At 50.0% G+C, this 144,179-nt stretch overlaps 2 protein-coding genes and 1 long non-coding RNA gene across 4 annotated transcripts; 2 read left to right on the top strand and 1 right to left on the bottom strand.

Annotated features, from left to right (window-relative positions):
• The first annotated feature begins 17,098 nt into the window (after positions 1-17,098).
• Positions 17,099-29,333, top strand: LOC144731145 (uncharacterized). Its single transcript, XM_078612111.1, has 3 exons — positions 17,099-17,253; positions 22,114-22,312; positions 28,720-29,333. Exons 2-3 carry the CDS (start codon positions 22,120-22,122, stop codon positions 29,331-29,333), a joined length of 807 nt encoding a protein of 268 aa, XP_078468237.1. The 5' UTR covers positions 17,099-17,253; positions 22,114-22,119.
• Positions 29,334-52,056: 22,723 nt separating this feature from the next.
• Positions 52,057-139,333, bottom strand: LOC144731237 (nuclear receptor subfamily 2 group C member 2-like). 2 transcript variants are annotated; one of them, XM_078612254.1, is made up of 15 exons: positions 139,182-139,333; positions 88,487-88,581; positions 78,210-78,398; positions 69,744-69,933; positions 68,258-68,455; positions 67,006-67,123; positions 65,810-65,897; positions 65,242-65,417; positions 63,559-63,651; positions 62,676-62,742; positions 59,513-59,634; positions 58,182-58,321; positions 56,163-56,300; positions 53,977-54,082; positions 52,057-52,320 (listed from the first exon to the last, which is right to left on the bottom strand). In XM_078612254.1, the coding sequence occupies exons 2-15, from the start codon at positions 88,562-88,564 to the stop codon at positions 52,167-52,169; spliced, it is 1,857 nt and encodes a 618-aa protein (XP_078468380.1). In that variant the 5' UTR covers positions 88,565-88,581; positions 139,182-139,333; the 3' UTR covers positions 52,057-52,166. The 2 variants fall into 2 exon arrangements, with proteins under 2 accessions (XP_078468380.1, XP_078468381.1); XM_078612255.1 differs by having other exon boundaries at positions 68,276-68,455.
• Positions 90,252-102,062, top strand: LOC144731236 (uncharacterized). Its single transcript, XR_013587927.1, has 3 exons — positions 90,252-90,336; positions 99,392-99,465; positions 100,972-102,062. It is a non-coding gene; the product is annotated as an uncharacterized LOC144731236 (long non-coding RNA).
• Positions 139,334-144,179: the final 4,846 nt, after the last annotated feature.

Below are 144,179 nucleotides of genomic sequence, written 5' to 3'. Positions count from 1 at the left end.
CACAAACAACAACACACACAAACAACAACACACACAAACAACAACACAAACAACAACACACACAAACAACAACACAAACAACAACACACACAAACAACAACACAAACAACAACACACACAAACAACAACACACACAAACAACAACACAAACAACAACACACACAAACAACAACACAAACAACAACACACACAAACAACACACACAAACAACAATACACACAAACAACAACACAAACAACAACACACACAAACAACAACACAAACAACAACACACACAAACAACAATACACACAAACAACAACACACACAAACAACAACACACACAAACAACAACACAAACAACAACATACACAAACAACAACACAAACAACAACACACACACAAACAACAACACACACAGACAACAACCACACACAAACAACAACAACACACACAAACAACAACACACACAAACAACAACACACACAGACAACAACCACACACAAACAACAACAACACACACAAACAACAACACACACAAACAACACCAGGCGAGGTAGTTAACATCTCCGAGACACCGTGATGATGATGAGAGAGAGACACGCAAACTCAAAGTGTACAGTAGGCGTCATGGTCGGGATAGAACCCACGACTTCCTGTACACCAGGCGAGGTAGTTAACATCTCCTAGCCACCGTGATGATGATGAGAGAGATGATGAGAGAGAGAGACACGCAAACTCCAAGTGTATAGCAGGCGTCATGATCGGGATAGAACCCACGACTTCCTGTACACCAGGTGAGGTAGTTAGCATCTCCTAGCCACCGTGATGATGATGAGAGAGATGATGAGAGAGAGACACGCAAACTCCAAGTGTACAGCAGGCGTCATGATCGGGATAGAACCCACGACTTCCTGTACACCAGGCGAGGTGGTTAACATCTCCTAGCCACCGTGATGATGATGAGAGAGATGATGAGAGAGAGAGAGACACGCAAACTCCTAATACACGGCAGGCGTCAGGGCCGGAATCGAACCCACGACTCTGCTACCTAAATGAATAATTTACAAATTAAGAGAAACTCATTCGCGATGACCACGTGACACGCATCCACACAGCTCCACATCTCCCTTACCACCCCCACCACTTCCACTCCCACCCACTTCAAACTTAATTTGGAGCTTTCGTGACTGCAGGAATTATGCTTTGGTTCTTTCGGTAAAGTCACGTATCAAGATAAAATAATAAATTTAATAAAATACTAGCATACGACGTTTCGATTGCAACACAAGCAATGATCATCAGGTATAAATGAAATAGAAACACAAATCTAGTATACTTAGAAATGTAATGTAATACAACAGAGAGTCGGATAACATAACAGTCAACACCCTGCCTGGTTGATTACGTTCTTCCTGAGAATGCTAAATTTGAGAGAGAGAGATCAAACACAGAACCAGAGACATATAGACAGACATATTAAGCAGACAGATATCACAGATGATCAACTTCTCTTTGCGGATTGCTCGCTTGCGTCGCCTTGCCGGCAGGAAGGCGACGCCGGTGTTGGAAGCTCTTCATAAAGCGGCGATCTTCACTCGTTTTCACAGAGGGGAGCCACTTTTGCCGATAAGACATCGCATTTGACAGACAACTATTACAGGTTATTGATAGACAGCCAGGCTTGTTTTACAATGTTTAGTTCTTCTTTTTTCACACTATTGTTATGTAGGCCAGGCTTAGTCACAAACCGTACCTCTCCATAACAAAGGCTCAGCCTCTTAAGCCTCACCTTACCATATTAATAAAAAAGTGTGCCGTACTTGGCCCTTCCCCCCTCTCCAACCATTATATATACGGAGTGGTAGCTCTTGCAATCTCTCATTTACTTGATACAGCTGTCGAGGCTGTGACGGTTCCACCTGAAGATGGAAGCTTGTGTTACCTCCGAAACGTCGTGATTTTTATTTTATTTTACTTTTATTAATTTTAATGTTTTACCTACGTGACTTTACCGTAAAAACCCAAGAATATGAATCCTTGCAGTCACGAAAGCTTCAAATCTAGAATCATTGGTGGGTGGGTGGGTTGACAGCACCATGATTTGGGAGTGTTGGCAATCGTCGTGTATGGGGCCATCCATTTAGTATTTGATCCCCTGCTCCTAATCTCAGCTCGTTACCTGTATAAAAGACACCTGGGAGCCAGAAATCTTTCTGATTGAGAGGGGGTCAAATACTTATTTCCCTCATTAAAATGCAAATCTATTTATAACATTTTTGACATGCGTTTTTCTGGATTTTTGTTGTTGTTATTCTGTCTTTCACTGTACAAATAAATCTACCATTAAAATTATAGACTGATCTTTTCTTTGTCAGTGGGCAAACGTACAAAATCAGCAGGGGATCAAATACTTTTTTCCCTCACTGTACGCATGGAGGTGGGGGGGGGTTAACCCAAACGTGTATGGGGGTCTACTGACAATGTACGTACGCATAGAAGACGGTGGGGGGAGGGGGGGTTGAAGCCTCGATAATAATAATTTGTCTACATTGGCCTTCAAATGAGTTAGACAGTCCGGCGGTGGACGATCTGTTTGCTCAAACACGTGAATTTTATTAATCCTTGATTGTTTCTGCGTGGATTAAATATCGGCCGTTCTATAGAATTCAGGTGTGTGGAGGGGGGGGGTGTAAGAAGTCCGCGTGCAAACAGGGAGGGGGGGAAGGGTTCAAGCTTTGACAGATTTGTGGGTACCTACTGAATGGATGGCCCCTATTGACGTGGGCCGCACTCAGGGTCACGTGGGGGGGGGGGGCCTTGCAATGCGGGACACCGCGGCACACAAAACAGCTCCGCTCTTCTAGATTTGAAGCTTTCGTGACTGCAAGGATTCATATTCTTAGGTTTTTTCGGTAAAGTCACGTAGGTAAAAAAATGTAAATTAAAATTAATAAAAGTAAAATTAAATAAAAATAAAATAAAAAAAATCACGACGTTTCGGAGGCTATATACAGCAAGCGTGCAGTGACGGTTCCAGCTGAAGACGGAAGCTCGTGTTGCCTCCGAAACGTCGTGATTTTCATTTTATTTTAATTTTATTTTACTTTAATTAATTTTAATTTTTTACCTACGTGACTTTACCGAAAAACCCTAAGAATATAAGCTCCGCTCTTGCAAAGATGAACTCGTGTCGCGCTAAATGTTCCCCACTTTCACGTAAACGACGCTCGCGAAAGCAGAAGGGGGGGGGGGCAAGTTGTTGCCGCTGTGTAGGGGCAGGGATCGAGGTCAGTGCTCCGACGAGGAGACGAGTGGCATCAATTCCACGGCGTTCGCCTCTCCGCATCAATATTGACCGCTCGCCGACAGGGCCCCAACCCACGGGATGTAACGGCGGCGCAATGCATTAGTCATCACACACACACACAGAGAGAGGCGGCCACGGGATTCGTGGCTTAAAACCACGGAATGCCACGCAGAGAGCACGTGGCCCTGTCGCCTGCAACTCGCCACGGTGGCTAGGAGATGTTAACTACCTCGCCTGGTGTACAGGAGGTCGTGGGTTTGATACCGACTCAGACGCCTGCTGCTGTATATTTGGAGTTTGCGTGTCTCTGTCTCTCTCATCATCATCACGGTGGCTATCAGATGTTAACTACCTCGCCTGGTGTACAGGAGGTCGTGGGTTTGATACCGACCCTGACGCCTGCTGCTGTATATTTGGAGTTTGCGTGTCTCTATCTCTCATCATCTCTCTCATCATCATCACGGTGGCTAGGGGATGTTAACGACCTCGCCTGGTGTACAGGAAATCGTTGGTTCTATCCCAACCATGACGCCTGCTGTACACTTGGAGTGTGCGTGTCTCTCTCATCATCTCTCTCATCATCATCACGGTGGCTAGGAGATGTTAACGACCTCGCCTGGTGTACATGAAGTCGTGGGTTCTATCCCGACCATGACGCCTGCTGTACACTTGGAGTTTGCGTGTCTCTCTCATCTCTCTCATCATCATCACGGTGGCTAGGAGATGTTAACGACCTCGCCTGATGTACAGGAGGTCGTGGGTTTGATACCGACCTTGACGCCTTCTGCTGTATGTTTGGAGTTTGCGTGTCTCTGTCTCTCATCATCATCAAGGTGGCCAGGAGATGTTAACTACCTCGCCTGGTGTACAGGAGGTCATGGTGTTGATACCGACCCTGACGCCTGCTGCTGTATATTTGGAGTTTGCGTGTCTCTGTCTCTCTCTCTCTCATCATCACAGTGGCTAGGAGATGTTAACTCCCTCGCCTGGTGTACAGGAGGTCGCCTGCTGCTGTATGTTTGGAGTTGGCGTGTCTCTCTCTGCTCGTGGTCGCGTACATTTTTCTCCGTTTTTTTCCCCTCCGCATTTAGAATCAACCTCACGACGCGTTCAGAGCATTTGGCTGCTATCAACTTCCACGTGATGATGACGATGATAAGACACTTCGTGTTTCGCCATGTCGCTAATGAAAAAGATCTGCGTAGCTGATTGGGGCATCACCTGGTAAAATAAAATACATCGTTTAGTTTAGTAATTCTGCTGAACGCATGCAACTCACAGATGATCATGACGATGACGATATTTTGTTAATAACAAAAAACACTTCAACATGTGTCTATTGTTTTGTAAGTGGGGAGACAAATTTGGGACGGATGCGTTCGTTATTTTTGTAACGAGATTATCTCTCTTTAGATCTCGAGAGCACTGCGGTTGTTGGTGTGTAAATAATACTAATGATGATGAATAATAATAAATAATGATGATGATGCTTCTGTGTGGACAGAGAGGGCAGCGGATTTGAGAGGCAAGGGTCACGTGCTCTCGTTCATAGTGGAGGGAGGGTGGGAGGGGGGAGGTAGGGAGGGAGGGAGGGGGAGGTAGGGAGGGGGAGGGAGGTTGAGAGGGGGGAGGGAGGGTGGGATTGGGGGAGTGAGGGAGGGGTGGAGGGAGGGAGGGTGGAAGTGGGGGAGTGAGGAACGGGTGGAAGGATGGTGGGAGTGGGGGAGGGAGAGAGGGTGAGAGGGAGGGAGGGTGGGAGGGGGTAGGGAGGAGGGAGGGGGGAGGGAGGGTGGAAGTGGGGGAGTGAGGGAGGGGTGGAGGGAGGGAGGGTGGGAGTGGGGGAGTGAGGAACGGGCGGAGGGAGGGTGGGAGGGGGAAGGGAGGGGGGAGGGTGGGAGGGGGAAGGGAGGGGGGGAGGGTGGGAGCGGGGGAGGGAGGGTGAGAGGGAGGGGGGGGAGGGTGGGAGTGTGAGGGTGAGAGGGAGGGAGGGGGAAGGGGGGGAGGGTGGGAGAAGGGAGGGAGGGAGGGTGGGAGTGTGAGAGGGAGGGTGAGAGGGAGAGAGGGAGGGGGAAGGGTGGGAGGAATGGAGGGCAGGGGAGGGAGGGAGGGAGTGAGTGTGTTACGAGTAATTAATTTTGATTGAATGAGTATCGCGGATGAGATGGGTGAAACTGAATGAAAGGCGATTGTCCAAGAGACCATTGATGTGCGCGTTTTAAAATAACATCGATGCACCGAACCTTTGTCAACCCACCGCTCATATGAAAGCAACCGTAGGACGAGTTGTTGTTGTTGCTGTTGTTGTTTGTCGTTGGAGGTTCTTTGACCATACTTCACCACGCTGGTTTCAAGCGACGGTTGGGGTTTAGGGTAAGGTTGGTGACAGTCAGGGCACCGGTTTAGATATTGCTCGCCACTGATGGTAGCCGTGATCAGGAGTCGAAGGCAGGTTGTAGGGGATGCAACGATGGCTAGGAGATGTTAACTACCTCGCCTGGTATACAGGAGGTCGTGGGTTCGTCCTTGACCCTGACGCCTGCTGTATATTTGGAGTTTGCGTGTCTCTCTCTCATCATCATGGTGGCTAGGAGATGTTAATTACCTCGCCTGGTATACAGGAGGTCGTGGGTTAGATCTCGACCCTGACGATGCCTGCTGTATATTTGGAGTTTGCGTGTCTCTCTCTCCCCGTGGTCGCGTGGATTTTTCTCCGAGTCCTCTGGTTTCCCCCCTCCACATTGAGAATCAACATCACCACGCGTTCAGAGTATCTGACTGCCAAAGATATCCACAGCGATGATGATGATGGTAATGCTGAGCCAACTTCGTTGATCTCTCATTTGCGAATAGCCAGGTCGCTTCTGAGAGAGAGAGCGCTACATGGCTCAGTGGGAACCGAACCTGGTTAAATACATTTAAAAAAAGAGTTTAATATTTACACTATTGGTACCTCGTTTGCAATGACTCCTTGTAAAAAATGTGTCAGTTTTGTTGCCAGATAAAAGGGTAAAAAAACAATTATCATATTTTGTTACTGGCAAATGAGGTACCAATGGTGTAAATGCTTACCCCGAGCTCTCATACTCTGATGGTGCATTGTCTTTGAGTTGTGCGCCTTTTGGCGTCATCTGGTCCAACATCATGTGAGACTAGGCTCTAAGGAAATCTGTCTCGGGTGTGGACCAATCAACTTCAAGGACAGTGCATACATTATCAGAGTTATGTTTTTTGTTTGCATTCCGACTGCAGGTATTGTGGTGAATGCAAACATGACTCTTTGTAACAAAAAAGGTGTCAGTTTTGTTGCCAGATAAATGGTGTAAATGCTTACCGGAGCTCTCATACTCTGATGGTGCATTGTCCTTGAGTTGTGCGCCTTTTGGCGTCTTCTGGTCCAACACCATGTGAGACTAGGCTCTAAGAAAAGCTGTCTCGGGTGTGGACCAATCAATTTCAAGGACAGTGCATGATAATGTACGCACTGCATTGCAATCGGCAATGCGTGGTTAGTGCTTCGCAACTGATATCGTCTTGTGAATAATAAAATAGTTTTGGGGGAAACACAAACAAACAAAACCAACTTGGTACAGTAATAGGTTTTACCCTTTCAACTGGTACAAAATCTGACACCTTTATACAAGGCATCATGTTTGCAATAACCACAACACAAGCAGTCAAAATGCAAACAAAAATAAACAACTCTGAAGATGATAATGATATGCACTGTCCTTGAAGTTGATTGGTCCACACCCGAGACAGCTTTTCTTAGAGCCTAGTCTCCATTGGTGTTGGACCAGATGACGCCAAAAGGCATACAACTCAAAGACAGCGCACTATCAGAGGATTGACATGGTACAGTTTAGATCTTAAGTTTTCGTGACTGCAATGTTCCATACTCTTTAGTTCTTTCGGTAAAGCCACGAAGAAGCAACACACGCTTCCGTCATCAGGTGGGACGGGAGCTTGTGTTGCTTTAATTTATTTTTGATTATTTTATTTTATACCTACGTGACTTTACCGTAAGAACTGAAGAGTATCCAACTTGGTACAATCCAATAATAGGTCTTTTCCCCTTTTTCCTGGCAACAAAACTGAAACCTTTTAACAAGGAATCATGTTTACATTGACCACAATAAACTGCGGTCAGAATACAAACAAAAAACACACTCTGATAATGTATGTACTGTCCTTGAAATTGATTGGTCCACACCAGAGACGGCTTTTTTTGGCGTCATCTGGTCGAACACCGAATGAGACTAGGCTCTAAGGAAAGCTGTCTCTGGTGTGGACCAATCAGTTTCAAGGACAATGCATAAATTACACTGGTCAACACACTTTTTCTGGCATAAGGTATTCCAATGTAATTTTGGGGTGCTGATTCCAAATCTGGCATCAGTTTTTGTCTATCACATCAGGTTTTTGAGATATCAAATATTGCATTTTCAATAAAAACTGCAGAAAAAAATAATAAAATAATAAAAAAATTAACATAATAAAATTCAATTCTCACGACGTTTCGGCCACAACGAGGACGGCTGCTTGCGTTGTGGCCGAAACGTCGTGAACATTGTATTTTATTCTGTTTTATTTTTATTATTTTATTATTTCCCTTCTACGTGACTTTACCGAAAGAACCAAGAAGAAGATTAAGAATAACAAGATTAAGAAGAAGATTAAGAAGGGGAAGACCGCCAGGGAGGTGACGTTTTCCTTACCGACGACCGCCCCCTAGAGCCGTTATCAACCCAGACCGCAACGGTGCCCTCCTCCTCGCAGCAGCCAAACTCAAATCGTGGCCTCCCCACCCACCCACCACTCACCCACCCCACCCACCCAACCCACCCACCCACACCACCCACCCATCCACCCACCCAACCCACCCAACCACCACCCACCCCACCCCACCCACACCATCCCACCCACCCCACCCCACCCACCCCACCCACCCCACCCACACCATCCCACCCACCCCACCCACCCCACCCGAAACCACCCACCCCACCCCACCCACCCCACCCACACCACCCCACCCACCCCACCCACACCATCCCACCCACTCCACCCACCCCACCCCACCCACAACACCATCCACCCCACCCCACCCACCCCACCCACACCATCCCACCCACCCACCCACCCCACCCACCCACCACCCCTTTCTGCTGTCACCCATCCGATAATGTCGCAGCCAGGCTCAGGTAGAACGCTGGCGAACAGAGTGGACGTCCACAATAACACAGAGACTCATACAGAGACACAGAGACTCATATAGAGATACAGAGACTCATACACAGACACAGAGACTCATATAGAGACACAGAGACTCATACAGAGACACAGAGACTCATATAGAGACACAGAGACTCAAATAGAGACACCGAGACTCACACAGAGACACAGAGACTCATACAGAGACACAGAGACTCATACAGAGACACAGAGACTCATATAGAGACACAAAGACTCATATAGAGACACAGAGACTCACACAGAGACACAGAGACTCATACAAAGACACAGTGACTCATACAGAGACACAGAGACTCATACAGAGACACAGAGACTCATACAGAGACACAGTCTACTTATACAGAGACACAGAGACTCATACAGAGACACAGAGACTCATACAGAGACACAGAGACTCATGCAGAGACACAGAGACTCATATAGAGACACAGAGACTCATATAGAGACACAGAGACTCATACAGAGACACAGAGACTCATAGAGAGACACAGAGACTCATACAGAGACAAAGAGACTCATACAGAGACACAGAGACTCATACAGAGACACAGAGACTCATATAGAGACACAGAGACTCATACAGAGACACAGAAACTCATACACAGACACTGAGACTCATACAGAGACACAGAGACTCATATAGAGACACAGATACTCGTATAGAGACACAGAGACTCATACAGAGACACAGAGACTCATACAGAGACACACAGACTCATATAGAGACACATATACTCGTATAGAAACACAGAAACTCATATAGAGACACAGAGACTCATACAGAGACACAGAGACTCATACAGAGACACACAGACTCATATAGAGACACAGGGACTCATACAGAGACACAGAGACTCATACAGAGACACAGAGACTCATATAGAGACACAGAGACTCATATAGAGGCACAGAGACTCATACAGAGACTCATACAGAGACACAGAGACTCACACAGAGACACAGAGACTCATACAGAGACACATAGACTCATATAGAGAAACAGAGACTCAAAAAACTAGAGACCCATGGAGATACGAGAAAGATCAAACCACAGCAGTGTGATTGTGGGCATCTAAGCCACATTACGGACCCACAGTAAACCCACTGTGGTCTGAGCTCCTTCAGCAGAGGAGGAGGAGGAACAGCGACATGACATGAACTCTCTCTCTCTGCTGAAGCCCTCTCGTTGTGGCAGCAGCAGCAGCAGACCATGACATTGGCACTTAGCTCCTGAACTACAGCGCTGCCACACGGCAAGAATAACATAGTCTACCGGTCCAGTGTTAGTCTATGGGTCCAGTGTTAGTCTATGGGTCCAGTGTTACTCTATGGGTCCAGTGTTAGTCTATGGGTCCAGTGTTATTCTATGGGTCCAGTGTTAGTCTACGTGTCCAGTGTTAGTCTATGGGTCCGGTCTTAGTCTACGTGTCCAGTGTTAGTCTATGGGTCCAGTGTTAGTCTATGGGTCCAGTGTTAGTCTACGGGTCCAGTGTTAGTCTATGGGTCCAGCGTTAGTCTACGGGTCCAGTGTTAGTCTATGGGTCCAGTGTTAGTGTATGGATCCAGTGTTAGTCTATGGGTCCAGTGTTAGTCTATGGGTTCAGTGTTATTCTATGGGTCCAGTGTTAGTCTACGTGTCCAGTGTTAGTCTATGGGTCCAGTGTTAGTGTATGGGTCCAGTGTTAGTTTATGGGTCCAGTGTGAGTCTATGGGTCCAGTGTTAGTCTATGGGTCCAGTGTTAGTCTATGGGTCCTGTGTTAGTCTATGGGTCCTGTGTTAGTCTATGGGTCCAGTGTTATATTCTTAGGTTTATATTTCGGTAAAGTCACGTAGGTAAAACATTTAAATTAATAAAAGGAAAATAAAAATACCTACGTGACTTTACCAAAAAAAACCCTTAGAATATGAATCCTTGCAGTCACGAAAGCTTCAAATCTAAGACCAGTGTTAGTATATGGGTCCAGTGATAGTTTATGGGTCCAGTTTAAGTCTATGGGTCCAGTGTTAGTCTACGGTAAACCCACTGTGGCCTGCGCTCCTTCAACAGAGGAGGAGGAGGAACAGCGACACGACACGAACTCTCTCTCTCTGCTGAAGCCCTCTCGTCGTGCCAGCAGCAGCAGCAGAACCTCGACATTGGCACTTCGCTCCTGAACCCCTCTCGCTGCGATCATGCGCAACGAATGTCTGATTGTCAAACCACTGCTGGGGGAAAAAAAGGCCACACCTGTCCGTGTCGGTCTTCAGGGGGTTGTTTGACCATACTTCACCACGCTGGTTGGGTGAAATGTGTGGGTGGCAACCCAACACGCGTTCAGGCGTCACTCAACCAATTGATGTTGAAGCCTTTGGCCGAAAATCAAACTCACGTGGCCGGATTTGTAGCGCAGTGCCCTTACCACTGAGCCACCGCTCTCCGCCCACACACAAAGACAACACAATCGCCCGCAAAGCCTCTTCTCGTTGTTAGTCAGGATAACACTGGTCAACAAAAAAGAAATTTTTTTTTCTGGCCTGGACTTTTGCAGCTTTTAATTTCAGGGTGCTGATTCCAAATCTGATCTCAGGTTTGCTCTATCACATCTAATTTTTATGCTATCGGCATACCCCATTTTCATTGATTTTACCCGAAATTAACTCTGTCACTTATGATTGCAAGTTGTTGCGAGACAGTGACTGCTTTAGTCTTAAAATATGGTGCTGTATTTTTAGGATAGTGTGATTATATCATTTTATGTAGATATCCACATTTATTAAATACTTTTCTTATGCAGTTTTTATTGAAAATGCAATATTTTATATCTCAAAAACCTGATGTGATAGACAAAAACTGATGCCAGATTTGGAATCAGCACCCCAAAATTACCTTTAAACCGTTGAAATACCTTATGCCAGAAAAACGTGTGCTGACCAGTGTTATTATTCTTAACCACTTTTAGCAGCAGGTGGCGCCGATGATGGCAGCCTCGGCCGGTCGGTGCACCCTGTTTTTGTCTTGTTTTGCTTGATCACCTGTGCTGGTGAGAGAGAGAGGCCTGCTGTTCAGTCATCTGTGCTGGTGAGAGGGGCCTGCTGTTCATCACACCTTTGTTGGGAGAGGCCTGCTGTTCAGCACACCTGTGTCCTGCGCTGGTGAGAGAGGCCTGCTGCTCAGCTCACCCGTGCTGGTGAGAAGATGGCGCTGATGATGGTAGCCTCAGCCAGTCGGTGGGCCCTGTTGTGTCTTGTTTTGTCTGTTAATTCAGTGTTCTGCCAAGATTTTCGGAGTTCTCTGACAAGAGACGAACTTCTAAACATCAGGGAAACAACTCCTGTGGACTTATTTCCCACTTTTCTGCTTCCAGCGACAGAATAAGTGGGCATTCTAGTCACAACCACGCAAGGCTTTACTCAAGCAGCAAAACGACGCCGAAGGGGTAAACGGTCGGGAGCTCTAGTACGGCTACGCAGACGCGGGATCCGAACAGTGCTTCCGAGCTTTTTCCTCTCCAACGTACGTTCACTATGTAACAAAATGGACGAACTTCAGCTACTGATGGTGAAAAACAGAGACTTTATTTTATCTTCTATTTTATGCTTCACAGAGACATGGCTGTGTGATTTGATCCCAGACACTGCGTTACAACTGGCAGGCTTCCAACTCGTAAGATCGGATCGGGACATAGCACTCTCCGACAAGACGAAAGGCGGTGGTATATGTTTTTACATTAACAGTGGCTGGTGTGTAGATGTCACAGTGATTCTGCAACATTGTTCTCCGTTCCTTGAATCATTTTTTATAAACTGTAAACCTTTCTACTCGCCTCGCGAGTTCGCGTCGTTCATTTTGGTCGGAGTATATTTGCCGCCGGGACCTCAGGTTAAAGAGGCCCAACGCACGCTCGCCGACCAGGTTCTAAGTGTGGAGCGAGCAAATCCAGATTCGCTGGCTATCGTACTTGGCGACTTTAACAAAGGTAATCTCAGCCACGAACTCCCCAAATACAGACAATTCATTAAATGCCCTACCAGAGAAGGGAACACTCTGGATCACTGTTACACTACAGTCAGTAGAGCCTTCCACGCCGTCCCCAGAGCAGCACTGGGACACTCTGACCATGTCATGGTCCACCTAATTCCTGCATACAGGCAGAAACTAAAGCTCTGTAAACCTGCTGTGAGGACATTTAAACAGTGGACTAGTAAGGCTATAGAGGAATTGCGGGCGTGCTTGGACTGTACTGACTGGGATATGTTCACGACTGCTACCAATAGTCTGGATGAACTCACGGAGGCTGTGACGTCGTACATCAGCTTCTGTGAGGACTGCTGTATTCCAACACGCACCAGGGTGAACTTCAACTACAACAAGCCCTCGTTCTCAGCAAAGCTCAGAAGGTTGAGGTTGGAGAAGGAGGAAGCGTTTAGGAGTGGGGATAGAGACAGATTCAAGGAGTTGAAGAACAGGTTTAGCAAGGCGGTGAGAGAGGCTAAACGACTGTACTCAGAGAGACTAAAACACCAGTTCTCTGCTAACGACTCTGCTTCTGTCTGGAGAGGGCTCAGGCAGATCACCAACTACAAGCCCAGAGCCCCCCACACCACTAACGACTCCCGCCTAGCCAACGACCTGAACAAGTTCTACTGCAGATTTGAAAGACAATTGGACTGTCCTAAACTACCCCTTCCCACCCAAGAGGCCCCTATCCCACCCCACACTACAGAGACAACTATCTCCATTCAGGAGGGAGAAGTTAAAACACTTTTCAAGAGGCAGAACCCACACAAAGCAGCTGGGCCGGACTCTGTCTCTCCAGCCACCCTCAGGCACTGCGCGGACCAGCTGTCTCCAGTGTTCACCAACATCTTTACCACCTCCATGGAGACATGTCATGTACCAGCCTGTCTCAAGTCCTCCATCATCATTCCAGTGCCCAAAAAGCCGAGGCCAACAGGATTAAATGATTACAGACCCATCGCCCTTACCTCCGTGGTAATGAAGTCTTTTGAGCGCCTGGTCCTGGCACACCTCAAAGCCATCACAGACCCTCTACTGGACCCCCTTCAGTTTGCCTACAGAGCCAACAGGTCTGTGGATGACGCAGTTAACATGGCCCTCCACTTCACCCTACAGCATCTGGACTCCACAGCATCCTACGCCAGGATCCTGTTTGTGGACTTTAGCTCGGCTTTTAACACCATCATTCCTAGCCTGCTTCAGGACAAGCTCTCCCTGCTGAACGTGCCAGACTCCACCTGCAGATGGATCACAGACTTCCTGTCTGACAGGAAGCAGTGTGTCAAACTGGGATCACAAGTTTCTGCCGCCAGGTCAATCAGCACCGGATCTCCTCAGGGCTGCGTCCTTTCCCCTCTGCTATTCACCCTGTACACCAACAGCTGCACCTTCAGTCACCAGTCCGTCAAACTCTTGAAGTTTGCGGATGACACCACCCTCATTGGGCTAATCTCTGATGGGGATGAGTCTGACTATAGGAGGGAAGCTGACAACCTGGTGACCTGGTGTAGCCAGAACAACCTGGAGCTTGAAGCTCTTAAGACCGTGGAGATGGTTGTGGCCTTCAGGAAGAATTCAGCCCCACTCACCCCCATCACCCTGTGCGACTCCCCAGTCACCAATGTTGAGTCCTTCCGCTTCCTGGGCACTATTCTTTCCCAGGACCTCAAGTGGGAACTGAACATCAGCTCCCTTAACAAGAGAGCTCAACAGAGAATGTACTTCCTACGGCAGCTGAAGAAATTTAATCTGCCAAAGACAATGATGGTGTGCTTCTATACAGCTATCATTCAGTCCATCCTCACCTCCTCCATCACCGTCTGGTACGCTGCTGCAACTGCCAAGGACAAGAGCAGACTGCAGCGTATCATCCGCACTGCTGAGAAGGTGATTGGCTGTAATCTACCAACCCTTGAGGACCTGCACACTTTGAGGACCCTGAAGCGAGCGAGGAAGATTGCGGACGATTCCTCGCACCCTGGATACTCTCTGTTCCAGCTACTCCCCTCCGGCAGAAGGCTGCGGTCCATCAAGACCGAAACCTCACGTCATAAAAACAGTTTTTTCCCATCCGCTGTTGGCCTCCTCAACAAGGCCAAGGGCTTAAAATGACTTTTACACTTAAAATGACTGTTACACTTACTATAACATTTTATCTACATAATTACACCTTTCCATACTTACAACGTGTGATCTTATTTGTATTTTTGTATTTTAAGATTGCTTAATACGGCTAATTAACATTTTACATTCGCATTTTATAAGGTCTACTTATTCATAATTTTAAAGATTTTAGACCCTTTGGTATTACTTATACTTTGTAAGGTTAGTATAGTTAGAGTGTATACCTTTTCTATAAGTTAAGATTCCTACTTGTTCAATGTATGCACCGTCCCGCCATAGTGAATTCCTTGTTTGTGCAAACTTACATGGCGATTAAAACCGTTTCTGATTAATACTCATAACTTCGTGTTTTCTCTCGCGTCATTCGTGCAATTGCCAATCCACAACGCATCAATTCGCTGGTCCCTTACGCAGACGATACAAAAACCAACCCCCACCCTCAACTTAGCAAATCATAAACAAACAAACAAACAAAAAGATGAACACATAAATAACGAGCGAGAGGAAAATATATACGCGTACCGACAAATAAAAAATCACGAAAAAATACAGACGACGAGAAAATGATCGTCACAGGGAAAATCCATTGAGATGAACACATCGGTCCGGTGTTGTTCGCGAGCACAAACCAAGGCCGGTACACCACGCCCGGCCACATTTGTCTCCCCAATACCGATGCTTACGCACCGTACTAGGTACTCATTTGAGTCTGAGTCGACCTAGGGGAGGCCCCGGGAACCCGTCTTAATATCCGTCATTCACTGACGCGGGTGGACGGGTTCATAGCGCAGTGTGCTAACCACTGCGCCACCGCTCCCCACTACCACACAAAGGGAAAGATCCCCCGTATAGCCTTAACAGACTGCTGGGGAAAGTGCTATTAGCGAGCACCTATGAACAGGAAGCCATCCCGACGCGCGCGCACACACACAATTATCCACTACACACATAAAGACAAAGATCCCCCGTATAGCCTTTATCGACTGATGGGGCAAGTGTTGTTAGCGAGTACCTATGAAAACCGGTACGGCACACGAGGGGGTGGGTGGCCAGCACACACACACACACAAAGATTCCCCGTGTAGCCTTAACAGACTGTAGGGGTAAGTGCTGTTAGCGAGCACCTGTGAAGGCCAGAAACGGCACACGAGGGGGTGGGTGGCCAGCACCACGCCCGACCGCCTTTGTCTCCCCAGTGGCGAAGTTTTTAGGCACCGCATCAGGCACTCATTTGAGGCTGAATCGACCTAGCGGAGGCCCAGAACCGGTTCAGATAATCATCACCGGTGTTGGCCGTGAGCGGGAATCGAACCTGGGTCGCCAAGTTCGTAGCACAGCGTAGCGCAAATCGCTGCACCACCGCTCCCCACACTCACAGAGACACACAAAAGATCCCCCGTATAGCCTTAACAGACTGTAGGGGCAAGTGCTGTTAGCGAGCACCTATAAAGGCCGGCACGGCACACGAGGGGGTGGGTGGCCAACACCACGCCCGGCCGCCTTTGTCTCCCTAGCGGCGATGTTTTCACATCGCACCAGGTACTCATTTGAGGCTGAATCGACCTAGGGGAGGCCCCGAACCGGTTTAGATAATCGTCACTGGGTGTTGGCCGTGAGCGGGAATCGAACCCGGGTAACCTGGTTCATAGCGCAGCGCACTAACCGCTACACCACCGCTCCCCACAGAGACACACACACACACAGTGTGACACACACACAGTGTGACACACACACAGACTCGCACACACAGTGACACACACATAGTGACACACTCAGTGAGACACACACACTCACAGACCCACACACACAGTGACACACACACACAAACTCGCACACACAGTGACACACACACACAAACTCGCACACACAGACACACACACACAGACTCACACACACACAGTGTGACACACACACAGTGTGACATACACACAGACTCGCACACACAGTGACACACACATAGTGACACACTCAGTGAGACACACACACTCACAGACCCACACACACAGTGACACACACACACAAACTCGCACACACAGTGACACACACACACAAACTCGCACACACAGACACACACACACAGACTCACACACACACAGTGTGACACACACACAGTGTGACATACACACAGACTCGCACACACAGTGACACACACATAGTGACACACTCAGTGAGACACACACACTCACAGACCCACACACACAGTGACACACACACACACATAAACTCGCACACACAGTGACACACACACACAAACTCGCACACACAGTGACACACACACAGATACACTTATCCACCCACCCACACAGACGCACGCACGCAGCCACCCACACCCACACCTCCACCCACACCCCCCCACTTCCACTCAGCCCCCTCCTCCCTCTCCTTCTGGAAATCCTATAAATGTGGTCCGAGCTCAGAGCACGCGGAGAGAGAAGAGGAGGAAGAGGAGGAGGAGGAGACCAGATCGCAACGGCAGCATAAGTTAGAGCCAGGGAGAGGGGTACGTGGTGGTGGTGGTAGAGGAGGCAGTGGCGGAGTGGTTGAGGCGGTGGAGTAGACAGCTGAGAGTCGTGGTATCGCCTCTTATTGCAGGTGCGTATCAACAGGTGCGTCTCCATACACACGCAGATACACGCCGATACACAGATACACACAGACACAGATACAGATACACACACAGATACACACAGATACAGAGACACACACAGATACACACACAGATACACACACACAGATACACACACAGATACACAGATACACACACAGATACACACGCAGATACACACAGACACACACAGAGATACACACACACAGAAACACAGGTACACACAGATACACACACAGATACACACGCAGATACACAAAGACACACAGATACACACAGATACAGATACACACACAGATACACACACACAGATACACACACAGATACACACACAGATACACACACACAGATACACACACAGATACACACATATACAGAGATACACACAGATACACACATATACACACACAGATACACACACAGATACACACACACAGATACACACACAGATACACACATATACACACACAGATACACACAGACACACAGATACACACACACAGATACACAGGTACACACAGATACAGAGACACACACAGGTACACACAGACACACAGATACACACACACACAGATACAGATACACACACAGATACACACACACAGATACACACACAGATACACACGCAGATACACACGCAGATACACACAGATACTCACAGGTACACACAGATACAAAGAGAATCACACACATTCACAGAGTTACAAAGGTAGATACACCCACATAGACAAAGATTCCCCGTATAGCCTGTAACAACTTGTTGGGGCAAGTGCTGTTAGCGAGCACCTATGAAGGCCGGCACGGCACACGAGGGTGTGGGTGGTCAACACCACGCCCGACCGCCTTTGTCTCCCCAGTGGCGATGTTTACACACCGCACCAAGTACTCATTTGAGGCTAAGTCTACCTAGGGGAGGCCCAGGAACGGTTCCGATAATCGTCGCTGGTGTTGGCCGCGAGTGGGAATCGAACCCGGATCGCCGGTACTCTACGACTCCCCACAGAGTAACCTGGTGCTGTGTGTAAACATCGCCGCTGGGGAGACAAAGGCGGCCGGGCGTGGTGCTGGCCACCCACCCCCTCACTAACAGCACTTTGCCCCAAAAGTTTGTTAAGGCTATAGGGGGGATCTTTGTCTTGTGTGTCAGTGTGCGCGTGAGGAGCGGTGGCGCAGTGGTTAGCGCGATGTCCGGCCTCGGCTCACTCCTCACCCAACTCACCACCACCCACACCTCACCACCACCACCCACTCACACCTCACCACCACGCACACCTCACCACCACTCACACCTCACCAACACCCACCACCCACACCTCACCACCACCGACACCTCATCCCCACTCACACCTCACCACCACCCACCACCCACACCTCACCACCACTCACCCCTCACAACCACTCACACCTCACCACCACTCACACCTCACCACCACCCACCACCCACACCTCACCACCACCCACACCTCACCACCACCACTCACTCCTCACCACCACCCACACCTCATACCTCACCCCCACTCACCCCTCCCCACCACCCACCCCTCACCACCACTCACCCCTCCCCACCACTCACCCCTCACCACCACTCACCCCTCACCACCACCGACCCCTCACCACCACTCACACCTCACCACCACCCACCCCTCACCACCACTCACCCCTCACCACCACTCACACCTCACCACCACTCACCCCTCACCACCCCTCACCCCTCACCACCACTCACCCCTCACCACCACCCACCCCTCACCACCACTCACACCTCACCACCACCCACCCCTCACCACCACCCACCCCTCACCACCACTCACACCTCACCACCACTCACCCCTCACCACCACTCACCCCTCACCACCACTCACCCCTCACCACCACTCACCCCTCACAACCACCCACCCCTCACCACCACTCACACCTCCCCACCACCCACCCCTCACCACCACCAACACCTCACCACCACCCACCCCTCACCACCACTCACCCCTCACCACCACTCACACCTCCCCACCACCCACCCCTCACCACCACCAACACCTCACCACCACCCACACCTCACCACCACCCACCCCTCACCATAACCCACACCACCACCACTCACACCACCACCACCACTCACCCCTCACCACCACCGACACCTCACCACCCACCACACCTCACCACCCACCACCACCCACCCCTCACCACCACCACCCACCCCTCACCACCACCCACACCTCACCACCACTCACCACCACCCACTCCTCACCACCACTCACCACTCACACCTCACCACCCACCCTTCACCACCACTCACCCCTCACCACCACCCACCCCTCACCACCACTCACCCCTCACCACCACCCACCCCTCACCACCACTCACACCTCCCCACCACCCACCCCTCACCACCACCAACACCTCACCACCACCCACCCCTCACCACCACTCCCCCTCACCACCACTCACACCTCCCCACCACCCACCCCTCACCACCACCAACACCTCACCACCAACACCTCACCACCACCCACACCTCACCACCACCCACACCTCACCACCACCCACCCCTCACCATAACCCACACCACCACCACTCACACCACCATCACCACTCACCCCTCACCACCACCGACACCTCACCACCCACCACCACCCACACCTCACCACCACTCACACCTCACCACCACCCACACCTCACCACCACCCACCCCTCACCATAACCCACACCACCACCACTCACACCACCACCACCACTCACCCCTCACCACCACCGACACCTCACCACCCACCACACCTCACCACCCACCACCACCCACCCCTCACCACCACCACCCACCCCTCACCACCACCCACACCTCACCACCACTCACCCCTCACCACCACCCACTCCTCACCACCACTCACCACTCACACCTCACCACCACCCACCCTTCACCACCACTCACCCCTCACCACCACCCACCCCTCACCACCACTCACCCCTCACCACCACCCACCCCTCACCACCACTCACACCTCCCCACCACCCACCCCTCACCACCACCAACACCTCACCACCACCCACCCCTCACCACCACTCCCCCTCACCACCACTCACACCTCCCCACCACCCACCCCTCACCACCACCAACACCTCACCACCACCCACACCTCACCACCACCCACACCTCACCACCACCCACCCCTCACCATAACCCACACCACCACCACTCACACCACCATCACCACTCACCCCTCACCACCACCGACACACCACCACCCACACCTCACCACCACTCACACCTCACCACCACCCACACCTCACCACCACTCACACCTCACCACCACTCACACCTCACCACCACCCACCCCTCACCACCACTCACCACCCACCCCTCACCACCACTCACCCCTCACCACCACCCACCCCTCACCACCACTCACACCTCACCACCACTCACACCTCACCACCACTCACACCTCACCACCACTCACCCCTCACCACCACCCACCCCTAACCACCACTCACCCCTCACCACCACTCACACCTCACCACCACTACCCCTCACCACCACCCACCACTTACCACAACCCACACCTCACCACCACTCACACCGGGGGTTGCCACCTGTACGGGTTGAACCGGGTCGTTTGTGAGTTGGCGTCGGTGTGGTCTTCAAGGGCGGCATGAATTGATTTGTACCACGATCTGGCATCGGTTTTGCGTTTAACTTAATTCCAGTATCATACATGCATTTAAGTGTATATTTTACATTCCCCGTCTGTTATCCAGGAATCCTCATCGAATTTAATTACTTTCTTTGTTTTTTCAAGAGGGTCCCGCCAAACTTTCGCAATTCGGCGGCTGTAGTCGAGTTGGCAACTCTACCAAATCTTCTTGGCTCTTTCGGTAAAGTTACGTAGAAGGGAAATAATAAACTAATAAAAATTAAACGTAATCAAATAATTCTCACGACGTTTCGGCCACAAGGCAAGCAGCCGTTGTGGCCGAAACGTCGTGAGAATTATTTTATTTTATTATGTTTTATTTTTATTATTTCCCTTCTACGTGACTTTACCGAAAGAACCAAGAAGAGATGTACATTATTCGTAATCGATGTCGGGAATCGAACACGGGTAGCCGAGTTCGTAGCGCCGGTTGCTTTAAGTGAACTATTTGTTTTATTTTACGAGGTAAGGCCCTCACTGAGCGATGTTGTTCTTCATCAGATCACAAATCATAGCTCAGCCGAGTGGCTCATCATCACGTGGGGATTTATAGCAGCCAAATACTCTAAACCCGGAGAACCCGGAGAAAAATCCACGCAACCATCACAGGGAGAGAGAGACACGCAAACTCCAAATATACAGCAGCAGGTGTCAGGGTCTAGATCGAACCCACGACCTCCTGTATACCAGGCGAGGTAGTTAACATCTCCTCGCCACCGCGATGATGATGAGAGAGAGACACGCAAACTCCAAATATACAGCAGGCGTCAGGGTCGGGATCGAACCCACGACCTCCTGCACACCAGGCGAGGTCGTGAACATCTCCTAGCCATTTCGATTTAAAGCTTTCGTGACTGCAGGGATTCATCTTCTTGGTTCTTTCGGTAATGTCACGTAGAAGGGAAATAATAAAATAATAAAAATAAAACATAATAAAATACAATTCTCACGACGTTTCGGCAACAACGCAAGCAGCCGTCCTCAGGTGAAGAACAGGTCTGTCGGAAAGACAGCGGCTTTCCTTCTACGCGACTTTACCGAAAGATCCAAGAAGATATCCTAGCCACTGCCCTCAAAATCACTCACTCACTCATCCCTGACTGTCCCATGTCTCTGTCTCTCTCCCCGTGTCTCTGCCTCTCTCCCCTCCACGCCCGTCAGCTCGCCATGACCGCGTGCGCGCTGTGGCTGCTGCTGCTGATCGCCGCTCCCACGTGGGGGTTACTGCAGCTGCCGGGAGCCGCTGATCGTTCCCAGCCGGGCCCCGCGGGGCGCTACGACGGCCCCTCGGAGCTTGGCCTCGTACTGCGCTCCCTGCTCCGAGCCGCTAGCAGCGGTGCTCCCAGCGGAGCCCTCCTCGGTACGCGTTGAAGTGAGAGGGGAGATTCATCTCTCGGCCCCTTGAGCATCAGCGCTTGCTGCTTCACCGCTAATCTTTATGCTATGAACATTATGGCGGTTTTTGAAACGCTGAAACCAGCCACGACTTGCTATACATTATTGGTTGTAGGTAGTGTCATCGTGGCGTTTCTTCAGGTCATCAAAAAGCGTACGCGCCTTTTCTTGGATCGTCAGGAGGTTGAGCGGCATACGCTTTTGTATCTGATCCTCCATCCACGTTACCAGTAACTGCTCCATTTCTTTCAAAGGTCCTATCTTCTTCCTGGATATTATTGAAGAATGAACTGAAGCAGATGAATTTCGATTAAAAGCTTTCGTGACTGCAGGGATTGATCTTCTTGGTTCTTTCGGTAAAGTCACGTAGAAGGGAAATAATAAAATAACACTGGTCAACAAAAAAATTCTGGCCTGAACTTTTGCAGCTGTTTTAGACTAATTTCAGGGTGCTGATTGCAAATCTGATCTGATCTCAGATTTGCTCTATCACATCTCATTTTATGCTATCGGCATACCCCATTTTCATTGATTTTACCCGAAATTAACTCTGTCACTTATGATTGCAAGTTGTTGCGAGTCAGTGACTGCTTTAGTGTTAAAATATGGTGCTGTATTTTTAGGATAGTGTGTTTATAATATAATTTTATGTAGATATCCACATTTATTTAATATTTTTCTTCTGCAGTTTTTATTGAAAATGCAATATTTGATATCTCAAAGACCTGATGTGATAGACAAAAACTGATGCCAGATTTGATATCAGCACCCCAAAATTACTTTAAACCCGTTGGAATACCTTATGCCAGAAAAAGTGTGTTGACCAGTGTAATAAAAATAAAACATAATAAAATACAATTCTCACGACGTTTCGGCCACAACGCAAGCAGCCGTCCTCGGGTGAAGAACAGGTTCAGACGCTGTTTTTCCGACCTGTTCTTCACCTGAAGACGGCTGCTTGCGTTGTGGCCGAAACGTCGTGAGAATTGTATTTTATTATGTTTCATTTTTATTATTTTATTATTTCCCTTCTACGTGACTTGACCGAAAGAACCAAGAAGATGAATCCCTGCAGTCACGAAAGAAGCTTTAAATCGACAGGAGAGGGGGGAGTTGAATCCTGGCTGAGCCACGGAGCCCGCCACCCGGGTTCGATCCCCCCTCTACCCCGCTGCTCTCACGGCCGACATCGGTGACGATTCTCTGAACCGGGCCCCTGAGGAGTGATGAGCGGTGGCGAGCGGGTGGGTGGGTGGAGGAGCGGTGGTGCAGCGGTTAGCGCTACGCTGCGCTATGAACCCGGCGACCCAAGTTCGATTCCCGCTCACGGCCAACACTGGTGATAATTATCTGAACCCGGTCCCTGGGGCTCACCTAGGTCGACTCAGCCTCAAATGAGTAGCCGGTGCGGTGGGTGAACATCTTCACTGGGGAGACAAAGGCGGCCGGGGGTGGTGTTGGCCACCCACCCCCTGCGGTTGCCGTTCCAGCCTTTATAGGTGCCACTCGCTAACGGCACTTGCCCCAACAGTCTATTACAGGCTATACGGGGGATTTTTGTATTTTTTTTATAACCAGTTAACACGTGACAATGCATTTCTTTTGAGTGAGAGAGAGAGATCCGATTGGCTGATGACACCGTTACCGTATTCTCTGAATTATACGACGCTCTGGAAAGTAAGACGCACCCAACACTTTTTTGCGGTAATTTTATAACAAACAAACAAAAACGCAGCGCGTCTTATACTCGGGAGGGAGAATACGGTATTCGCTTCCGACAGTTCTCTTCCACAATAAATAATGTATCCACGTATCGGTCTCTCCACGTAAAAAAATATATAAATATCCCTTACATGCTCTTTGGTTCTTTCGGTGAAGTCACGTAGGTAAAAAAAAAAATAGATCACGACGTTTCGATCGCGACCGCTTGCTGTTGCGATCGAAACGTCGTGAGCTATTAATTTATCTAAATACCTACGTAACTTTACCGAAAGATACCCTTTGGTTTTTTCGGTAAAGTCACGTAGGTTAAAAAAAGAAAAACAAAGAAAAACAACTAAATTAAATCACGACGTTTCGGAGGCAACACAAGCCTCCGTCTTCAGGTGGAACCGTCACAGCAAAATTACTTGATGCAAAATTACTTTTTGATTTAAAGCTTTCGTGACTGCAGGGATTCATATGCTTGGTTCTTTCGGTAAAGTCACGTAGAAGGGAAATAATAAAATAATATAAATCAATACAATTCTCACGACGTTTCGACTGCAACACAAGCAATCGTCATCAGGTGTGAAATCCACAGAAAAAAAAAAAACGTCGTGAGAATTTTATTGATTTGTATTATTTTATTATTTCCCATCTACGTGACTTTACCGAAAGAACCAAGAATACAAAATTACTTGATACAGTAATTTTGCTGTGACAGTTCCACCTGAAGACGGAGGCTTGTGTTGCCTCCGAAACGTCGTGATTTAATTTAGTTTTTTTTTACCTACGTGACTTTACCGAAAAAAACAAAGAGTGTGGATCCCTGCAGTCACGAAAGCTTCAAATCTAGATACATTTACCGAAAACCTTCCGGCCTTCCTTCTGGGAGTGGTTAATGTCAGCAGCATTAATTCAAGACAAGAAAAACAAACTCTGGACCGGTTTCCACATCCAGTCAATTTCTCGGCAGCAGCAGAGTCCGGGCTGAATGAACGCTGGTGGAACTACCAGATGTTTATATTGGCAAGGACTTGCTTCGACACCCAGTGTCTCATCAGCAGTCCCGCTCCAGCCAATGCTGGTGAACTACCAATCGTACCAACAAGTGCCCCCCTCTGTTTAAGATACGGGTCCAGACGATGATTATGAAGGTGTCGGAAGCTCAGTTTATAGACGGGTTTGCCAGCTTGCTTCGAGATAAAAACACCGAGGCTCAGTTTAAAGACGGGCTTGCCCAGCTTGCTTCTAGATAATAACACCGAGACTCAGTTTATACACGGGCTTGCCCAGCTTGCTTTTAGATAATAACACCGAGGCTCAGCTTATAGACGGGCTTGCCAGCTTGCTTCTAGATAATAACACCGAGGCTCAGTTTATAGACGGGCTTGCCCAACTTGCTTCTAGATAATAACACCGAGGCTCAGTTTATAGACGGGCTTGCCAGCTTGCTTCGAGATAATAACACCGAGGCTCAGTTTATAGACGGGCTTGCCCAGCTTGCTTCGAGATAAAAACACCGAGGCTCAGTTTATAGACGGGCTTGCCCAGCTTGCTTCGAGATAATAACACCGAGGCTCAGTTTATAGACGGGCTTGCCCAGCTTGCTTCGAGATAAAAACACCGAGGCTCAGTTTATAGACGGGCTTGCCCAGCTTGCTTCGAGATAAAAACACCGAGGCTCAGTTTATAGACGGGCTTGCCCAGCTTGCTTCGAGATAAAAACACCGAGGCTCAGTTTATAGACGGGCTTGCCCAGCTCGCTTCGAGATAAAAACACCGAGGCTCAGTTTATAGACGGGCTTGCCCAGCTTGCTTCGAGATAATAACACCGAGGCTCAGTTTATAGACGGGCTTGCCCAGCTTGCTTCGAGATAATAACACCGAGGCTCAGTTTATAGACGGGTTTGCCCAGCTTGCTTCGAGATAATAACACCGAGGCTCAGTTTATAGACGGGCTTGCCCAGCTTGCTTCGAGATAATAACACCGAGGCTCAGTTTATAGACGGGTTTGCCCAGCTTGCTTCGGGATAATAACACCGAGGCTCAGTTTATAGACGGGTTTGCCCAGCTTGCTTCGGGATAATAACACCGAGGCTCAGTTTATAGACGGGCTTGCCCAGCTTGCTTCGATCTCGCGTGTTCAGAACTCACCTGTATTTTGAAAGTAACGCCACCCTGGCATCCATTCTCTATCCACTGCTGAATGCCCACGGCTGTGTATAAGGCAGTGGTGGGGGAGTGGCGGGGGACGGGGGGGTGTCCCCCTGTTGACAGCTGGTGGGGGGTGAGGACAGGAGTGATGGTATGATGCTGGAGGTGATTGTGGGTAATGGTGGTGGTGGTTTTGATGACGGAGTTAATGGTGGTGATCGTGATGATGATGATTGTGTGGAGGAGGCTCCTGAACGACGCTGCTGCTACTGGGCAATGGGAGGCAGTCGCCCTCCAGCAACGACGGAGGGCAGAGAAGCTACGCTCACAACAACGAGCGGAGCGCCGGGCGGCTAAAACACCGCAAGTTGGCACAGTAGGGGGCACAGATGGGGCATCGGCCAGTCATCTCAGTCAGTCGACCCGTGGCACCTGGGTCTGCCCCGTGACCTCCTGCCAGCGGGCGTTCGACACTTCACGTAGCCTCAACGTGCACGTATCCTGGCACAAGCGCCGTGGTGATGTCACCGCCACTTAGTGGCGAATGACGGTTGTTGTTGTTAATGTGGTGATGGTGGAGGTGATGATGGTGGGGTTGATGATGATGATCATAATGGAGGTGATGGTGTGAATTAGTATGTAGGTGACGGGGTGGTGATGATGGTTGGGTTGATGATGATCATAATGGAGGTGATGGGGGTGGTGCTGATGGTGGTGGTGTTGATTGTGGAGATCAATGTGTGTAGGCCCATCTCTGCTGTGTCCACATTCAACCAACCCGCACTGACCAGCGTGGTGAAGTATGGTCAAATACACCCCCCCCCGTGGTGAGGGGAGGCACTCATCCAGCAGTGGACTGACAAGAGAGCTGTAGGCGTGTTACCGCATGAGTTTGTGTGTGTGTAAGCATGAGCTCTGGCAAGTCCGTCTGTAACTGGGGGCCGCTATCACAACAACTCTCACAGAGATCATTCTGGGTGAATACGGTGGCTAGGAGATGTTAACTACCTCGCCCGGTATACGGGAGGTCGTGGGTTAGATCCTGACCCTGACGCCTGCTGTGTATTTGGAGTTTGAGCGTCTCTCTCTCATCATCATCACGGTGGCTAGGAGATGTTAACTACCTGGCCTGGTATACAGGAGGTCGTGGGTTCGATCCTGACGCTGACGCCTGCTGTATATTTGGAGTTTGCGTGTCTCTCATCATCACGATGGCTAGGAGATGTTAACTACCTCGTCTGGTATACAGGAGGTCGTGGGTTCGATCCTGACCTTGACGCCTGCTGTGTATTTGGAGTTTGAGCGTCTCTCTCTCATCATCATCACGGTGGCTAGGAGATGTTAACTACCTCGTCTGGTATACAGGAGGTCGTGGGTTCGATCCTGACCTGACGCCTGCTGTGTATTTGGAGTTTGAGCGTCTCTCTCTCATCGTCATCATCTCGGTGGCTAGGAGATGTTAACTACCTCGTCTGGTATACAGGAGGTCGTGGGTTCGATCCTGACGACTGCTGTCCATTTGGAGTTTGCGTGTCTCTCTCTGTGATGGCCGCGTGGATTTTTCTCCAGGTCGTCCGGGTTTTCCCTCCACGTTGAGAATCAACGTCACGCGTTTAGAGTATTTGGCTGCTATAAATGTCCACGTGATGATTATGATGATGATAAGCCACTTCGCCGAGCTCTCATGTTTGATAACCAGGTCGCTTCTGATAAAAGGGTCTCAACTTAACTCACCTTAACGGAATTTACGTAGCGACTTAACAACCAAGGCGCTTTTCGATGTAAAGCTTACGTGACTGCAGTGATTCATATTATTGGTTCTTTCGGTAAAGTCACGTAGAAGGGAAGTAATAAAATAATAAAAATAAAACATAATAAAATAATTCTCACGACGTTTCGGCCACAACGCAAGCAGCCGTCCTCAGGTGAAGAACAGGTCTGTCAGACGCTGTCTTTCTGACAGACCTGTTCTTCACCTGAGGACGGCTGCTTGCGTTGTGGCCGAAACGTCGTGAGAATTATTTTATTATGTTTTATTTTTATTATTGTATTATTTCCATTCTACGTGACTTTACCGAAGAACCAAGAAGATGAACCAGGGCGCTCTACGGAAGAATTAAGAAGGGCACAACGAGTCGGGTGTCAATGTTCTGAGGGTGGAGATGATGCGAATTGAGTGGACGAGACGGAGCGATGGGGGCGAATCTGCGATGATGCGTGACGTCGGTAGCAGCGAGACTGACGACGGTGAATGATGATGACCCGTTGAGAATCAACCCCTCTAGCTGACCACGCTCTCCCCTCTCTCTCTCTCCATCATCTCTTTCATCTATCTCTCTCCTCTCTTATCATCTCTCTCTCCTCTCTCTCCTCACTAATATCTCACTCCTATCTTTCTCTCTCCTCTCTCTCTCATCTCTCTCTTTATCATCTCTCTCATCTCTTTCTCCTCTCATCTCTCTCTTTATCATCTCTCTCATCTCTCATCTCTCTCTCCTCTCTCTCCTCTCTCAGCTCCCTCCTCTTCCGAGGCCCGGGACGCGAGGCCCTCGCCGACGAAGCGGCAGCACCCGGGCCGGAGGGCCGCCGCCGCCGCCGACGACGATGAGCCGGGGTCCCCCTGGCGGCCGAGTCCCCGCAGCAAGCGGCAGCACCCGGGCCGCAGGGAGGCCGAGCTGTGGGCCCTGACGGGGCCTCGCGTGGGGCCACGCGCGGGGCCACGCATCCACCCGGAGAAGCGGCAGCACCCGGGCCGCAGGGCTCTCGGCTCCCTGCTGGGGCCCGGCTGTGGCCTTCGAGCGACAGCGGCGGCGCGTGGCGGTGGCGGCGTCGATTGCGACGGAGCTGCGCGACTGTGGAGCGAGATTCTCGCCAGCGGCCTCCGTCGCGAGCAGCAGCAGCAGTGGCAGCAGCAGCAGCAGTGGCAGCAGCTGCAGCGGCAGCAGCAGCGGCTGCAGCGGCGGCGCTATCGGGGTCGGCGTCTGGGCGGCGGCGATGTTGATGATGGTGGAGATGGCGAGGTTGATGATGGTGTTGACGACGACGATGTTGTCGTCGACGATGATGATGATGATGCTGGTGAGCAGGAGGAGGAACAGGAGGAGCAGCAGGAGGTGGTCGTGTTGTGAATGTTGGCCGGAGAGCGGCGCTTTCGAGTCTTGGGCCATCGTCGCCGTCTTGATGACAGTCTCCAGCATCATCATCAACACCGTCAATACCATCAGCATCACCATCAACACCATCATCAACACCATCATCATCACCAGCATCACCATCAACACCATCATCATCAACACAATCATCATCATCAGCACCATCAACACTATCACCATCATCACCAGCATCACCATCACCAGCATCACCATCAGTACCATCAGCACCACCATCAGTACCATCAGCGTCAACACCATCACCATCAACACCATCAACACCATCACCATCAACACCATCATCATCAACACCATCATCATCAACACCATCATCATCAACACCATCATCATCAACACCATCATCATCAACACCATCATCATCAACACCATCACCATCAACACCATCATCATCAACACCATCATCATCAACACCATCAACAACACCATCATCAACACCATCATCATCAACACTATCACCATCAACACCATCATCATCAACACCATCACCATCAACACTATCACCATCAACACCATCAGCGTCAATACCATCATCATCAACACCATCATCATCACCAGCATCACCATCAACACCATCATCATCACCAGCATCACCATCAACACTATCACCATCAACACCATCATCATCAACACCATCACCATCAACACTATCACCATCAACACCATCAGCGTCAATACCATCATCATCAACACCAACACCATCACCATCAACACCATCATCATCACCAGCATCACCATCAACACCACCATCATCATCAACACCATCAGCACCATCAACACCATCAGCGTCATCGATGTTTGTTATTTTGAAAGTGGCATGCGATGTCCGTTTGCGATCACGATGTTCAACACCGTGCAACATTCCGTAGAGGCCGAAGTTAACTGCCCCCAGCAGATCGAGCAAAGAAAACTGCCCTCAGACACCTCCAGTCCATAACCCTGGGCCCCGATACGAATCCCTGCACTACAAACCATCAGCCACCTCCCCTCCCTAACTCTAACCCCCTATTAATTCTAGATTTGAAGCTTTCGTGACTGCAAGGATGCATACTCTTAGGTTTTTTCGGTAAAGTCACGTAGGTAATAAAATACATTTAAATTAATAAAAGTAAAATAAAAATCACGACCCTTTTCGGAGGCAACACAAGCTTCCGTCTTCAGGTGGAACCGTCAATCGTGCTGTGACGGTTCCACCTGAAGACGGAAGCTTGTGTTGCCTCCGAAAACGTCGTGATTTTTATTTTACTTTTTTTTACCTACGCGACTTTACCGAAAAAACCTAAGAGTATATAACCCCCATACTAACTCTAACCCCCGACCCATGAACTCTATCGATGACCCGAACCTTTCAACACTAACCCCGACTCATAAACGCCCCCAACCACATGTACCCTCGCTCCTAAACGCCAACCCTTGACTTGAAATCCCTGAACTCTCACCTCGAACCCGAATGCCCTAAAAACGCAAATCCCAAAACCCTACACCACAAACCCTCTAAACCCTAAACCCTCCTACCTCTAACCATAAACCCCTGAACGCTAAACCCCAACCCTAAACATCTAAACGTTAAGCCCCCACCAACTCATAACCCCTAAATGCTCACCCGAAAACCTAAAGCCGAAAACCTAAAGCCGAAAACCTAAAGCCGAAAACCTAAAGCCGAAAACCTAAAGCCGAAAACCTAAAGCCGGAACTCCGATCAGCCACCCACCCAACTATAAACCCCCGAACCAGATGGACCCCAACGCCGACGAATTGGTTTTGATTCCGTCGATTGAACCCCCAAGGAAGATTTCTCCCTGTCGGTAGATGCCATGTCTGGTCTCTGTAACACGGTGGCTAAGAGATGTTAACTCCCTCGCCCGGTATACAGGAGGTCGTGGGTTTGATCCCGACCCTGACGCCTGCTGCTGTATATTCGGAGTTTGCGTGTCTCTCTCTCTCTCCCCGTGGTCGCGTGGATTTTTCTCCGGGTCCTCCGGTTTTTTTCCCCCCTCCGCATTTAGAATCAACATCACCACACGTTTTAGAGTATTTGTGACTGCAATCAATGTCCACGTGATATCAGCCACCAATTCCTTGATTTATCATTTGTGATAGCCAGGTCGCATCTGAAAGAGATCCACATATAACTTCAGTGAGGGGCCTTACCCGGTAAAATTTAAACAAATATATTGTTAATAGTTTTTTTTTCATGTCATTATAGTTCAGTAAAATTCCTTGCTGGAGAGAGTGGTCGCTGCGAATCTCCCCACGCATCATTTCCTGCTGCTCAATCCCGAGTCCCCCTGCTGCTGCTGCTGCTACTGCTGCTACTGCTGCTGCTGCTACTGCTGCTGCTGCTGCTACTGCTGCTGCTACTGCTGCTACTGCTGCTGCTGCTACTGCTGCTGCTACTGCTGCTGCTGCTCCTGCTGCTGCTACTGCTGCTGCTGCTACTGCTGCTGCTGCTACTGCTGCTGCTGCTACTGCTGCTGCTACTGCTGCTGCTGCTCCTGCTGCTGCTACTGCTGCTGCTGCTACTGCTGCTGCTGCTACTGCTGCTGCTGCTACTGCTGCTGCTGCTACTGCTGCTGCTATTGTTTTACCAATCGATCGTCTCCAGACCCCAGCCGGATCTACGTTTAAAATCCAACTCGAGTCAGACTGCTCTCCGTTCAGGATCTTGACCGACGGTGAATTCTCTCGACTGGATTTTCATCGCAACAATCCAATCGCCCCCCCCCCCCATTCCACAGTGCTTGTACAGTCTTCTGTATGATATTATTATGATGACGACGATTAAATATGATACTTTAACCTGTAGCCTTTATCTTGGGGAAATATACAAAGAAAAATAAATATTATAAACCTCGACGCTGAATCTTGCTTTCGGCTGCATCGTTTCGTGCCTCCGTCTGAAATGTCGCCTTCGGATTCGCTCCACGTGTGCGCCTGTGCAATGTACATACACGTGCTGCGTACCTACACATGCATCGTATGTACATTGCGTGTGTACATACACGTGCAGCGTATGTGCACGTGCTGCGTATGCACACGTGCAGAGTACTACGCGTGATGTGTACATACACATGCAGCGTGCGTACATTGCGCGTGTACGCACACGTGCGTCATACACACACGTGCGTCATACACACACGTGCGTCATACACACACGTGCGTCATACACACACGTGCTGTGCAATGCCTCCTCTACCCGTTTCCGCTGGACACAACCGAGCCGCGCCCGTGCCGTGCCCAGCCGCCCAGCCCCGGCAAAGCTCAGGAAGCACCAGGCTCTGGTTTCGTTCGCCTGCCGAAGCCGAGCCGAGCCAAGCCGCTAACGTCGCACGCAACGAACGGTCCTTTCGTCGGTCAGTCACCAATTTTTATTTTTTTCAGAAGCGACCTGGCCGCCACAAATGATAGCTAAACGAAGTGGCTTATCATCATCATCATCATCATCGTCACGTGGACATTTATAGCAGCCAAACATTCTAAACGCGTTTTGTTGATTCTAAATGTGGAGGGAAAATCCAGACGACCTGGAGAAAAATCAACGCGACCATCACAGGGAGAGAGACACGCAAACTCCAAATATACAGCAGGCGTCAGGGTCAGGATCGAACCCACGAACTCCTGCATACCAGGCGATGTAGTTAATATACAGCAGGCGTCAGGGTCGGGATCGAACCCACGGCCTCCTGTATACCAGGCGAGGTAGTTAACATCTCGCCGCCGTCGGGAACCGATATGACCTACGACAAAAATGATTAACTCCCCACCCCTGGCCCTGCTTGGCCCCCAGCCAGATTTTTGGATGTCTTGTAAGGCCAACTTGTCACGGTTCATATAGCCAGTGGAAAAGCACGCGTACCGTGCGGGCTCACTTCGGATGCGCCAACGGTAGAGGGTTTATCGGGAGGCGTTGATTCTCACCTGCGGATTAAAGCGCCCATCTCCCCATGCGCTACCACGGGCGGGCGAACGCTGTATATTTGGTTTGTAAATAAAATGCTGCGGGGGGGAAAAAATAAAAAGCATGCGATTTGTTTTTTGCGCGAGAAATGTGTCAGCCCGGCCGTGGACCATGGCATCAGAATTCGCATTGAGCGACGAGTTCGTGAGAGCGTTGTGTGCCGGGAGCGCTGCATCGGAGAACCACACCGTGTCAACCCATACGGTTTACCCCGTATTCTTGTACAGGGAAATAGAGTTTTCAGGTCCGTACGGGGTACAGCTGTTTTAATACGGGCAAAAGAAACGTTTTTGTTTGTGTTTCTCCCCTTGTGATGGGACTTTGTAGGATGAACGTTGAGATTTATAGGGGCCACGGGGTGACCAATAAGGTCTGAATTGGTCTGTAACTCTTCTTCATAGGTGTTTTGCGTTGGGGTTTTTTTTTCCAGCCAACTAAATGATGAGCACTTACATAAGTGGGAGGAAACTGGAGCGCTCTGGGGGAAAAGAATAACCCACGCGCGCGAGGGAGCAACACTCGATCCCCGTACGAGATGGAATAAACAGATGGCGATGATCTTCTTGGTTCTTTCGGTAAAGTCACGTAGAACGGAAGTAATAAAATAATAAAAATAAAACATAATAAAATAATTCTCACGACGTTTCGGCCACAACGCAAGCAGCCGTCCTCAGGTGTAGAACAGGTCTGTCGAGAAGACAGAGTCTGAATTATGGCGATGAGTCCACACTCTGCTGTCCTGGCCTTCTCCTGGCGAGCCGGGGATACGGCTTGCTTGTCGACACCCACGGGGAAAGGTCCACAACAACATCTGTGTGCGTTGTGTGTGCGCGCACGCGGTGATCCACCAACTCTAGCTGCTGCTGCTGCCTCCACACAGCCCACGTGTAGCAGCAGCAGCAGCAGCGTTAGCCGCCACCGCCGCCACGGCAAGTACACCTAGCCTGGTCACTGAGCGGCACATGACCCGCCCTGTGGTTGGGAGGGCAAAAAACGACTGCGCTCAGAACTCTGAGTGGCGAGCGAGCGAGCGGCGATCCTGTGGCGAGCCGCGAAGTGGCTGTTCCATGCGGCGCGAGTGATGACGCTTTGGCGGAGAGATTCGACAATGGACTGCCGAGCGACGGACCTGCATCGAACGGCGGATAGATCATGGCTGCTGACGATGACAGCGACGACGACGATGAGGGTGGCGATGACGACAACAGCGGACCGATCCCTTCGCTGGCTTGTCCTGCTTGAGACCCAGAGGTAATTCCATGCGGGGGGTGGGTGGGGGTGGGGTGCTGGATAAAGAGACGTGGTTGACGCGAGAGCGAGTGATCGCAGAGTTGAAGCCTCCGCTCTACAGCGCCGCCCACCCCTTGCGGGGCCATCAATAAGTCACCACCTTCCTGACAAAGGGGTCGGCAAGGTCACGGCTGCTCTGCGAGAAGGGACCTCGGGGAGGGCCTCGGGGAGACGCGGAAGGAGGCGCTCGGAGGCGCTCGGACGAGGCCACGCCGCCGGTGATGAGAGAGCCACAGCCGCCTCCTCGTCTCATTATTATTGCGATTTAAATAAATAAGAGCGATTTTATTATTTTATTTCCACCATCCTCCCTCCCCCCGTCATCTTACCAGCGTCGTGTCACGAGATGAAGAGAGATGTACATTCGCAACTAGACTATAAACCTCTTTTTATTTTTTTACCAGGTCGTTCCCCACTGAGCTGCTGTATGGCTGTTATTTTGTTTCAGAAGTGATCCCGGGCTATCACAAATGGTCGCTCAATGCACGTGGCTTCTCATCATCTTCATCATCACGTGGACATTTATATCGGCCAAATACTCGAAACGCGTGATAAGTCTAAATGTGGAGGGGAAAATCGGAGGACCAGGAGAAAAATCAACGCAACCACGGGGAGAGAGAGAGACACGCAAACTCCAAATATACATCAGGCGTCAGGATCGAGATCTAACCCACTACCTCCTGTATACCAGGCGAGGTAGTTAACATCTCCGAGCCACCGTGATGGTGATAGAGAGAGACACGCAAACTCCAAATATTGAGGCGTTGTCAGGATCGGGATCGAACCCACGACCTCCTGTATACCAGGCGAGGTATTTAACATATCCTAGCCATCATGATGATAAGAGAGAGACACCGCAAACTCCAAATATACAGCAGGCGTCGTTAGGGTCGAGATCTAACCCACGACCTGTATACCAGGTGAGGTAGTTAACATCTCCTAGCCGTCATGATGATAAGAGAACGACACGCAAACTTCAAATATTGAGGCGTTGTCAGGGTCGTGATCGAACCCACGACCTCCTGTGTACCAGGCGAGGTAGTTAACATCTCCGAGCCACCGTGGCGCCCAGATCAGCTCATCGTGACTTCCGCTCTCGTCCGATCGACTCTCCCCACGATCTTCTTGCTTAGAGCTCTCAACTTCCCTGTAGCTGTCAACCCCCAGGGGGAGATGCTAACGACCTCGCCTGGTACACAGGAGGTCGTGGGTTCGTTCCCGACCCTGACGCCTGCTGTATATTTGGAGTTTGCGTGTCTCTCTCCCGATGGTCGCGTGGGTTTTTCTCCGGGTCCTCCGGTTTTCCCCTCCAAATTTATAATCAACATCACGCATTTAGAGTATCTTGCTGCTATACATTTCCACGGGATAATGATAAGCCACTTCGTTGGGCTATCATCTGAAATAAATAGCTAAATAGTATCATCTTCTTAGGTTTTTTCGGTAAAGTCACGTAGAAAGTAAAATAAAATAAAAACAAAAATCACGACGTTTCGGAGGCAACACAAGTCTCCGTCATCAGGTGGGACCGTCACAGCCAGATTAGCTGTATCAATTCAAATCTAGAGCTAAATAGTAGTCCAGTGGGGGCCTCACCCGGTAAAATGAAAAAAAGTTTATAGTTTTTGAGTAGGTCTCGTGAGATAGATAGCTCTAATGAGGAAGATCTTGGGGAGAGTTGATCGGAGGAGAGAAGACGTCACTGTGAGTTGATCTGAAGAGAGTGAGTTGAGAGTTGCAGACACTAGGGGCGTCTCTGTTGATCAGCTAACCAGTAGCCATGGTTGGCTTTGTACGGTTGCGAAAGAAGCCTCAACGTACACGCGCAGAAGCGACTTCAACAGATGTCGAGGTCACAGGATTGGGGAGTGCATCAGTTGGGAGAGTTGGGGGTAAGGGGACGTTGATTTGCAGAGGGCCGAGTGTGGACCGACAGAGTGGGAGTGGACAGATAGAGCACGCCGATTGTAATTGGTGTGGGTTTATCTTCTTGGTTCTTTCGGTAAAGTCACGTAGAAGGGAAGTAATAAAATAATAAAAATAAAACATAATAACATAATTCTCACGACGTTTCGGCCACAACGCAAGCAGCCGTCCTCAGGTGAAAACCAGGTCTGTCGAGGCGACAGCGTCTGAATGAAACAGCACCATGCTTGGAGCATATATTTAAGCTGGGTTGGAAGGGGGGGAAAGGGCGCCTTGACAAAATAATGTGTGGGTTTACTCTCCAACACACGGGCGTGCTGTACGAGTGACGAATCGGCACGTGTTGTGTTACGTGATAAACCTTACTCATTGGCTGCGTCGGGTGGTGTCGGGGTTCAACGAGACAACATTTATATTCACGCAATCTAACCCCAACAACAACAACAACAAAAAACCTTTATTATGGATTAGAGAGAGGGAATTGGAAAGTCCCACTTGAAAAAGAGATTATTTTCGCTCAATGGACTCGGTTCGGGGAAGTAAAACTCCCCATGACTCGGCAAGAGAGCGGCAGTCTTCGGCAATCGAACAGTCGCAGAGAGCGAATTGAGGTTCCAGATGAAGGAGGTCCTCCGAGTTGACGGGTAGAGATGGGACTTTAGAGTTGATGGATACTGGGAAGGGGGGGGCATTGGAGAGTTGAGACGCTCAGATTAAAGACATGGACCGAGGGTCAAAGCTGTAATTGTGGGGGTGGGTTTGAGAACTGAGATCCGAGATGAACAGCTGAGATCTGACTGCTGAGATGACGGCTGACAGCTCAGATCTGACAGATGAGTTTCGAGAGATGAAATCCGAGACCTGAGATCCGATAATTGATCGATCTGAGGAGCTGAGATGCGATAATTGATAGATCTGAGGAGCTGAGATGCGATAATTAAAAAATCTGAGGATCTGAGATCCGATAATTGATAGATCTGAGGAGCTGAGATGCGATAATTGATAGATCTGAGAAGCTGAGATGCGATAATTGATAGATCTGAGTAGCTGAGATCCGATAATTGATCGATCTGAGGATCTGAGATCCGATAATTGATAGATCTGAGAAGCTGAGATCCGATAATTGATCGATCTGAGGATCTGAGATCCGATAATTGATAGATCTGAGGATCTGAGATCCGATAATTGATAGATCTGAGAAGCTGAGATCTGATAATTGATCGATCTGAGGATCTGAGATCCGATAATTGATAGATCTGAGAAGCTGAGATCCGATAATTGATAGATCTGAGAAGCTGAGATCCGATCATTGATCGATCTGAGAAGCTGAGATCCGATAATTGATCGATCTGAGGATCTGAGATCCGATAATTGATAGATCTGAGGAGCTGAGATGCGATAATTGATAGATCTGAGAAGCTGAGATCCGATTATTGATCGATCTGAGGATCTGAGATCCGATAATTGATAGATCTGAGAAGCTGAGATCCGATAATTGATCGATCTGAGGATCTGAGATCCGATAATTGATAGATCTGAGGAGCTGAGATCCGATAATTGATAGATCTGAGGATCTGAGATCCGATAATTGATAGATCTGAGAAGCTGAGATCCGATAATTGATCGATCTGAGGATCTGAGATCCGATAATTGATAGATCTGAGAAGCTGAGATCCGATAATTGATAGATCTGAGAAGCTGAGATCCGATAATTGATCGATCTGAGGATCTGAGATCCGATAATTGATAGATCTGAGGAGCTGAGATCCGATAATTGATAGATCTGAGGAGCTGAGATCCGATCATTGATAGATCTGAGGAGCTGAGATCCGATAATTGATAGATCTGAGAAGCTGAGATCCGATAATTGATCGATCTGAGGATCTGAGATCCGATAATTGATAGATCTGAGGAGCTGAGATCCGATAATTGATAGATCTGAGAAGCTGAGATCCGATAATTGATCGATCTGAGGATCTGAGATCCGATAATTGATCGATCTGAGGAGCTGAGATGCGATAATTGATAGATCTGAGAAGCTGAGATCCGATAATTGATCGATCTGAGGATCTGAGATCCGATAATTGATAGATCTGAGAAGCTGAGATCCGATAATTGATCGATCTGAGGATCTGAGATCCGATAATTGATCGATCTGAGGAGCTGAGATGCGATAATTGATAGATCTGAGAAGCTGAGATCCGATAATTGATCGATCTGAGGATCTGAGATCCGATAATTGATAGATCTGAGAAGCTGAGATCCGATAATTGATCGATCTGAGGATCTGAGATCCGATAATTGAAAGATCTGAAAAGCTGAGATCCGATAATTGATAGATCTGAGAAGCTGAGATCCGATAATTGATCGATCTGAGGATCTGAGATCCGATAATTGATAGATCTGAGGAGCTGAGATCCGATAATTGATAGATCTGAGAAGCTGAGATCCGATAATTGATCGATCTGAGGATCTGAGATCCGATAATTGATCGATCTGAAGAGCTGAGATCCGATAATTGATAGATCTGAGGAGCTGAGATCCGATAATTGTAGATCTGAGGAGCTGAGATCCGATAATTGATCGATCTGAGGAGCTGAGATCCGATAATTGATAGATCTGAGGAGCTGAGATCCGATCATTGATAGATCTGAGGAGCTGAGATCCGATAATTGATTGATCTGAGGATCTGAGATCCGATAATTGATCGATCTGAGGAGCTGAGATCCGATAATTGATCGATCTGAGACACTGAGATGCGACAACTAATATCCGAGAGCTGAGATCTGACAACTGAGATGACGGCTGAGATCTGATGGCTGGGATCCGAGTCCTTAGATCCGACAGCTGATATCTAAGATCTGCAATCCGACAGCTGATATCTGACAGCTGAAATCTGACATCTGACAACTGAGATCACAGTTGAGATCTGACAGTTGAGATCTGACAGTTGAGATCTGACAGCTGAGTTCCGACAGTTGGAATCCGAGATCTCACAGCTGAGATCCGAGGCCTGAGATCCGAAAGCTGAGATCTGACATCTGAGATCTGACATCTGAGTCCTCAGAGCCAGAGATGTGACAGCTGATATCTGAGAGTTGAGATCCGAGATCTGACAGCTGATTTCCAACAGCTGAGATCCGTGATCTGAAATCTGACAGCTGATATTTGAGAACCAGATGTGCGATCAACAGGCCGCGGGCTAAGCGGGGGTGGGGTGGGGGAGGACCAGCGGTATTCGCGATGTTGCGTCGTGGTGGGCGTGGGTGAGAGCGAGCGAGACCTCTCGCGGGAAAGCCGAGAGATGTCGTGACACCCGTCTGGCTCATCCATCCTGCCCTCCTCCTCCCCCTCCTCCTCCTCCTCCTCGCCGCCTCTCGGGAGACGACGACGCCACCGCGTCAATTATCCCGGGCGAGCAAATGTCAGGTAAGCGGCGGCGCGCACTAAGGGGGAAGGGAACGGGAAGGGCGATGCTTGACCACGACATTTCGCTCCCTCCCGCAAGGAGGGCTCGGCCAGGAACCCGCCCGAACGTGGCAAGGGTCCTTCTGGACTGACTCGGCGGGGGACGATTCCTCCTGGGTGAACACGCGCGTGCACGCGGGACTCCCGCGCCGCGTCTTCCGGTGAGCGAGGAGTGTTGTTTCGGAGGTGGAGTTCCTGAAACCTGCAGCACACGTTCACACCCGTGCCGAGCTTTCTCTGCAGAAAGTCTGGGGGAGTGGGGTGGACGACGACGTGTCACAACAACAACAACACCCCTGGCCGATCGTCCTGGAACTTTCCAGAAAGTTCCTCTAAGGTCGCACTCGTTGCGCACGCAACAGACACGCAAAGTGGCTCGCCACAACCGAGCCGCGCTCAACCTTCGATTCCATCTCGTCAAGGGGCTAGAAACCATCGGGCCACGCCAACTCCGCTCGTCATCCTCGCAGCAGCAGTGACAGCAGCAGCAGTGACAGCAGCAGCAGTGACAGCAGCAGCAGTGACAGCAGCAGCAGTGACAGCAGCAGCAGTGACAGCAGCAGCAATGACAGCAACAGCAGCAGCAGTGACAGCAACAGCAGCAGCAGCGGCGGTGGCTTTTGGCAGCTCGCCGTCGCAACACAGACGGTGGCGGTCACCGCGCCGCGCGGCGCTTTCAGATGCGCTGTTTCTGTGGCCGTCTGGAACGCTCCTCCTTCGGACATTAGGAAGCCACTGGGAGCTTATGCACTTTTTAAATCATCATCTAGATCGACAAACTCATTTCTTTAGAACTGCTCTTTAGTGTTGCTGTCCTTCCCCGACCAACCGCACCTCCCATGATCACGGTTCAACGTACACCGTTGGCTACGCCGCACGAGACTGGAAGACGGCGGTCGTGGGCAATGCAGTAGCAACCCCCCAACACACCACCACCTAAATGATTCATTTGTTCATTCATTCAATCTATCATTCCATCATTAATTCAAGTGTCCTTTCCAATAAAAAATTCCATTGTAGAGAGACGGCGCTCAGTTATTGATGCTTCCACACCGCTCCCTGCCTGCCTGCCTGCGTGCGCCGTGTGGGTGAGTGGATGGGTGAGTGGGTGGGTGAGTGGGTGGGTGGGTGAGTGCGTGAGTGGATGAGTGAGTGGGTGGGTGGCTGAATGGGTGAGTAGTTTGGTGAGTGCGTGAGCAGGTGTTTTGAGTGAATGGGTGGCTGAATGGGTGAATGGTTTGGTAAGTGTGTGAGTGGATGAGTGAGTGGGTGGGAGGCTGAATGGGTGAGTGGTTTGGTAAATGCGTGAGTGGATGAGTGGGTGGGTGTCTGAATTGGTGAGTGGTTTGGTGAGTGAGTGGATGAGCGGGTGGGTGGCTGAATTGGTGAGTGGTTTGGTGAGTGCACGAGTGGATGAGTGAGTGGGTGGGTGGCTGAATGGGTGAGTGGTTTGGTGAGTGCGTGAGTGGATGAGTGGGTGGGTGAATGTGGTGCGCGACGAGTCGATGGGTCTCTGTGGTGTGTCCATGGGTTCGCTCATACAGGACCCCACGTGCCACACGATGTTCGTTTGGGGCTCTCAAAAATAGGATGTAGATATTTAACATTTTTTGTTCGTTTAAGCGAGGGCTGTCGTCGTGGTTGTTAATGGGGCAGTAACATCGCGGACCTGACTTACAATCCAGAGGTTCGCCAGTTCAACAACGGGGTGGCGAGTTTCTCAAATCCATCAGGTCCACCCGTCCGTCCGTGCGCCCAGCAGCACGGATGCGCGACGCCGCAGTTCAGTCGCTTGATCGGCGGGTCGCGTGTGGTGGGGTGAAGTGTGGGTACTGACGCGTCCTGAAAGTCATCTGGTCAGTGGGTAAGGGCAGGCCGGCTCGCCCACTCGCTCTCTCTCTCGCCTGTCGGCTAACCCAGTGCTGGATTAAGCGAGTGCGGGGCCTGTAGCATGTTATAAAAGGGGCCCTAAATAAAAAAAACGTAAATATTAAGACAAATTTTTAACTTGCATAGTAAAGTTATAATATTTTAATTTGCTATACAGTCGGATAATACGACAAATCGCTAACATTTAACACCCAGTCGTTCATAAAAGTAGAAGGCTGTATAGTACTGTAGTAATAGAGCAAGTGTAGAATCACTGAACCGAAATTGATAGCTGGAAAGCATTTAGCGCGGGGCCCTTGAAAGTGCGGAGCCGTAAGCATGTGTAGCTACTTGTGCTACGAAGGATAATCCGGCTAACCCACTGGTTCGCTCGCCCACTCTCTCTCACAGACACACACAAAGACCCCCCGTGTAGTCTGTAACAGACTGTTGGGGCAAGTGCTGTTAGCGAGCACCTATGAAGGCCAGAACGGCACACGAGGGGGTGAGTTGCCAGTGACTACGCCCGGTCGCCTTTGTCTCCCTAGTGGCAATGTTGACACACCCCACCAGGTACTCATTTGAGGCTGAGTCGACCTAGGGGAGGCCCAGGACCTGGTTCAGATAATTAACACCGGTATTGACCGTGAGCAGGGATCGAACTAGTCGTAGCGCAGCACGCTAACCGCCCGCTACCCTACCACTCACCCACCCACCCGCTCGCCAACATTCTCACTCCCCAACTCACTCACACACTTTCCTGTCCATCCACTGCACACACACTCGGCTCGTTCGCCCGCTCGCTCACCTGTTCCCGTGCTCGCTACCGCTGCGTCACGTGGGCTGCCTGCAGTGACCCAACGCTGTGGAGGCAGCGGCAGCAGCAGTGGCAGCAGCGAGGTGTCCGGTGGATCGCCCAGTTCGTGCTACTTCACGTGCAGTAGCTACTACACGTGAAGTAGCTACATGTGTAGTAGCTGCATGTGTAGTAGCTACTACACGTGTAATAGCTGCACGTGTAGTAGCTGCATATGTAGTAGCTGTACGTGTAGTAGCTGCATATGTAGTAGCTGTACGTGTAGTAGCTGCATATGTAGTAGCTGTACGTGTAGTAGCTGCATATGTAGTAGCTACGGGCCCCGCACTTCCAAGGTCCCCGCGCTAGATGCTTTCAAGCTATCAACTCCGGTTCAGTGATTCTGCACTTGCTCTATTACTATAGTACTATACCGCCTTCCACTTTTATGAAGGACCGGGTGTTTAAGGTTAGCGATTTGTCGTATTATCCGGCTGTATAGCAAATGAAAAAATTTAAATTACTTTACTATGCAAGAAAAAAAAAATTGTTTTTAATGTTAATGTATATTTTTTTTAATTTAGGGCCCATTTATAACATATACTACAGCCTAATCCGGCACTGGCTCGCCAGGGGTTCAGCAAAAGTGTGGACTTCAATCTGGACGCGGCAACAATTGCTGCCCGGCTCGCACACGCGTGGGGTTTACTCGGGATGTTCCGGGTGCCTCCCACACGTACAAACATTCGCTCAGTTGAACACGCAGACTTTCGCGGCCGATATTCTCCGACTTTCCAACACACAACCGGTTCGTGCTGAACTCGTAACGAATTGCCACGTTCCGTTGATGCAACAAACCTCACTGATTGGCCGTGTCTGGTGGTGGCGGATTTAACGACGACATTCATATTTACACGATTTTACACACAAAAAAGCCTATTGTGGAAAACGTATTCATTGGCTAAAATAACATAATACTATATGTAGAGGAGCACAGAGCTTGGGCACAACTTCAGCGCTGGCTCGCCGCCTGGCTGCCTTCCCACGTGACTGTAGATCTCCAGTGACCGTGAGCTTCATATCGCGTACGGACGCGATATGAAGCAACCTAAACATTATCATCAACCGGTCAAATACCATTCAGCCACTCACTCACGCACACACTCACTCTCCAATCGCTCACCAACTCACTCGTTCATCAACTCACTCACACCTGCTCACTCGCCCACTCACTCAACACGGACTTTCATGGACGCGTCATCGAGCGAGATTGGCGCTGTGCACCCACGTCCCTCAAATTGATTGGGAAGCCGGGAGGGTGAGCTAATGAGAACCCTAAAGGGCGCACACACAACGAGACAAAGATCCCCCCCGCCTATAGCCTTTAACAGACTGTTTGGGCAAGCGCTGTTATAGCGAGTAGCGCTTATGAAGGCTAGCACGGCACACGAGAGGGTGGGTGGCCTGCACCACGCCCGGCCGCCTTTGTCTACCCAGTGACGATGTTTACACACCGCACCAGGTACTCATTTGAGGCTGAGTCGGCCTACGGGAGGCCCAGGACCTGTATCAGATAATCGTCACCGGTGTTGGCCGTGAGCGAGAATCGAACTCGGGCCGCCGGGTTCCTAGCACAGCGCGCTGACCGCTACACCACCGCTCCCCATACGGGCATACACACACAAGACAAAGATCCCCCCGATAGCCTTTAACAGACTGTTGGGGCAAGTGCTGTTAGCGAGTAGCGCCTGCGAAGGTCGTGGCACGACACACGAGGGGGTGGGTGGCCAGCGTCTCTCGCATCCACACACATCCGAGACACACTTGGCTGTTGAGCAGTCGTTTATTATTTAATACGGTATATCAAATGTAGCTGCCAAGCTATGTACAGCGGACAGTCATAACTGCCTTATTCAAAGAATAGGTCATGCTAGCATTTCATGCTAGGGTGCTTGTAAATATAATAAGTAATAATAACATTAACAATAATGATAAAATAATGCTCGAAAAGGTATAGCTGAAGACAGCCGTAAACGCAGCAACACAAAGTACTGCCACACAAACTCCGCGCAAGCATTTTAAGGCATCGAAGCAGAAAAGGTGACGGGGGTCGGGAGGTTTGGGGGAGGGTCGGGGTGGGACAGGTCTGGAGGGTGGACAATCGGACCTCACTTGCCACTTCATCGGACGCACAACGACATCACCACCCCGATCGCCCTGCGCGTGTTCGCCGACCGATCACCGTGGGGCACAGAGTCCGCGCCCGTGTAGTGTTGAAACCGGCTGTTGCGTGCGCCGGCTCGCTGCTCCGACGGAAGGATCGGGGATCGCGGACAAACCGCACCGGGGGAAGCATCGTGCCCGGGAAGGGGTCAAGCTGACGGAACGAGGAGAATGAACGAGAGGAAGGAACGAGAGGAAGGAACGGCGCGCGACGGCGCCGCATCCGCGGAGACGGAGCGACGAGATGAGCTTGCGCGCGGGAGGGACCGCGAGAGAGAGAGAGAGACGGATCCGCTGCGTCGCAGGACCGCGGGCGGGCGAGGGGCCTTCGATGCGGCGCTGCGGAGAGACGGCAACCGATGACAATGACGTGACATCGAGCCCGGTGGGAAAACATCGAGTTTCCCACCGGGCAACGGGGAGGAATGGAGCCGAGAAATATCCTCGGCGCTTGCGGCGTCGCACCCCAGCGATCACCGAACCCCTCCGCGGGCCCCCCACCGTGAAAATGTTTAGATCGTCTCGGCGGGGGGGACGCGGGAGGGGGGCGGTGGCTAGGATTGCTACGGCACGACCAACAAAAACCTCTCGTGAAGGGGGTGGAAGGAGAAAACAAACTTGGGGAGTGAGGAGCCAACGACCTCCACACAACCCCCACCACCCCGGGGTTCGCCCAGGACGCACACCGACTCGGGGGGGGGGGGTGACACGGTCGTCGCAGGATTCGACACCCGGCTTCTAGAGCAGGGCAGCGGCAGCAGCAGGAGGAGAAGGAACCACCACGGCACAACGGGGGACCCACCGACACGGCCCCAAGATGTCACTTTCGCACGCGGCGCCGCCTGCCACTTCCCCGCGGGCGGTGAATGACATTCGTCCGTCACCGCAGAGACCTCCTCAGCCGCACTAATCGAGCGCTCGCTAGAGGGGGGGGGGGCGGGGGGGGGGGGGGAGTAGGTCAACGTCTTTCACCACCTGGCTACGATGCCGTGTTTTTTTTTTTATAATTGGAGAGCCACGCGCTCGGTCACTTCCCTCACTGCGAGTGCCGCCTCCTTGCGCTTGGTCGACGCGCGGGATTTTTTTGCGCGTTTCTATAAACGAGCGATGACGCGAACGCACGGCTGCGAGGAGTGCTCACGTGAGGTTGCCCGCCAAAGGCGTGTGAAGTCCTATTTGGCCCTCGGTAAGGAAAATTGAAAACTAAAGTTGTTTTTTTATGAACTAGACTATTTTGTATTTGACCAGGTAAGGCGCCACTGAGCGATGTAGCTGTTTTTCAGAAGCGACCCCTGGCCATCACAAATAACAGCTCAACGAAGCGGCTTATCGCGTGTGTCTAAATCTTGAGGGAAAGAAACCAGGGAAAAATCCACGCGACCACAGAGAGAGAGAGAGAGACAGGCAAACTCCAAATATACAGCAGCAGGCGTCAAGGTTGGGATCGAACCCACGACCTCCAGAGCAAAGCGTCACCCCCACTGTGGGTCGGCGACGTGGGGCGGGGGAGTGGTGTGCACACACGCGTCGCACACACGTGTGCCAGGGGTCGAATGATGCATCGAATTAACGTGGATTCTTAGGGGGCTCGCAACAAGCACGCTGAATCGCTCAATAATGGGGGGTTTTTTGTTCCGTTTCTCGAGTTGTACAGGGTCATCGGATCGGCTTCAGCCCCCCCCCCCCACCGCCCGCAGCCATTGGAGGCGCTACCGGTTGACGACGAAGTTTGAATCGACTCGTGGACGCCTACACACACCGTGACAAATAACCGAAAAGCGACGTTAACAAAAATAAAAGCCCAAACCAATCGGTTGTCGAATCCAAGGGGTGAGAACGAATCGTATCGTATTGAATCCCAAATTGCGACCTTTTGTTTGACGCAAGGAACAATGTGCCAAAAAAAACAACGAATTGTTCAAAGTTGAACCGCGCAGCATGAAGCGTGGCGAGGGGGCCTCACGCGACATTTTCGGTGACCCGGCAAAATGAGCCTCATGCCGGCGTCGTGTTGGTCACCTCACTTGGTTGATACAGAAACAAAATCAACTTGAAAGATGATCGCGCAACATACAATTGCAACGAACGACAGTCAGAATTTTTCGATTTAAAGCTTTCGTGACTGCAGGGATTCATCTTCTTGGATCTTTCGGTAAAGTCACGTAGAAGGTAAATAATAAAATAATAAATTTCGATTTAAAGCTTTCGTGACTGCAGGGATTCATCTTCTTGGTTCTTTCGGTAAAGTCACGTAGAAGGGAAGTAATAAAATAATAAAAATAAAACATAATAAAATGAAATAATTCTCACGACGTTTCGGCTACAACGCAAGCCTGAAGACGGCTGCTTGCGTTGTAGCCGAAACGTCGTGAGAATTATTTCATTTTATTATGTTTTATTTTTATTATTTTATTACTTCCCTTCTACGTGACTTTACCGAAAGAACCAAGAAAATAAAATAATAATACACTATCATTATATTATTTCCCTTATACGTGACAGTCATAATTTGAAGACCATTATCAATTCACCGCTGGATGAAGGGCTCTCCACGGCAAATTGGGCGTTGTTTTTGAACCAAACTTCGCCACACTGCTCAGTTCGGGTTGGCCAACGGGCGGTGCGCCCAGGATGGGTTCCGTTCTCGTTCAGGATCGAACCGTGGGTGCCGGAAATCGAAGCGCGGGGTGCCGGATTCACCGACCAGCGCGCGTTATAGCCGCACAATTCACAGCGCAGCTTGCGCTAACCGCCGTTCCACCGCTCCGCCCCCAGCACGTACACGAACCCAAACAAAAACCCCCATCAGCGCTTCCGCGCACAACCTGACCGCGTGCATCGTGAGCTCAAGCGTCCACATTAATCGTCAAACAGAAGCATCATTCCACTCGCCACCACCCCACCGGGGTGTACGGAACCACAGCTGCCGGCACGGCACCGATCGTCGCCTCTCCACACACCACCCCCCCTTTCCGTTCCCGCTAAGTATTTAACAAAAAGTGCGACTTCAGGAGGAAATTTCCGACGTGACCGCAGGGCGACCCGGGGGGACGCGATTGAGCACGCGGCGGGCAACGTGACACTTTTCAAGAACGCAAAACCGCGAGTAGGTTGGGGTCCGGCGTAGACTCGCCATCGTCGCCATCGTCGCCATCTCCACCGGCCCCCGCCTACTGCGCGTTTGCGGGTTGTTCCGCGTGTCGCTCGGCGCGGCGTTTCGCTCCACGTGGCGGAGGAGAATGTTTTCTGTTGATTTTTTAACGCTGGAATTCAAGCTCGCCCCCCCCTCCCCCCCATCCGCCCCCGGCCGGGACACGTCGCGCGCCTGGCGACGGCGTCGGCGTGCTCGGGGCCCCCTGAATTGGGACTGCGTTGGGAGAGAGTGAGAGAGCTACTCGGCGGCACAAGCGGCACAACCCGACGCGCGGTCGGTACAAGCGTGGCTGCATCTTTGTTGTCTGCGCGAGTGCGGTGCGCGTGCATTCGTCCGTCCGCGCGTCCGTCTGCATCAAACGCGGAGCGACCCTCCGCTCTGCGCTCCTCCTCCTCCTCATCGCTCGCTCGCTCGCCTCTTTAAGTGACGGCGAACCTCCCAAGGTGCTCAAATGCCAGTGCGACCAAAAGAAAGTACGAAGAAAATAAAACACCGTTTGGATTTTGAAATTCCATCGATTTGAAAACATCGCCGCCGTTAGCGAAGAAACGTTTAATTAGGACTGAACTTAGTTTTCTGAAAACTAAAAAACGACACGAAGCATCCGCGAGGCCGTAATTATCGTCGTTGTTGCTCGCCCCTCATCGCTCGGGGGGGGGGGACGACCGATGGAACCGTTGGCTCTGCGACCCGAGGTTGCCAGAGGGGTCAAAGCGCGTCCCAAAAGCACGCATCGTGAGACGTACAAAAGATTGTTTTTCCATCGGCCACTCGGCCCTCGTTTTCGTAGGATCTAAGGCATCACATGATCCAGGCAAACGCAGCAAGTGACTAAAAACAACAGAGCTTATCGAGGGCAATTTGAAAACTCCTGATGACGACGACGACGACGACGGCGTTCCCGGGTTGTTACTGCGTCTCCTTCAGCGAACCAAAATAATTCCAAACCCACGACGCGTTCAAAAACACAGTTCCTGAACGAGCTCCCAGCCGCGTGCGCCGAAACGTCAAGACATCGTGAACAAAGAACGGCAGGCGGCACGACCAGAAGAATGCATCGGACAGCTCTGCAGCCGAATCGCAAAAAAAAAACCTACACAGTCGTAATAATAATGTTATTATTATCGATGACTACGATACGATGTAAAAAAACAACAACAACAACAACGCAACGCTCTGTGGAGCAAACACAGAAGCCACGCCACACGTGTGAACTCTTCCCGAAAGCGCGCCCCACACCCTGGCTGACGCACGCACGCAGCGACGCTCGGCTGCACACTTGCATACAGCAGCAGCAGCAGCGGGACACAGCCGGTGTTCCGTAACGCACCGTCGGGACCCCCACGACTCATCTCACCGTTCCGTAACCTCCCCGAACTGCCGCGCTCAATGGAATGTAACCATCGCCAACGAAACCCCCGCAGCGCCTTTCTTCGCTCTGCACGCTCTCGCCAGCGGTGGCAGCCGCCGTGTGAAAATTACGAGGGGGGGGGTTTTCTAAAAATATATATATAAAATAAAAATGCAACGAAATATGCCCCACGAAGAAAAAAATCTGATTCCTCTCCCCCCCACCTTTGACCGCAAAGCGCCGGTGGCGCGGGGAGTGCAAAGTTTAACTTCGCAGTCCCTCGCTCGCATCTCACGCGTCTCGAGAAACACGTGTGTCTTTGAGCGGCGAGTAAAAGGTGATAGTAGCAATAATAATAATGACGGCGGCGACGATGACGACGACAACGGCGACGATGACAATTAGAATGCGCACGCGGGAGAAGGGCCTCCCCCCGACAGCGATGTGCATTTGTGTTGTGCTATAGGAAAAAAAAGGTGCAATTCAAACATGCGATTCATATATATCATTTTTTTTTTCCTTTTTTTCGTAGTAAAAAATAATAATTACAAACGACGGGGACGGGGACGCGGCGGGCGAGCGTTGGGGCCGGGCGCGCAAACCGGCTCTGCCGGGGGGGGGGAAGGGGGGGGGGGCCTGGGAAAGGCGGTTTTGGCAAAAACAAAAAAAAACGGACGCAGGGATCGGTTCAACCCCAGGAGGGTCAACGTTGAAACCCCCGCAAGCTCACGACCAGGACAACAACGCCACCACGATGGCGCCACCTGCGTCAGAGCACCCGGAAGCCAACCTCAAAACGAGCGGGGAGAGGGGTTGGCCGGGGTGAGGGGGGGCACTCAGCTGCGCCGGTAAAACCCACCAAGAAGACCCCAAGCGGTGTAAATTCCACAATCCCATGGCAGGGGACAGTCTGCCCGACGGGCGGGATCCTTACAGGAAAAGCAATACTTTACTTTGTCCACCCTGGAAGCAACAACGGGCCGGGTCGACCCTCCAACAAGATTGGAACCCAGGGGGAGGGGAGTTCCCGAAACGGTGGTGGAAAAGCCGAACGCCAGCGGAAAACAGCGAGCGTGGCTGGCCGTGCCGCCCCCCTTCCCTTCCCAGCGTCTCTCTCACCCCTCGTTAGTGGCAGAGTCGGCGCGCGCGCGCGCAGTCTCCGCTTCCCCGCGCGTCCCCCGTAAAAGACTAAAAGCGAAAAATAAGTGCAATGCTAACGCTGACCCCGTGACCCCCCAGGGAGGGAGGAGGGCGAGTGCAGGAGGATGAGTGCCGCGCATTAAAGGGCCGACGATTTGTTTTTTTATTTTCTCTTCTCTCCATGATTTCCCCTCTCTTTTGAAACCTTTTCGTGTTTGCCGCAGCGACGCCGTTGTTCAAAACGACCGCGGCGCGTGCTTCTGTTTGTCCCGTCATCGCTCCGCCTTCAGGAAGCCGGCATCTTCCTTCGCAACGTTGCCGCACGGTTTCATCTTTACGTTCCGTTCTTCTCTCTCGTTCGCTCGCTCTCTCTCTCTCTCCCCCGTGATTTTTTTTAGTTTTTTTGTTTGTTTAATATATATATATTTTTGTATACGTAGTCTACAGCGATTTAGGCTCTTCGGATTATAAAACAGTAACGTTCTTCCAAAGTGCAAAAAAAAGTCAGGAGAGGCCGAGGAGAAGTGGGTAAGGGGGGGGGGGGGGTATGAGTGGGTGCGTTGCGTGAAATGCTGCTTAGAGAGGGTGCAAGCGTACGTTTCTTAATTTAAAAACTATACATCGTGTGTGGAGGGTGCGCCGCCGTGCGTGTGCGTGTGGGTGCACAGTTTTTCAGAAGCAACGCACAATCGCGCCGCGTCGTTTCAGCAAAGAAAAAAAAATAACCTCCTGATGCCGTTTGACAGCGGAAGCGATGGAGAAGAAAAGTCTCCGCGTGTTCCCACGGCTTCTCCCGCCGTGCCCGTCGTAGGCTTGCGGGTGGAGAGGAAATCGTGGCGGCGGTGGCAACGACAACCAAATAAGCGTTCCGAAGAGGAGCTGGGCACGACTACCGACTGAATGAAACTCCTCGACCACCTTTCCCCCGCGCGCGAACTTCCGGCTGTAAAAATCCTTTGGACGAGTCTAGCAAAAACAAAAATGAAATTCGTTCCGAGAGGAGTATGTTCGTAGGAGCAGGCTTTGTTTTCGTTTGCTTGTTTTGCTTTCATTATCACGGTAACTTTTGCGTTGTCTTTTTTTTTGTCCCCCCTGTTCTGTTTCTGCTTGTTTAACGTTCGTCATCTTCGGGGGAAGAAGGAGGAGGAGGGTAAACGCAGCTCGCCGCGTCTTTCTTAGCTGCGGGCTGCGGGGAAAATCAAGCGTAAGGCCGCCGCCGCTGCCTTGCGACGTCGTTCACAATCCCATTGCCCGACGGTTGTCGGCGGCGGCGGCGGCGGGGAAAGGGCGGCGGTGGGGGGAGGGGGTGAGGTGCCTGGAGTGTTGCGGAGAGGCCAGAAGAGGCGGTGCACGAACACGCACGCTCACACGGTATTAAAAATGGGGCCGGAAATTCGCTCTCTTTTGGTGGAGAGCGTCCGAAGTGCTACGCCGATGCAGGAGGAGACGCAAGAGTCACAAGTTGTCAGATTCGGTGGAGGAGGAAGAAGGAGTTGGGCGGGCGGGCGGGCGGGTGGGGCGGGCGGCGGTCATTCGTCGTTTCCTTTCTCTCCGTTTTTCCTTTGCTCCACGTGCACTCGAGATCCGGGTCCGGAGGTGCCGCTGGGAGGGGTCGGAGGTCACACCTTGTAGTCGTCGGAGTCCATGCGCAGGATGTAGGGGACGATGCTGTCGATCTGCACGGTGCCGATGAGGCCCACGAAGAAGAGCTCCTCCGTCACGGCGGAGCTCATGAGACGCAGCGCGGGGAGGCGTAGCAGCAGCCGCAGCAGCCTGGGTATGCACGCGCACACGCGTATACATGTACACGAGCGCACGCGCGCACAAATATCCCCAGTACATCAACAACACAACAACCGCCACTCGCCACGAAGTGGCGGTGACGTCATCACGGCGCCAGTGCAAGGCTACGCGCACTTTAAGGCCACGTGAAGTGTCGAGCGCCCGCTGGCAAGAGGTCACGCATTTTAGCCACCCGGCGACCCGCTCGTTGTTGTGAGCGTCGCTCCTCTGCCCTCCGTTGTTTCTCGAGGGAGACTGCCTCAAACTGCGTAGCAGCGTCCTACACGAGCCTCCTCCACAGAGGCCGATCTTGACACCGCTGGTATTAGTCATTGGCAAGTCCACTCAGCTCCATATCCTCTCATACCACATCGCTCCATCTCTTCTCCATCCCGTGCAGCACACACACACGCACGCACACAAACACGCTCACGTATGCACATGTACGTGTCCGGGGGCCGGAGGGTTGGGACTACCCTCCGAGAGGTCCGATTACATTCTCCGTCTCATCACGGCATCACGCCGTGGTTGGGGAAAAAGGACAAAAATACCATGAGTTGTGATACCGGCACTGTGAATCGTGCAACAAAACTGACACCTTTTTTACAAGGAGTCATGTTTGCATAGACCGCAATACCTATTCTTAGGTTTTTTCGGTAAAGTCACGTAGGTAAAACATCAAAATTAATAAAAATAAAATAAAGTAAAGATCACGACGTTTCGGAGGCAACACAAGTCTCCGTCATCAGGTGGGACCGTCACAGCCAGATTAGCTGATGACGGAGAATTGTGTTGCCTCCGAAACGTCGTGATCTTTATTTTATTTTTATTAATTTTGATGTTTTACCTACGTGACTTTACCGGAAAAAACCTAAGAATATGAATCCTTGCAGTCACGAAAGCTTCACCGCAATACCTGCAGTCATAATGCAAACAAAAAACACAACTCTGATAATGTATGCACTGTCCTTGAAGTTGATTGGTCCACACCCGAGACAGCTTTCATTAGAGCCTAGTCTCACACGGGTTGGACCAGATGACGCCAAAAGGCATACGACTCCTCGTAAAAAAGGTGTCAGTTTTGTTGGCAGCTAAAAGGGTAAAAAAAACAATTATCATATTTTTTACTGGCAAATGAGGTACCAATAGTGTTAAACACGTTCCGCCACACATTCAAAAGTTGATTGTAATTTATTTGTGTGATGTCACACCCGTCTCCTGACAGATGAGGTTTCATTTTGTCTCGCGAATGAGAGCGCCGGAAGGAGGGAGAGAGGCTTGGAGAGGTCGGGAGAGGCTGGTGAGAGGCAAGGGAGAGTTCTGGGGCGTTTGGGAGTGGTCGGGTGAGGGAGAGACTGAGAGAGAGACGCAGGGAGAGGCTGGGAGAGGCAAGGGAGAGTTCTGGGGTGTTTGGGAGCGGTCGGGTGAGGGAGAGACTGGGAGAGAGATGCAGGTAGAGGTCGGGAGAGGCTGGGGAGAGGCAAGGGAGAGTTATGGAGCGTTTGGGAGCGGTCGGATGAGGGAGAGACTGGGAGAGAGATGCAGGTAGAGGTCGGGAGAGGCTGGGGAGAGGCAAGGGAGAGTTCTGGGGCGTTCGGGAGAGGTCGGGTGAGGGAGAGGCTGGGAGAAGAGGCCGTTTGGCTCCACCTGGTGCTGTCGTCGGGATGAGCAGACTCCATGTATCCCCGCAGCTCCAGCGTGGCTCTCTCCTGCAGCTGCTTGATCTGCTCCACGTTCACCAGCCCCGGGTGGTCTAAGGGTACGCACGGAAACACACACCATCACGCACGTACTATTGTACACGCACCATTGCACACCAAAAATAAAGCATAATAAAATGATTGTTTTATTTTTATTATAAAACATAATCAAAATGATGTTTTATTTTTATTATTTTATTATTTCCATTCTACGTGACTTTACCGAAAAAACCAAGAAGATGAATCCCTGCAGTCACGAAAGCTTTAAATCAAAATGTTTGGGACAAGTGCTGTTCAAGAGCATCTATGAAGGCTGGAATGGCACACGAGGGGGTGGGTGGCCAGCACCACGTCTCTCCAGTGGTGATATTTACACATCGCACTGGGTACCCATTTGAGGCTGAGTCGACCTAGTGGAGGCCCAGATAATAATCACTGGGTTGGCCATGAGCGGGAATCAAACTTGTGTCGCTGGGTTCAAAGTGCAGCGCTACACTACCGCTCCTCACACATGCGGCACGCACGCAGTTTCACGCACGCACTCCTGTACACTCACCAGGACACAGGCAGTATTGCACGCAGAGCGTGATGGAAGCACGCAGCAAAATAATCACGCCCAACTCTACACGAAACATTGTACATGCTCCATTGTGAAAGCTCGCATGAATCTACATTCACAATTCTAAATGTATGATTGCATACGCACGATGCTACATGCACGCGTGAACACACACACAAAATGTACACACATGCACAACATCATCGCATACGCACGACTGCGCACGCACTTTCGCAGGCGATCACCATCACTACGACGATTTCAAATCAACATATCTTTGTCTGCCGATGCGATGTCAATAGAAAAGAGAGCCACTCAACACAATCCCGCAAACTCGCTCACAGATCTCGCCATCCACAGCCGTGGCTTCACTGCCACCTAGCGGTCATTGCAGGTCAGCGGTAGAGAGGGGGGTTAGGAAGTGGAGTGAGCGGTAGTAGCGTAGCGGTTAGCGCTACGCTGCGCTACAAACCCGGGGAACCGGCGTTCGATTCCCACTCACGGCCAACACCGGTGACGATTATCTGAACCAGTCCCTGGGGCCTCCCCTAGGTCGACACGGCCTCGAATGAGTAGCTGGTGCAGGTGTGTGTAAACATGGCCACTGGGGAGACAAAGGCAGCCGGGCGTGCTGCTGGCCACCCACCGAACGTACCGTGGTGCGTGACGGCCAGATAATGATCGAACAGTGCCGAGGCGAGTGTGCGCGAGTCAAAGCGCGGCCCGTAGGAGGCTCGTCAATAAGTAAAACGGTTCTACACCCCCCGAGGTTATTATGTCATGGGTTACCATCAACCTGAACCTGGTGACACCTGTGTGCGTTTCTAATTTCGAGGGAGCGAGCTTCCGTGAGCGCGAGGGCCCTCTTGCGGTCACACGGTGCACCGATGGCAAAGTCCAATGCCGCCCTCGGCGAGGGAAAGGTGCTCAGCGAAAGTAGAGCTCAACTTGCGCCGTGCGAATTAAGGGGGGCAGACGAGGGCAGTGGCGGCGGCGCTGGTGGTGGCAGTGGCGGTGGCAGAGGAGGCGGAGGTGTGGTCGTTGCAGCAGCGGTGCTGGCGGCGGTTGTGACGGCGGCGTTGGTGGTGGTTGTGATGGCGGCGTTGGTGGTGGTGGTTGTGACGGTGGCGATGACGGTGGCGTTGGTTGTCACGGTGGCGCTGGTAGTGGTGGTGACAGTGGCGTTGGTAGTGGTGGACACGGTGGCGTTGGTGGTGGGTGGTGGTGACGGTGGCGTTGGTGGTGGTGACGGTGGCATTAGTGGCGTTGGCGTCGGTGGCGTTGGTGGTGACAGTGGCGTTGGTAGTGGTGGTGGCGTTGGTGGTGACAGTGGCGTTGGTGGTGACAGTGGCGTTGGTAGTGGTGGTGGCGTTGGTGGCGACGGTGGCAGTGATGACGGTGGCGTTGGTGGTGGGTGGTGGTGACGGTGGCGTTGGTGGTGGTGACGGTGGCATTGGCGTCGGTGGCGTTGGTGGCGTTGGTGGGTGGTTGTCACGGTGGCATCGGTGACGGTGGCGTGGCGTTGACGTTGCAGGCGGTGCGCGGCTGGGTGGGGCTGAGCGCGGGGGACCCACCTGGGCTGAACAGCACGATGGCCTTGAGGCACGCGAACTCGAACGCGTCCACGCCGAGCCGCGACATGCTGTGGCAGAACTCCTGCAGCCTCCACACGTGCTCCACCACCAGCTTCACGCGCTCCGCCGGGAGCTTGTCTGCACGCGCCGCGAGCACGCGTGCACACGCACACACACAAAGATCCCCCGTGTAGCCTTAACAGACTGTAGGGGCAAGTGCGGTTAGCGAGCACCTATTAAGGCCGGAACGGTACACGAAGTGGTGAGTGGCCAGCACCACGCCCGACCGCCTTTGTCTCCCCAGTGGCGATGTTTACACACTGCACCAGGTACTCATTTGAGGCCGAGTCGACCTAAGGGAGGTCCAGGACCGGTTCAGATAATCGTCACTGGTGTTGGCCGTGAGCGGGAATCGAACCCGGGTCGCCAGGTTCGTAGCTTAGCGTAGCGCTAACCGCTACGCTACCGCTCCCCACGCGGGAACACGCACACCCGCACACACGCATGCACACACACGCATGCACACCATCAAGGGCTTACCCCTCCACCCTCGCATTCACCAAGTGGAACCCCACGGGAAGGGGAGTAGAGAAAAGGATCTAAATACGGTAGAAACGTTTACCTTTCTTGTACTGTGCACTACCATCTTGTTGTTGTACTGTTTGTTTTTGTAACGTTCTTACCCCATGCCCCTACTGGACATCTGTGAAAAGGAGCTTTGTAGCCCATCGGGTTGAATGAGAAATGCGAGGGAAAGGAATGGGAAAGGTAACGGAGAAACGGGAGCAAACAGGAGTCAGGAGAGGTGAGGATCGAGAGGAACAGGCTTCATCAGGGCCTCAACGCTGCTGCTGCTGCTGCTACACGGAGGAGGAGCGGCGTCTGTTTTCACAGTGGGTGGCGGCACGGCGATAGGGGAGGGGTTCAGAGCGGGGGTGGCCACGCAGGAGTCACGTGACTTACGGGAGGGTTGAGGTGATTTAGTGAGAGAGAAACGAGATATTAAGATGAGAGGGGAGGGGGATTAAGAGGTGGGGGTGACTGCAGACAAGTCACGTGACTTACGGGAGGCTTCAGCCGATTCAGTGCTTGGGAGGCAACTACAACTGTCGTCAACAATTGCCCGAGTTCTGTGCACTTATGTTGGGATGTTTAACCAACTCCACTAATAAGGCGCTGCGGTGGCGAGATGTTAACTGCCTCGCCTGGTACACAGGAGGTCGTGGGTTTGATTCCAACCCTGACGCCTGCTGCTGTATATTTGGGAGTTTGCGTGTCTCTCTCCCCATGTTCGCGGTTTTTCCCTCCACAATTAGAATCAGCATCACGCATTTAGAGAATCTGGCTGCTATACATTTTCACATTCTATGCCACTTCGTTGAGCTATCATTGCGGTCAGGTTACTTTTTGAAAAAGAGCTAGAAGCTCAGTGGGCCTTACCTGGCAAAATGAAAAGAGATAGTTGGTTAGTCTCTTGTGAGTTAAACAAGCCTTCCCGCAACTTGGAAGAGTTGGCGTTCTGCAGGTTTAATTATATTATTCCTGTGTTTTGTATGGCCTTGTAATACCTGTAGAATCTACAGTAGTGGGAGTCCATAGCATTGGTAATGAGCGTATCTGAATGGGAAATGATTGAATTTTACACAAAGATCCCCTTCATAGCCTGAACAGACTTTCTGTGAAAGTGCTGTTAGCGAGCAACTCTGAAGGCCGGCACGGCACACAAAAGGGTGGGTGGTCTGCACCGCGCCCGACTGCCTTTGTCTCCCGTGTGGCGATGTTTACACATTGCACCAAGTAATCATTTAAGGCTGAGTCAACCTAGGGGAGGCCCAGAACCGGTTCAGATAATCGTCACCGGTATTGGCCGTGAGCCGGAATCGAACTCAAATCGCCGGGTTTGTAGCGCAGCGCGCCAACCGCTACACTACCGCATTTGTAAACGCACGCACGCGCGCGCTAGCACGCCTCTGCAGCAGTCATGCCTGCAAGTCCGGCGCCACGCGTCCCTCCCCTTACCCTGCTGCAGACTGCTCTGGAGGTGCGCGATGACCGCAGCGAGGATGGCCGGAAGGTTCATCACCTGGGCGCACTGCGCCAGCCCCAGCGTGAACAGCTCGTTCCAACACGCACGCACCAGTCCCGTGCAGCACTCCTGCCTGAGAACGCCACCGACCACGGGAGATGGGGGGGGGCGGGCGGGGGGGGTGGAAATCGAACTCAGATGGGTGGGCTCGCGGCTCGGTTCGCTAACCATCGCGCCCTCGCTCCGCCCTACGTGCCGCTGGAAGTGCGCGCACATTTCAAGCGGCGTGTTCTAACGCTCGCGAACATCTTCACACCTTCGATGTAAAGCTTTCGTGACTGCAGGGATTCATCTTCTTTCGGGTCTTTCAGTAAAGTCACGTAGACGGGAAATAATAAAAAAAATATATAATAATTATTATTTTATTATGTTTTATTTTTATTATTTTATAAAAATGATTATTTTATTATGTTTTACTTTTATTATTTCCCTTCTACGTGACTTTACCGAAAGAACCAAGAAGATCTTCACACCTGTATTCTTTGCCGGAAAAGGGTGAAAGCCTATTGTTTCATCATCTTGACACTGGCAAAAAATAATATAAATAAGCTTCAACACTCGGATGTACGCATCACGAGTATAGAGAATGTATTAAAATTAGAATTCCCTAATCACTACCGTCATCATGTCTCTTAGCGGTGACACGGCCAAGCGGTAGCGGGTTCACCGCTTGCTGCAGACGCCAACGGCTGTAAACCGAGGGGCCGCTCTTGGTTATTTGTTGGCGGTTGTTTGCACCGTCTGCTTCACGCATGGTGGAACGTCAAAAGATCTCGTGACGTCGTTCGCAAAAAAAAAATAGCCAGCACTGCGTTGCTGGCATCACGGTCAGAATTGTCAATTACTCAACTGAAATATACACGAGCAAATAACTACATTTGGATCACACGCAGGCAGCAACAACATCGCCCCCTTACTGCGAAAACTTGGCAGGACACTCCTGAAAATGCATCACGAGATTCAACGAGGTACACAAGAGGAATAAGACTGATAAGAAGACATTCTCTCCCGCACAGGTCAGCGCACACACATTACGAGCACGAAAATGTATCCCATCGAAAAAGGCGACCCCTCGTGAGCATTCCCATCATCTCTCTCCTTTAGCGAGCGGCCTACTTTTAGCTTTTGCGAAGTTCTTTCTGCCTTTCCCACTGCTGTAACCAAACGGGTGGGGGGGGGGGGAGAGGGGTGGGTGGTGGTGGGGGGGGGTACGAGAGCGGCGGCAATGGCGGCACAGCGCCCACGGCACTGGCCGGGTACGCACCCGAGTGTCGCGAGGGCCGGGATGGAGCGGACCCAGTGCATGGAGAGGAAGAGGAGGCGCGACGCCGACTCGCAGATGTAGCTGATGTTCATGGTGTCTGGCACGGGCAGCGGCATCGTCAGCTGCGGAGAGGGAGGCAAAGAGACGCGCGGCGGCGCAGGGGACGTCAGACTCCCACGGGCAACGGATCGACTTAATAAGCTCGTCGCTCGCACGGTTTCTTAAAACGATTTGAGCGCAACGAGAGAGGAAGAGCCGACGACGACGCAGAGATGCTTGGACCGCGTGGAACGATCGCCCAGACGCACTCAAACGTACCGCCGGTCTCGGCTTGTTTAAACCTTTAATCAACTCGGACATGTGTAAATAAATAAATAAAGAGCTTCATAGCTCATCGGATTCCTCCAGTATAAAGATTCTGACTCTGAATTACAGCTCACCCGGAATAACATTGACAACTGTTGCACCCAGGGAACATTTAACACGAAGCGGCGGTGCGCATCGCTTAATTATTTATGGATATCCTTTCTTCATGCATTTGGTGCGAGTGCGGTATTCGCCGTATGAACGCACGCCGTGCGAGTCCTAGATTCCAAGTGTTTGTCGCGGTGCCATCGCTCGTTTGCTCACGCGCGTGTCAAACGAGACGTTCCGTCGGGGGATTTTCTTGGGCGAAATATTTGTGGATTATTATTACTTCAAATAAAATCGCTCCACGATGTTGCGGCCAGCTCACGGTTTCTATCCGAGATAATACGGGGAGTCAGTGGCTCAGCAGAAGATCAGGTGGCTCGCAATCACAATGCTTTGCGAGGTCACATCCTGGTTTGGCGTTGACACAGCCCATCATCCGTCTGGGGTGGATAAAATGAGCAATACCCTTTGGGGAAGTCCACAACCATTTCGATTTCAAGCTTTCGTGACTGCAGGGATTCATCTTCTTGGTTCTTTCGGTAAAGTCACGTAGAAGGGAAGTAATAAAATAATAAAACTAAAACATAATAAAATAATTCTCACGACGTTTCGGCCACAACGCAAGCAGCCGTCCTCAGGTGAAGACCAGGTCTGTCGGGGAGACAGCGTCTGAATGAAAAACCTGGTCTTCACCTGAGGATGGCTGCTTGCGTTGTGGCTGAAACGTCTTGAGAATTCTTTTATTATGTTTTAGTTTTATTATTTTATTACTTCCCTTCTACGTGACTTTACCGAAAGAACCAAGAAGATCAACAACCATTGTTCTACAGATAAGACTCGCCCCCCGCCACAGGAATGGGGAATTTCCACAACTGGCTAAGGGCGGCTGTAAACATGAAACGAGCACCGCCTCAATGCTCATCTGAGCAGCAAATCACTCTTTGACTTTTGACCCGAGTGGGCGGAGCGCGGACTGTGAATCACACACAGATAAAACCAACGCACACGGGTAATGCAAGTGAAAATCTATTTAAAACGTAGGCTTTCGCGAACAATATCATACATATGAGAGGTTTTTTGGGTTAGATCACCACATCTACGCCTCTATATAAGAAACGAAACAGGTGGACTTCTCCACCGATCTGGCTGTCGCCTGATGAAGCTGGTTGTAATTACTGGCGAAACGTCGTACTCAGATTGTAAATGTTGTGGCTTGGCTTTCCAACACACCGGTGTGCTGTACTAGGATACTACACTATATACTACACTACTATACACTACACTATACACTACACTATACACTACACTATACAATATACTACACTATACACTACACTACTATACACAATACACTACACTATACACTAGTGCTGTATTAGTGAGGAATTTGACACGTTCTGTTTACGTGACGACCCTTACTAGTTGGCTGTGTCGGGTGGTAGCGGGTTTAACGACACATTGATATATTTATGCGATACAACCCAACAAAACTCTATTATGAAAATCTATTTAACTCCTTACACACGTAGAGTGGGGGGTGAAGACTGTGAGCGCGTCGTCTGTAAGTGTGTACGTACGCACGCAAGTCGCCAACTGTGCTAATCGGAGGTGTGATTAGCACGGTTGGTTGGCTACTCCTATCAACTCTCCCCAAGATCTTCCTCCTTAGAGCTCTTAACTTCGCTCCTAAGATGTTTATTGCTTGTAAAATGTTTCGGGACGACCTGCCGACGTCTAATGCGGTCGCATGGGTACCCAGTCACTGAGTGAGGAGCTGCTAAGAATTAATCCGGCGCGCGCGTAAGTACGAGTCGAGTACGAGCATGGCATTAGTCGGGGGAGGCGGAAGCCCGGAATCGCACTCGGGATAATCACGAATAATGATCGGTAAGAACGTTTGGTACGTCGCGCCGTTCTTACGGCACAAGGCTGTCACGAAGGAGGTCGTTCGGTTTCACGGAACATCAAATAGTTTTAGAGCAGGGGGGCCGATGTTGTGGTGTGTAATCCGAGTTGAGAAATTCGTGGGTCATCCTACAATTGTTGCCAAATTCGGAACCCCGACGCCGGCGCAACATGGCCTACTCTTTTTAAACGACGTCATGGGAATCTATTAACGGACCACCGTGAAGAAACTCGGGGGGGGGGGGGCGGGGCATAATTTACAGTTGATGCACCCGCAGTATTTACCAGAGCGGCCTGCCGGATACAAAGCACAAGCCTCTGCGCCGAGCAGAAAGTGCGCTCGGCGCCATGACCTCCGCAACACCACGCCGCCGCAACACCTCTGACTGCCGGCGAGTGTTACATTGCCCGGCGACTGTAGCGAAGCTTGGGTGGGAACCAAGCGGTGGTGTTCTGGCTGTCGCTGTGCCCGATGGTTCTGCGTGTAAGTATGCTCAACTTCTTTCGCACCACAAGTAGCCAACCGCGCTAAATCGGAGGTGCGGAGGACAGCAAACTAAAATAAACAGTTCTAAACAAATGAGTTTTCAATCTAGATATAAAAGTGCTTAGCTCCAGTGGCTTCCTAATAACGGAAGGAAGAGCGTTCCAGACGGCCACGAAAGTGCACCTGAAAGCGCGCGATGCGGTGAGTGTCTTTGTTCGATGGCCAGTCTAAAGCCGCTACTGCGAGGATGACCGGAGTTCGCGCGATGGTTTATGCTCTTTGACGAGATCAGCAAGGTATTGTGGTTCTCTTGTGGCAAGCACTTTGTGTGTAAGCAAGCACTCTGTGCGCAGATACCTCGAACTCGGCATGGTCTGCCGTCAGCAGCGACTCTCCACAGCACGGCTCCATCTTGGGCCGAGATCTAAGACAGGACGAGGAGCAAACATAATCGTACAAATGATCAGCAACGCCACCACTGCTTCAGGGATGATGTGCTGAGACTAGTGCTTGGTTTATAAACCATCTTAGCGGCAGAGCCTACGGTGGAAGAGTGATTAGCGTAATGCACTATGAACCTGGTGACCCGAGTTCCATTTCTCGTCAAATTGAACCTCGGATTTGGTAACCGGCCTCACACCTTCAACTCACTGCACTGGAAAACCCAGTTGAGTAATAAATAACATTAAAAAAATGTTTTACATCCCATCCGCAACACACAGACATCTGGGAGTGCATAATCACAACAGCATTGGATCAACGCAAACTCTAGACCGGTTTTCCATATTCAGTGTCTCACAAACAGTCAGGATTGCTCGTAGCAATGTTTCTAAACTGTTGCTAAATTGCCTGATATTTGTCGACCACCCAGTTGCCAGCTCATTAAAGTCACCGTGGGCACCGCGGGCACCGCGCGGACCGTCTCGTTACTGCCATGGTGGCGAGATGTTAACTACCTCGCATGGTACACAGGCGGTCGTGGGTTCGATCCAGACCCTGACGATGCCTGTATATTCTGAGTTTACGTGTTCTCCCCGTGGTCATGTGGATTTTTCCTCCACACTTAGAGTATTTGGCTGCTATAAATGTCCACGTGATAAGCCACTTCATTGAGATATCATTTTTGTGGCCAGGTCGTTTCTGAAAAAGAGCTACATAGCTCAGTGGGGCCTTACCCGGCAAAACGAAAGTTTAGTCCTAACGAGGGGCAGTGCGGCCTGCCCGTCGCGATGGGAGTCACCTTGTGGAGGGGAGCTCGGAGTGGGATCCTCTATCGGCGCCCTCTCCCCCGTCGCGGGAGACCCCCAGAGCCTTGCCCAGCGCCCCAAAGCCCCTACACGCACACGCGGGACACACACACGCGGGACACATGCCCGCGACACGTAGCAGAGGAGAATTGTTAACAGCAGCTGCTGCGCGCGTGTGTGTGTGTGTGCATGTGTTTGCTAACAGCTCTTTCCCCAACAGTCTGTTAAGGCTATACGGGGGTCTTTATCTTTCCACGTGGTAAACGCGCTGCGCTACGAAACCAGCAACCCGAGTTCGATTCCCGCTCATGGCCAACACCAGTAACGATTATCTGAACCGGTCCTGAGCCTCTCCTAGGTCGACTCAGCCTCAAATGAGTATCTGGTGCTGTGTATAAACATCGCCACTTGGGATACACGGTGCTGGCCACCTACCCCTTCGTGTGCCTTGCTGGCCTTCATAGGTACTACTCGCTAACAGCACTTGACCCCACAGTCTGTTAAGGCTATATAGGGGATCTTTGTCTTGTGCATGTCACATATTGTGAATGGATATGAATTATAGCAATCATAATATGACACACAAATGTGATTTTATAGATTGTATTTAAAATGTTGGTCCCTTCTACCATTCATATATATACATATATCATCGTTTTTATTTCTTACTGTGTTAACCATAGTTATGCCACCAATTTGATGTAAAACACTGGCATTTAACTCCATAAATCATTTGCAAACGTGAACAAATCGTTTTCATTCAGAAAAGAAACAGACAACTATTATGATTGCTTGACGATCAGAATAATTTACAATTCATAATTTGAATCCCTCAAAATATTGGCCATATTTCTGGAAGACCTCCACCAAATCCCAGAGGCATCTGTCCTGGCCTCCGCCGCTCGCTGCGCTTGTGAATGGCTTTCTGTCTTGCTCAGGCCCCTTTAAGATATTCCTAACAATGCCTATAAGGATACGTGTGTCGCTCCAGCGCTGTCAACCCCAACCCACCCCCCACCCCTTGTTAGATATTACTGTGGGATCGTGGTGAGTAACAACGTGATGAAAATTTGGGAAACCTGTCTCCGTATCTCTCACACGACTTGCTGCCAAACCTTACAGGAAAATCTAATAAAAATGAGGTTGACGAGCCCTTGTTGATTTGACACGGACGGGCCCAGCCGCGTGTGTATTGGACACGGCCTCATTACAAAGGGAGTGGCTGGCGGGGGGCTGCTGTGGGGTGTGGACACAGTGGGTTCGTGGCGGGGTCACGGGCGGGGTAGCGGTGGGATCGTGGTGGGATTACGGTGGGGTCACGGTGGGGTCGTGGTGGGATCATGGTGGGATTACGGTGGGGTCACGGTGGGGTCGTTGTGGGGTCGTGGTGGGATTACGGTGGGGTCATGGTGGGGTCGTGGTGGGGGTCGTGATGGGGTCGTGATGGGGTCGTGATGGGGTCGTGAGGGGGTTGTGGCGAGGTCGTGGCAGGGTCGTGGCAGGGCTGAGATTGGATTGTGGTGAAGTGGTGGTGACGTCGTCGTGACTTCTCGGTGGGGTCGTGGTGTGATCACGGCGGGGTGTCGGTGGAGCTCGGCGTTGCAGCGGAGTCGTGGCGAGGCCACGGCGAGGTCACGGCAAGGTCGTGGCGGGGGTTCGGGCCGTCGTGTACGAACCTGGAGGGAGCGGCGGGCGTGTGCCCGTTCTGCCAGCCGAGGCCGGCTCCTGCGCCATCGCCATTGCTCTGGCTGTCGAAGCCGCCGAGGCCACAGCCACCGCCCTCCTTCTTGAGGCTGGCGAGGGACGTCACCACGCTCGCCAGGGTGTTCAGGTCCCCTCGGCCGGACGACAGCTGGGAGGGGGTTGCAACACAAAACGAAACAAATTGGGTTTGCGATGGCACCCCACGCTCTTCTCCGCGTCGTATCGCCCAGGACACGTGAAGAGCTGGCAGCTCCCTCCTTCCCTCCCGTCTCATTCCCTCCCTCCCTCCCACTTTTACATAGCCACGTCTACTCAACAGCTAGCCCCGCACACAGTGAGTGGTCTTCTAATAGTCCCTCCTCCCCACTCCTCTTGCCAATCGACGCCCACAGCTCGTGTAGCCACCCCCCCCCCGCACCTCACCGCGTTTTGCACGAGCCACGGGTCTCGAGCTCGAGGCGAGAAAAGCGTTAAACCGGGGGACAAATTGCAAGATTCACGCGAAACATTTGGGACAAGGGGCTCTGTGAAGCCACTCACCTTGCTGCTCTGCAGCATGGAGCCATCGTGACGCCGCAAAGCCTGGTGTCCCTCCTCCATGGGCGACGAGTCAAAGGGTGCGAGGAGCCTGCCACACCACACCACACCGCACCGCGCCACACCACAGCACGCAAACAAGCAATGTAGCCCAGCAACCCGAGTCCAATTCCCGGCCATGGGTAACATCGGTGGCGAGCGATATCTGGTGAGGTCCTGGGTCTCTGCCCCTCAGTATAGCGAGTGACGTCTCAACTGGTTTTCGGATAATTCGTTCCCCGCCCCACCAAAAATTAGTGACGTAAGAACAATCAATCTCCATGACCTCAATGATGCGGGGAAGCCTTCATCCAACAGTGGATTGACACAATTCTGTAATGGATCTATTTTCTTTCGTTAAAACTCTCCAAAGACTCAAGACCATCTCAGCAGGGAGGGCAGGAGCGGCATTATAGGGGGGCGATGACAAACGACCACCATTTCTTCCCAACATGTTTGTACCTGGTCTGACTGAACAATCACGTTCCGAACCGGGACTAAATCTTATCATCTGTAGATAATAAACCTCCTCTTTTATGGAGCAAGGAAAGCTGTCTCTACCGTGTCAGACCAACGGTCACTTGGAGAAATCTCAGAGGGAGCTCTGTGATACCCGCTTTCGTGGGCTGTTCTCTAACACGGTGGGTCGTACTGCTCTGCGAGAAATCCAACTGGACACTTTAAAAACTGAACTATTTTTATTTCACCAGATAAGGCCCACTGAGCAATTTAGCTCTTATTCAGAAGCGACCTGACCACGAATGATAGCTGCAACAAAGTGGCTTATCGTGTGGAAATTTATAGGAGCGAAATACTCTCAAAGCGTGTTTATAAACGTGGAAGTAAAAACCGGAGGACCCAGAGAAAAATCCACACGACCACGGAGGGAACATGCAAACTCCAAATATATAGGCATCGTCAGGGTCGCGATGGAACTCACGACCTCCTGTATACCAGGCGAGGGAGTTAACATCTCGCCACCATGGTGCGCCCCACATAACACCAATGGCACATGCGAGGAAAAAACGAATTACGAAAGGAACAAACGAAACGAAAAAGGATTTTTATTTCGATTTAAAGCTTTCGTGACTGCAGGGATTCATCTTCTTGGTTCTTTCGGTAAAGTAAAAGAAAAAGGATTTGGTCTGGCATACCCGTACCGAGCGCTGCTCTTGTAGGAGAAGGACGACACGGGCCCCGAGTAGTCTTTCCTGCCGTACGGTTTTCCCAACGACACGCTGCCCGCCTTGTCCGAAGGCTTCCGCTCGTTCTGCACCGCTGCCGACAAACGGCCAGAGTTCGGTCAGCGATGGCAAAGGGCTACCATCGTCGTCATCGCATTCATCATCGTCGTCGTCGTCGTTATCGTCGTCCACGTCATCAGAATCAACATTATCATTGTCAGTATCATCCTCATCATCATAATGGTCATCGTAGTCATAATTTTCATCGTCGTCATCCACATCATCAAAATCAGCATTGTTATCATTTGCAGTATCATCCTTATCATCAACATAATGGTCATCATCATCATGATCGTTGTCAGCATCATCGATTTTGTCATCATCAAATCATTGAGGGGCCAACCAACAACCTACACAGTACTAAGTAGCGCTTTCCAAACCCCTCCGTCATGTTCGCCCCACCAAAGTCAACCCAACATATTTCATTCTCCGAACTGGAACTTTGTCAAACTAAGCGCACTTGCCACACTTGAGGGCCCAGTTTGATCGCAGACAGTTGCCTGGATTTAAACCCAGGGCCTCAGCGTTGCCAGCTCGGTGCACTGCCCTCTGCGTCACCTGGCCACCTCGGGGTTCAGCGTTGATGACTGAGGCTTGTAAAAGCCACAGAAGGGTTGATGGTGCTTTTGCAAACCATTAGAAGTTGAGAACCCGGTTTAATTACAAGCATCTGCCTAGATTGGAACAAAGGATCTTTCGTGATGGGGTACTCAGCTAGTGTGGTTCACAATGGCTGAGGAAGCCACTGAAGCTGATTACGAAGCCACTGCAGCTGTGCACTTTTAAATTTAGATTGAAAACTAATTTCTTTAAAAATGATTTTTGTTGGTCCTTAACACCCGCACCTCCGATTAGCACGGTTGGCGACGTACGGTGCGAAGGAAGTTCAACGCACGTACCTAATAAATGAACTTGAACGTACAAGCATTCCCCTTTCAAAAGCCAACTTTGTCAACAACGTACATTTTTCGCGTGTTGACCCACGTAGCTGTACGACCCCCGATAAATCGCACGCGGTCAAAACCGGCGCTCTCGGAGATACCAACTCCAGATCTCAGCTGTGCCGGCTCTGACACAGCCATTATGAATCCCCCCCCCCCATCCCCCCAACCCCCCACCCCCCCCCGCCCCCCATCCTCTGTCCCTTGCCGTGGCGGTGCATGTGTACCGTAGCGGCGCGACCTACACTCCTGCCGCATGCCCATGAGCAGACACTTCTGCAGCCGGCAGTACTGGCAGCGGTTGCGGTGGTTTTTGGTGATGAGGCAGTCGCGGTTGCCGCGGCAGGTGTAGACGACGCTGCGACGCACGCTGCGCTTGAAGAAGCCTTTGCAGCCCTCGCAGCTCATGGCACCATAGTGGCGCCCTGGGTGGAGCAGGGGGAGGAGAGACGAGCGAGAAACAGAGAGAATGTGGCAACATCATCATTAGCATCGTCGTCATTAAATCGTCATCTGCCGGGGTATTATCCACTGCTGTAGAGAGAAAGAAAATCAGAATCTTTCTTTAGACTGGAGGAGGAATCCTATGGGCTATGTCTGTATGCTGAACTTATTTCGCACCGTACGTAGTCACCCGTGCTCATCGGAGGTGCGGGGGAAGGACAACAAAACTAGACACAACAACGAGCAGTTGTTTTTCACAGATGTCCCGTACGGGTGTGTCAGCGAGTCAATTTAGAAGGATAAGCAAGTCACAGTACATATATAAATAATACATTAAGTACGATTTATCAAGCTTGGGCAAGACAGCAAAAACAATAACAACACAGTCCCAGACTACAGTATGAGGAGAGAGGAGGAGGGAGGAGAAAGGAGGGAGGAGGGAGGGGGAAGAGGGAGGAGAGTGAGGAAGAGAAGCAGGAGGAGTGAGCAGCATGATTGTAGGGGATTCTAGAGGAATGAGCAGTAGGATTGTAGAGTAGTGTCGTGGAGGAGTGAGCAGTAGGATTGTAGGGGATTGTAAAGTAGTGATCAGTAGGATTGTAGGGGATTGTAGAGGGGAAGTGAGCAGCATGATTGTAGAGTAGTGTAGAGGAGGAGTGAGCAGCATCATTGTAGGGGATTGTAGAGGAGTGAGCAGTAGGATTGTAGAGTAGTGATCAGTAGCATTGTAGAGGAGGAGTGAGCAGTAGGATTGTAGGGGATTGTATGGGAGTGAGCTAGAGTAGTGTAGAGGGGGAGTGAGCAGTAGGATTGTAGGAGATTGTATGGGAGTGAGCTAGAGTAGTGTAGAGGGGGAGTGAGTAGTAGGATTGTAGGGGATTGTAGAGGGGAAGTGAGCAGCATGACTGTAGAGTAGTGTAGAGGAGGAGTGAGCAGCATGATTGTTGGGGATTGTAGAGGGGGAGTGAGCAGTAGGATTGTAGGGGATTGTATGGGAGTGAGCTAGAGTAGTGTAGAGGGGGAGTGAGTAGTAGGATTGTAGGGGATTGTAGAGGGGAAGTGAGCAGCATGACTGTAGAGTAGTGTAGAGGAGGAGTGAGCAGCATGATTGTTGGGGATTGTAGAGGGGGAGTGAGCAGTAGGATTGTAGGGGATTGTAGAGGAGTGAGCAGTAGGATTGTAGAGTAGTGTAGAGGGGGAGTGAGCAGTAGGATTGTAGAGAAGGAGTGAGCAGGGCCACGAGGATTGGCCACATGCCCACGCGCTCACCGGACGCCACGTCCCCGCACACCACGCAGTGCTCCACTGTGGACGGCACCAGCCGTGCCTCGTGCTTCACCGGCATCGCCCCTGCCGCCGCAACCGCTGCCGCCGCCACTGCCGATGAGGGCCCCCCACTCTCCTTGGGACCCCCCTGAATGGCGCTCAGGTACTCTGACGTACCGGCGTCCGTCACCAGCTGACAAGCGGAGGATCGGCGAAGGCAGGAACGGGGTAGGCGTTGCCGTCAAGGCGGGAGGGGGGAAGATGCCGGGGGTTGTGGGTCAGGGGTCAGAGCGGGGAGGGCGGTAGATTAGAGCAGAGAGCACGAGGGTGGGACGGCAACGATTTCATTCAAAAATCGATTGTTTCTGTTTAACATTGCGTCGCATTGTAGAGGTGGTCGGCCGGGGGCTCGGAGGTCAGAGACGCGAAGCGAGAAACCCCTGCGACTGACACGGCCACGGGGAGAGACTTTCATCCAGGATTGGACTGACGGCAAAAGGGGCTTGTACAGTAGAATCATTAATGTATTAAGATTAAGCGAGACTGAAAAACTCCCAGGCGAATTCTTGTTCAAGTGAGGGTTGAGTCCTGATCGCAGTTCTGCAGAGCCAGAACATTGTGGTACTTATTTAATTTACACCGCAGATAGAGATGATGGGCTGAGCCAACCCCCAAAACCATGATTTGAACTCGCAACCTTTTGATCGGGAGCCGGTCGCTCTTCCGCCGAGCCACCTCGCCGCCCCATTACCCTGGATAAATTGAGGGCTGGCCGCACAATCCTCGAGCGATTTTGATTTAATTCGTTCAAATATTTCACCAGCAAAAATCGCTCGAGATGAAACGTCTCGCTTGCAAGGGCGTCCCGGGGTGTCGACCGACACACACGACAGCAACACACGCGACGACACGCGTACACACGTTTAAAATCCATAACTAAAACAGTGCACATATATGAGACGAATATCGCACTACCGTAACAATACTAACGATATCATAACAGGAAAAGATGATCTGTACGCATACATTTTCCAACACAAGCGACTGACAGCAAGACAGAAGTGGGATGGCAACACGGCATTCGGGTTCTTGCGATTGTCCGCTCTCCGATCCCTACGTGCGGTCAGCCCAAAACAAAACGACTTCAACAACAACAACAACAGCGGCGAGACGGCAAAACCGATTTGGTCGCCATGGGGGGGCGGCGGGGGGCGGTGGCATCATCATCAGTGCCGCAACCACCGCCGCCATTTGGACTCGGGGGTACGTGCGGGAGAGGTTACACGCACGCGCCGGCGCGGCGACCTTGCCCCTCCGCCACCGCCTTTCTCTCCGCAGCAGCAGCGCCGCTAAAAAACGATCAATGCCCCCTTTCTTCTCCCACAAAGAGCGCCGGGCGTGACGGGGAGAATGGATGTCGCTGCCGAGCGGCTCGTGCGTGCAGTCCTCCTCCTTCTCCTCCTCCTCCCTCTTTTTTCCCCGATCAGTCTCAGGTTTGTTCACCATCGTGAGCACCTTCAGTCATCATTTTGTTGTTTTTTTGTTTTGCTCGTGATTGTCCATAACCTTGGACGTAAGTGCACCAAATGGAATGAATGTGCCCATAAAGAAGTGTGCTACATAAGTGCAAATAAAGAGATTTTGCCAGGAGGAGGAGGCCCAACTCAGTCCATCATAAGCAGCTCTCAATTGTCCAGAATGGAGCAAACGGCGCCCACCGCCGCCCACCGATCCAGGAAGGTGCCGGCATTACCCGGTGAGCTGGGCGTGGCGGAACTCCAGCCACACTGTGGCAGAGAGCAGGGCCCTGAAGATGCCGCGGGCGTTTGGTGAGCGGCTCCCAATCACCGCCGCCTCCCTCGCCCTGTAGATGGCCAGCTTGGCGGAGCTCATCGGGGCAGTCACGAGGCCGTCCCGGCGTTTGTCAGCCCCGTCTCCCCCCTGGCCAAAGATGATCACCGTGGGGGAGAAGTGCAGGTTGCCCTTCAGCAGCATGTTTCGCAGGAGATTGAATAATGAATCCAGAGCCTTTCACTGGGTGTACAGGAGTGCGACCGTTTCCATCTGCTCACCGCACAGAGAAGACTGAGGGTCGGCATTCGTGAACCTCGCTTGGAAGGCGTTGCTGGTGCTGTTGGCCAGGCTCCTATTGAAGTTCCCATTGCACTTGTAAGGACGGCCTGAAGTAGAAACTCCTCCACAGAGGTTCATCTTGGCCTTCGCAGCAGAGGGTCTCTCTACAGGCGTGATCTTTGTGAGTCCTCAGCGTGTCTTGGTGGTGGAACTGCACCACTGGGCTTCGGCGTAAGGCAGGAAAGATCAAACCAATGAATCCGGCCCCAAACACAAAAGCCCTCGATGTTCCCAGCAGATACCCAAGGTCAAAACCTGTCGAACGCCTTCTCCTGGTCGAGAGAGAGGAGTGCGAGTAGGCGCCCAATTCTCTCGGAGAGGGCGATGAGATCCGTTGACAAGGAAGACGCCGTCGTGGGTGGTTCTCCCCGGAACTGCGTAGGCCTGGTCGCTCTCCACCACCTCAGCCAGCACCGTCTTCAATTTGGAGGACAGCGCTTTGGCCGGGATTTTGTATTCCGTGCACAGCACTGACAACCATGGCAAATTTTTACGATGCCTCAGGGCGTCCTTCTTAAGGAGCAGGGTGAGCACCGCCCTCCTCCGCGACTGAGACGCATGGCTCCTGTGGCCACCGCTTCTTCAAACTGCTCGGTAGTCCTCGTGCGGCGTTGGCCGAAAGGAGGCGTGGAGTTCTCCAGTGAGTCCGTCGATCCCCGGACATTTATTTTTTTGCCAGGGACTTCACTGCTGCGTTCCGGGTCGCTCGCCGTGAACCCTTGCTCCGGCAGCTCGTTCGCTAACTCCCCGATGGCGGAGAGGTCCCTCCAGATCTCCTCTTGGGCAGGCGCAGATGTTTCCTCGGGAGACAAGAGGTCGCTGTAGAATCCCCTTATTGATATTACTTCCTCACAAATTGTACTAAGAGCGCCTTCCTTGTTGAAGAGGCACGCCATAGTTTTCTGCCTGTCCTTTTTCTTCCCCAAGGATAGAAGGGGGATCATCCGGAATCCGGGTCGAGGTATTGCTTGACCATAGAACGCACAAATGCTCCCTTGAGACACTCCTTCTTCTCCACGTACTCCTGTAGGAGGGCCGGGCTGTCTCCCTCAATGGGCCACCCCTCCAGGTCAAAGACCGGAGCCTCCATGTCAGTCACGTCGCTGTTTTTACGGCACGTGCTGCCCCAGGTGTATGTCTGGCGGAACTTTTTTTTGGGATTGCACCACTGGGCCGGGCTGTCAAACAAGTCCTTCTGCTATCGCCATTGCTCCCAGAACTCACTGAAGGGCTTGGTGAATGTGTTGTCCTCCAGCAGGGCATTGTTGAAGTGCAAGTAGGCTGCACCGCAGCTTGAGGCCCAGTAGGATCATGCTGTGATCCATTAGTCGTGCAGCCTTGGTGCCAGAAGTGAGGACGCTTGACATGAGACTTCTGGAGACGTGAAAGCGGTCAATCCTGGACTGGGGTGACAGAATGATGGCCCCGTGTCCGAGTGAACGTGAAACAATGCTGCCCGGGGTGGTGGAGCCACCACACATCCACCAGACCCAGAGGGTCCAGAAGGTCGCGTAACTCCTCCAAGAGCCCAGCCTTCCCTGTGCGGTCCAGGGCATCCAGCGTGCAGTTGCAGTCACCTCCCATGACCACCACACTCATCGCCCGGCACGCCACTGAGATGGTTCCGCAGAAGCTACAGAAACCTGGGTCTCTCGCTGTCGGTGGTTGGAGCGTACACAATTCACGAGGTGAATGGTGGTCTTGCTGATCTGCATCGTGACGTCAAGAGCCCTCCCCTTGACCACTTCCACCAAGTTTGGTGAGAACACATTTGCTACTCCTGAGGGGGTGCTGCTGAAGTGGCTGAAAAAGGAGTTCCCTCTCCACTCCCTCCTCATTCCCTCCTAAAGTGTCCCTCACCCTTCAAGAGATGGCACCTGATGGTGGCCTTGGTGTGTAGTAAATTGTGGGGCACAATTCTGACGTTGCCCAGCGACGTCACGCGTTCCTGGATGTCCTTTTCCAGGATGTATAGTGGCGCGCTGGAGAGGATCACCCGCGCCGCAGGTGAGGACAGTGCCTCCAGAGCGACGTACTGGTCACCCACCATCAACCCCTGGCCCATGGCTGCAAAGGCCACTCTCTCCGACTCAAAAAGGAACATGGCCTTGCCGTTCATTTTGGAGGACAACTGGATCGCAGTCGCCGGGACCACGGACGCGAGGGCTTTGACATAGGCGCCGGGAGATTTAATTGAACTGGCGATCTCTGGATTGCAAGCGCAGTGTTTGTTCACCATTACACCGTGGCAACATCCCATTACCGTGTGCACTAAAGACCGTGCGACACACCGCTTCTCCCGTTGAGAATGGGCACGCGGCACTGACCGCAAAGCAAGACCCACCTGCGCTCCTACAAACACCCCCCATGGGAAATGGTACAATCCGTCTCGAGCGTAAACGTGATCATGCCTGTGGAGCATGCCATTGCTCACAGAAGGGATGGAGGGTTCTTGTACTATAAAAGTCACAGCGTTAACTATTAGCTACTGTGGATCTGCAGATATAATTCATGGCATTAATTTCCAGAGGAAGTTTTTGTCCTTTGGCCCACATTTAAAAAGAGCGTTTACGGAATAAAAGCCAGAGAGTGGACTTGCGGAGGTTTCTTCTCTCTCCCCAAAATATCATCTGTCCCTAACCCCACACAAAAACCTTGCTCAGCCAGAATATCTGTGTGATATCTAATCAAATAAGTCACCATTTAATAAAACGTTACATTTAAATTAATAAGTTATTTTCGTCAGTTCTATCCAGATTGTGCCGTTGTCTTCACGAGCAGAAGAATCCATTCGGATCTTCTGCAGCGTTGCATGACTCTCCGTGTCAGCTTGACGATCCAAATGTTCCCAACAACAACAAACAAAATACCCGCTAATTGAGCAATTAGCAGATTGATACGTAGCAACCATTCCCCTCTACTTTGAAAGCAGTCATGGAATCCAGCATGGCTTTCCCGAGTAAACAAGAATTTGTAATAATAAAAAGAGAACATCCCACAGAAGCGAAATCACAGAGCTCCCTCTGAGATCCATTCAAGTGATCCATTTGTATTGATGCACTGTGTGTCGTTGTCTTGATGTGGTCTGAGACTGTTCTTGCTGTAGTTTTGTTGCCTTGGCCAAGCTTGGGCATTGCTGTACTCATGCAATTAGAACGTATATACTTAATCAATTTCACGCATTTATTTTCAGTCATTTGCTTTGCTTTCCTATACTCTGCACTCTTATCGCGTTCTTTTTTGCATCGTTTGTTGTTGCAAACTTCCTGACCCCGTGCCCCTACTAGACATCTGTTAAAAAGAGCTTCATAGCTCATCGGATTTCTCAAGGATGATTACAATTTTCTGATTCTGTAGGGGAGAACAGCACTTTTCACAAGCACTGACACACAGAGTAATCAGGCTCAGATCCTATTGAAGGCGGCACAACCCATTGGGATAAACAGCTTAAATTTACAAAGGACCACCCAGTCACGGCTCATCACATGGAAGTCAAATTGATACATTTAATTGTTAAGATGTGGCATTCAGCCAAATTAGATTCAAAAGCAAATTTAATGTGATGGCTTGTTTTAATGGGCAGTAATTGGTGACCCAGGATGAGACCATCAACTTGTTTTACTTAAGAATCCAGTTTAATCATCTCTGAGTCCACACAAATTTATGGGTCTCTATGCAAGTTTTTGAGTCTCTATACAGGTCTTTGAGTCTCTATGCAAGTTTATGGGTCTCTATGCAAGTCTTTGAGTCTCTATGCAAGTCTTTGGGTCTCTAAGCAAGTTTATGGGTCTCTATGCAAGTCTTTGAGTCTCTATGCAAGTCTTTGAGTCTCTATGCAGGTCTTTGAGTCTCTATGCAAGTTTATGGGTCTCTATGCAAATCTCTGAGTCTCTATGCAAGTCTTTGGGTCTCTAAGAAAGGCATCGTTGTCCGGGCTGGGGCCATCAACTCACTACAATTGTGAACCCAGTTTAACCCCAACTCAGTCTACGTCAGTCTATGGGTTTCTACACAAGTCATTGGTGACCGGCCTCAGGCCATCAACTCGCTACACTTGAGAACCCATGTTTTAATCACAGGCTCTGCAGCTCAAACCAGATTTCAAACCCAGGTTCTCGACAACGCCGGCTCAGCGCTTCTCACCTGAGCCACACGGTTAGCACTTTCATTTATTTTTTAAACGCTTCAAACAGCCCGTGCGATGGAAATATTTTTGGGAAAGCAGGCACGTAGCGTTGGGTGACCAACACCAGTTTTGCCATCCCAACCTGATCCGGCCAAGGCCTCTCGTTGCCGGCTAAACGAGGCGTTGGGTGCATCAATCGATCCTCGCGCTCGGGTCGATGCTCAATCCTCTGCAGTCGATACGGCCCTGTGATCAATAACGCATAATTGGGCCAAGGCTTTCAATTCCTCGTGTGTGCGTGTGTATGTGTGCGTGCGCATGTGCGTGCATGTGTGTGTGCGTACGCGTGTGAGTGGTGTGCTTGTGTGCGTGCGTGTATGTGTGCATGTGCACGTGCATGTGTGTGCGTGCGGGTGCGCGTGTTGGCGTGTGTGCAGTGTGCAAATCAGCCCACTGCACCCAGCCACAATGAATGCTCCAATATGGAAGCAACACAATTCAATAGCGTGCAAATTTTATGCGGCATCAAAATGCGACCGCATCCCGAAAACCTGCACAGGAACAGTGGGCATATTTATTTATTTTAAAAATAGGCAGTCATAGATCTCTATGGGAGTCTATGGGTCTCTGTGTGAGTATATGGGTCAAGATAAAAGTCTATGGGTCCCTATGTGAGTCTATGAGTCTCTGTGAGTATATGGGTCAATATAAGAGTCTATGGGTCCCGATGTGAGGCTATGGGTCAATTTAAGAGTCTATGGGTCCATATGTGAGCCTATGGGTCTCTGTTTGAGTATATGGGTCAACATAAGAGTATATGGGTCCATACGTGAGTCGATGAGTCTCTGTGAGTATATGGGTCAACATAATAATCTATGTCTCCCTATGTGAGTCTATGGGTCCCTATGCGAGTCTATGGGTCTCTATGCGAGTCTATGGGTCGCTATGTGATCTTGATTCTGATGCGTAGATATTTGGAGTTTGCATGTTCTCGCCGTGGTCACGTAGATTCTTCTCCGGGTGCTCCGGTTTTTCCCTCCACATTTAGAAACATGCATGTAAGAGTATTTGGCTGCAATAAATTTCCACGTGATAAGCCACTTCGTTGAGCTATAATTTATGGTCGGTTGCTTCTGAAAAAGAGCTGTATAGCTCAGTGGGCCTTACCTCGTAAAAATAAACACAGTTTAGTTTACTAAACAGAGACCCCTCTACTTACGAACATTGGACTTTCATAGATAGGAACAAATCTGTTTTATGTCAAGTTGCCTATTCAGACCTAGAGTCGCAAGTTCAACCACCGCGCATTAGATGACGGTGGTGGCATCTACATATGCAGAACGTGAAGAACCAGTGGCATCTACATGCACAGGAGATTATACAACTTTTTAAGCCCTTCCCCGCATTTAGTGTACATGCCGTACAACGTGTTTGGAATCGACGGGAGTAAAGTTGGACTTACGAACAAATCGACTTACGAACAGACCTCTCGTTCGTAAGCAGAGGAGTCCCTGTATCCACCACGGTTAATAAACTCGTGCGATTAATCCTGGGCGGGGCGGCCTCCGCGAGAAGCAAGGGGGGCACCCGCGCCACCGCCGTGGGCAGCACGTCACCCTGCTGACGACGAATTTGGCTAAACTGGACCTCGATACCAGCACGCAAAATGTCCTACTCTAGCGAACGACGTGAAGGGATCCTTTAGCATCCGGTGTGAAGCAGACGGCGCGTTGTGGTATTGCTACGGTCATCACACCCGTGCGGCAATATAATGGGGGCGGCCGCCGGATTCGAACCGTGACCCTCTGCAACGAGCGGCGAGCGCACTACCGCCAGGCCGCTTCGCCACATTCGTAAGAAATTCGAGTCGGCGAGTTCTGCAGCCAGAGAGACCACGTACACTACTTCTTGGGTTGCTAAACGTGCAGTGCACAATGGAAAAGTAGGCAAAATAAAACCCCACCGGAGGGGACTACCTGGAACTCCCTCTCGTGGACTCCATCGATCGGCAGACTGTTCCTCCAGCAGTGGCCTAAGCAAGTGCAGGGTTGCCTTGTATGTATGCATGTATGCTGAACTACTTTCACACCGTACATAGCCAACCGCACTAATCGGAGGTTGTGGAACTTCCCGACGGGACTCTTTGACGGAGTCGGCTCCGCAAGCGCTTGTGTGGAAGCGAGCGAGCGAGCTGCCTCTCTCTCTCTCACCTGAAGGTGCTGCGCTGCGCCACCGTCACCGGTGGCCAGGATCACGGGAATGCGCCCGACCACGGGCTGCCCGCCGGCGCCGCCCGCTGACCCTCCGACCCCGGCGCTGGCCAGCAGGAACTGCTTGGCGGCGAGGTCGGCGCCCACGGCCGACAACAGCTTCACGTCCGTCTGCGGCGGGTCGAGCAGCTGGGTGGCACAGCGCGCCGAGCGAAAAGAAAAGAGGGAAACCGAGGGGGGGACAAATCACGCGTACGCATTGGACGTGGCGGCATGCACACCGGTTTGACGCGCCGTAGACTTTCGCGAGAAATATTATTCATAATCAAGTTTTTTTTGTTGGGTGAGATCGAGTGAGTATAAATGCGTCGTTCAACCACCACCGCCCGACGCAGCCAATTAGTGAACAAAACTCGCAAATTAGTTACTACGTCAGCGTACCAGTGTGTTGCAGAGTATACCCACGACATTTACAATTTGAGTCGGACATTTCGTTGATTACAACCAGCTCCATCAGGCCATTTACCAGAATTGTGAAGAAGTCTTCCGAGTTTCCGGATACCGTGCAGGAGGAATTTTTATTGGGAGAGGGGAACGTCAGTGTCACGTAGCGGTGACCCAAATAGGCCAATATACACAACGTGTAACAAAGGTCGTCAGGAGAAGTGTGAATGTGTGAGATCTCTCTGCATTTTGGTCAAAGTAACCTTAGCGGTGTTTTTTGGGGCTCGGGAGTGGAAGCCCTTAGGGAAGTCATTCTAAACTACTCGAACTAAACGGTTCATTTACCCAGGAAAGGCTCGCCGAGTCTCAACACTTATTTTATCAGGGTGGTCCTACACTGGGCTGTTCGGCCAATCTCATTCATGAATAATGTATCGATCCACTGCCGGATGTTGGCGTCTCCCTGCCGCGTCGGTCGTGGGGGGTCGTTGAACCGTGCTTCACCAGGCCGGTCAGTTGCGGGCTGGCCGGAGGGGTGGGGGGGGCAGCACCCAGGATGGGTTCGTGTATCGCGAGCTACCGATGTTGGCCGTGACCGGGAACTGAACTCTCCGTGTCCCGGGTTAGTAACAGCAGCGAGTTTAAATACCGTGGCACCGCTCCACTCCCGCATTAATTTATTACGAGGTATTTCATGATGCATGAGATACGTGGTAAATATTGTATAATAGTCATTTTTAGGCTTTTTTTACTGCTACGTTATTTAAAATGGAAAAAACGTTAAATATTTTATTTTAAAAAAATCCACACCACCACAGATAAACTTGCAAACTCCAAATATACAACAGGCTTCAGGCCCTCCTGTATACAAGGCGAGGTATCGAACACTTCGCCACCGTAACGCCCGTGTGCTTGTATTTGAATGATCGCTGCGAGGATTCCATCTCCGTGGGGGGTGAGGGGTGGCGGTCCCAATATGCGTGCACCTGCAACCACTGCCTGCGCAGTTCTAGAATTTATTTGATTTAAGGTCACAAAGAGAGGCACTCCAATCGTAACACGACAGTGCCGTCGAAGATACACTTCAGCATCGGCGCAATGGCATCACTAACGTACTATGACGGTGAGCTTGGCCGTAACTTTAAAGTCTCTTTTAATCACGTTAATGAAGCGAGAACGGTTGATCGGGGCGGCGACAGGCTGAGCTGCAGCGCGTTCACCGCTTGCTGCGTAGGTTTGTGATTCAAACCCCGTGACCGCCCTGGTTCAGACCCTGCCACCGCCCTGGTTAATACTACAAGTGTATTTACACTACAAGTATATAAACCATGAGTACTCCACGCCGTCGCCTTCACAGCGGACGTTAACAATCACGTGATGCTGTTCAATGAAGAGTCAGCCATGCGTGTGCTGCATCACGGTCCAAATTTTCCAAATTTATCACATTGCTCGCAATTTAATGAAGGGTTGATCACGCGTAACAATCATAGACCCCCCCCTCCCACCGCGCCCCATCGAAAAACTAAGGCAAACTATACCCAGCGTGTGAACCATTGCGTCTTCGCGACAAGCCTTGCGCTCGAATAAACGGCGCAAACGGCAAACGTACTCGCAAACCGATGCGTTTTGTCCTCGGGAGGGCATTTCACGGGCGACGACGATGTTACGTTCTTGAGCCGCGCAACGAGATGACATCGGGGTGACGTCGAGCGTCATGGCGTTACGGGGAGGCGAACGAGTGACGTCATCTCCTTGGCCCCACAAAAGTTTTGTTCTTTCAGCGCTGGTTTTAGTCGCCAAGTTTTTGGGCAACCCTTTCATGAATCTGAGTTTTTTTTATCGGGTAAGTCCCTACAAGTAACGCAACTTTGTACTAAATCTTCGGCCATATACTGGGTCATATTTCTAAATGTTATCCTCACCCTCCCATTGCAGACATACACACAAACGGGACAGAGTTTATGCATTGTGTTCAGTTTGTTATCCTTCCCCCACACCTCCGATTAGTAAGGATGGCTATCTACGATGTGAAATGACGTTCAACATACGCACGTACATCTCTTCAAATTTCGGAAGCTAAGCGGGGTTGAGCCAGGATAGTGCTTGGAAGGGCAATCACCAAGCTTGTTGGAGGGGTGTGCGGTGCTACATTGTGGGCTTATGCAGCGAGTACCGACCACACTTAACTCTTGTGGGACAGTCATTTCCACATTTTATTACTGCTGCACGCTCGCCGTGGCATTTCGGTGAAAGAAAAAGCCGTCACTGTTCAAAGAGCCCCAGTGGAGCCTTACATCACTTTGTTGGGGGAAAATGCTGTTAGCGAGCATCTGCTAAGATCAGCGCGGCACGTGAATGGATGGTGTGGTTATTACCACGCCGGGCTCACCTTTGTCTCCCCAGCGCTAATATACCGTGCTCGTCCCGGCCCCGATTAGCTCGGTTGGCTACGTACGGTGCGAAAGAAGTTCAGCGTGCATATTTATTCACCGTACCAGACACTCATCATATGAAGCTATGGGCAAGGCCTGGCTAGACCAGGTTCAGACACCACTTTTCAGCCACGGATGTGATTTAAACTCAGTTTTACAGGGTTCGTAGTGCAGTGCACGGACCACTGCATTAGCATTCCACGTAAAGTAATGACATAAACACAAACACACCGGGCATGTTAAGAATGCACCACCATCTCGTGATGGAAAATTCAATTAACGACTCAGGGTCGCAATTTGATTCATGGATTGAGGATTATTCTCGTTTTGTTTGTACAGTCTTGTGTGCGCAATTTCATCTCTGCCATCTTCGCCCACCTGTAATGTCTTGCTTGGGCCGTCTTGTCTCATTCTGTCTGCGCCGATGCATCCGTACCGACACATTTGTACCGCATACCTTGTCCGCAATGTCTTACTATTGTGTGGCTCGTCTGTTCTGTCTGCCTTGTTTGCGGTACCCCATTTGTTCCATCTCAATCGTTGTCACCATTTGCATAAACACAACATTTGCATATATCTTATTACAATTTATGTTAGTTTAACACGTAGGTTTTCGCAATCACTATCATCCATAATAGAGGTTTTGTTGGGTTAGATCGCGTAAATATATAAATGTGTCTTTAAAACCCGCCACCACCCGACACAGCCAACTAGTAAGGGTTGTCACGTAAACAGAACGTGGCCAATTCGTCACTAGTATAGCACGCCGGTGTGTTGGAGAGCCAAGCCACAACATTTATAATCTGAGTACGACGTTTCGCCAGTAATTACAACTAGCTTCATCAGGCAAAATCTGGCTGTCGCCTAAATGTTGTGGCTTGGCTCTCCAACACACCGGTGTGCTGTACTCGTGACGAATTGGCCACGTTCTGTTTACGTGACAACCCTTACTAGTTGGCTGTGTCGGGTGGTGGCGGGTTTTAACGACACATTTATATATTTACGTGATCTAACCCAAAAACCTCTATTATGGACAATATATGTTATTTGCAAGCACAACCATTTTCTTCTACCAATGCTGGATGAGCGTCTCCCCGTCACGCCATGCGGGTGGTTGGGGTTATTTGGTTATACTTCACCACGCTGGTCAGTGGCAGTTGCTAAGGTTGGGCAAACGTGGTTCTGTGGGATCGTAGAATCACAGTACAATAATAGAGTTTGCTGCACTGCCCTCTGTTGCATACTCTTTGGTTCTTTCGGTAAAGTCACGTAGGTGAAAATAAAAATAAACTAAATTAAATCACGACGTTTCGGAGGCAACACAAGCTTCCGTCATCAGGTGGGACAACCACAGCACTACAGTAAATTGTTTTTTTTTGCTGTGGTTGTCCCACCTGATGACGGAAGCTTGTGTTGCCTCCGAAACGTCGCGATTGAATTTAGTTTATTTTCATTTTCATCTACGTGACTTTACCGAAAGAACCAAAGAGTATGGATCCTTGCAGTCACGAAAACTTCAAATCTAGAATCAACTGCCCTCTGTTGGCCACCACGGTGCACAGCTTTGCGGCTGCCTATGACAGCTTGGCATGCACGGCGGTCATCCATTCAAGCACTATTGAGGCTCAACTCTGCCTAGCTTCAGATGCTCCGTTGAGTGCATTCCAGGTGATTTGGAGATTTGCTCACTGTCCCGCGGTCTCTAGGCTACACACTTGGGGGGTGGTGACGGCTCCTTTGCAACTGCGCCACCTAAACTCTGTAACTCCCTGCCCTTCAAGGTCAAGGGGACTTCCGAGCCATTACACATCTTCAAATCTCGACTAAAAACGCATCTGTTTAAAATGGATTTCTCTCCCTGTTTTGTTATTTTCAAAAGTCTTTCTCACTTCTTCTTTGCTTGGTCAATGTTTAACTATTTTCTGCCTTTCCGTGCATAGCACCCTGAGAGTCATTGTTTAAGGGCGTTTGATCAACTTAAATTATTGTTGAAATGTGTCTTACACACACAATCACTATATTAGAAAAGCATTTAAACACGAGTTCACACCTGAAATCTTACAAGTGTTAGACGCTGCCAACACAGTCATCATGATCATTATCCACAATAGAGGTTTTTTTGGGTTAGATGGGAGAGTAAAACCCCAACATTTACAATCTGAGTAAATGTTGTGGGTTGTTTTGTTCACGTGACAAACCTTACCAATTGGCTGTCGGGTGGCGGTAGTGGCAGGTTTAACGACACATTGATATTTACGCGATCTAACACAGAAAAAAATATCTCTATCATGGTTAATATTATGATAATAGTTTTTTTACCCTTCTATCTGGCAACAAAACTGACACTTTTTTTACAAGGAGTCATGTTTACATGGACCACAATACCTGCAGTCATAATGCAAACAAAAAACATAACTCTGATAATGCAAACAAAAAACATAACTCTGATAATGTTTTTTGTTTGCATTATGACTGCAGGTATTGTGGTCTATGTAAACATGACTCCTTGTAAAAAAAGGTGTCAGTTTTGTTGCCAGATAGAAGGGTAAAAAACCAATTATCATATTTTTACTGGCAAATGAGGTTCCAATGATGGTTAATATTAGTCGGGAAATCTTCCTGCGTGTTAAATGATAATTATCATCGTCAGCTGCTGCTGCCGCCACTGTGATGTGATGGTCCATGCACCACTGGGCTTGCAATAGGGAGCTGAACCGGATCGATTCAAACTCCCAGCAAGGCAGTTCAAACAATGGGGAAAGTCTTAAAACTCACCCCCTTCCACCGGCTCAGTGCACCCAGCAGCGTCAGAGGGATCCCAACAGGGTCAGCTGATCGGGCAGGTTGCGCGTGGTGGGCTAAAGTCTGGGTAAGCAACCCTCTTCTCGTAAGACGCCTGGCCAGTGTGGAAGATTAGGCCTAAAATACCCTCTTAGAGGGGCTCCCCAGAAGCTCCCAAACTAAACTATTTTTTTATTTTGCCAGGTAAGGCCCACGAAGCTGTGTAATTCACTTTTAGAAGCGACCTCGCCACAATTGACAGCTCAACTGAGTGGTTTATCATCACGATGTAGCACATTTATAGCAGGCAAACACTCTGAGCGCACGTCGATTCTAAATGTGGAGAGAAAAACCGGAGGACCCGGAGAAAAATCCACGCGCCCACGAGGAGAACAAGCAAATAATGAGGTGCCGGGGTGAGGGTCGAACCCACGACCTCCTGCATACCCGGCGAGGTAGTTAACATCTTGCCACTCCGGCGCCTAAAATGGTGTGGGCAAGCAGCGGCAGAGCTGTACCTCTCACTTTAACATCACCACCATCACCACCATCACCACCATCATCACCACCATCATCTTCTTCTTTATCGTTGTCCCCGCCCAGGCCGTTGGCAGCAGCGATGGTGTCACTGACAGACTGATGGCGCTTTGATTCCCGAGCCGGCGTGGAGCGACGTGAAATGGGATTACCGAGGCGTGACTGGGGTAAGTGCGCAGACGGCAGCTGCATGCGTTTGCGCAAGTGGTGGTGGTGGTGGCAATGGTTGGGGGGCGGAGAGGTGCCGGGGGGGGGTAGGGAGACACAAAAACGCGCGTGCGATCACGGTCTTCGCTTGACCCTTATTGATCGGCTCGCGTTGGCTAAGGCGCAACGCCCCCACAGGCAGACACATGCTCGATAATAATAACACACGGGTACACGCCGCTAAATCAAACGTGACGGGGTTTGTTTTTTATTCTTTGTCCCTTTTTTTTGTTACGCTTTCTAAATAATTGTGGAAAGCGTCAGTGCGTTAGTCCGGTCCCGTACGTCCATAAGTCCCCGCTTTCGTCTGTCTGCCTTGATGAAATTGGGTGCAAACCGTGTGAAATGGGGCACCACGGTGTCGAGATGTTAACTGCCTCGTCTGGTATACAGGAGGTTGTGGGTTGGATCCCGACCCTGACGATGCCTGGACATTTGGAATTTGCGTGTTCTCCCCGTAGTCGCGTGGATTTTTATCCGGGTCCTCCGGTTTTTCCCTCCACATTTAGAATCAACATCAAGCGTTTCAGAGTATTCGGCTGCAATAAATTTCCAATAGCTTTCTCTTCATGGGCAGCAGCAGCGGCGATCCATGGCAGCGTTAACTCTCCGAAACTCATCAGTTCGTTGTTATCCAACACTGTTCAACGAATCCTTCAAGCGTTAATGCATTCGCTCTGTCTGTCAATCTGTCTGTCTGTACCACGGGGCGGGAGCCATAATAACTCTCGTAATGATGATGATGACCCGATAAAAATTGGATTATTATTCCATAGCTGCGTTGTTATTAGGGACTACTTAGCACGTAAAATTCTGGCGCAAATTGGTGAAAGCTTTGTCCAAAATTAATGGTTATATAAAAAAAGAAGCGCTAAATGGATGAAGATATTTTTGGGCAGCGCAATGTCATGGACCGTCCCCCTTGACGTCGTCCCCCTTGACGTGGTCGTCATGCGTGATCATCACGTGTCATCGTCGTCATCACGCACATCCACATGTGCGGCGCTAAGTGGATCATTATAAATAGGCAGGGTCCTGAGAGAAGGTGGCAAGGCCTGGGGTTGCCTACCTTCAGCAGTGCAGTGACCATGGCTGCTGCTGCTTATGATGATAAGTACATGCAAATGATATGCTCACGGTAGATTTAGGCCAATTAAATGCACAAACCCTGTATAAAGGAGACAAAAAAAAATCAGCAAAAACACAAATCAAGACGGTACAAGTCAGTAAAAAATAAATATTGAATTTTTTTTTTACGGATGACCGTATTGTCTGGACTAGAAAAAGCTCCAGCTAGTAAAACACACCCCATGAACGTGCCCGGTGCCAATGCATTTATACAAATGTTGCTCACGGACACCGACACCTACCGGATCATTTTAACCCTTCCCGATTCCTTTCCGTTCCGATGATGTAGACGTACGTCATCGGAACGGAACCGAAACAAAAACTAATATTAATAACTTTACTGGTACCGAGGCTACCCACAAGGCCATGCGGCAGGGCGTGTGACGCAGTTTTGCGTCAGCTGTCGTAGAGTGTGATCCTGTCGCCATGGTTCTTTGCGGTAAGTGCAATGTCTTTAAAAACAACGGCGCTACTGTGCCTCTCTAAATAAAATTAATGCCGAGCCGCTCGCGCGTTCCGAGATTCAGCGGTGAATGGGACCGCCCCCCCCCCCGACCCTGCAACTTGCAGACGTCTCGGAACGGGAAAGGGTTAAGACATCCCCAAGTTTTGATTTAAACTACGGCCACGAGGGAGTGGGGGGCGGTGGGTGGATGGGTGGGGGGGGGAAAGCCCTTCTTATAATTTGGATAATATGATCAAGCGATTTGAATCGCGTCCATCGAATCGCACGTTGATGAATCAATCTTAATTTTGGAGCTTTCCCTCTCTGTGCCTGTGTTACTCTCTCTATGTATCTTGGTGATATCGGTCTGCTTATATGTCTGTCTATAGTTTTCTGGTTAGATTTTTTGTTGCTATTTCATTTATACCTGATGATGATTGCTTGTGTTGCAATCGAAACGTCGTATGCTATTATTTAATTTATTATTTTATCTTTATATGTGACTTTACCGAAAGAACCAAAGAATAACGTTGATGAATCGTGCACCGCCAGTCACCCTGGGGGGAGGGGGAAGGGAGCGGGGTGGTGCGGAGGGAGGCCTTCCCACCTTCTGCCACGCCAACTGTTTGACACAAACGCTTACACGACCGCCGACGACAACGACGACGACTACGTACACAACGGGAACCCCGGAAGGCGTAAACAGCAACACAACCCGGCTGAACCGCCGCACCCCCCCTCTCCCTGCCAGCGGCGAATAATTTGCGTCGTCACGGAGAGACAATCGCGGCTAATTTTCTCGCCTCGCGGCGGCGGCGCAGAAACCCATCGTCCGTGTTTGTTTACGTGCCTCGTTACGACGCTCGGGAGCGGGGACAAACGACCGGCGTGCAAGCTGCGGCAGCAGCGGCTGGCCTGCTTGCAACTTCTCTTGTTTGCACGTGCGCGCAGAGGTTTTCTCGCTTAACTTTGCTCAGTCCGTCGCCGATCGAAACCGTGAGCACCGTCGTTTGGTGTTCAGCATATGCACGTATGTACGTGTATATGCTGAACTTCTTTCACACAGTACGTAGCCAACCGTGCTAATCGGAGGGTGGGTGAGTGTGTGGATGAGTGACTATGCGAGTGGGTGAGTGACTGTGCGAGTCTATGTACGTGTATACGCTGAACTTCTTTCGCACCGTACATAGCCAACCGTTCTAATCACGTGGGGTGCTCTGCGTTTCGTGCTTGAGTACAATGTGCAGTAGTCTCGCGGTGGAGGGAGACCATTGCCGTGAAATTAGTAACTGCCGGGAAATATTTCACGTTCGCACGGTGACGCCAGCACACGTGGCCTACTCTTTTTTCAAATCAGAATAAAATATTTACTTACACTGGAGGAATCCGATGAGCTACAAAGCAATTTTTTCACAGATGTCCCGTGGTAAAAACAAGGTCACGCCATGGGCACCGTCCACTGTGACGCAGGCTCACGGTCAATACGCTCGCAGTATTAACCAGGGCGTCCGCGGGGCGCGAACCACGGACCTCCGCAAACGAGCGGCGAACGCGCGCCGCCCCAACTGCCGTCATACGCGCTTCATTAACGAGAAGAAGAGGAAGAAGAAGAAACAGACTCTCAAGTTAACGGCCGAGCTCACCGCTCGTTATCAGCACTTAAATGATGCGTCAACTGCGACGACGCTGAAATGTTTCTTAGACGCCAGTGGAGTGCTACATTGGGCCGTAGTCTCGCAGTGATTTTTTGACTCGAATAAATTACAGTACTGCGCCTGGCAAAGGTGCGGGAGGACACATTATATGGGACTGTCCCCCACGGAGATGGAACACTACCAAGCGATTGTTGGGAGGTCCGAGCGTAGTGACTCTCTGAAGATGTTTTTCTGCGTGTCGTTGGCTCTACTATTGGAATGCCCTGGCAACCTGGGGTGGAGAGCAATAGGGTGGAGAGCAATAGGGTGAATTGTGATAGGGTGGAGTGTGATGGCTGGAATTCTACTAGTGTATCGTTGCATTTTTGGATTGCTACCTGCAGAGTATGAATGTGCTTCATATGTAGTGTTGATGGAGGAGCGTTTCATAAGGAGTGTTTCGCGTGCCTGGGCGCGTTGCCGGACCCTGCCGTGACTTGTAGATGAACAACGTTAAGTTGTTCATCTCCAGGTGTCGCAGCGCGTTACGAGTGTTGAGGAGTGTTTTGCACGTCTCTCCGTGCGTCGCCCGTTACAGCCGTGGGCTGACCGTGTGCATTGTTACTACTCGGAGTGGTTAAGTGTTGTGTCGAGTGTCCGCGAATTTACCTGTCCCCGCCGCGGGCTGTCCGCTCCGTCCGTGGCGAGCGAGGGAGAGTCACTCACGGCCTCGGCACAGTCGGACATCCTGCCCTCGCTAGCACCTGCGGAACGTACAACATCATCATCATCATCATCGTCGTCAGCCGTTCTCTCTCCACTGCTGCACTCTCGACAACAACTGCACTCAACGCGTCTTCATTAGAATACTCGTTAGCACCATTTGCATCAACAACACCGGCCCTTCACTCTCCACTGCTGCTCTCCTTAATAACTGCGCTTTGTACGACATCGTCAGATAACTCATTATGTATGTATGTATGTCAAACTTGTTTCGCAATGTACGTAGCCGACCGTGTTAATCGGAGGTGCATTAGGGGATCCATTCTCTCTGCCCTGCTGCTCTCCTAGCTACGGCACTCCACACAAATTACATCATCATCAGGCACGACCATTTACTCTCCACCGCTACCCTGGGCTGCCACTTTGCCCCGGACGGCACCTACAGTCCCGCACACAACTGTCAGAAGGAGCTCGTTTAGCGAACCCATTCTCTCTGTGTTCGCGTCGCCGAGTACAGTGCCCGGGTGAAATCTCAGCCCCGTGGGGGGGGGGGGGTGAGTAGACGGAGAGAGACACACACACAGACGTGCTCGCGAAGCAAAGACAATGAAAATGACCTCGCTCCGCTTCCCAATGGAAATTACAGCTACTCCCAGATAAAGCCACCGCCGACGCGGCCACCACCGGCGAGGATGGTGGGGGGGCTTGTGGCCAGATGGCATCAGGACCGGATGTGTCAGCAGCATCACGTGAACTCCTGCTCTTTACCAAGCAGTCACCCTCTGTGGGGACAGAACCACCGACGCATTCTCCGCATTGAGCCTCCCTGGCCCAGCGGCCGTACGCGCGTTCGCCGCTCTGTTGCCGAGCTCCGCGGCTCGAATTTCCGCCGGCCGCCCTGGTTATTACCGCGCCGGTGCCGGCGTACGAGCCGTACGCCATACGAATACGCGGCGCTTTGCTTCACGGCGGAGGTTCAAGATTGATTCATTCATTCATCGCGCCAGTTACTAATTTCATTCGTAAACTGCTCGTGCTGCCATACACCGGCGTCTCGAGTGATTTGTTTGAACCACGGATCACGTTGAAGGTCCCCCGACTTCATTCGAAACCGGTGTCATGGTCCAAATTTGACAAAGGGCGCCAGGATGGCATGGTGGTAACGCTTTGTGTCTCGCAGCAAGAGGGGCCATTTCTGCGTCACATTTGTATCGACTCCCCCTGTTATGCATAGTCTCCTCCGGGTTCTACGGTTTATTCCAAGAGCTAAATAAAGACACAATGCCACTGGTATTGTGGCCAAACGTCGCGATGCTGCTGAAAAAACTACCCGCAAATCACTCATTGCCCCCCGACTGTGAAAACTCGGCAGGATAGGCTCGCTGGGAAAAGAGCCGACCGAGCCACCCTCAAAAGGGCGGCGTGAACATCCTGCCCCGGCAAATGGGTCTAGAACTGACCTTCGCACAAACATGCCGTCGCAAGTGCACGCTGCACACGCCCATACACCGTGAGCCTGGTATGCACCACGTGGTGGTGTTTTGGGCTTCGCCTCCGAGGTGGCCAGGAGATGACAGCGAGAGCGACGGGATTCCTGAACGCCCTGAGCATTACCGGTACTGTATTCTCTGGATTATGAAGCACACCCCCCCCCCCTTTCCCCATCCCCCCCCCCCGCTTCCCCCACCCACAACCCTTTCGCGGGCGAAACCAGAATTGTGCAACTTTCTTGGCATGGCGCACAAGTTCTGGGTGCGTCTTACTTTCCGAAGCGTCTCATAACACAGGAGAATACGGTAACAATTCAGCCCACGGCCCCCCCCAAACCTCCTTCCCCTTGTACCCGGCAATCCGATGGATCGTTACGATTCAAGGCTAAGGATTCAAATCGAGAATTAATTCGTTTAAGTGTATGTATGTATGTACGTTGAACGTCTGTCGCACCATAGGTAGCCAACCGTGCTAATCCGTATCTCTCTATTCAGAATCAGAATATTTATTTAACCTGGAGAAACCCGGTGAGCGACGAAGCTCTTCTTAACAGATGTCCAGTCGGGGTGGGTCTGAAAGTTACAACTCAAAAAAGAACGATAAAATTTCAATATACTATCAGAGTGCAAAACTGTAGGAGAAGTGATCATTACAAAAAAGTGTGTATTGTCTCTGATTGTCTGTTCTGTCTAGATGTGGTCTCTTAGCTTCAAGTTTTATTGGCATATGAAATAATAATAGCAATAATAATGAGTAATAATCATTTACAGCCGCTTTATCGAGCCACTGCCGGATCAAGGCCTCCCTCCCCACTCTGCGTCGGCCGTGGGGGGTGGGGGGGGGAGTCGAGGGAATTGTTTGACCATACTTCACCACCCCGGTCGGTAAATCACCTCCTGGCCCTCCAATACGCAGCATTACAAAAAAAAAACCGTATTCCAAGTGGAGGCAGCCTCTGCGACCACGGAATTAATGGAGCCGTCGCACAGACGGATTCTAAATTTACGTTCCGCGACCGATCCTGTTACGTGGCGGACGATGCCAGACGGAGGTGGCATCTCCCCCGGGACACACAAACCGATTAACACGCAGTAGCAGCGCTAGGAGGCTTTCGCAACCAATCTTATTCATAACAAAAGGTTTTTTTTGTGGGGGGTTAGATCGCGTGAGTTTAAATGTGTCGTCAACCCGATGATGCCGGTTGATGTAATTATCATCAAAACGTCACGGCACTCTGATTGTAAATGTTGTAGTGGGTTTACTCTCCAGCACACCGGTGTGGTAACCAATTGGGCTGCGTCGGTTGGCGGTGGGTTAACAACAACATCTATGCTCATGCGATCGAACGCAAAGAAAAAAAAAACCTTCATTATGAAAACCGCTTAAATAACGAGAAACGTCGCGGCGGCCAACCGCACGTGGCCAACGCTGTCCCGCGCGCCATGCGGCAAAAAACGTGCAACCGTGCCAAATTATTTTTTATTATCATCGTTTCACGATGGCAGTTAATGTTGAGAACGTCACATGTCGAGTATGAAATCGCAGAAGCTGCGGAGGGTTAACGAAGCGCCGTTCGATGTTTATTGCCCTGCGAATGGGATTTTCTTTTTATAGGATGAGGTTGGTTTGTATAAATATTTACGCGCTCTAACCCATACTATGGATGATATTGGTCGTGAAAGCCAAAGTGTTAAACCGATTACAGTTTTTGGTCGTAATCTTTCAAGTGTTAATAACATTATCAGTACGACGGACATCACCCACAACTGTAACAGGCTCCCCCTCCCCCCAGATTAGTCTCGTTTCGATTCAGAATAGATTTTTGTGTCAGACCACGAAAGTAAAAGTGTATCGTGAGCCCTCCTCCACCCAACGCAGCCAATTAATAAGGTTATTAAGTCGTCATTGTACCCCAATCATCCATGTCTTCGCACCCCCCCCCCCCCGGCCAAAAGAAACCACGTATCTGATCGTTGCCCCTACGTGATATAGGGCAGTGAGCCGATCTCCCCTGCCTTCCACCTACCCCGAGGGCACCTGGCCTCGGGCTTGTCGCGTGGAATATCTGTACTCCCCATCGCTCGCGCTCTCTACCGGGAACTTGTGGAGTAGTAAAAAAAAAACGGGAGTAATAAACGAAAGTCTCTAATTCATCGCTGCTTCAGCAGCAGCGGCACCGCCACTGGTGAGGATGTCGTCGGAGAGCGATCCACATGACACTCGACAACTGGGCACAGACGTTTCGCCGACGTATGTATGCTCAACTTATTTCGTACCGTACGTAGCCAACCGTGTAAATCGGAGGTGCGGGGGAAGAACGGCAAACTAAACACAAAAAGTCATAGCGAGCACCATGGGAGGTTTTACTGCATACAACGGCATATGAATGAATGAATAAACGGAGATTTTTTTATAACACGAGTGATTCGACGCAGCTATCGCGAGCCACAGAGGTCCGGCGTTTATCGACGATTCGATGCACTGTCGCAGCTTTAGCGAGAATTATACAATCTTCTACGCAGGCAGCTCTCACGCATTAGTTTTGGCGCCACTGTGGCTAGGAGATGTTAACTCCCTCGCCTGGTAAGCAGGAAGTTAAAAATAAAATAAATGAAAAAACAACTGAATTAAATTACGACGTTTCGGAGGCAACACAAGCTTCCATCTTCAGGTGGAACCGTCAGAGTCGAAGCTTGTGTTGCCTCCGAAACGTCGTGATTTAATTTAGTCGTTTTTTAATTTATTTTTATTAAATTTTTAACTACGTGACTTTACCGAAAAAACAAAAGAGCATGAATCCTTGCAGTCACGAAAACTTCAAATCTAAAAGCAGGAAGTTGTGGGTTCGATCCCGACCCTGACGCCTGCTGTATATCTGTAGTTTTTGTACGATCTCCCCATGGTCGCATAGATTTTTCTCCGGTTATTTCCCTGAACATTTAGAAACAGGCACTGAGAGTATTTGCCTATCATAAATTTCCAGGTGATGAGTCACTTCGCTGAGCTATCATCTGTGAGAGTCAGGTCGCTTCTGTAAAAAAAGAGCTGTACAGCTCAGTGGGCCTTACCTGGTCAAATGAAAAAAAAAAATTTCCCCTTTTAAATAACGGAGCAGTAAAAAAAAACAATAAAATGACTATTATACAATATTTACCACATATCTCATGCATCATGAAATACCTCGTAATAAATTAATGCGGGGGTTGAGCGGTGCCACGGTATTTAAACTCGCTGACGTTACGAACCCGGGACACGGAGAGTTCAGTTCCCGGTCACGGCCAACATCGATGGCGAGCGATACACGAACCCATCCTGGGTGCTGCCCCCCCCCCACCCTTCCGGCCAGCCCGTAACTGACCGGCCTGGTGAAGCACGGTTCAACGAACCCCCCCGACCGACACGGCAGGGAGACGCCGTCATTCGGCAGTGGATCGATACATTATTCATGAATAAGATTGGCCAAACAGCCCAGTGTAGGACCGTCCAGATGGAATAAGTCATGAGACTCGGCGAGACTTTCCTGGGTAAATTAACCCTTTCCCATTCCGAAGACGTACGTGTACCCATCATCGGTTTTACTTCTGATTGCGTTCTGACGACGTATGTGTACGTACATATACGTCATCAGTTATACTTTCGATTCCGGAAGCGGAATTAGAAGGCCATGCGAGAGGGCGTGTGGCACAGTTTGGCTCTAGCTTTCGCACAGTGCGGCGGTCGTGTCGCTGCGGTGAGTACGACGTCTCTAAAAACAACGGCGCTGCCACTACGCCTCTATAAATAAAATTAATACCAAGCCGCTCGCGCGTTCCGAGATTCAGCGATGAGCAAGGACCCCCCCCACCCTGCAATTTGCAATTGTCCAGGAACTAGAAAGGTTTAAGGAGATTGTTATTATTATCATGAATGGGCACAGCAGTGGCGCATTAGTTAGCGCACTAAGCTACAAAACCCCGCGGCCCGAGTTCGACTCCCAGTCATAGCGAACATCAGTGGCGAGTGATATATGAACCGGTCCCGAGTGTCCCTCTGAGCAGCGTGATGACGCACGGCCCAATCGATGCTGCCGTGGGGGAGGAGGCCTTCAGCCAGCAGCGGAGCGACAAGGCTCCCGTAGCGCAGACCACCTCTGGATACGGTGATAACGCTGCGCCCCATGCGTGTCGACACCACCTTCCCCCCGGTCGGCACTGTCCCTTCCAAGTCCTCTGCAGAAGCGTGGGAGACACGTCACATCTGCTGTGGGCTCCGTGTTGCACCCCTGCCACGCGCCCGCTTAGCCCCCCCCCCCCAAATCCCCTCCGCCCCCTCACACGAGTGTTTGTCACGCCACCCGCCCTAGTTTTCGCAGGATCGTCCTCTTTTTTTTTTAAAGATAGCCATTCTGGGAAATCTGTACATCTTTCTGGGATGTTCAAAGTGCCGGGGGATTTTTTTTTCAGTTTGCATAAAATATAGAGTTCTCCCCCTCTGCTTCTGAGCGGCCATGAAATGTCTCCAGTAGACACAGCTCTCCCGGAGATCATCTCTGGAGGGTTATTTTTTGGCTTACTCTTCCATGCTGGCACAGATAACCTGCAAGACGTGACAGTAGCAGCCCCACCCTTTACCCGAAACCTCCCCCAGGGGTCATGACCTGCCGATCAGCTGTGGTGAACTCACTCACAGTGCTGGGTCGACACAGTTGGTGAGGGAAGGGGGGGGGGTTTAAGAAACTTTCCGCATCGTTTCAGAATCGAATGGAACCTGCGGCCTCTGGATCACCGCTGTTGGGACACGCGTGAAGAGGCCTCGTTTACGAGGGCATAGTGTGTCTAGCAATTAGAACTGTAACTCAGAATTTAATAAATTGCAGGAAAGAGATTTTAAAAAAGCATTTTCCCTGAATTAAATTATGTTTACTACTATTTTTATTTTACCAGGCATAGCACACTGAGCTACGTCGCTCTCTTTCAGAAGCGACCTGGCGATAACAAATGACAGTTCAACGAAGCGGCTCATCACGTGGGCATTTATATATCAGCCAAATACTCTTAAACGCATGTTTCTAAACGTGGAGGGAAAAACCGGAAGACCCGGAGAGAAATCCACGCCACCACCACGGGGAGAGAGAGAACACGCAAACTCCAAATATACAGGTATCTTGATTTGAAGCTTTCGTGACTGCAGGAATCCATACTCTTTGGTTCTTTCGGTAAAGTCACGTAGGTAGAAAAAATAATAGATCACGACGTTTCGGGCGCAACACAAGCGTCCGTCATCAGCTGGGAAAGCATGGCCTGCTGCTGATGCAGACTTTCCTTTAAAACAGTCTGCATCAGCAGCAGGCCATGCGCAATTTATTTTATATACCTACGTGACTTTAACGAAAGAACCAAAGAGTATACAGGCATCGTCAGGGTCGGGATCACACCCACGACCTCCCGTATACCACCGTAGCGCCCTCTTAATTTTGGGCAACGGTGGCGTTATCTCATTTCCTTCCCGGGAGAACCGGCAGAGGCAGGAGGAGAGTCGTGGCGGCACAGCCGGCGACGGCCGATGCCGGCGGCTGCGTCGCCACTTCACAGCAGGGGAGCGCGCTACTTTTAAATGAAAAAAATAATACGCAAAAGTGCGCGGGCGGTTTGAGGTGGCCCGATCAAGGTCAACATCAGGGCTAGGGGCTGCAAGGGCTAGGGTTATCACGCGGGCATCTTGGGCTGCCGGTTTTAATGCACCGCGCTCACCCTGGCACCTTGGGGCAGCGATGGCGCGGTGCGGTGGGCTTTTCCACCAGGAAAAGGTCGATGAACCGGTTGAACCCCCGCAGCTGCCGTCACCACGGCACAGCTGCTTCTCGCGATCCGACCGCGCGAGAATATTCCTGATTATATATATTCGCAAATACTTATATATGTCCGGAAATGAAGCATTTAAGGAAATTATGCACCATGATATAACGACATTTTTGCGAAACGGAGAACATGATATTTGTGGATATCACGATGCGTGACATATTGTGGTATTGCTATATTATGCATCATGGAGACAAGAGAATCGGTGCCTTTTTTGCAAGGCTGACCCTGGGTTACCCAGTCATTTTAAAGCCCTCAGACAGATACAGAATAAAAGTCAACTTCCCTGACCAGGAACTGAACTCAACCTTTTCCAACTTGCGAAATTGCAAACGATCTGAGCACCGGGCACACGCAAGTCCGTTCCGATCGAGGAAAATCAACTCCTCGCACAGGATTTGCATTTTTTCTTTGCCTCTGTGTCACAATGCGATGCTTACACACGCGCCGAATTGTTCTCATTTGTGCTTCTGAACTCGGGTGGCGGAGGATAAACACCAAGTCATGTCTGAGCCACGGAGGGCGGTTGACCCAAAATAATGATCGTCATCGTCAGCAACAGCCATGATCAATCCACTGCTGGATCAAGGGCTCCCCAAGCAATCACCATCTCCAATGGTTCTGTATGTTGAACTTCTTTCGCGCCGTACGTAGCCAACCGTGCTAATCGGAGGTGCAAGTGACGGAATATTCCGCACAACACCTGCAAAGGAGTCGATTTCATCATTCCGCCTCCACAGCGGACGTCCTCTCCGATGCATTCTCTCTACTCCTTGGCTACCACTCCCGTCATTATTATTTCCCGACCATCGTCCCTTCTAGCCGCGACGTGTCCTGACCAAGCCCCACTCGCTTTTCTGAACAGTTTGGATGGCCGTCTCTAACCCGTGTGTGTGTGCGTTCTCCAATCCACGCGTTCCTCTTTTCTGCCTCTCAGTGCAACTTCCAAGCACGCGTCTCTCCACGCTTTTCAGTTTTGTGTTGCATATTTTGTCGTGAACGACTCAGCCACGTCACAGCCGGGAGCGCACGCTTATTTGGAAGAAACCAACTCACCCGAATGCGCCAAACCACAACAAGGGAAAAAAAACGCGTTGGATTGCTTTAGAATCTACGCGGAGATTATTTGCCGCGGCTTTTTCGCTTTGGGGGGTGGGGGGGTCACGAGTCTCCAAGACGCCGCACCTCGCGAACTGCGCGCGCAGACAAATGACGCAATCTCGCACCTGCCATTAAAAGCGACTACAGCTGTCACTTGACCCGACGTGATGCATCGCGGTGAGCGCATGTGGGGGCGTCAGTTCCACCACTGCCGACGTACGCTTCAGAAGCCGTACACACGTGGGTAATTATCGTTCGTTGAACTTCTTTTGCGCCGTACGAAGACAACCGCGTTAATCGCCGGTGTGGGGGAAGGACAACAAACTAAACACAAAAAAGCAGTTCGAAAAAAATGAGATTTCAATCTAGATTTAAAAGTACATAGCCTCCAGCGGCTTCCTAATATCGGAAGAAAGGTACAGACGGCCGCAGGAGAGCATCTGAAAGCGAGCGATCCAGTGACCGTTCGATGGCGAGCCAAAAGCCACTGCGAGGATGACCGGAGTTCACGTGATGATGGTTTATGTTCCTTGACGACTTGGGCATAGTACATCAACCAATGAGGGCGGTCATTCAGTTCAATAATCACGTGCCCATCATTTTTGATAAGGGAGAAATTCTTATAAAATACAGCAGTGTCGGACGTACTCAGACGAGCCGGCATATTCATCGAGGTCGGGATGGTGGTGCGTTTTTACGAGCCTCTAAAGTTTATGAAAAAAAATTGGACAGCTCTTTTCTTCTGAATTACAGGCCTAATAATTTTGGTTGTCAGACTATGCCCAAAGTGTGAAGCGGTGGCGCCAGTGATAAGCACACTTTGCTGAGAACCCAGCGACCGGAATTCAACTCCTTGCCACGAATAACATCGGTGGCCAGCGGTGTACGAACTGGTCTCGGGGTCGTGCCTTTCGCCAACCCACACTGGCCAGCGTGGCCGAGTGTGGGCCAACAGACCCAACGACCGCCGACACGTCGTGGGCAGCCATTAATTCATCCATTCATCCAACCGTGCAAATGCACGGTTGGCTACGTATGGTTCGCAAAAACGTACATACGCACATCCATCCAATCGTGGATTGGTAATGGGCGGCCAATGAAACTGCAAGTCAACCATGACTTTTGGCAGCCAGATATCTCCATCCTTCCTGGGTGAAATCAGACAGTTGCAGGAAGCCTCCGACAGTTCAACGTCGCGTGCCGCCTCCTCCATAATCATCCTAATAATACGTACATGGTGTCGTTTTGAGAGTGTGAATATACGTCGAATTTCTTTCGCACCGTACATACCCAACCGTGCTCATGGTAGGTGCGGGAAAATGGACAAGTTAAACACAAAGAGCAGTCTTAAAGAAGCGAGTTTTCAATTATGTAAGTACGTTGAAAGTTAATCATTGTTAAGATTTTGATTAATATGGTTCGTTTGTGTATTTAAGCAGTAGGCCACTGCTCTGGAAAATCGGCTTTCGATTGGTTACATAACGATTTTTACAAGTGAGCTTCACAGATCAGTATTTGCACCTTTACGCGTTTCCACCTTCAGTTGAGGGCAGCGACAATTTCCATTTGCCGCTGATTTTATTATTTAAACTTGGGTTTCTTAGGAGTCGGCACAGACGAGTCAGGCAGCAGCTAAGAGCCAAACTAAGCCACGACGACAAGTTGGCAGAAAACGCAAAATTCGCAATCTGAAAACCCAGTCAGTCTATTTGGGGAGCTTCGTTTCCTTGATGAAAACGCGTGGCAAGCCGTTACACCCACACGCGCGCGTCCAAACGCACGCTGGCGCGCAGCTAAACATGTATTTTTAAATAAAAATGCTTGAAAATAAAAAATATTCCGTTGCAAATCTCACTCCAAAAATCGGTGAGCTTGCCTCGGTGAGTTCCACAGTGATTGTTTTAGGGGTTTTGGAGTTTCTGCTTACGAGTATCACCTGATGGGTAGATGGGAATATTACCCAGGCATAACAATACGTCGCCTATCGGCTCATTTAAAACATTCAAATAGTATTCCCATGCGCATTAGCCCTTTTGTCAGTCCTACTTTTGGGTGAAGGCCTCCGCGAACACGACGAGACGGTGATCGAATGGCGGACGTGCGAAACGTGCGAAAGGACCACTCGCGAATGACCCCCCCCCCCCTTTAATCTCGCTCTCTATCCAACAGTAAACAGAAAAAGATATTGACCGTTACGGAACCAGAGGTCAGAATGTCGCTCACGCGTTCTAGCGGGGCCAAAAACGTCTCTCCCGAAGAAGCGTAGGCCCGATGCCCTCTTGACCGTGAGGCGCACTTACACAATATCTGCTGTTCGTCAGTCGTGTCATTTGTGCTGGACTTATCGGCTCCGGGAAATATTCCTTATCGTGACATTTTTCTCCTTCCCCCCACGCGCCCCCACCCTTTTGTGCTCTCTCAGCCGCTGATTCCGAGTGGATTCTGCGATGTGCGTGCGTGCCCGTCACATCTTCAATCATTCTCATCGTTACCTTGGTATGTGCACTCTACTCTGATCGCTTGCAAGTTGATGTGGGAACAAAAATATATAGAAAGGCCTCATCCCGAAACCATACGCCGACTGTGTCGCTGACGTCACGTGACAAATAAAATCATTCGGAGCTCTCGCATGGCGGTGCATCACCACGTGTTGGAGAACGGTCCACAGAAGGAGATCTCACAGAACTAGAGTTGATTGTCGATTATCCGGCACCGCGCGATTATACGGCTGCCTCCAACATTTTCCGGCGGTCCCGGGCCGATCCGGCGAAACCGGCAAAACCACTCCAAAGGCTGTGACCAGTCCGGCGATCGGCACCGTGTGCATGACAAAATAAGTATAACCCGTAAAAACAAAGTTTTTCACTATAAATCCTTTATATGCGTGGCAGCGAACTTAATATAAAGGATTTAAAAATATATTCGCCTGTGGAGGACGCGGGGATCGATCCCGCGACCTTTGGCATGGGAAGCGAGGGCGCTACCAACTGCGCTACTCCGCCACGGCCTGTGGAGGGGTTACGCTCTGGGCTCTTCCACTGTGACGTTCAGCCAAAGCCATGAATGAGTTCTATTTGAATATATGTAAAATAATTTTTTTTTGCCTAAAAAGTGTAACATTTTGGGAATTTTTTTTTCACGAACATTAATTGTCTCGCACAACGAGTCTGTGTGGAAAATGTCAGCTCGATTGGATCACGGGAAGTGGGTTAAAAAACGACCGAAAGATTTGCACGGTCGTAAGCAAGCAAGCAAGCACGCAAGCAGGCAAGCAAGCGAACTTAATATAAAGGATTTAAAAAGTAGCGATGCTTGATTTCAGCGTCAAATATTATATATGGTACATTATACACTACATACAACTTAAATAGTGAAAATACTGCACGTATATACATGTTTCATGGCTAACAACTAAAGAAGTAAAAACAAGAAATAATCACGGTGCGATCCGGCGAAAAGTGTGTTATGTAACTCGGCGTTCGCCGGAGCACCGGTCTAAAGGCTGACTCAGTCCGGCCATTTTCAAACTCATGGTTGTTGAAACGAGAGTGTAGTGGTGCCACGTACATCACCCCATGCAGAGTCTTCGAGATTGGAGTGGTAAGTACAGCACAGTAAATACTGTAACTTTATCAATTAGAATCTACATTTTTGTCTATTTGTATGTTTGTTTATGTCAATTGCACATAGTAAACTAATTTAAAACACTAAAAAACGTATTCACAACACCTAAAAACATGTTATACGAGAATGTGCAAAAATAAGCTATTTTAAAGAATGTCGTGATTATCCGGCATTTTTTAAAATCCGGCGCCCCTTCCTCACGAACCCACCGGATAATCGAGTGACCTCTTATCAACGCTCGGGCGTTCCATGGCACTTTTCCGTATAACCCTGAAACTGAGAGTAATGTTAATCCTAAAAATGAATCAAAGAAATGTTCTTAATTTTCAGAGTTACAAAACCTAAATTAATCTTGATGCCTTTTTCCTTTTTGCACAGTCACTGATGACAGAGCGGATGCTTGAACGTCTATTACGTGAACCCGGCTCAACCACGGGCAGCTGAAACCTGGACTAAAACTGAAGACCTCAATCTTATTTCAAGTCGCTAATGGCAACATTCATGTGCGCGCCGATACCGGATGTAAGGCTTCGAGCTTTCTTGCTCTTGAATCGAATCAAGACCTCGCCGGAATTTAAAATCGTGCCGATGAATAGCATATGCCCCCCCCCACAAACTGATTCACACCTCGATCAGCTGTCACGTCACCGATAGAAGACATCAGAAGGTCTTGAATAGCTTCGCACTTGGCGTTGAACTGGGGCCCTATGATTTCAATAGAGTGCTCTTGTCAAAAAACATCTGGTAATCAAGCAGCATTGATTGGTTGAGCAAGTCTGACTCCACCGATGAGATGCCGAAGGAGAAATCCAGTTCGGAATTTGCTCGCTTGATATCATTGCTCTGGAAAGCCAATAGGCTGATGAACTGAACACAATTTGTATTCTAGGTGTAGAACAGGCATCTGTGCAGGTGGTTGGATGGATTATTGCATAGTAGTATAGTGACATCGCAGACGTCACAATGTGGTGCCGGCCCTAGAAAGGCACGGCGTGCGATGTACTCACATCGCGGACACCACGGAAATGTGGGTGTAGTACTGGCCCTGGAGGGACTCGGTGAGCGCTGAGTCATAGCGCTGAGTGGCACCACGCTTGGCGTGTAGTGCCGAGCCCTCAAGGATGGGGTGTGAGAGTGTCGGTCCGGGAATGGGGTTAATGTGGGCCATGGCACTCTGGTTGACCCCGGAGGGCACGTGACTAGTAAAGTCTACACAGGGCCCCCGGTGGGGGGGGGGCTGGGGGTAGTCACGTGCCGGGGCGAGATCCTGCTAGAGGATTCGAGAAGATGAGCGTGGCCAGGGTGGAGCCAGCCATGGCCAGTAAGGATATAAACCGGGTCCCAACAGGGACCGGGGTTCAGCATTGCTGTTGAATAGTGTAGTTAGACTGGTGGTCCACCACCATAGGTTGTTATCTGGTAAAGGGGCAGTTACCCCTTTGTGTTGGTATCAATAAATGCGTTGCCTCCAAGAAGTACGTCTGCGACTCAGTTGAATCCACAACAGTAGGATTGCGCGAGGTAGTGGTGGCGGCTCAGGGAGGCCTTCATCCAGCAGCGGACTAACTGTGACTGATTCATAATCAACGTTTTTGGGTTTAGATCGCGTTATTTATAAATGTGTCGTAACCCTCCACCACCCGACACGGCCATTCATTAAAAAGTGTCACGTTGACAAAAGACAAATAGTTCACTGCTTTAGCCCACCGGTGTGTTGAAGCGTGAAACCACAACATTTACAATTTGAGTACGACATTTCGCTGGTAATTCATCCAGCATCATCGGGCAATTCTGGCTTCAACTCACCGGTGGTCTAAAGCAGTGAACTATTTGTCTTTTGTCAACGTGACACTTTTTTACTGATTGGCCGTGTCGGGTGGTGGAGGGTTACGACACATTTATAAATAACGCGATCTAAACCCAAAAACGTTGATTATGAATAATATTGGTCGCGAAAGCCTACGTGTTAAACTAACCGTGACTGAGGCTGACGATGTGTAGAGGCATGACGGAGTTCTGCCTGTATATATGGTTTGTGTTGAAAGCTCTCTTGACCATGGCACTAACCCCAAAACCCACGTGTTAGTATCGGGGTTATTAGGTTTCTCATCACAGTTATGATTAACACGACATGCGCAAAACTAGGCTTCATCGGCCGCATAAGCCGTGCACAACTTAAATACGACTGCCATTCAGAAAGAGATATGGGACACTAATAATAAAATTAATAACACATAAAATATTCCATGCACATTGGGGGGGAAAAACACACACACACTGCAAAGCTGGTTACATAATGTGCTGTGTTCAGTTTCCGCACCCGTATAAATTTTCCACGTAGTTGCTGCACTGGGAATGGCTCGCCCACAAACGAAGTCTGCACTTAACCGAAAGGTTCGTTTGCTGATAATTTATGCGTCGGAAATTTACCAACGCAACTGAAGTGGTCATCAAATACCCAGTATCACTGGGGTGACCGGGTGGCTCACAACGGGTTCAAGTCTAGGTTTCAGCAGCCCGTTATTAAACCGGGGTCTCAAGCGTAACGAGTCAATGGTCTACGCCACGTCGCCAACGGTCGCTCAAAATAAACAATCAGATTGTTTTTCGTTAATTTGGCAAAATTTGGTTCTGAATTTGGCTAAAGTACGGCTCCGAATATGAGGAATATCATATTCTTAGGTTTTTTCCGGTAAAGTCACGTAGCCAAATTCGAAAAAACCTAAGAATATGAATACTTGCAGTCACGAAAGCTTCAAATCTAGAATGAGGAATATCAGTTTGACCGTCAAACCAACGGGACTGGTTTAGGAACGGTACGATAAGCAAGGAGATGGAGCAATGCGAAGGAGTGACCATGATGGCGGCATGGGGAGACCTTCATCCAGAAGTGGATAGACGATGGCTAATGCCAATGTTGACGAAAAGGTAAAAAATGTAATGTCAATTATACGTGTTGCATAACCACAGAAACCCAGGCCCCAAATACGAAGTGTTTTTTTTTTTACACTAGCTCAGCGAAATTAATGACTACAGCAATACACAGAACAATAAGATTCCACTTTGTCTTCATAAAGACGGAGGCTAACAACACGAAACTACAAGCAGCAGATTACACTTCGCACCTCAATCATCTGGGATTCAAATGCTCACCGAGATCACGCGTGCGCAAAATTAAATGCAAAAACTCACGAAAAAACAAACGCAAAGACGGGCGTCAACTCTGCAGGAGGTCGGCCGGTCACGCACACGTGGGTCTTAACACCACACAAGTTATTCTTGGTTCTTTCGGTAAAGTCACGTAGAAGGGAAACAATAAAATAATAAAAATATAAAACAATAAAATAATAAAAATATAAAACAATAAAATTATCACGACGTTTCGATTGCAACACAAGCAATCATCATCAGGTGTGAAAACGTGACTTTACCAAAAGAACCAAGAATATGAATCCCTGCAGTCACGAAAGCTTTAAATAAAAAAATACCACACACGTTAGGAAGAATCGTGCATACGTAAGGATTACTGTTACACTTTCAAACACACGTTGGTCTATTTAATTAGCAGCAAGGAAGCTGATGAAGGGGGAGCTGACAGGGCAAAAAAAAACATTAGCATATTTGCCTAAAGTCCTTTTTGCTACGGTTTGTCTCATCAAATTTAGTGCGATGCTTTTATTTCAAAATTCTCTAGGTCAAGTCCCTACTACCGACACGACATTAGACGAAAGCTTCGCTCATTTTACCGAGCCACCCCCCCCCCAATCTTGCTACGGTCAGGTGGACGATGCGAATGCAAATGCGCTTTCAATCTTGGGAATAAAACTCCCCCAAACAATATGCTCCACCGCATTTTAACGAGACTCGGGGAGCTCAATTAAACAGCGATGCAATTAGGCAGTTAAATAATTACACGCGCAGGCTTGGCCGTACATCCGAACCGCAACTTCTTCTTACGCGTAAGAGCGAGTGAGTGAGACGTGGCAACGAGTTGAATCGGAGAACGCGCCGCCCGAGCAATCATCCTTAACGGGGTTTAAGGAAGAAAGAAAGATCACGCACGTGCCTTGGACCTTGTTACGTAGACTAGCCGTAGCTTCAGCCGCACCAACCTTATCATAATAATAAAAAATTAACCCGTAAAAACAAAGTTTTTCACTCTAAATCCTTTATATGCGTGGCGGCTAGAGTCCTCTCGTCCTCTGGCTTGAGATGGCTGCCACCTATGGGTCAGATGATTGTCTGCCAGCATTAAGCAATTGGTAATTAAATATTTTAAAACAATTCCCTAAACAGTGTAAAATTTTGGAAAAAAATTTCACGAAAATTAATTGTCATGCATAACGAGTCTGTGTGGAAAATGTCAGCTCGATTGGATCACGGGAAGTGGGTTAAAAAACGACCGAAAGATTTGCACGGTCGTAAGCAAGCAAGCAAGCACGCAAGCAAGCAAACTTAATATAAAGGATTTAAAAACTCCTATCCAGGGGCCTACCCTGGCTCCTCCCCCCTCAACCAGTATATATACAAGGTCGGATCTCTTGGAATTTCTCATTTACTTGATACAGCAATCGTGCTGTGACGGTTCCACCTGAAGACGGAAGCTTGTGTTGCCTCCGAAACGTCGTGATTTAATTTATTTTTATTTTACTTTTATTAATTTTAATTTTTTACCTACGTGACTTTACCGAAAAAACCTAAGAATATGAATGTGCCTTGGACTATTCAGATTATTTTGGCGCGATAAATGTCCAAAACGATAGCTCAACAAAGCTATGATTTGTGGCCGAGTCGTTTCTGAAAAATAAGTACATACCTCAGTGGGCTTTGCCTACTAGGATGGGGATGGCTTCATTTAATTTTTTATGTGTTTGGGTGATTTGTTTACCTTTCTTACTTTGCACTGCTATCATGTCGTGCAAAGTAGGATTGTTTATTATAACGTCTTGACCCAGTGCCCCTACTGGACATATAGCTCATCGGATTCCTCCAGTATAAATAAATATTTAGATTCTGTCTAAGCGGCTATCCAACATGTGTTTGCACTCGGAGAAATTTAGCTGGTGAAAATAACGGCAGGGGCTCGCACCAGCGCCGCATTGGGTCCGTTTAGCACTGGATTGGGTGTTTGATACATATGGCTGGCTTTCTGCATGGTTAAGTTGTTGTTGTTAAAAGCTATGCAACTTTTCTTGAAACTTTAATTCGTATTGGATTATTACGACCCACCCTTGTGGACAGACAGACAAGGCTAATGCATTCACGCTTTCAACATTAAATATGAATTTATAACGCGTGTAAAAATAAGAGCATCTCAAGATGCCGACTGATGTAAATGTTTATACTTAAGAGACAAGCGTCGAATCATGCGTGTGGCAATAAATTATTAACAATTTATAAAAAGTCTTTTGAAAATTGTATGATAATTTTCAGAGCTGTCACCAAAGACAATTGTAATTCGTCAATTGTAATTATAATTGCAGTGGCATTTGTAACTCTAGCTACCAATGCAGCTGTAGTTGGGAGTGAAGGCATAGCAGTTGACGCACTGCTCCACGAACGTAGCGACCTTGGTCCATGACTGAGCACGGCTAACATCGTCGGTGACTCACGTAAACTATAAATGACCCCACCTCCGCTGAAGTTGCATTCAGGCTAATGGCACAAACGAGACGGAACATAAGAATCGTCCATAAGAGGTTGTTGGGTTAAGAATCGTCATTGAGGGAGTGGGGGAGTGTCAGCGTTAATTTCCTACACGTCTACCGAAAACTGTATTTTTGCGTTTGCATTCGCAGGAGGTCCCATGATGTAGATGCTCACCCCGAGCTCTCATTACTCTGACAGTGCATTGTCTTTGAGCTGTACGCCTTTTGGCGTCCTCTGGTCAAACACCGTTTGAGACGAGGCTCAGAGGTTCAAAAGAAAGCTGTCTCTGGTGTGGACCAATCAGGTTCAAGGTCAATGCATATATTATCAGAGTGTGTTTTTTGTTTGCATTCTGACCACAAGTATTGTGGTTAATGCAGACATCATCCCTTGTAAAAAGGTTTCAGTTTTGTTGCCAGAAAAAAGGGGAAAACCCCTATTACTATACTTTTTTTTACTAATTAGCCTTCGTGACCCCTCGCAGCCGTGGGGCAATTTTAACAGCCGTAAACCTCGCGGCGATCAAGCAACGCCGCCTTGGCAAAAGCGCAACTCCGCCGTGGCCGCGCTCAAAACTAACCAGCGACACCTCCGACCCGTGTCAGCAGTGCACGAGACAACGGCTCGGCGGGGGGGGGGGGCGTAGGTCAGAGGGCGCCACACAAAGCGCTGGGAACAAGGGCTGACCGCGGGCACCTGCAGCGTCGCGAAAGCAAACGGCGAGTTCTTGGAGAGGCTCGTGGCGAATAGCGCCAACGCAAGCGACGGTACGAAGCCGCCGATAGCTGGCATCCAAGTAGTTGGCGAAGAACAACCGTGAACGGTTTGAGTGTCGCATCGTAGGCCACGTAAAACTGCGGACGATCTCCCGACGGCCAACGTGTGTGCGGGAATCCCTCGTTTAACACGGTTGGACGCGTTCCTGAACAGTGCGGCGTGAAGCGGAAACAATAAAGTTTGGCGAGATTCGACGCATGTATGCACGCGCAGTGAAATGGTGGGACAAATAACCGAGGGCATGCCGCCACGTTCACTGTATCCTTCCGCGGACTGTATTGCTGTACCGTTCAGCCACGCAGCTCAAGAAAGTAGTTCGTCATCGACCACCCAGAAACCGCGTGCGCACAGCGCGTTATAACAGTGCCCGCGTTCCACGTTGTACGAAAAGTGTTCCTGAATGGAACAAGCGCGTTATAGCGAAAATGCGTTGTGTGAACAATGCGTGAAGCGAGGTCGTGCCAGTTTGATGATATGCTGGGTTCACGAGATGTTAGGCATCGCCTTGCAGAAACATTCGCACTCGATCCTCGATTATAATTTTACTCTGGACCGGTTTCGACGTAAAGTGTCTCATCAGCAGCCAGGCTTACTCGAATCAATGCAGGTGAACTGCCATATATTATGGGCACATTGAAATGATGCACTCCCAGAAAGCCTTGTGGTTGACGGGAAATGTACAAAAATACTTTTCTATTACATGAAGGAGGCGAATTATCTGCATGTTTATTTTGTCATTTATATTCTCAACGAGGATGTTAATTAATATATTGTGTTAGGTGAAATATACTGGGTCACTCATTTATGGATACTCTGCTAAAAATAATAGAGCACAATGTTTCGTGAAAACAACAATTTATTTCAAAGCCTCCAGACATCTACCACCGATCTCAATCCACTTATTAAACCTCTTACACACTCTCCCGTGTAAGATATGGGGCCAGCGCTTTCACAATATTCAATCAGCTGTTGAGATGAAAGCAAGAGGACCATTAGCAATCAATGGTGTATCAATACATGGATGAGCCTCTATATACTTGTGTTTAACTGTGGGTGGGGGAGCGGTAGCGTTGCGGTTAGCCCACTGCAGTACGAACCCGGTGACCCCAGTTCGATTCCCGCTCACGGCCAACATTGGAGACGAATATCTGAACCAGTCCTGGGCTTCCCCGAGGTTAACTCAACCTAAAAATGAGTACCTGGTGCGGTGTGTAAACATCAACACTGGGGGAGACCAAGACCGGGGCCGATCGTGGTGCTAGCCACCCACCCCCTCGTGTGCCACAGTGCCAGCCTTCATTAGGTGCTACTCGCCAACAGCACTTGCCCCAACAAGTATGTTAAGCTTACAGGGGGATCTTTGTCTCTTGCCCGGAGCATCAAGCCCGCTCCTCTACCAACGCCGATAACCTCGGCAGACGCGCCGACCGCCGGCCGAGTGGCTGGTCAAGGGTCACCGAAACGTCCGCGGACCGAACGTCGCCTGGATCGAGCAGAATCGGAATATCAGAATATTTAATTTATACTGGGGCAATCCGATGAGCTGCAAAGCTCTTTGTCCACAGTTGCCCAGTGGAGAGCGACGGGAGACCTGCGAGAGTGAGCGCACGGAGCTGCGGCCGCGCACGAGATCACCGCGGCCCGCCCCGGTTCCCGCGAAACCGGCCGCAAGCGACGGTACGAAAATGGCGCCGGGGGTGGAGGTGCCGCGATAAAAGCGGCAATTACGGTCGCCCCCCCCCGCCCCCCCCCCTCCTAATCACCCTCTTGGAAGTAACACGAGATTAAATGTATGTATGTTCAAATTATGTTGCACCGTACGTAGCCAACCGTGCAAATCGGAAGAGCGGTGGGAGAGGGGAAGGACAACAAGCTAAACACAACAAAAGTTGTTCTAGATTATCTTAAATTGCAGAGCTCCAGTGGCTTCCGAATATCGGAAGGAAGAGCACTCCAGACGGCCGCAAAAGCGCATCATCTTCGGCCGCAGTGCCGGGATATTGACTACCTCACCTGGTATACAGGAGGTCGTGGGTTTGATCCCGACCACTGACGATGCCTATTGTATACAATCCTTGTAACCATTCACGTTACACAGGGAAACGTGCTATTGAATGCTCACACTCCTGCTGCCGGAAATACGTACGTATGTTGAACTTCTTTCGCACCATACGTAGCCAACCGTGCTAATCGGAGGTGCGGAAAGGGCCTCCACTGCAAGAAGATAAGCTCCTCCAAAGGGTATTTGGCCTCGTCTTTCTTCGCCAACCAGGCGTTTTAGAAGAGGTGGCAGTACCCATACCCAGCGGATAGTGGTTGCCACCAGATTTTGGCCATAGTTGGAAACCGAACTTAGTTTGGCGAATTCATAGCCTGGTGCGCCAACCATTGCGCCACCGATCCACCTCAGAGGATTTGTATCGTGCCACAAAAGCACAGAACGCGTACAGTTCTAAATGCTTTACAGTATAAAAACCATGCTTTTATCCCAGCATAATAGAATTCACTTCACTCTGACTGACTAAACACGGTTGGTTACTACTTAAGCCCATTGCTGTATATTGTTTCACAGTCGTGATATCAATCACTGCTAGATAACCGCTTTGCATCGTAGGGATAAAATGTTATGACAGATAAAAACAACGTCCTTTCTTATCATCAGATATGAGCTCACTGATGACCATCGTGGAGATGGAGCGATGAATTACGACCACGTGCAGGAGGCCTTCATCTAGCAGTGGATCGATCGTGGCTGAAATTCATAATGAAGAGCCCATTGTGGGATGGTCAGTGCATTTCCCTGTGCTATGCATCCGTCAAATTGTGTTTGATTCCAGGCCATGCTTAACATCTATAAAACTATTTAATAAACATTTATATTTTACCAGGTAAGGCCCACAAAGCTGTTTTTCAGAGGCGACCTGGCCACAAATGATGGTGCAACAAAGTTGCTTATTATCACGTGGACATTTAGAGCGGCCAAATACTCTGAACGTGCGTTGATTCTAAGTGTGGAGCGAACAACCAGAGGACACAGAGAAAAACCAACGTGACCACGGGGAGAACAAGCAAACTCCAAATACAGCAGGCGTCAGAGTCGGGATCGAACCCATGACCCCTGTATACCAGGCGAGGCAGTTAACGTCTTGCCATCGCGGCACCCCAGCGGTGAGTGATATTTCCACTGGTCCCAGACGGCAAACCACACTGACCATTGTGGTGAAGCATGGTCGAACAACCCGCAACAAAGTACGTGTATTTTGCCACACTGCCCGAAAGCTTAGCCCCGGACAGCCTTCAACACCTGTTTATGCCCAGTTGGTGGTGACCCATCCAAACACCGTAAACAGGCTGAGACCAGCTTAGCTTCCGAGACTGGACGGTATCGGGCGCAATCCCGAGTGATTCGGTCACAGTCCCACATGACGTCTCGCGTAACGTTGCATACCCGACTCAATGTTTACGCAAAAAGGGTTGGATATGCAGACATGTTTTGGAAAATGACAGTTACATAATTCACAAATTCTGTTACCGGACTTCAATGAACTGCTTTAAACATGCGGAACTGTTTCGACTAATGTTGACATAAAAATACATGTGTGTGAAAAGATCGGATTTGTGCACGCACGGGCTGTTAATTAGCCAGGGCACAGACGCGCGACTGTCGGATACGCGAACGTCGGGCTGCACAGGCGTAGGAACCGAAAATCGGAACGCGGCTCGCACACCGATAACCGACAGAAAAAAAACCACACCGAGGCAACGACAAAGACGCATCCCTCTGCGTCTCCCCCCACCGGACAGACGAAGGCGCAGATTTAAACAACTGAACCTTCTGGCCGTACCTCTGTTGATGGTCGGCGATGCGGCAATCGACTCATCTCGACGAGCTGTACACGATGCACTATTCAAAGTAGAATGTTTCGATAACGTATTTTTTATGCTCATGTTTGGCGTTTCGACATCGCTGAGTAGCACTGATTTCGGATTGATTGGTACCCCAGTCGAGGAGTTAAGTAACACCCCTGGAAAAAATTGCGTCCCAGAAATAAAATATTTAATTGCCCCGGCCATTTTGTACTATTTGGTACCCCGGGGTACCGCCATAAGGATCATCAACTCCTGCCACCACTGCTGGCAAAGGGCAGAGCCGTCTTAGCCCCGGGGAGGGTGGCGTCGGAGAGTGCCCTTATTTGGGTGGTTACGTCACATCACGCGTGCGGCTGGGAACGTTGTGGGGGGGGGGCGGCGGGGGGCAGCTGTGGTGGGATGGTGGGGGTTTTGGGGCAACCGGGCTGACGTTCGCGTCCGAGAATTGGCGTTGTGCTCAACGCTTGCCGGGCCCCGGCTGGGTTAACGAGGTCAAGATGTGGGAGGCTGACATCAAGTGGCTGTTGAACTTTTTTTTTACAAAAATCGCAGCGGAATTTTTTTCCTCCGCCGTTTTTTTTTCTTTTTTTTCTCAAGCACAGCAACTAGTTGTGAGCAAACCGGCGGCCAAGTTTCAAGCCGTAAAGATTTCGGGCCGCACTCCTGCCCCGTCATTATTGGCAGACTCGGGCCAATGCACTGCTGGATGGATGCCTCCCTCCACCCAAGCCACCACCATCTCCCGTGACCCTGCCGTGTCACGGCCGACACGACACCAGTGCAACGGGCTGATTTTATCACGCACCCGCTCGAATTCTTGGACGCCGCGCTCCGTTTGTGAGCTGCCACTCAGTCATAATCCTCAACCATCATCCCTTCCGGCAGTGATGTGTCCCGCCCATGCCCATTGACTTTACTTAGCAGTTTGAATGAATGTAATTAACCCAGATACACTCTTTCTGCCTCTCAATGTAGTTCCGAGAAAACGCCCCTCGGTGCTGCTTTCTAATGAACCACGCTGGAAACGACGCCTCCCATTTATAACGATGGTAGCCGCGGGAAGGTATTCTCTCGCGTGGGTTTGTACCTGATCCACGCTCCGATCTCGTTACGTTATAAGCCACCATTCGCACAACGGTCGTATGCACTTGCCAAACACCCAGCCCTCGTTGGTTTTTACAGTGCACGATACGGTACTCTACGCTGTTGTGAACACTGTACACGTGTAATGTTTTCATTTTGGCATCTGACCAGGATACCCGCGCGAGAGGCACATTTACACGTACGCGGCGATGCGTTAAGGTCCTCCCGTGTTTCTTCAGCAGCCCAGGTTCAGATTGTCGCCACATCCCTCCTAGTGAATGCCCTGACATAGCAGTGAACTTTCTCCCAAGTCCACAAGCGGTCCGTTGTGATGAGGTAATACCCCTACAGCTAGATGACCCGACGACGCGAATGCGCCCCGTCGGATATTCGAAGCTAAAGCGAGGGGGGGGGGATTTGGAGCGTGGTTTAGCACTTGAATGGGCGGCTGCCAACTAGATATCTGGGTCAAGGCAAAAAAAAAAGAAACGGCAATTACGGCACTGTAGCAGCAAAATAACTGGGGTACGTTCGTATGGAATGAAGATCACGTTGGTGGTGGTGGTGTTCTGTTGCGGTTCTGCGCTAGCTGCACCACGCTTGGATCGACGTTCGCAGTTAAAGGCAGAGCTTTAGGGCCAATTCTCCCAGCATGCAGCCTGAAACTAGCGGCGGAACTCAGAAGCTAAGCAGGGCTTTGGGGACCTGGTGACATCACGTCGCCGGTAAAAGAAAGTAAGCGGGCTTCTTGGCGAGGGCACGTCACGGCTGGACGAAGGAACGAGGGCCCCGTTGGTCGAGACGTGTGACAGACCATCGGCTCAAGGAGGGAGCGTGCCCGAGGGTTACGTGCGCCGCGGAGACGGAGCGATGAAATCAGATAGTGCATCGCAAATTAAAAAAAATTAAGACAATCGATTGTCACAATCGAGCGTCATTGCACACGATTCAATGGATGTGCCTTGAGCTTAAGGATTGATCTTAATCGATTGATTCATACATCGCCATGCCCGTAATCCGTCAAAAGTCAAAGTGATTTCTTGCTCAAATGGGCACTGAGGTGGGTGCTCATCTCCTGTTCACAGAAAGCCCGTGGTGGAAATTCCTCATTCCCATGGAGGGGGCGAGTCTATCTACAAGACTGCGAGTGGTCGCTCGCTCGCTCGACCTCCGAGCCACCTGGCCCGCTGATAGTGCTGGCAAAACTCGCCGATTCTCGCCAACTACGTTGCCAGGCGTACGAAGATGACCCTCCTTGTTGTGCGAACAGCCGAATGTTTATTTGTACAAAACGCTGCACGGTGAATTTGTATGCACGCAGGCGTACGGGGGGACCCATCAAGGCCGCCGGCGGCTGACAAAGGGCTTATCATGACAACGGTAACAATGTGCGTAATTTACATTGCCTGCAACAAGTCCCTGCAAATACAAGGCGACCCATGAATGTTTCTACATTTCTACAGAAATTACACACGCCGAAGAGTAATATTAATAATAAACTCACGAGGTGTTTTTTGTTGTTGTTGCATGTTTGGCACTATAGTTTCATCACAATAATAATAATGTAGAGCTATTTGCCAATCCACTGTTGGATAAAGGCCTCCTCAGGTAATAAGGGGGGTGGTGGTTTACTATACTTCACCGAGTAGGTGAGTGCGGATTTGTAAGTGGGGGGAGCGGGGGGCGGGGAGGGAGTATTCAGAACCGGTTCAGGCGACAAACTCGCTCAATGGCGTTGGCCAAATATCTCTGCAAATTCCTCATTTGGGATGACACGTAGCGTCAACACCGGGGTCTCCACCGTGCGGAAAACTTGGCAGGAGCCAGCTGAAAGAGGGGTATTTCGAGGCTTGGTCAGATTCTTCCTGGGTAAACAAGCGTGGTGGTGGTGATAATAAGAATAACAATCCCTTGGCCGCAATCGTTGCGGGGCGCCACCGACGCCTCGCGGCTCTGAACCTTGTTGAGGTTTGCCCGTCCTTCTGCGGGTTCTGTCAGGCGTCGTGCCGGCTTATCCGTCCGCACGATCGCATTTCACCATCCGATTCATCTCCGGTTGTCCTCCGCTCTAAGCCCACATTGAACGTGGTGAACAAAAATATTACACGACTCTGGCAAACTGCACTCCAGTAATTGCACGGGGCTCTCATCGTCCGCGAAAGCTGTAAACAGCCACGCGCTTTTGGCAGGCAGGGGTCAGGAGCGCAACCAGAAGCGCTTTGAACCGCAGTTGAATGAGCGAGTGCCAAAGGTTTTTTTTTGCATCGTTATTTCCCCCCCTCCCCCCCTTATAAAATATATTCCAATTGTGCTGCTATCCGCATCGTATCACGAGATGCAGGAAGTTCCACTCTGAACTGTACTCTGGCAACTAGAAATGCACGAGCCCGCTGTGCGGAAGAGTAGGACCCCAGAAGATGACGTCACGTAGCGTATTCTCCGGATTGTAATACATATATTTTAAATAAAAGGTTGGGGGTATGTGTTACAATACGATTAAGTGTGTGTGTGCGCATGGGGAGTGGTGGTGTAGCGGTCAGCGCGCTGCGCTAAGAACCTGGCGAGCCGAGTTCGATTCCCACTCAGGAACAATAACCGTGGCGAATATATGAACCGGTCTTGGGCCTCTTCCCCTAGGTCGACTCAACCTCGAATGAGTACCTGGTGCGGTGTGTAAAACATCACCACTGGAGAGACAAAGGCGGCCGGGCATGGTGCTGGCCACCCACCCCCTCGTGTGCCGTGTCGGCCTTCGTAGGTGCTCGCTAACAGCACTTGCTCCAACAGTCTGTTAATGGCTATACGGTGGATCTTTGTCTTTGTGTGTGTGACCAGCTTGGGGGGGGCAGTCTTAATCCCGGAGCGTCTTATGATTTGGAAAATATACGGTGCTGCTTTAGTGCGCGCCTTGATTTAAAAGTAAACCTATATACTCTTTGGTTCTTTCGGTAAAGTCACGTAGGTAGAAATAAAATAAAATAAAACAAATCACACACGCAATCCTCATCAGGTGGGACAACCACAGCAAGAAAATGCTGAAGTCGGCGGGAGAGCTTCCGTGGCAAGAGGTTATATAGGTAAAAAAGGGGGGAGGAGGCACATTAATCAAAACGAGCATTTTTAAGCCACGGTGCTAGAATTTTGCAAATATAGGTGATGAAAACTCATTCTGCACGAATCATTGGTGACCGTGATATTATTCTAAACTTAAACTATTTTTATTTTACCAAGTAAGGCCTACCGGGCTATGTATCTCTTTTACAGAAGCCACCTGGCCACAAATGATAGCTCAACGAAGCGGCTTATCATCATGTGGACATTCATTTCGGCCAAATACTCTAAACGTAGACGAAAAACCCGGAAAACCTGGAAAAAATTCCACGCGACCACGGAGAAAAACGCAAACTCCAAATATACAATAGGCATCGTCAAGGGTCGGGATCAAACCCACGACATCCTGCATACCAGGCGAGGTAGCTAACATCTCCTAGCCACCGTGATGATGATGATGATGAGAGAGAAAGACACGCAAACTCCAAATATACAGCAGGCGTCAGGGTCGGGATCGAACCCACGACATCCTGCACACCAGGCGAGGTAGTTAACATCTCGCCACCCTTGACACCCTCGTCATTGGCGACCGGGCTGCACACGAGAACCCGGTTTAATCGCAGGCAAATGGCCGAAACCCGTCTCTGACCCCTGATCCACCCGGCCACCTCATTTTTCTTTTCATTTGCAAGCCCTCTGCACAAAGTCCCCACAACTCGTCAAGGGATAATGTTATTGTTGGCGCGTCGAGGGTTTTAAGTAAGTATTTACGAGACGTATAAACAAAGTCCATCGGAGAGAGGGCAACTAATCCACGCTCGGGGGTAAACAGTTCACAAAATAAATGCGCGCTCGAGCGGAACCTAATCGGGTGGACGATTCACTCCGCCCCGCTCGGGGTCAGCAACAACTCCCAGGGATTAAGCCCAAGCTGCCGGGGGCCCAAGACCAATCGAAGCCGTGCGGTGACCTCAGAGACAAACACGAGCCGTTGTGGTTGCTGTCAAGCTGTAAAATTCCCACTGCTGGGCAAAGGCCTCCCCACCCCCCGCCCCCCCCCCCATTCTATTCCATTCCTTCCTTTGCTTTGTGATTCTATGAGTCTGTATCTATGGGTCTCTGTGTGAGCCTGTGGGTCTCTGTGTGAGTATTATGGTTTCTCTGAATTTCTGGGTCTCTGTGTGAGTTGTATGGGTCTCTCTGAGTGTGTGTGTCTCTGTGAGTCTATGGGTCTCTCTGAATCTCTGGGTCTCTGTGTGAGTTGTATGGGTCTCTCTGAGTGTGTGTGTCTGTGTGAGTCTATGGGTTTCTTTGAATCTCTGGGTCTCTATGTGAGTTGTATTGGTCTCTCCGAGTCTTCGGGTCTCTATGTATGTCTATGGGTCCCAATGTCAATCTAGGAGCGAACCATCGGACATCATGACGTTTCACCCAAATCTACACTTCGTCACTAATATTGATTCAGGGTCGATTCAATAATTAGTTTTCATTATATAATTTTTACTGGTACATTTGTATCGTCTCTTGATTTATTTCTGCCTCATTTGTAATTAACATAAATTATAACTGGCTGATTCTCACACGCGCGATTAGATGCACGCATCGCGAGCATTGGAAACGATGTCGAATGAATCGACGCCTTGTGACGCGCCTAGCTTCAGTGAGAATCAGCATTGGGGTCAAATCACAGATGGGGTGACGAGTACATTTCCTGAACTGAACTGTCAGCCTTATCAAAGTCATCTGCTTTGAACGGAAAACCTTCGAGGCAGCAGAGGAGTCTCCTAACATATTGTCATAACATTACGGGAATTAATCTAGATTTGAAGTTTTACTGGTAGGAACATCCTGGTTACACCAGCCCACAGGGGATTATTGTGTCCGTCCGTCGTGCAAGGAGGGGCTGGGTGGGGAGGGAGGGGCTGGGTGGAGAGGGGAGGGTGGGGAGGGGCTGGGTGGGGAGGGTGGGGCTGGGTGGGGAGGAGCTGGGTGGGGAGGGTGGGGAGGGGCTGGGTGGGGAGGGGCTGGGTGGGGAGGGTGGGGCTGGGTGGGGAGGGGAGGGTGAGGAGGAGCTGGGTGGGGAGGGTGGAGAGGGGCTGGGTGGGGAGGGTGGGGAAGGGCTGGGTGGGGAGGGGTGGGGCTGGGTGGGGAGGGGCTGGTCACCCCGTGGTGCCCTTATAAAACTCAACGTTTAACCTACTCACGCCGGCTTGTGCCCGCCCTCACAGTCGGCCATATTTGCGGAATACACCACGCCGCCGTTGACCCTGGCCATTGACCGAGCAACCCAACGTTCCTACCAGCTCCCTCCACAGGAATGTGTTCGTGACTGCAGGGATCCATACTCTTTGGTTCTTTTGGTAAAGTCACGTAGGTATAAAATAAATTAAATCACGACGTTTCGGGCGCAACACAAGCGTCCGTCATCAGGTGGGACAACCACAGCAAGAAACAATTGCTGAAGTGGGCAAAAGGGCTGCTGTAACAAGAGGCTATATAGGTAAGAGAGGGGGGAGGAGCCAGGGAGGCTCGAGGGATTAAAGGGCGAGCACTGGTGACAGACTGACAACCAAAAGCCAAAGGAGAGAATCGGCCCGAGAGGACGGCCACCGCGGAGACTGAGCAAAGGGATCAGTCTGCGTGGACTGTCGCATCGCAGGACCATGCGGCATGGTGATGGCGCGAGGAGGCCTTCATCCAGCAGCGGACAAACAATGACCGGTGATGAAGATGATGACTTCACCATTGTGAGCAATTTGAAACTAAATAATAATTTATTTCACTAAAACCTGCGTTCGATTTCTCGCCACGGCTAACATTAGTGGTGAGTGACATCTGAACCTGTCCTGCATTGACGAGCATGGCGAAGTGTGGTCAAACAACCCCCACGAACCACACAGCACGGGGACAGGCCCCATCCAGCAGTATAGAGACAGAGGGCTGTACACGTACCCGCATACGAACAGTAAATATCATACAAGCAAAAAACGTAGGGCGATATAAAACCTGCACACACAACGACCATCTCTTGCAAATGATGCCACAGCTCCTCTCTCTCTCTATTTAACGTCCGCATCACCGCAGACTTGGGTAATGGATGATCCTATCTATTAACCGAGGTGTGAAACATCAGGACATGTCATGGGAAGAAAAATAATATCTCACAAAGACTTGAAGAGCGGAGAGCCAAAATCTAAACGCATTGTCTCGAATGGTGTATCACTGCGCGATTTGATAATAACTGGGACTTTTCATGTTACGGCAAGGACTTACAGATCTCTCCAAGGGAGATGTCTCAACAAGAGAAAGAGGACAATCCTGGGAAAGCCAAGACGGATGGGCAAACTAAATAACTCGATCGGGATTACACGTAGCGATCATCGCCCACTACCGGCAAGACAAATGCCCATTCGCAGACCAGGTGCCGAATAACCTTGTGCCGCACACGGACAGCTGCCACTTGGGGCGTCCTTTCGAACGTTCGAGGGGAGATGTGATGCGAGCTGTTCGTCACACACGTGAAGCGCTCCGGGAGGCCCCAGCATATAACGGGTGGAGCTTTAATTAAAAACAACTTATTATTGTTATAACCCGGGTGGAGCAACACAGGTCCTCCCCTGGGTTCGACTACTGCCTATCAACTTGATTAATGAGGCCAGACCGTAGACCTTGAAGTGCGCCCGGCGAGGGTACACCCTGACCCTGACCGCCGTCATCGCCGCCGCCACCGGGGCAGAGTCCTGGCGATGATGACGCTTGGCATTTTGCTCGCTTTGTTTTCCCTCCATCTGCGCCCCACTGCACCCCTCCTGGCCCCCAACGGGCAATTAATCCTGACGACCGGGTTTCACACATATTGTTGGCAGCGGGATTAATCCGGCGACGGGCAAAACGATGGGCAGGCAGGCTCGTGCGCACGTGTGCGTGCGTGCGCGGGGGAAAACGGCAAAAAGAGGCGACAGGACACACAACGGCGGGCCGGCAAGCCGACAGACGGACTCGAACGGTTTCCCCCCACCCACAAAAAAGAAGCCCTCTCTGCGAAATGTAGTGAAACGAAAAAAATAACATTTTGGCAACGAAACGGTGGAGGGGAGACACAGCAGATTTGTCACCTGACCTGAAAAACGACTACTGTCCGTACGCAATGGTGAAATGAACTTGCAGCGGCCTGGTGCTTTTTTTTTGTCATTAGAAATGGTGGTGGGTGGCGGCAAGACTGGTAATCTACTTAGGTGGGATTTCAGAGAATTAAGTAATTGTTGGGATTTAGATAGTCCTTTTTGTAGTGATTACATTTTTGGGGTAATTTCTATAAATAACTGACGGCGAGGGCACCGCAACCCTGAGCTTGAATTGCACCGGACTGACCTGCCGACCCGGTCGCGATATATCACAACACATTCCACTCTGCTCTGAGTCACGACCGAGCCGTTGGGGTACATCTGATGAACGCTCGCGACACAGTTGGCTCAGCGCGTTTCAAGAAGCAAACACAAAAAGGGTGAAACACGATAAGAATGCTAGCGGCTGGCACCCCTGAGCTACGAACCCGATGACCCGCAGGTACCCGAACTGACCCTGAACGGATCCTTGGCCCGCTCCCTTCACCAGCCTGCATTGACCAGTGTGGCGAAGTATGGTCAAACAACACCCACGGCCAACACGGCATTGGTAGACCGTCATCCAACGGTGGATTGATCAAGGTCTGTACGCTTATTATATTTATCATTTCGTATTATAGAATTCCTAAGCACGCTTATTATTCTGCAATAGATATATTTTGCCATCCTTTATTTCACCATGTGCGCCGAGGTTCGTAATCCCTTTGTCGAAGGGTGACCTGGAGGGGTGGGGGGGGGTACCATATACAAACATTGCTACTGCACGTAACTCACAACTGACGTCACGTGGTTGTACATGTCTTCCTTACGGAGCACGCTTTGCCACACATGACTGGGCAAGTGCCTTGTGACTTCTGCCAAGAATAATACACAAGTTCATTTATTTATCCAGGACAGCCTCACCGAGTCTTGAGACTCTTTTTGACAAGAGTTTCCTGCCACTGGTAAGAGAAAACCAGAGAAGTCGCGTAATAATCCACGCAACGACTCGCCCAAGTTTTTTTTTTGGACATACATTTCGTACGCTTTAAAGACGCAGGCAATCGTTGCTATGATCGCGAAAGGTGCGTTTCACTTTGGGAAAAGTGCGTCAACCAATTAGGAGTGTATATAATAGAGAAACGCTCATGACAAGCCGCGGTGTCGGACGTACTCGGACAAACTATGACTCATCCGCACTGAAATGGCGATGGATTAGACGGTTATCTTCACTTGTCAAACGAATGCCTTATTCCACAACTAAGCCATCATTTTCTAAACTATAATTAACGTCAAAATCACATTGAATACGTATCACTGAGAGAATTTGACATTTTGACTGTGAGAATGCCTCGCTTTTGGAACTGCACCCAAGGGTCTAGAGAGACAGACGAGGTTCGCAAACCAACTTGCCGTACTGCCATCTACTGGCATCCTTTATTTCACCTTGTGAGAGGAGCCCAATGAGATCCGGTGGGCCCTTTTCGGAAGGCAGCAGCTGTATAATGGCTCGGAAACTGCACGACGATCCTGGCAAATCCCGAGTTCGATTTCCGGCCGCGGCCGACATGGGCGATAAAAACCCGAACTGGTCCTGGGCCTGCCTATTCTGTGCGATCCACCCACGCCTGCCTCCCATTGTGGCAAAGCCACCCAACGGCGCAGCAGCCAAACCGCCGGGGCAATCCATCCGCTAACACCGGCCACAATGAAAATGCCCTTTCCCCCCCCCCAAAAAGCTGTTGCTAAGTATGCCTCAACCACCGGGGCTTATTTATTATTTACCACTTCACCCGGTGCAGCATTCATACTAATGCGGCCCCTCGATAACACCCTCTGCTTGATATGCATGCCAAGGTCTGCGCCTCTGGGTGGCATCTAACCCCGACGAGGGAGGTATCCGGAGATGATTAAAGCATGCCGACGAGCAACTTTCCACTGCCGTATTATAGTTGACAACCGGGGGGGGGGGGCGGTGGGAGGGGGCGGACGAGTCACAAAACGCAGGAAGCCAAAAGGCATTCCATTCTCAGCGGCGGCTGCGGAGGCTCGGGCGATGACGGCAGCGTCCGCGAAGAGGTGCAGCGCCACCGCCGCGTCTGGCTGGGTAAAGGTCAAGCGCTCACTTCCCTCCCCGCCGAGTCTCCGCGTGACCCCCCCACTCCCGACCGTTTAACTAAACGGGCGGCGGGCGGAGGCGTTCCGAAGCCGGCTCTCGTTGTCGCTACGGCGCGCGGCGCAACAATTTACGTTACTCACAACACGGCCGCTGCTGCTTCCGCCGCCGCCGCCGCCGCCGCCGCCACCGCTGCTGCTGCTGCTGCGGCTGGAGGAAGATGAGGACGGCGGCTGCCAGCGGCTTTTGCCCGCCCGCCCGTACGGTTTAGCGAGCGCGCGACGGCGATTGCGGCCGCGGAGCACAGGAGAGCAGACGGGCCGCGCCGTCCATTTGCAAATTTCCCAGACGGATTTTACAGTGCGCGGGGGTGCCCGGCGACGTCTGGACGATCACACAGACGCACGCGCGCACACACGCTCGCTCAATCGATGGGACTGCCAGTGCGGCAGGCAGGCGGGCGGGCGAGCAGGGAGGAGAGGCGTGTGTGTGGGGAGGCCGCCCAGACGCACGGGAAGGGTGGGAGGGAGTGGAGGAGGGGAGGGGATCAACACAAGGTCGGCGCAGGACTTTCCGAGCGGTGACCTTACACAGCACCACGCCCCCGGCACACTGAGCCCCCCCCCCCACCGGGATAGAGGGAGGGGGGGCAGAGAGGGGGAAGCCGTAAGAGGGGATTGTGCTGCCACCACGACCGCCTTGCCAAGCTAAAGCAGGGCTAAGGGCCACGGATAGGCCCATGCTACATTATTGCACCTGTTTGTGCACCCCCAATGAATTTGCGCACGCACTGGAGCGCTGCACGTCTAGAAAATGAACCGAGTCGGGTCTACGTTTCTTCAGTCGCGATCTGTCGAGCTCTAGACGGTTCTCCTACGCATCATGCTGCGACGTACGGAACGGAAACATGAAACGCTGATCAAGAAAAGCTAAAGAGTGCACAAAGAAGCATAGGGAGGCGCATTCTGGGAATCATACTGAGAGACAGAAACAGGAACAAATGGCCAAGAGGACAGACACTAGGCAGAGACATTATGACTGCCAAAAGAAAGTTAGTACACGACACCTCTAGAAGAGATGACGGGCGTCTGGTCGAGACTAACGAGTAGAAGCCAACGGAGGACACAAGCTCGAGAGGACGTTCACTGTAAGAGATGGAGTGATCAAATCAGCTCGTACTCAGGTGCTAGTTGGATTGTCGCGTCGCGTAGTCGCGCGGAATGGCAGCATCTTGGTTGAAGAGGCCTTTATCCAGCAGCGGATAGATCATGGCTGGTGGTGGATTGGGGAGGCTTTCATCCAGCAGTGGATTGACTGTGAATGCTTATTAGGCAGCAGCAAGGACGTGCGTTGCCCTGAAATAAATCTCTGCCCTGTCTTTTTTTCTTCCTCCCTTCATCTTGTGATGCCTTTCACACACAGATGCTGTCAAACACCATAGGCGGCAAAATTCAGTGAAATTTTAAAAAGTTCTATACTCTTTGGTTCTTTCGGTAAAGTCACGTAGGTATAAAATAAATCACGACGTTTCGGGCGCAACACAAGCGTCTGTCATCAGGTGAGAAAACATGGTCTGCTGCTGAGGCAGACTGTTTTAAAAGGTTTGAAATGGGTGTAGCCCAAGGGTCATAAAGAAGTGGGCAGGGCTAGTGATGTTAATGTGAGAAATTAGCATGTAACTGTAAGATAGGAGAGCGGCCTCCTCGACGAGGGCACGGAAGTGGCTATCTTAATGTGTGAGATTGCAGCAAATCTGGCTGTGACGATCCCACCTGATGACGGAGACTTGTGTTGCCTCCGAAACGTCGTGATATTTATTTTATTTTTATTAATTTTAATTTCATTTTTTACCTACGTGACTTTACCGAAAGAACTAAGAGTATAGAGATTAACATGTTAATGTAAGATCAAAGAGTGGCCTCCACGAGGCAAGAGCGTCAACGCAAGAGAACCACCGCAACAGTGGCCATGCCAGTGAGACACACAGCCCATAACACAGTAAAAACCAACGATACATCGAGGCTAAGGGAGCAGAAGCGGCCATGTTACTGAGACCCCAGCCCGTTAATGCAAGGCATCCCACAGGGCAATGCAACTCAGAGAGTCGGAGAAAACAGCCAAACGGCAGAAAGGATGGAAGCATCACAGCGAGTTATGACTTTACCTGGTTAATAACGTCCTGCGATTGTGAGAGATGGACTGTAGGACATGTGAGCATGAGAGTGCAATACAAAGGACATGTGAGCATGAGAGATCTAAGCGAGAGGGATAGAGAAAGAGACAGAGAGTCGGAAATAACAGCTGACATAGGCAGGTAGGATGGAAACATCACAGTCAGCTAAGACTTCACCTGGTTAATAACGTCCTTCCAAGATTGCTCAGTTTGTACCCATCTTCTCGGTTGAAGTTGTGTCTGTGTTTATATATCTGGATGGCTTCCTGAACAAATCTCTGAAGGTAGCCGGTAGGTTTGCAGAGTACCTCCGTCTTGGAAAAATCTATTTTGTGTGAGCCCACGGCGTTAAAACAATGATCAGCAACGGCAGAGGTATTGGTCCTACCGCGTTTCAAATCAGCCTTGTGTTCACGGACGCGGTCCTAGACATGTCGTTTCGTTTCCCCAATGTAATTGCTGCCACAACCACAACTCAGTTTGTAGACACCAGGGTATTGCATATCAGGAATCACATCCTTAACAGATGGGATTAAATCATGGATTTGTGTACTGTGTTTAAACGAACCTGGATCTTGTGTTTGTTTAAGATTTAGGAAATATTTTTGGTAACCCCTGTTATATATGGGAAGGTGATGGTTTTGATTGGGTCCTCAGATGGTTGTCTCCCCATGGCTGGGGAAACAGCTTTGTGGATTGTACGGTCAGAATATCCATTCATCCTGAGGGCTTGGTGTACGTGCTCCAGCTCACTGGCTAGGTGGTGCTGGTCCGAGATGCAATGGGCCCTATGGTGTAGTTTTTGATGAGGGAATTCTTCTGGGCTGGATGGTGGTGGGAGTCAGGCTTTATATAGGCATCCGTGTGGGTGGCTTTCCTGTAGACCGAATGTCCCAACGAGCCATCAGGTCTCTTCTCGATCAAAACATCCAGGAATGGTAGCTTGCCATCCTTTTCCACTTCCATGGTGAATATGATAGACGGGTGTATGGAATTGATGTGGTTGAGAAATTGGTTCAGTGCTGGCAGGCCATGTGGCCAGATGACAAACGTGTCATCTACGTATCTCTTCCACAAGGAAGGATATAGGGTGGATGTCTGGATGGTATCTGTCTCAAATTTCTCCATGAAAACATTCGCTACCACTGGCGATAAGAGAGAACCCATTGGGGTACCCTCATTTTTTTTGTAGAATGTACCATTCCAGGTGAAGTATGTGTTGGTAAGGCAGAAATCGGGCCAGTTTGTAGGTGGTTGAGTTAATAGTGGAGACGATAGAACGGAGCGGGTACCTACTTTGGGATTTTTGAAAGGCCATAAAATCTGGGTGGTCTAGCAGCCGAAGGTTTTAGGGAGCTCTGCTTGGTCTGATCAATTAGAGAAGACGATTTAGTGATGATATTGTTGGTTTTTGTGGCTAGGTGGTTGGTGGAATCTCTGTTGATTTTGGTATAGCTGCCATCATTAAGAAGGTCCTGAATTTTGTTATTGTAAGTGGTTTTATCCAAGATGACAGTGGCATTGCCCTTTTCAGCTGATAGGATGACAATGTCCTCTATGTTTTTTTTAATTTAGAGAGTTCAAAACGCTCATCCTTGCTGATGTTGCTAAAGGGTTTCTTAGCGTTTTTGAGGATAGCAGCGATTTCAGATCTAGCAACGTCTGCCAGGATGTGCCTTTGAGGGCTACGTCGACCTGGGCAATTATATCATCCACTGGGATGTGTTCAGGGGTGACTGTGAAATTCAACCCTTTAGCTAGTACCGATTTTAGGCTGTCGGAAATTGGGATATTACTATGATTGATGACAATCTTGTTAACATCTAACTTTTGAACGTGTGGCTCTGGCTTCTTTTTTGACAGGAGGTTGAATTTAGCGATCAAGTTAACTTTACATTTGGTTGACATTGAAGTAGCAGTCTGCCTCAGCAGCAGATCATGCTTTCTCACCTGATGACGGACGCTTGTGTTGCGCCCGAAACGTCGTGATTTATTTTATTTCATACCTACGTGACTTTACCGAAAGAACCAAAGAGTATGGATTCCTGCAGTGACGAAAGCTTCAAATCAAGAGTAAAAAGTTCTACTCAATGCAGTGGCCGGATCGCTCAGAAGTCAGTCACAGTACTGACCTTGGTACTGCTGCAGATCTTGTGTCTGACTGCACGTTTCGGCCACCTCCGTTTCAACTGGGTTCTCAATAAACTAAACTATTAAACTAACGTTTTATTTTACCAGGTAAGGCCCACTGAGCTATATAGCACTTTTGCAGAAGTGACCTGACCATCACAAATGACAGCTCAACAAAGTGGCTTATCATCATGTGGAAATGTGTAGCAGCCAAATACTCTAAACGCATGTTTCTAAATGTGGAGGGAAAAACCGGAGGACGTGTATAAAAATCCATGCGACCACAGAGAGACACGCAAACTCCAAATATACAGCAGGCGTCAGGGTCAGGATCGAACCCACAACCTCCTGCATACCAGGTGAAGTAGTTAACATCTCCTAGCCACCGTGGTGATGATGAAAGAGACACGCAAACTCCAAATATACAGCAGGCCTCATTGTCGGCATGGAACCTACGACCTCCTGCATACCAGGTGAGGTAGTTAATATTCAGCAGGCGTCAGGGTAGGGATCGAGGTAGTTAACATGTCGCCACAGCGGCGTCCCTCTCGCCATCACGGCGTCCCAATAACTACTCCAAGTAAAAAAAAAGAAACCCCATCACACTAAATTTGGTTTCCACACTTAATGTTTTGCTACATTCAAGCTTGGGCAATTACAAATGTCTGTTTGACGGTCGTGCCAAGAATTTTCCGGCGGGCGGGAAAGAAGTGCTGCCCCCTACCGTGTGGACCTGGGAGCTTAATGGGATTTCAGAGGTAGCTGTGATATCCGCTTCCGTGGGCTGTTCTCTAACACAAAGGGCCACGCTGGTCTGCGAGGGATCCGAAAGGATTCTTCATCTCACGACGACTAAGAGGTTTCTTTCTCAAGGCACTGTGTTGGCCTCATTCTGGCATCGCAGACCAATAAAAGCCGTTGTAGGCTCAGCATAAAAGGGGCCAAAACACAGACGGTTACGCATTTCCGCACTATCAGCGGAAATAATTGTTATTTTGAAAAGGAACGCTTCAAAGGCGCACGGAACACAAGATGTGTGCACCGTGCCACGAATCCTTCTGGCGCGATTTCCAATTTGCAAACGGGGGGGATAAATCCTGCCCCGCCCCCCGTAATAACTTTACAACAATGAAATAACACACAATCCGATGCTGTGCACCCTCACGCCCTCATGGAAAGCGACCCCAGCCATGGCAAATATGCCCTAATAAGCCTGTCACGTCTTGCCCGAAGAGAACCTCCAATTATAGCCCTGTGCATTGAGCCTTCTGCCTAACATAGCCCCAAAGAGTTTTTTTCCCATTGTCCGCCAAGCAGTGCAGCCGGCCAGTGGTTTTCTTCTACGCTTTGAACTGCAGGGCTTTCGCCTTTGATTAAATAGTGGAGAAAAGATAGCATTTAAAATTAAAGCACAATGAGACTTAGATCCCTCCTCCCACACCAGCCCCCCCGCCCCCTGTGCGGTCTACACAGACTGTTTGAGCACAACTGCTGTTCGTGAATATCTACGAAGCACAGCAGGGCGTACACAAGCTGGGGTGGTGTGGCCAAAACTACCCCTGCCTGGCCGCCCTTGTCCCCCAGTGCTGTTTATGCACTGCCCCGGGTACTCATTTAAGGCTGACTGAGAGGATCAAGGTGAGGCCAAGGAGCAGTTCCGTGATGTTGGATGTGAGTGGTAATTGAACCAGGTTTGTAGCGTATTGTGCTAACCATTGCACTACCGCTTCCCACATTAAAAAGTTCCTCCGTATAGCTGTACAGGCTGCTGTTACGCAAGCTTCTTAACAAATGCACACACGTGCACGTGCGCTCATGTGCATCATGACACGCTAGAGCGCCGTGCAGCAGCAATAGACTTGAAACGAAGGATGCAACACACGGAACGCTCACCCAGCATTAAAAACCTCTGGGGAGGCTGGATAATCAATACCCATGCACCGGCACGGACGGCTTGTTGGCCCTGTGAGGCTTCGCACGCGTACACACACACACACGCACACCTACGCAACACACATTGTTCAAGATGAATAAAGAAACGTGTGTGTGTAATTAATTCTTCGAATTATAAGATGCCACTTTTTTGGGGGGGAGGAGGGGTTATTGTTATTTTGAAAACAAAATTTAAGGGGAGCGTTTTATCACCCAGTAGTTGCGTGCACACGTGTTTGCCAGATCTCAACTTATTTTTTCGCCGGGCAGAGGTTTGGGGGTGTGCCATTACCGAAGCGTCTCACAATCCACATTTGTGGGAGGCTCAACCGGGCCACACGATGAGCTGGCAGCCTCCTCTCGACGTACGCCAGCGCCTGTGTGCGAGTAACCCACACTTTGCCCCACCGTGCCTGCGCTGCTGATCGACCAAACAGTGCGGGGTGTTATCCATTTATACTGACGACTGGACACAGGCTGAAGGGGTCAAGTCTCCTCGCACTGACGTTGGCTGGCCCCAGCAGCCTACCGCACGTCGGCCCCAGCAGAGGTCGCAATCGGGTACCCGATACCCGTACCCTACCTGATACCTGGCTACCCGTACCCAGCCGGGTACGGGTACCCGTTTGCGACCCTGGTGCGGCCGGGTACGGGTACGGGTAAGGAATCAAAACCCGTTTGCGACCTCTGGGCCCCGGCTACTCCTATGCCAACTCCGCCCACGACTCAGGTAGCCCCGCTCATTGTCCTCATCGTGATTTGAGCACGAGGACAGAACATTTTAAACAAAGACAAAATTGACAATTTTTTGCAAATGCCTTTTGGGGGGGGGGGGGGCAAGGGGTGGGAGCAGTGGTGGGGGGTGGGAGACACCAGAACAGCTTTGATGAAACCACCACGACTGCCCCGGCTGGGGGCCAAACTGGGATGTTTGGTGGTCTTTAATTAGCTCTGCTGCAAAGGAGACCTGGGTGGGTACTTAGGCTGTCTGTAATAGCCTGTCCAGCGTTCTCACTGTGTTGTAAAGCGACACCGCTACAGAGATATTGACAATGAACGTGGTTACCGTCACTCACCACTTTGTTTGGTGGTATACGATTCTGGGAAGTGCACCCCCCGCCCCCCTTTAAACAATCCTCGTTGACCAGCATGGTGAAGTATGGTCAAACAACCCACACGACTGACGCCGCCACGGGATAACCTTCATCCAGCATTATGATACGTCGATACAAGATAGTGTGACATTAACTCCACGATGTGACGTGTGCACGTGCAGCCATTATGTCAACCCACTGTTGGATGAGGGCCTACCCCACGCTGTGGCAGGGAGCATAGACACGGAAGTGCGGTACAACAACTGGTTTCTCTGCACTGCCATCTGCTGCCAACTGTGTAGCTCCACAGGAGTCTACAACATTTGTTCTGTGCACAGTCGTTACCGGCTAATGTAACACACATACAGTGTCACCGGTATTGCCTAAACATGCAAAATAAAATGTACCTGCAAACTACTCGGTTTGGGTTACACGCAGCAATATCGTCCCCGTAACTGCGAAAACTTGGCAGGACCCTGCTGAAAAAAAAACGTATTGAGACTCAATGAGACTTTCCTGGCTAAGCAAGCATAAACATTATATTGGTAGGAACCTCCTGGTTACACCAGCCCACAGGGGATTATTGTGTCCGTCGTGCAGGGAGGGGCTGGGTGGGGAGGGAGGGGCTGGGTGGGGAGGCGCTGGGTGGGGAGGGTGGGGCTGGGTGGGGAGGGGCTGGGTGGGGAGGATGGGGAGGGGCTGGGTGGGGAGGGTGGGGCTGGATGGGTGGTGGGAGGGGAGGGGCTGGGTGGGGTGGGGCTAGGTAGGGAGGGGCTGGTCACCCCGTGGTGCCCTTATAAAACTCAACGTTCAACCTACTCACGCCGGCTTGTGCCCGTCCTCACAGTCGGCCATATTTGCGGAATACACCATGCCGCCGTTGACCCTGGCCATTGACCGAGCAATCCACCGTTCCTACCAGCTCCCTCCGCAGAAATGTGTTAATAATAATGCAAGCACTATACACAGGCTCAAACACACCCGCTTGTCTTCTGGAGAGCTAACGGGGAGATGGGGCACATTCTGTGTGATCTGACGCCCGTCAGATAGAATACATCATCCTTCCCCACGGTGATATTTTAAGGCAAAAAAATTCAACCCAATTGCTCCCCTCTCTCTCCCTGCAGTCTGTCTACGGCCATAAAGCTCCGGGCTTATGGTGCAGAGTAATAGGACAACGCAGCCACACACGGCGAGTGACCTGGACAACGAGAAGAGTCACAGGGACTCTTCATATTTAAAAAAAAATGGGCAAGTATTACTACAAAGTGCACATGCTTCAACAACGGCCATCGTGCATACTCTTTTTATTGTATTTTTAATGGGTGATGTTTAAATGTTTAAAAAAATTGATAAAAATAACAAAGGGAAAAAATGTCTCAAGGCCAGGGCACTTGAAAGGATGTGATCTCAACTCATCTCTCTCATTGTCAGTAAAAAATAAAAACCTCTTATGATTTTAATTAACCTGCTAGCCATTGTCTAATTTAGGGTTTTGATCATTTTTTGGAAGGGTTTTTGTGTGAGCGTTATCCACAATCGCATGCAAAAAAATTATCATATCGATTATCGGTTTGCAGCACAGATTGCAAAGTGTAATAATACAAATCAAGTCCAGCCATGTGTGTCCGTGTGTGTGTTGGAACGTTGTGGGAAGCGGTAGTGTAGTGGTTAGCACGCTGCGCTAAGAACCCTACGGCCCGAGTTCGATTTCCGTTCACGGCCAACACCAGTGACGATTATTTGAACCGGTCTCTCAGCCTCAAATGAGTACCTGATACGATGTGTAAACATTGCCACTTGGAAGACAAAGGTGGCCGGGCGTGGTGCTGGCCACCCACTCCCTTGTGTGCCGATCAGCCTTCATACGTGGTCGCTAACAGCACTTGCCCCAACCCCAATAGTCTGTTAAGGCTATACAGATGATCGTTGTCTTTGTGTTGGAACATTGGGTGGGGTGGGGGAGTGCAGGTGGTTAGCGCAGGGCATTACGAACCCGGTGACCCGAGTTTTATTCCTGCACACAACCATTAAGCAGTGATGAATATCTGAACCAATCCTTAGTGGCTCCTAGGTCGACTCAGCTTGAAACGAGTACCTGCTGCGGTGTGTAAACATCAGCATTGGGGCCGACAAAGGCAGCCGGTCGTGTTGCCGGCCACCCGCCCTCTCGTGTGCCGTGCCGGCCTTCGTAGGTGCTCATTGACAGCACCTGCCTCAACAGAACCACATGGAGACTAATGATCCCTGCCGTTGGTACCTGATGATGGTTGCCACTGACCAATCACACTGGAGCACGCGCCTTGCGGTTTTGCAGTTCGCGAGTACCAATCAGCGTGATCGTTACTAAAATGTAATTATCAATCACATGCTTTTGGAAATCAATAATAAATTGCGATAACGATTATGGAAAAATCGACCGATGAACAACCCTAGGGTAAATCCACTCACTTTGTAGGCAGCAATTTTTACAAGCTTAGACTTTTAATGGAATATACTGCAAACATGGCATATCCATCTCGATGGGAACTGAGGTGCAGGCGGATATAGGAAAAGGTCAGATATGTGAACATCCATAGAAAATGACAGTTACACTACCATGCATTAACACGGCAAAGGACAAAAGTGTTGCCCCAAACACGGGGAAATACTTCACTGCGCTTCAGAGCTAAGCGGACGTACGCGCGAGATAACTTCACCGCGTGTGAAACGGTCGGATTTCTGAACATCCATTCAAAATGACGACGAGAACGTGCACAAACGCTGCGTTGCATTGGGTTGCGGGCGGGCTAATTGGTCAGGGCGGACAGGTGACGGTCGCTTATGCGACGTTGAAATGCACTTGGTAAGCTGCAACTTTACAACTCCTCCCCCCATACTCTGACTCAATTGCTCGTGCAGGTATTTTTGAGCCGGCCCCGCAGGTTCTCGTTTTGTAGATCGCGTTATTACTTTTTGGTTGAGGGCATTTTGTGGAATTTTCTCTCAAAACATTTTGACCGCCCTTCACGAGCGTTTGCCGAGCGCCACGACTCCATATTATATTCTACGCGCACGATGCGGGCGACACGCAAAGCACACCGGGAACACGTATGTGCGTGTGCGTGTGGTTAGCGCGCTGTGCTACGAAGCTAGCGAACCGAGTTCGATTCCCGAGTTCGGCCAACATCAGTGACGATTATCTCAACCGGTCCTGGGCCTCCCCTAGGTCGATTCAGCCTCCAATGAGTACCTGGTGCGGTGCATGAAAACATCGCCACTAGGGAGACAAAGGCGGCCAGGCATGGTGCTGGCCACCTACCCCCTCGTGTGCCGTTCTGGCCTTCATAGGTGCTCGCTAACAACACTTGCCCCAACAGTCTGTTAAGGCTATACAGGGGATCTCTGTCTTTTTTTTGTAGCGTGCTGCGCTACATAAATGGCGACCCGAGGTCAATTTCCACTCACGCACAACACCAGCCACGATAATCTGACTACCTGGTGCGATGTGTAAACATCACCACTTTGGCGTGGTGCTGACCACCCACCCCCCTCGTGGTCCATGCCGCTCTTCATTGGTAATCGCTAACACCGCTTGCCCCCAACAGTCTGTTAAGGCTATGGGGGGAGATCTTTGTCTTAGTAGAAATAACACTGTGACAGGTTGTAATGCTCACAAACAGCAGGGAGGCACAGCTCTCATCACGCCTTATGTGCAAGTCACGTGAAACCTGACATAGCAAGTACAAAGCTCTCAGTCTTGCCTAGGCCGCCACATCGATGACATCACACCCGCAATTTAAGGCAAAAGACTGGAGGACATTTTCACAAATCTGGCAAAACTTGCCCAATGATGCTGGTTGATAAATCGCTGTCTAACAACACACCGGAGGTGCTGAAGCAGCAATAAATTAGAACTATTGTTCACGTGACGAAATCATGAAATGGCTGTATCGGGTGGAGGAAGTTTTACGGCACACGATTTTGTTACGCGAACTAAGCCAACTATCAACGATGACTCTAGACCACCAACTCAGAAATGAGCTGAAAGTTCGGCCGTATTTTGTCTAGACTACCTACTCACGAGAGCTGAAAGTGTGACCGTCCCTTCAGGCGAGCGGTGAAGCTTACAGCATTGTACATGCAAACTGGCAGTCACATACCATGAAAGGAGGCGTGCCCTTCCGGCAACGTTCAGATTGAAAACACAGAAACCCACGAATGATTAGTGATTTGTTTACCTTTCCTCTACCTTGCACTCCGATTGCGTTTTTGTATTGCTGTCGAAACATTCTGACCTGCCCCTACAGGACAGCTGTAAAAAAATACCTTAATACCTCGTCGGATACCTCCAGTGTGAATAAATATTCCATTTGATATATATTCTGATCGATTTGCAGCTGCATGTTCTCACAGATAAAAGAAGCCCTGCAATGACTTGCTCATGCCACTACGGGGGGGGGGGGAAGGCCTCCACTTGGTTGAGTTATAAAGAAGCCCTCACTCGAGGAGCATAAACCATCACCATGCTAACTCCCGGTTATCCTCGCAGCAGCGGCTCTTGGCAGGGCCATCGAACAAAGACGGTGGGTCATCGCATCGCGCGCTTCCAAGGGGGGCTTCCGCGGCCGTCTGGAACGCTCTTCCTGCCGATATTAGGGAGCCACTGGAGTCGATGCACTTTTAAATCATCCATTCTTTAGAACTGCTTTTTTGTGTTTAGTTTGTTGTCCTTCCCACGACCCTCCGATTAACGCGGTTGGCTACATACAGTGTGAAAGTTCTACATACATACCGACTCTTACCCACTGGCCAGATGTCTTGGATGAGGTGAGAGTATCCATATTTTACCCTATCGCAGGCAACATGCCGATCGACTGTGTTACCTTGTTTTACACTTCTGGGCGGACTTAACAAAACTCGCAAAATTGTTTCAAATGCCACGTCGGGAGATCGAACCGATGACCTCTGGACTTGCAAGTCCACGGCCGCATCCCCCACCTCATGCATTCTTACTCCCCTTTAATTAACCCCCCCGCAGCCAAGGGCAACATCTTTGGGCCCACGCAAGACGTTATCACAGTTGACCCAGGTCGAAGGGCTAGGCGAGGCACAGCATTGGTCATTGCGTCTTAAAAATATACGCGCGTGCAGTACGTCGCTTATTTAACAGTCACGAATCTGCCATGGCCGATTAAACTGTACCCCGCGCGGTCTTTGTGTACGCTGTAACGTGTCGTTTTTCTATAGATGTTCACGTATATAATCGACCTTTTTGCACATCTGCCTTTAACTCAGTCCCTAGTGAGTCAGACATGCAACGCCGTCGTACTGGAATGCCGCGCAGACGTTGAAGTCATACAACGCCTTTCAAGGGTTCACCTTACCCCGTGAGCTAGTTTGTAAAATCAGTGAACCATCTTTCCTCAGCCTACATCACTGACATGCTTGCAACCTTGTGTCCCCTCAAGGTCCCTAAGATCTGGGGATGCAGATCTTCTCTGTATTCCCAGATCTAGGTTTTGATCTATGGGTGACTGAGCTTTTTCCCGTGTAGCCCACATGCTATGGAACGCTCTTCCACGAGATATCAGGATCTCTGAGTCAGTGACCATTTTTTAAATGTTCCTTAAAACCAATTAATATGCTTCCACCTATTACATTTTTACTTTAGAATAATTTTCTTATTCAATTCTATTATTTTATGCTGAGTGTCTGCTGCTGCTGTGTCCTTTACAGCGCTTTGAGATCCATGATGAAATGCACGACATACATGTAATTATACTCTTTGGTTCTTTCGGTAAAGTCACGTAGGTAGAAATTAAATTAAATAAAACAAATCACGACACCTACGTGACTTTACTGAAAGAACCAAAGAGTATGGATTCCTGCAGTCACGAAAACTTCAAATCAAGATAAATGTAATTATTATTAATAATAATATCCTGCAGCCCATTTGCCAATCAAAATCCTGAATGAATACCCCCTCGCATGGTGTTGGTCGTAAACGTTGGCTTGCTGTGCTTCACCAAGCCGATCAATGCGGGTTCATCGAAAGTGAGAGAAGCCCAGCACGAGTTCAGACTTCATTTGCCACTGATGTGAGCAGGGGCCGGGAATCGAACTCAGATCACGAGATTCAAGGTACATTAATTCTAGATTTGAAGCTTTCGTGACTGCAAGGATTCATATTCTTAGGTTTTTTCGTAAAGTCACGTAGGTAAAACATCAAAATTAATATTTTATTTTATTTTTTATTAATTTTGATGTTTTACTTACGTGACTTTACCGAAAAAACCTAAGAATATGAATATTCAAGGTACAGTATATGCAGCTGACCACTGTGCCACCGCTCGGCCAGCTTACAATAATAATAATGCCACTTATCTAGGAAGGAATTTCCCGAGTCTGGTGATTTTGTCGTCTGCAACGTTGAGACAAATATCATTCTTCGCGAGTGATTTGTGCGCGTAAAAAATGCACGCGTGAGCCATTCACATTTACAAGACGTGAAATAATGATCAGCCTCTAGGCAATCTGTAATCATAAACGCACCCACACAGGTTTTGACTTGTATCACTTAGCAAGTTTTGAATGTGGATCACAATGGTTGCTTATTTACCCGGGAAAGCGACACTTTGTGGAGTCTGAATATTATTTGTTAGTCAACACAGGTGACGTTGTACACGTTAACTATGGGAAGAACCCGGAGAACCTGGAGGAACCCCATACAGAACGTGGGGAGAACAAACAATTGGCACGCAGTCAGGAATCGGACCCAGCTCCGTCTTGCTGTGAGGCACAAGTCTTAGAATTGTGCCAGCCTGCCACCCAAATATATTGATATCTCACACAAATCACTTGGAATGCACTCAGTCTCGTCAGACCTCAGACGCTAAGCCGACCATGGCCAGTGCTTTGGTGGGCGATCAACAAGGATAACAGGTATTATAGGCTGCGGTACTGCGTGGCGGGTAGTGAGGGTAAGAGTTCAGCAAAAATGCACTGTCCTACTGAACGTACATGCCATCCACTTCAGGATTTTTACTTGAGCAGAGTATGCCGGGTTAAATAAACTCACGAACCCGCGCGGCACGAGAAGGCCCTCAATCCAGCAGCGGACTGAGAAAAATCTCTCAAGTCTTTGGAAAAGAAAGAAAAAAATACGCTTGGCAATCGGATGCATTCGCGTTCAGGCAGCGCATACCGGAGAGCGAGCGAGCCTTAAGAATCTTAAAGGAAACTAAAAGGCACTGGGCACAAAGGTCACCGGGGTAAAACGCCACCGTTTCAAAATAACACGTGCCGCATCAGAGACCGACGGCCCTTTAAAAGACGCCGGTTTTAAAACGGCGTGCCTTTATAGCAAAGTGGAACACACACACACGCGCGCGCAGGTCTATGAATCTACACTGTACGCCCTAAGCAGGCCATTATAAACTCAGCCCTTTGACATCAGCTGCTTAAGGCGGGTTAAGGCAACGGCTCTCGGCGGAGCGACCGACGCTGAGATGTCATCGTTAAAAAACCAACCCCAAAAAAACCACCTCCTCCAAACACTGACCGAAACAGATGCGCAATAGCGTAATGGAGAGATACAAAAGTGGATGGGAATAATAATTAGGGTTTGCGTAGGCGGAAGGAGGAATGAGAGCGAGAGGCAAGGTCACGGTCAGAGTCACCGCCAGAGTCACTCTTCATCCTTGCCATCATTAATCAATCATCATCAGCATCAGCAACAAAATGGTCATTACTCTAAGCTCTGTCATTAGCATTGTCTATCGTCGCTGTTAGCATCGGCATTATCATAATTACAATTGTTGTCCTTACTATCTTCGCATTCATCGTTACCCTTAGCACCATTATTACTACCGGAATCATTATCACAATCGTCATCACGACACCATCTCTGCCACAACCAACATCAATAAAAATTCCATCCAAAATTATCATCAATTATCATGATTACCAATGTTTATAATCATTACCATTATCACCATGACTATCTCCCTTTCCAACACCATCATAATCACGATAGTCATCAAGACCACTAGCATCATTATATTTGTTACCACCCTCCATCATTAACGTCACTGCAACTATCATCATTATCATTACCACTTCCATTATTTAATTACGAATAACATCAACATCATAATCGCCATCACAATTAGCATAATTAAATCATTATCAAAAGCACCACGATCATCCTAATTATTACTCATCATCGTAAAAATATGGATAATTAAGCTCATTAAAGTGATTATTAGCATAATCCTAATCATTACAATGATCATCACGATCATCTTGATCATTACCGGCATTTCCATAATCCTATTTATCCCCATCACTACAATAATTGCAATCACTATCACAACCGTATTTTACCATTATCCTAATAACCATGATCATCCTCATCATCTAAATCATCACCACAACCATCACCCGAATATTCACCATCACCTCCGTCACTAACCATTAATATCTTCCAAATCTTCCCCATCACCACTGTCATTACAATCACCATCGTCACAACCAACATCATGATCACATAACGCCACCATTACCAACACCATAACCATCACTGTAATCATCAGCACGACCGCCATCATCCTCATCAAGATTGTCAAAATTAAAACGACCATTACCACCATCAATACCAGCATAACCATCATTACCATAAACCTAATCATCACATTAATCCTAAACACTACAATCAAGCGCACCACCATTACCATCGTCATAATCCTATATTCACCATAGCAATCATCAATACTGTACCACCACCATCATCCGAATCATCACAATCATAATCCAAACTAATATCACTATCACCATCATCACCACGACCGTCATTACCATCTTCGTAGTATTCACTATAATAACCACCACCATCATAGTACCGATCCAGTACTACCATCATTCTATTCACCACCACCATCATCATTAACATCATCCTAATCATCACCACCACCAACCACCATCACAATAATCATGACTGCCATGACGACCACCACCATCATCACGATAATCTACACTTCCATGACTACCACCACCATCACTAACCATTACCATCACGACAATCTACACTGCCATGATTACCACCAACACCATCACTAACCATTACCATCACGACAATCCACATTGCCACGACTACCACCACGACTACCACCACCACCATCACTAACCATTACCATCACAATACCCACTGCCATCACTACCACCACCATCACTAACCATTACCATCACGACAATCCACATTGCTATGACTACCACCACCATCACTAACCATTACCATCATAATCCACACTTCCATGACTACCACCACCACCATCACTAACCATTACCATCACAATACACACTGCCATCACTACCACCACCATCACTAACCATTACCATCACGACAATCCACACTGCCATCACTACCACCACCATCACTAACCATTACCATCACAATCTACACTGCCATGACTACCACCATCACTAACCATTACCATCACGACAATCCACATTGCCATGACCACCACCACCATCACTAACCATTACCATCACAATCCACACTGACATGATTACCACCACCATCACTAACCATTACCATCACAATCCACATTGCCATGATTACCACCACCATCACTAACCATTACCACCACGACAATCTACATTACCATGACTACCACCACCATCATCACTAACCATCACCATCACAATACACAAGCTGCCATCGCTACCACCACCACCATCACTAACCATTACCATCACAATCCACACTGCCATGATTACCACCACCATCACTAACCATTACCATCACAATCCACATTGCCATGACCACCACCATCACTAACCATTACCATCACAATCCACACTTCCATGACCACCACCATCACTAACCATTACCATCACAATCCACATTGCCATGACCACCATCACTAACCATTACCATCACAATCCACATTGCCATGACCACCACCACCACCATCACTAACCATTACAAACCCGACCAAAGCACCGCCAACCTCAACCAAACCCCGGCTCGCAACCATCACCGTCCACGCGGCGGTCAAACAGCAGCAAGTCAAGTTCCGACAACCACTTAACAAGCGGCGGACCAGCATCAACAAACAGCGACAGCGGAGAGGAAAAAGACGAGGGGGGGGGGAGGTTGGCTACGTTAATATCGCACGCGGGGGGAGGGGGTAGGCGAGTTAGGACGAATCGACAATAATTTCTGATTGTAATTGTTGTTGTTATCGTCATCGTCGTTGTACCGCGAACAGTAGCGGCCTAACGCATGCGTCCAGTCGAGTCCGACCCAGCGGCTTGTGCTGGTGGTGGTGGTTGGGTGTTGGTGTTGGTGGTCATCGTCTCGCTATTAACACGTTTTGTGTAACGCCGCCACGGCTTCTTAACACAACAAAAGGAGACCGGCGATGATGATTCCCTCACCAACACCACCAACAACACCAACAACCACCACCAACACCCCCCCCCCTCCGCCTTCCTCTAGCAACAGCAACGCTGCCGCAAACGCTGAAGACGAAAAAAATGCTTCACATTAAATTAATGACGACTAAAATAGAGCGATTACAGCCGAGGTGCGGGGTGATGGGGGGGGGGGCCTTTGCTGCGCTTACCTGAAAGCCTCCCGCGTCTTCTCAGGCGATGTGCACGGCGGTAAGGGGGGAAGAGGGGGGGCGAGGTCAGGGGTCGCGACCCCTCGGGGTCATGGGTCACGACCCCGCGTTAGCGCCGCGCCACTGGTCAGCCCCGCGCGCGCGTGCATGTAATTAGCATCTCATTAGGGGGGGGGGGGTTGGCAGCGGGGGGGGGGGGGTTTCTCGAGGGGCGTGGCCTTCTCGCGTTGGGCGGGAGTTCTTGCGCACGGGGGCGTGGCTACGAGCGGCGGTGACGAGGCAGTAGCGTTGACATATCATTAACATTTTTCATATTCTTAGGTTTTTTTCGGTAAAGTTACGTAGGTAAAAAATTAAAATTAATAAAAGTAAAATAAAATAAAAAAAATTAAATTAAAATGAAAAATCACGACGTTTCGGAGGCAACACAAGCTTCCGTCTTCAGGTGGAACCGTCACAGCCCGACAGCTGTTGCCTCCGAAACGTCGTGATTTTTTATTTTTTTTTATTTTACTTTTATTAATTTAAATTTTTTACCTACGTGACTTTTCCGAAAAAACCTAAGAATATTAATCCTTGCAGTCACGAAAGCTTAAAATCTAAAATATCATTAACATTCGATTTAAAGCTTTCGTGACTGCAGGGATTCATCTTCTTGGTTCTTTCGGTAAAGTCACGTTAGAAGGGAAGTAATAAAATAATAAAACTAAAACATAATAAAATAATTCTCACGACGTTTCGGCTACTACGCAAGTAGCCGTCTTCAGGTGAAGAATGAAACACTGCCAAGCATGGAGCGTATATTTAAGCTGGGTTGGAGGTGGAAAAATAGCAAATTCTTTTGTCAAGGCGCTCTTCTTCCACCTCCAACCCAGCTTATATATACGCTCCAAGCTTGGCAGTGTTTCATTCTTCACCTGAAGACGGCTGCTTGCGTTGTAGCCGAAACGTCGTGAGGATTATTTTATTATTTTATTATTTTTATTATTTTATTACTTCCCTTCTACGTGACTTTACCGAAAGAACCAAGAAGAGATCATTAACATATCATTAGCGTGGCGTTTGCTGTGGGGGGCGGGGTGTTGCCTCCCATGAGACGGGGGTTTGTAGCATCTGCATATCATTAACATATCATTAGCGCCCATACCCCGTTCGCTATACTATTAACATAAATTATCATACGATTTACGTGTGAGATGCGATGGATGCCCTTGGCTGGCCTGTGACGCACTAACGTCCGCATGCAATTCACATTAATTATCATCTCATTACCGTGAGCTTTGTAAGGGGGCCCCCTCTGGAGACGACATATAATTAGCATGAAATTAACATGTTAATTATGCATAAATTAAGATTTTATAGCGTCTCGTATGAATATGAGAGGGGGGTGGGGGGGGGGGTCGAGTTCGCGGCCCCCAATGGCTCTGAGTGACTTTGCAGAGTATTGCTGAGATGGGATCAAATGAATCTACGAGTTTACTGCAGCCCTTCACAAACTTGAGCAAAGTTGTGGCCAATCTACTGCTGGATGAGGCCTCCCCAATCCACCACCAGCCATGGCCAATCAACTGGTGGATAAGGCCTCCCCAATCCACCACCAGCCATGACCAATCAACTGGTGGATGAGGCCTCCCCAATCCACCACCAGCCATGGCCAATCCACTGCTGGATGAGGCCTCCCCAATCCACCACCAGCCATGGCCAATCAACTGGTGGATGAGGCCTCCCCAATCCACCACCAGCCATGGCCAATCCACTGCTGGATGAGGCCTCCCCAATCCACCACCAGCCTTGGCCAATCCACTGGTGGATGAGGGCCTCCTCAAACCACCACCAGCCATGGCCAATCCACTGGTGGATGAGGGCCTCCCCAATCCATCACCAGCCATGATCAATCTACTGCTGGATGAAGCCCCCCCCAATCCATCACCAGCCACGGCCAATCCACTGCTTCACCATGGCTGGTGATGGCAGGTTGTGGTCCACGATGACATTTGCGCGCATTTGGAATCGTTCAAGTGGCGTGGAGCCCGTGGCGCAGAGGTTAGCGCACCAAAGTTCAATACCCAGCCGCGGTTAACATCAGCCACGATACAGTTTATATGCGAAACGATCTTGGGCCCCATCCCACACTGACCAGCGTGGTGAAGTATGGTCAAACAACCCTCACGACGGCCTTTGTCCAGCAGTGGCTTGACCGTGTGCCGTAGTTTTAAAAAAAGAAAGTGTAATCCGTCTTTCTCGAGAAGGAGGAATCAATTATGCAATGCCACAGTGCTGGGATGGTAACAGTCTGCGTATCGTGCCAATGTTGGATTGCAACTGGGACTGATCACGGCTGATGATTGCAGGTGACCCGCCATGCATGGGTGTTATAGGCTACCTCGGTGGATAGTGGTGGACCAGCAGACACCAGCTTGTTGCAACAACGTTGGACTGTACTTCTGCGCCCTCGCCCGTTATGCTGTCGCCTGGAATGGCCGGGTGGGGGAGTGCCGGATGATCCTAGTAGCCAAGTAGCTACACGTGTAGCAGCTACACGTGTAGTAATCAATTCCGGTGCAGTGATTCTGCACTTGCTCTATTACTATAGTACTATACTGCCTTCAGCTTTATGAACGACCAGGTGTTTCAGGTTAGCGATTTGTGTCGTATTATCTGGCTGTACAGCAAATGAAAAAAATACAATTACTTTAGGATGCAAGTTCAAAATTTGTGTTTTAATGGTTTTTTTTTTATTTAGGGCCCCTTTATAACATGTGCTACAGGCCCCACACTAGCTTAATCCGGCACTGGTGGGGGGGGGGGGGGAGAGCTGCCACTGGGGGTGCCCCTTTCAGGTGCGGTGACTTGGGAAGGGGGGGGATGATGAGCTGTGCGGACGGTTGTGAAGCGCTCCGAAGCGCCGAGGTGGACTTACAGGGTGGCTCCGATGAGCACGGGTTGGCTACGTACGGCGCGAAATAAGTTCTACATGCACACACGTCCAGGGTGCTTAAAAAACAATTTTGAGCACTTATACGGGACTATCGTTTTTAATGGAAAAAGAACGAATAAATACACTGTAACATGATTTTTAAAAGTATGTTAATAGCTTCATAAAGTCAAATAGTTTCAACTCGTTCATTGTCAACACATGGCCCGGAATCTTCTCCAGGTGGTCTCCAGAGCCCAGAGGCACATTTCTTGTGGTGTTGTTGCAAATTCTCACAAGTGTTAAAACATTTTGAAGCACCCTGTATTTTAAAAAAAACGTGATTTTCCGTGTATCGAATTTCTTTCGCACCGTACGTAGCCAACCACGCTAATCGGAGGTGCGTGGGAAGGAAAAAGAAACTAAACACAAACCATTGACTGACCGTATTTTTTCAATTATAACGACGCAACAGCTTTAACCTTTATGTCAGGACATCTTGAGGGTGCGTCTTGTAATACAGTGTGTGTGTGTGTGCGCCCAGATTTGTATACAGCTACTTTATTGATACCAGGGCACACAGTATGGGGCCGTCCTTAAATGACGTCACGCGATTTTGAACGATTTTTTGACCCCCCCCCCCCCTCGTCACACGGCGTCACAAAAAGTCAGACCCCCCTCAAATATGACGTCACAAAGCTCTGCAACCCCCCCCCCCCCCCAAATAAACATGCTTCAAATCGCTTTAAACTATTGCCATTGTAGTGCGTATTTAATGTGGCGCTGCACTCTGATGTTGTAGGAGAAAACATTTATTAAAAAGTCTATGTAATTAAGTAGAACGTGTTGTCTATATTTATTTAAAGTTGCGCATTTTGATGTGACGTCACATTTCTCACCCCCCCCCCCCCTCGTCACACATCGTCACAAATGTCTGACGCCCCCCGCCCTCACAGGTGCGTGACGTCATTTATGGCCGGCCCCTATTACTTTCAGGAGCGTCTTACCATCCAAAGAACACAGCTTATGCCACAAACACACCATAACCGACACAGTGCGGGGTCAGGCCTTCATCCAGCAGTGGATTGAAAGAGGGCTTCTTACCATCCGAAGAACACAGCTTATGCCAGCAGTGGATTGAAAAAGAGGGCTGAGATGCTACGAGACAGTCAAGGAACCACAAACCAAGGCTGTCCGCGTTAATTGGAACCGCAGCGCAAATCACTGCACCTAATTGGTGTTTCGTCTGACGCCCCAGCTGTTGCCTTGCCTTGCGGGAATTCGACCTTTTGACCCGATGATAATCGCGGTCTGGAGGTCTGCACGCAAAGGCCGCATGCCCTTGACCCCGTAATTGAATGCCATCGGCTGAGACCACGGGGGGGAAAAAATAGCCAGGCAACTTCAGGTCGCCGTGTGTGTGTGTCATCCTTCCCAGCATGCACCCTTTCATTAATCATCATCATCATTATTATCAGCCAAGGTCGGGTGATGCTCCTGCTTCCCAAGCGGCAGCCAAGTCCTCTTGAGCGGCTTTTGGCTCGCCATCGAACAAAGACGGTCACTGCCTCGCGCGCTATCGGATGCGCTCCTGCGTCCGTCTGGAACGCTCTTCCTTGCCGGTATTAAGAAGCCACTGGAGCTACGCACCTTTACGTCGTCTAGATTGACAAACGCATTCATTCAGAACTGCTTTTTGTGTTTAGTTTATTATCCTTCCCCCGCATCTCCGATTATCATGGTTGGCTACGTACGGTGCGAAATAAGTTAAACATACTCTTAGTTCTTTCGGTAAAGTCACGTAGGTAAAAAAATGAAATTAAATTAATTTATTTTTTATTTGTATTAATTTTAATTTCATTGTGTTACCTACGTGACTTTACCGAAAGAACTAAGAGTATGAATCCTTGCAGTCACGAAAGCTTCAAATCTAAAGTTAAACATATATACATGCGATCCTGCGATACAATAATCCACCCGGCACTGGCACACGTGAACCCATTCCATCGCTCCATCTCCCCGCTGCACATCTTCTCGGACGCGTTCAGCTCCACCAGAGCTCCCGCTCCGCGATAAGTCTTGGC

This window comes from Lampetra planeri, chromosome 38 (genome assembly GCF_965212315.1).
Source record: "Lampetra planeri chromosome 38, kcLamPlan1.2.h2, whole genome shotgun sequence".
Taxonomy (NCBI): domain Eukaryota; kingdom Metazoa; phylum Chordata; class Hyperoartia; order Petromyzontiformes; family Petromyzontidae; genus Lampetra; species Lampetra planeri.
This window is presented reverse-complemented; position numbering and strand designations above follow the sequence as displayed.

What these genes read in the sequence shown, in the direction of transcription:
- LOC144731145 (XM_078612111.1), top strand. Translation starts at nt 22,120, where the DNA reads ATGACCGCGTGCGCGCTGTGGCTGCTGCTGCTGATCGCCGCTCCCACG. An exon ending in TCCCAGCGGAGCCCTCCTCG is followed by an intron (nt 22,313 to 28,719) that starts GTACGCGTTGAA and finishes CTCCTCTCTCAG; the next exon opens with CTCCCTCCTCTTCCGAGGCC.
- LOC144731237 (XM_078612254.1), bottom strand. Translation starts at nt 88,564, where the DNA reads ATGTCCGACTGTGCCGAGGCCGTGAGTGACTCTCCCTCGCTCGCCACG. An exon ending in GTGTAGGTCGCGCCGCTACG is followed by an intron (nt 67,124 to 68,257) that starts GTACACATGCAC and finishes GTTTGTCGGCAG; the next exon opens with CGGTGCAGAACGAGCGGAAG. An exon ending in TCCTACAAGAGCAGCGCTCG is followed by an intron (nt 65,898 to 67,005) that starts GTACGGGTATGC and finishes GTGGTGTGGCAG; the next exon opens with GCTCCTCGCACCCTTTGACT.